General features: G+C 39.0%; 3 protein-coding genes across 4 annotated transcripts in view; 2 read left to right on the forward strand and 1 right to left on the reverse strand.

The window, feature by feature from the left end:
* Positions 1 to 15,493: 15,493 nt before the first annotated feature.
* Positions 15,494 to 18,555, reverse strand: FBXO48 (F-box protein 48). 2 transcript variants are annotated; one of them, XM_044261284.1, is made up of 4 exons: positions 18,454 to 18,555; positions 17,619 to 17,762; positions 16,128 to 16,544; positions 15,494 to 15,768 (listed from the first exon to the last, which is right to left on the reverse strand). In XM_044261284.1, exons 3-4 carry the CDS (start codon positions 16,506 to 16,508, stop codon positions 15,556 to 15,558), a joined length of 594 nt encoding a protein of 197 aa, XP_044117219.1. In that variant the 5' UTR covers positions 16,509 to 16,544; positions 17,619 to 17,762; positions 18,454 to 18,555; the 3' UTR covers positions 15,494 to 15,555. The 2 variants fall into 2 exon arrangements, 1 of the variants encoding a protein (XP_044117219.1); XR_006385976.1 differs by lacking the exon at positions 16,128 to 16,544 and having other exon boundaries at positions 15,682 to 15,768.
* A 239-nt stretch (positions 18,556 to 18,794) lies between these two features.
* Positions 18,795 to 104,230, forward strand: APLF (aprataxin and PNKP like factor). The gene is made up of 10 exons (XM_044261285.1): positions 18,795 to 19,072; positions 34,021 to 34,092; positions 44,038 to 44,210; positions 48,127 to 48,274; positions 55,331 to 55,463; positions 63,614 to 63,795; positions 78,301 to 78,656; positions 79,304 to 79,429; positions 94,178 to 94,224; positions 103,716 to 104,230. Exons 1-10 carry the CDS (start codon positions 18,977 to 18,979, stop codon positions 103,919 to 103,921), a joined length of 1,539 nt encoding a protein of 512 aa, XP_044117220.1. The 5' UTR covers positions 18,795 to 18,976; the 3' UTR covers positions 103,922 to 104,230.
* A 29,949-nt stretch (positions 104,231 to 134,179) lies between these two features.
* The window catches only part of PROKR1 (prokineticin receptor 1), a 10,295-nt gene continuing 295 nt past the window's right edge, over positions 134,180 to 144,179 (forward strand). Inside the window, exons 1-2 of the mRNA XM_044262458.1 lie at positions 134,180 to 134,997; positions 142,930 to 144,179. The exon at positions 142,930 to 144,179 is cut by the window's right edge and continues 295 nt beyond it. Coding sequence (XP_044118393.1) covers positions 134,513 to 134,997; positions 142,930 to 143,626 — 1,182 coding nt within the window. The 5' untranslated portion in view covers positions 134,180 to 134,512 and the 3' untranslated portion in view covers positions 143,627 to 144,179. The remainder of the gene's footprint in view (positions 134,998 to 142,929) is intronic.

Below are 144,179 nucleotides of genomic sequence, written 5' to 3' on the forward strand. Positions count from 1 at the left end.
AGCTGAATTGAGGCTGGAGCCCTTTTTGTAAGACCCTCCAGGGGCTTAAAATTGAGAACCTGGTCTGTTCACCTGGGCTGCTGCCTCTGGTGGGTCCTCAGCTCTAATCACTGTCTCCTCAGCAGAGTGAGACACTGGGGAAACTCCACTCTGCTTCCCAAAGGCTTTCCTGGCTTAACTTCTTAGTCTCCAATTCAGCAGAGCTCCAGAATTTGGCAAATGTCTGAAGGAGACTAGCCATGTGTCAGATTTCATTCTCCACTTAACCCTTCTGGTGAGCCCTCAAATCTCCAGTTTTATCTCTCCAGTACCCCCCCACCCCACCCCTGAGACCACCCACAGCTCTGCTCCCCCACCAGGGTCCTCTGTCTTGACAAAGTCCAGATTCTCAGGTTTTTGTATCACATCTGCTGTTGCCAAACGCTTCCATGGAAAAGAAAACTGCAGAATATCAGCTTGCCTTTTGAGGTCCACCCTTCTCCAGAATCTTGGTCTCTCTCGCCCTGGTTGCTATGGGGCTCTCCAATGCCATTAAGTAGATGTTTTCTGTTTTATTATAGTTTTTCTACTTATTTGAGGCAGTAGCATTGTCTTGTATATCCTTACTGTCTTTTGTTGTTTGTTTTTCCTATCAATTGCTGACAGTGTGATTTAAATCTCCCACTATAATCCTGGATTCTTTTACTTCATCTTGTAGTTAAATCAGATTTTCTTTCCATATGTTCATACCATGTTATTAAATTCATCGACCGAACCACCTAGGCCCCCCTGTGTTATTAAATTCATATGAATAGAAAAAAATAATCTTCATGATGAATTGTTTTTTTTTATCCTTGTAGAGTTTTGTAAAAAAAACTCTAGTAATGCATTTTCCCTTAAAAAATTAATTTGTCTGATATTAGGCATACCAATTTTCCTTTCGTTGATGTTAGCACAGCATAAAATTTTCCATCTTTTTACTTTACACTTGTACTTATCCTTATGTTTTGATGTATCACCTATAAAAGGCAGTCTGATCTCTTCATCTTCACACTAGAGCATTTAGTGTACTTATATTAACTATAATCACAAATACATTTGGTTGAAATTTCCCATCTCACTACTTATTTTTTGTTTATCCGGCTTGTTCCATGTTACTATCTCTGACTTTTCTTGTGTTAATTGATTTTTGTTTTAAATTAAATTGATTTTGTTTTAAATTAAAATTCCATTTTACCTTGGTAGTTATCTATTGGCTTGGTAGTTATATATTCCTCTACAATTCCTTCAGGTTTTACTGTAGAGATTGCTTCGCATACCCATTCCTTCCCAAAGCAGAACATTAATTGGCTTTTTTACTTTCTTCTTAGACAATTCAAGAAATTTGAGTTTTAAGTTCCATTTATGTCCTCCCTATTTAAATGCCATTGTTATCCTGTATTTTAATTCACTCTGTATTCGATTATTGTCTCATGCTTGCTCTTCATTGAGATTTGTCCATATAGTTACCACTTTTCTTGTTCTCTAGTATTTCCTACACCTGAACCAGATGAAATCTGGAACATATTCCTTTTACCTTTTGAATAGAAGTCTGTTCGTGAGGAGTTCTCTCGAGGTTTTTGTTTTCCTGAGCATGTCTTTGCTTCACCTTCTTTCTTGCAAAGTATCTCCTCTGAGTACAGAACTCTAGGTTGGTGGTTTCCTTCTTCCAAAAGTTTCTTTGAAGATAAAATTTCTTTGTTCTTGTTAAGAAAAAAATCATTCAATTTAATTATTAATCATCCAGAAGTAGTTTTTCCTTTCTCCTTGGCTGCTTTCATTTTTTTCTTTGTCTTTGTTTTTTAGCAGATTAATGTGTTACAGTTGAGTGAGTATATGATTTATTTAACATATTTAACATAATTTTGCAGATTGGATGGCTTCTTGAATCTGTGACTTGAGGTTTCTCATCAATTTTAGAAAGTTTGTGGCTGTCACTGCTTCAAAATTTCTTCTGCCTCATTCTATCCCTCCTTGTCTTCTTGGACTCTAAGTACACATATATTAGCATTTCTCACTTAATTAATATTTTCCCTCTGTCCTCTTCTCTGTATTTTTCATTCTTTTCCTCTCCTTACTTTATTCTGGATATTTTGCTTGCTCTTATCTTCAGATTCGCAAATGTTTTCCCCTTCTCTTCAGCTGGGTTTAAGCTGCTGTTAAACAGCAGATCTCTCTCTCTCTCTTTTTTTTTAAAGACTTTATTTATCTAACAGAGAGATAGAGAGCACAAGTAGGCAGAGAGGCAGGCAGAAGGAGAGGGAGAAGCAGGCTCCCTGCTGAGCAGGGAGCCCCATGCGGGGCTCGATCCCAGGATCCTGGGATCATGACCTGAGCTGAAGGCAGCCACTTAACTGACTGAGCCACCCAGGCACCAAGCAGATCACTTTTTTAACTTGTTTTTTTTTTTTAATATGTCATTCTTTTTAGTTGTAAAATTCCCATTTGGCTCTTTCTATTATTTTCAGTCCTTTTGTTGAAATTTTCAGCATACCTTTTATCTCACTGATTACCTCAAGCTTTGTTGTTTTGGAAGCTTCATCTGATAACTCCAACTGTGGGTCTTTTCTATTGTGTCTTTCTGTTTTTATTCATGTTACATGACTCCTTATTTATATGTGTGTCTGTATGTATGTGTATCTGCATCAGACACTGATTTTAAAAAATGTTTGCCGACATAATGTGAAGCCTACAATGTTGATCTTTTTCTCTAGGGAGGACTTTTTTTTTGCTTCTGCCAGGTGTCTAAGGCATTATTATTCTGGGATCCTCACATGCTACTTTCAGAGACTGAGATGTTTTGAAAGTGCTTGATTCCCTTGTGAGATTTTATGTACTTCCAGGTCACTCCCATTCCTAGGGTGCAGTCCTTCTGGGTCCCAAACTACAAGAGGGAATTACTAAGGAGAGGGTTTCCCCATTCCCCTACTTTGGAGTGAGTCCTAGATCCCACTCATTGTCCTCATAGTCTCAAGAGGCTTTTAGCATCTACTTAACCTCTCAATTACTCTTGCAGAAATTAGCAAATGCTCCACGGCAAAATTAATCTTAATCATGGACTTACCTCTCTGGTTCTCTTTCTTTTTCTAGTAACTGGTCTGCTATTTCTTTACTATCTGGTTAGCTCCATGATGCCTTCTGGTAGAGTACATTTTTTGCTTGAGGTTTTCAAGTTGTCCTAAGTAGGAAGGCTTAGAATTAACTGTTCTATTAGCAGAAATGTTAAGTTCTATGTATCTAATATTGATTTCCTCTGATTTTCTAGATATTTGTATGGGAGGCGTTCCCTGTTAGTCTTAGTCCTTTATGTTGCTTCAGTGTAGGGACTAAGTGTCAAAATTATAAAGTGTCAAAATTATAAACCACTATACTCTAGTGGTTTAAAACTTAGTCTCTGAAATCAAAGGGATTTGTGTTTAAATAGTGGCTTTACATCTTCATATATTGATATTTAAACTAACTGGAAAATAACTTGAAGATGATTTCCTGTGTTCTTTGAAAGTCTAATTATGAAGAAGAAATATAATTTATATAATAAATTATACATATACAATAAATTATATATAATTTATGTTCTGTAATTTATATATAATTATGTTTATATAATATAAAATAATTTATATAATAAATTATAATATATAATTTATTTAATATTTTATGTAAATACTTATGTAATAAATATTATATAATTTTATATAATAATTTATACAATAAATTATAGCTATTATAACCCATGTAGCATAGGTTTAGTCAAAGGGGAATACTCCAGAAACAGGTTCTTGAAAAAAGATATTTTGGTTCTATGGGAAAATATCTCTTTGAAAGAAGAGATTTGATGATTACCCCCTCAAGCAAATAATCAGACTTACTCTGTCACACAGTAAAACAATTAGGTATTAGGTGCCTTCTAATGTGGTACATTAAGAAGTCTATTAAATCCACCTATGTATAATTGCTAAATCAAATCATGAAGAGATGATCAACATATTTCTTAAAGAAACCCAAAAAGTCAATATTCTGAAAAACAAAACCAAACGCAGAGGGATGTTTCTGGTTAAGAGGGATTAAGAAGACATAAAAAAAATTACATGCACTTGTAAACCTTGTTTGGATACTGAGTTAAAAAAAAAAACTATATATTTTGGGGGGCCATTAAGAAACTTTAAATAAAGATTGTAAATTAGATTATATTATTGAATCAATATAAAATTTTAGGTATGACAATGGTATTGCATATAGGAGAATATTCTTAGGAGATGCATGTCGAAGTACTTAGGGGTAAAGTACCATTATGTTTGCAACTTAGTTTCCAATGCTTCAACAAAAATAAATAATAAACAAAACAAATGTGTAAATATTAACAACTGATATATCTAGGTGAGGATGTATGTAAGAGTTTTTTGTCTTATGTTTTTACTTTTCTGTGTGTTTGAAATTTTTTAAAATAAAAAGTTGGAGGAACATTCTTGGATATTTCATTCAAGTTACTCAGTCTCAGGTAAGTTTTTAATTAATTCAATAAAAATTTATTGTGTACTCACTACATGTTACATTTTCATAGGTGCTGGGGAGTGGTGATGAACTAGATAGATGAGCTCATTCTCTAATTTTCAGTTTCCTCATCCATAGAAAGGATGTAGAGTAATAGTGTCCCCTATATAAGCAAGCACTATGCTTGGTTCAGAGTAGGCACTCAATAAATGTTGGCTGTTACAATTAATCAGTGTTCTCCATTGTTGATTTAATTTCATCTATTTGATGATTTTCATCTTTCAATTCTACTTCAAATAAAAATGTGTGCTCTTTCATCTTATGTATTATTCTTCCTATGATGTTACTAGTCGTCTTATTTTTGTTACTATTACTATGGCATTTGAAGTTTTGGAGAGAGGATATTAATGAAATCAAAGCAAAGATGAAATTAAAGTGGTTAGAGATATGTTTTTCAATTTAGGCTTTTATTTGCGTGAGTATTCTAAGGTCTGAAGTTCTTATTCATGCAGATTTTATTGATGATTATGTTCAGGTCTACGACTGGGTTATAGACTAGAGAAACTAAAGAAAGGTTTCTAAATTTAAAAAATATTAGATCTTGAACTGATTAAATATTAAATAATGCTGGAAACTCCTTAATATTCTACGCCAACAATCTTGCCTCTTTATGAAACTGTGTCTATGTAACATGTTATTTTATCTATGAGTAAGAGCACTCCTTCCCTCCATTCTACTCCACCCACTCATGTTCTCAGATGCTAATGGCTTGCTCTGATAAAGGTACAGTTCATTCTAAGCCCTTGCCACAAAATTTATCATTAAGTTCCCAAATATTCCTTTCTGGGTGGACTGTGATCATAGCTTATAATTTATTATACAAAATAAATTTAATGCTATTGTACTAAAAGCAACCAAATAAAGGTTATTCGTATAATTTGCAAAATAATACTTAAAACTCATTAGGGTGGAGAGGAACAAGATGGTGGAGGATAAATATTATTGGTCCCAGGAGTTCAGCTAGTTATCAAAGCATTCTGAACACCCACAAACCCAATAGGAGATTGAAAAGAAGAGCAGCAATTCTAGGAACAGAAAAGCGACCACTTTCTGGAAGGTAGGATGTGGAGAGAAGTGAATCCGAGGTGATATATGGGAAGATAGACTCCGGGGGAAGGGGCCAGCTCCCAGCAAGGGGTGGAGCAGCAGAGCACAAAACCAGAACTTTTAGAGGTATGTCCCACTGAGGGATGTTGCTCCAGAGCCTAAGCGGGGGTGGAGCCCTTGCTGGGACAGTGTGCTCTCAGGACCCGCAAGGTCACAAAAAGATCAGGGATGTGAGTGTGGCAGAGCACCCAGCTATCAGAGCAGAGAAGCCTGCTACAGAGATGGAGCCGAGGTGGGGGCTGTTAGCTCGGGGTTACCTTAAATCGTGATCCAAGGCACAGTTGGGCCATTACTCTTCAAGCAAGGACCCCACAAACAGCAGATCCGGGGAGACCCCCTCCTTCCTTCTCTGAAAGGAGTGGCACAGGAGCGCGCTTCAGGAATCTGCTGGGTTTGGAGACTCCAAGTGGGGCTGTGTGCCAGAGACAGAAATGCTTGGTCACAGGCCGGGTGAGCACAGAGTGCAGCTGGAGACCAGGGAGACGGGAGGAATTGACTGCTTTTCTCCAAGGGCACACTGAGAAGTGGGGCCCAAGCTCTCGGCTCCTACAGACAGGAGATTGGGAGGCCACCATTTTCATTCCAGTCCTTCAGAGTTGTACGGAAAGCGTTCAGGGAACAAAAACTCTGGAGTGCGAACCTGAGCAGATTACTTAGGCTGGCCCCTGGCAAGAGCAGTGCTATTCTGCCTCTGGCAAAGACATTTGAGAATCACGGCAACAGGCCCTTCTCCCAGAAGATCAGCAAGAACATCCAGCCAAGACCAAGTTCACCAATCAATGAGAACTACAAAACTTCAGAGCTTGTGGAATACGGCCCATAGAATTCATGGCTTTTTCCCCATGATTCTTTAGTCTTTCAAAGTTAAATTTAAAAATTTTTTTTTCTTATTCTATTTTTTAAAGTTTTTCCTCTTTCCTGTTTTAACATTTTTAAACTATTTTATCTTATCAATACATTTTTTAAAAAATCTTTTAAAATTTTCATTGTTATCATCATATTCTATCCCTTCATTGCATTTAACCTTATTTTTTGTATACATATAGGTTTTTCTTTCTTTAAAATTTTGGGGTACAGTTTCTTCTAACAGATCAAAATATACCATAAATCTAGCACATAGCTTTGTTCTAGTCTCTAGTTTGATCACATTCTTTCCTCTTTAAAAAAAAAATAATTTATTATTCTATATTTTTTTTTAAAGATTTTATTTATTTATTTGACAGAGAGAGATCACAAGTAGGCAGAGAGGCAGGCAGAGAGAGAGAGAGGAGGAAGCAGGCTCCCTGCAGAGCAGAGAGCCCGATGCGGGACTCGATCCCAGGACCCTGAGATCATGACCTGAGCCGAAGGCAGCGGCTTAACCCACTGAGCCACCCAGGCGCTCTATTCTATTTTCAACCAACTTATCATCAATTCTTTTTTTAGAATCTTTTAAAATTTTCATCTTTACAGTCATATTCCATCCCTTCATCATGTTTACCCTTATTTTTGTGTATATATAAATTTTTCTTTCTTTAAATTTTGAGAGGCAGTTTCTTCTAACAGACCAAAACAATACATCTAAAATCAAGTGTGTGGCTCTGTTGTATTCACCAGTCTAATACATACCTACATATATCATATATATATATACATATACATATGATATACATATATATATATACATATACATATATATGTATACACACACACACACACACACATATATGTATAATTTTTCCCCCCTTCTTTCTTCTCCCCCCAGTTTTGGGTCTCTTCTGATTTGGTTACTGTATATTTTTCTGGGGTCCTTGCTACGCTTTTAGTATTTGTTCTCATTCATCTGTTCTTTTTTTTTATTATTATAAAGTATTTTATTAATATATAATGTATTATTTGGTTCAGGGGTACAGGTCTGTGAATCATCAGTCTTACACTATTCACAGCACTCACTATAGCACATATCCTCCCCTATGTCCATAATCCTGCCACCCTATCCCTCCCCCCACCCCCTGCAACCCTCAGTTTGTTTCCTGAGATTAAGAGTCTCTTATGGTTATTCTCTCTCCCTGCTCTCATCTCATTTTTTCCCTCTGTGCCCCCCCCATGACCTCCCGCTCTGCCTCTCACATTCCTCCTATCAGAGAGATCATAGCATTCATCTATTCTTATCTGGATAAAATGACAAGGTAGAAAAACTCACCTCAAAAAAAAAAAAAAAAAGAACAAGAGGCAGTACGGATGGCTAGGGACCTAATCAATACAGACATTAGTAAGATGTCAGAACTAGAGTTCAGAATGACTATTATCAAGGTGCTAGCTGGGCTTGAAAAATGCTTAGAAGATACTAGAGAATCCCTTTTTGGAGAAATAAAAGAACTAAAATCTAAACAAGTTGAACTAAAAAAAAAACAATGAGGTGCAATAAAAAATGGAGGCTCTTATTGCTAGGATAAATGAGGCAGGAGAGAGAATTAGTGATATAGAACACCAAATGATGGAGAATAAAGAAGCTGAGAAAAAGAGATAAACAACCACTGGACTATGAGGGAAGAATTCGAGAGGTAAGTGATACTAGATGACAAAACAATATTAGAATAATTGGGATCCCAGAAGAAGAAGAAAGATATAGAGGGGCAGAAGGTATATTGCAGCAAGTTATAGCAGAGAGTTTCTTAATCTGGCAAAGGGAACAAGCATCAAAATCCAGGAGGTACAGAGACTCCCCCTCAAAATCAATAAAAATAGGTCAACACCCCATCATTTAACAGTAAGACTTACAAGTCTCGGTGACAAAGAGAAAATCCTGAAAGTAGCTCAGGACAAGAGGTCTGTAACATAAAATGGTAGAAATATTAGACTGGCAGCAGACCTAGCCACAGAGACCTGGAAGGCCAGCAAGGACTGGCATGATACAATTAGAGCACTAAACTAGAAAAATATGCAGCCAAGAATACTATATCCAGGGACACCTGGGTGGCTCAGTTGGTTAAGCGGCTGCCTTCAGCTCAGGTCATGATCCTAGCGTCCTGGGATCGAGTCCCACATCAGGCTCCTTGCTCGAGCGGGGAGCCTGCTTCTCCCTCTGCCTCTGCCTACCACTCTGTCTGCCTGTGCTGGCATACTCTCTTTCTCTCTCTCTCTCTCTGACAAATAAATAAATAAAATATTAAAAAAAAAAAAAAGAATACTATATCCAGGTAGGCTGTCATTGAAAATAGGAGATAAAAAAACTTCCAGGACAAACAAAAACGAAAAGAATTTGCAAACACCAAACCAGACCTATAGGAAATATTGAAAGGGGGCCTCTAAGCAAAGAGAGAGCCTACAAGTAACAGACCAGAAAGGAACAGAGACAATATACAATAACAGTCACCTTACAGGCAATACAAAGGGACTCAATTTGTATCTTTCAGTAGTTACCCTGAATATAAATGGGCTAAATGCCCCAATCAAAAGACAAAGGGTATCAGAATGGATAAAAAACCAAGATCCATCAATATGCTGTCTTCAAGAAACTCATTTTAGACCCAAAGAACCTCCAGATTTAAAGTGAGGAGGTGGAAAACAATTTACCATGCTAATGGACATCAAAAGAAAGCCAGGGTGGCAATCCTTATATCAGACAAATTAGATTTTAAACTAAAGACTATAATAAAAGATGAGGAAGGACACTATATCATACATAAAGGGTCTTTCCAACAAGAAGATCTAACAATTTTAAATATCTATGCCCCTAACATGAGAGCAGCTAATTATATAAACCAATTAATAACTAAATTAAAGAAACACATCGACAATAATACAATACTAGTAGGGGACTTTAACACCCCTTTGCTGAAATGGACAGATCATCTAAGCAAAAGATCAAAAAGGAAATAAAAGCATGAATGACACACTGAACCAGATGGATGTCACAGATATATTCAGAACATTCCATCCCAAAGCAGCAGGAACACATTCTTCTCTAGTGCACATGGAACATTCTCTAGAATAGATCACATCCTGGGTCACAAATCAGGTCTCAACCAGTACCAAAACATTGGCATCATTCCCTGCTTATTTTCAGACCACAATGCTTTGAAACTAGAACTCAAGCACAAGAGGAAAGTTGGAAAGAACTCAAATACATGGAAGATAAAGAATGAATGGGTCAACCAAGAAATTAAAGAAGAATGAAAAAAATTCATGGAAACAAATTAAAATGAAAACACAACTGTTCAAAATCTTTAGGACACAGCAAATGTGGCCCTGAGAGAAAAGTATATAGCAATACAAGCTTTTCTCAAGAAACAAGAAAGGTCTCAAGTACACAACCTAACCGTACATCTAAAGGAGCTGGTGAAAGAACAGCAAAGAAAGCCTAAACCCAGCAGGAGAAGGGAAATCATAAAGATCAGAGCAGAAATCAATGAAATAGAAACCAAAAGAGCAGTAGAGCAAATCAACGAAAATGGGAGCTGGTTCTTTGAAAGAATTAATAAGATTGATAACCCCCTGGCCAGACTTATCAAAAGGAAAAGAGAAATGACCCCAATTAACAAAATCATGAATGAAAGAGGAGAGATACAACCAACACCAAAGAAATACAAACCATTATAAACCATTATAAGAACTTATTATGAGCAACTATACGCCAGCAAATTTGACATTCTGGAAGAAGTGGATGCATTCCTAGAGATGTATGAACTCCCGAAACTGAACCAGGAAGAAATAGAAAACTTGAACAGACCCATCACCAGTAAGGAGATTGAAACAGTCATCAGTTTGGGGCCAGATGGCTTCCCAGGGGAATTCTACCAAACATTTAAAGAAGAATTAATACCTATTCTCCTGAAACTTTTCCAAAAAGTAGAAATAGAAGGAAAACTTCCAAACTCATTTTATGAGGCAAGCATTACCTTGATCCCCAAACCAGACAAAGACCCCATCAAAGAAGAGAATTGCAGACCAATATCCTTGATGAATATGGATGCAAAAATTCTCACCAAAATATTAGCCAATAGGATTCAACAGTACATTTAAAAGGATTATTCACAGGGCGCCTGGGTGGCTCAGTGGGTTAAGCTTCTGCCTTCGGCTCAGGTCATGATCTCAGGGTCCTGGGATCGAGCCCTGCGTCAGGCTCTCTGCTCAGCGGGGAGCCTGCTTCCCCCTCTCTCTGTGCCTGCCTCTCTGCCTACCTGTGATCTCTCTCTCTCTATGTCAAATAAATCTTAAAAAAAAAAAAAAAGATTGTGAGGGAAGGTAAACCTGTTTTCTCTTCACTCTTTAAAAAAAAAAAAAAAAAAAGGATTATTCACCACGACTAAGTGGGATTTATTCCTGGGCAGCAAGTTTGGTTCAAAATCCACAAATCAATCAATGTGATACAGTACATTAATAAAAGAACAAGAACCTATGATACTCTCAATAGATGCTGAAAAAGCATTTGACAAAGTACAGCATCCTTTCTTGATCAAAACTCTTCAAGTGTAGTGATAGAGGGTACATACCTCAATATCAAAGCCATTTGTGAAAAACCCACAGCGAATATCATTCTCAATGGGGAAAAACTGAGAGCTTTTCTGCTAAGGTCAGGAACATAGCAGGGCTGTCTACTAACACCACAGCTATTCAACATAGTGCTAGAAGTCCTAGCCTCAGCGGTCAGACAACAAAAAGAAATAAAAGGCATCTGAATAGGAAAAAAAGAAGTTAAACTCTCACTCTTGGCAGATGATATGGTACCTTATGTGGAAAACCCAAAAGACTCCGCTCCATAATTGCTAGAACTCATATAGGAATTCAGTAAAGTGTCAGGATGTAAAATCAATGCACAGAAATCAGTTTCATTTCTATATACCAACAGCAAGACAGAAGACAGAGAAATTAAGGAGCTGATCCCATTTACAATTGCACCCAGAACCATAAGATACCAAGTAATAAACTTAACCAAAGAGGCAAAGAATCTGTACTCAATAAACTATAAACTACTCATGAAAGAAATTGAGGAAGACAAAAAGAAATGGAAAAACATTCCATGCTTATGGATTGGAAGAACAAATATGGTGAAAATGTATATGCTACCTAGACTAATCTACACATTTAATGCAATCCCTGTCAAAATACCATCAATTTTTTCCAAGGAAATAGAACAAATAATCCTAAAATTTATATGGAGCTAGAAAAGACCCTGAGGGGTGCCTGGGTGGCGCAGTGGGTTATGCCTCTGCCTTTGGCTCAGGTCATGATCTGAGGGTCCTGGGATCGAGCCCCACATTGGGCTCTCTGTTCAGCAGGGAGCCTGCTTCCCCCCTTCTCTCTGCCTGCTGCTCCGCCTACTTGTGATTTCTCTCTCTGTGTCAAATAAATAAGTAAAATCTTAAAAAAAAAATAGAAAAAAAGAAAAGACCCTGAATAGCCAGAGGATGTTGACAAAGAAAACCAAAGTTGGCAGCATCACAATTCCAGACTTCAAGTTCTATTACAAAGCTGTCATCATCAAGACAGTATGGTCACTGACACAAAAAACAGACATATAGATCAATGGAACAGAATAGAGAGCTGAGAAATGGACCCTCAACTTTATGGTTAACTAATCTTCGACAAAGCAGGAAAGAAAGTCCAATGGAAAAAAAGACAGTCTCTTCAATAAATGGTGTTGGGAAAATTGGAGAGCCACATGCAGAAGAATGAAATTGGACCATTTCCTTATACCACACAGAAAAATAGACACAAAATGGATGAAAGACCTCAATGTGAGACAGGAATCCATAAAAATCCTTGAGGAGAACAAAGGCAGCAACCTCTTTGACCTCAGCCACAGCAACTTCTTCCTAGATACATCACCAAAGGCAAGGGAAGCAAGGGCAAAAATGAACTATTGGGACTTCATCAAGATCAAAAGCTTTTGCATAGCAAAGGAAACAGTCAACAAAACCAAAAGACAACCAACAGAATGGGAGAAGGTATTTGCCAATGTCTTAATCAGATAAAGGGCTAGTATCCAAAATCTATAAAGAACTATAAAGATCTATGAAGAACAAACTCAACATCCAAAGAGCAAATAATCCAATCAAGAAATGAGCAGAAGACATGAACAGACATTTCTGCAAAGAAGACATCCAAATGGCCAACAGATACATGAAAAAGTGCTCCATATTACTCAGCTTCAGGGAAATACAAATCAAAACCACAGTGAGATACCACCTCACACGTCAGAATGGCTAAAATTAACAAGTCAGGAAACAATAGCTGTTGGCAAGGATGCAGAGAAAGGGGAATCCTCCTACACTGTTGGTGGGAATACAAGTTGGCGCAGTTACTCTGGAAAACAGTATGAAGGTTCTTCAAAAAGCTGAAAATAGAGCTACACTATGACCCAGTAATCACACTACTGGGTATTTACTCTAAAGATACAAATGTAGTGATCTGAAGAGACACCTGCACTCCAATGTTTATAGCAGTAATGTCCACAATAGGAAAACTATGGAAAGAAACCAGATGTCCATCAGCAGATGAATGGATAAAGAAGTTGTGACACACACACACACACACACACACACTGGAATACTACGCAGCCATCAACCCCCCCAAATCTTCCAAATTGTAGTGATGTGGATGGAACTAGAGGGTATTGTGCTAAGTGAAATCAGTTAATCAGAGAAAGACAATTATTACATGACCTCTCTGATATGAGGAGTTTGAGAGGCAGGGTGGGGGCCATGGAGGGTAGGGAGGGAAAAAAAGAAAGAAGATGGGACTGGGGAGGGAGACAAACCATGAGACTCTTTATCTCAGGAAAGAAGTTGAGGTTTGCTGGTGGGTGCGGGGGTAGGGATGAGTGGCTGGGTTATGGACCTTGGGGAGGGTATGCGCTATGATGAGTGGTGTAAATTGTTAAGAGTGATGATTCACAAACCTGAAGCAAATATTATGTTAATTTAAAAAAATTAAAATTTAAAAAAATTTAAAAATAAAAAAAAACACACGAAAAAACACCAAAACTCATTAGGATGACCCAGTAATTAAAAATAATTGATACTGGGGCACCTGCGTGGCTCGGTTGGTTAAGCAACTGCCTTTGTCTCAGGTCATGATCCTGGAGTCATGTGATCGAGTCCCACATCAGGCTCCCTGCTCAGTGGGGAGTCTGCTTCTCTCTCTGCCCCTGTACCATCTCATGCTCTCTCTCTTTCATTTTCTCTCTTTCAAATAAATAAAATCTTTTAAAAAAAATAAGTGATACTTTTGGGTTAAGTTTATTTTCAAGTGTTTATTCCAGAACATAAAACAAAATATTTCTATTTCCCTGTTTCTCTCTTACAGCTTTTGAGAAGACTAAAACAATTATTCATGTATTTGCATTAATAGTAAGCAATCCATCTATCTTGTGGGTTGTACATTGCATTTCAGTAAAGTGTTGTCTGCTAATAATATAGCAAATTATTTTTATTATACAGTCTGGGAAGGATTAAAATAAATAATAGAGAAATAATTTAACAAATCTTTGTGGAATATCTACTATATTCCAGGTCTGGGGAACATAAAAATAAATAGATGGTCCCTGCCTTCAAGAAGCTCACAGTCTAAAGGGGGAGACAAACAAAACAGACAATTTAATGTGGTAGACAGCTTTAAGAGTGGTATGTACACAGAACTACGGGAACTCTATTGAAGGTCACTTAATCCAGAATGGTACAATCTAGGGATTGGTTTCCAGGTAAAGAGGGTAAGTTTTACAAGAAAATTTGCCAAGAAGAGAGTTTGGTGGGTGGGAGGTGAGAGGAATTTCTCTAGAAGGGATTGTTAATTATTCTTAAAGATGGCACTTCAAGGCCCCTTCTAGTTGACCCTCACCTGCTAGATCCAACAAGGGGCATTTGTATAGAGTGAGGATTCTTTCTGATACTGTTTATCTGGATTATTCTTTTTTGTGCTATGGAGCACAATTAAAAAGAAAATGCTATACTAACTAAAATGTTTTGTAGATACATTTTTTTTTTTTAAACCATGGTGCTAACCACAGATTCAGAATGAACAATCTGGTAGAGTAAGTACCATACAATCTACTTTTAAGAAAAAGAGAACAAAAGTTAAACTGAAGGTTCCTGGAGAGCTATAAACTCCAACAAGTCAGGTATATGGGGTTCTCTAAAATAATATATATATTTTTTTCTTTGAAATGTGAGGAAAACAAAAAGGACCTGAAGTCCTTTGTCTTGGTTATCTACCAGTAGTACACTAGATGGTGCTAAAAGGTTGTTAGAAAGAAAGCTTTTGCCAAGAAAAACTGGCAGTTCAAGTGTTCTGGAAACTTTCCATATGTCCCTGAGAGCAGTTCTAGGTCAGTAGGCAAGTGATGAGAATCTTACTCTCACAAGTTTTAGCCTTCTGGTCAGGTTAATTTTAAACTAAACCTCAAGATGGGCTCAGTGTTTGACAATTCAATCTGATTCCACTGAAATGGACATTTTAAAGTTATCAAAATATAAATTATACTCTACATTTAAACATATTGTGATTAATTTCATTTAGGTAGTCTTCCTAGTGGTCTACTTCCTGTTATGAGCCTAATTAGGTCTACTACTGAATGAATCTCTAATCAGTTTCTTGAAATGGTTTCCTGAATTTTTGAATTACTATTCAGTAGAAAATACGAATCAACTCTTGTCATTAAAGTAGTGCAATATGCTGTTATAAATACATGAAGCAACACATTTTGAAATCACTCCATCAGTATAGTATTTCCTACATAGACATTTCATGACTTTTTCCATCTTACAATAAAACCAGAAAATTTTTTTATGAAAGTGCAGAATAAAAACAAAGTTTGACTTTCATTATTTTCTACTTAGTTTTCTTCTAAATGTTAAACATTAAAATGGTAAACAACAACAAAAAAAATGAACCTAAGAGTCATTTTAGTTTCAAAGTCTCCAAGTTATAAGATCTTGGTAATTTTTCAGCTTTTCTTTCCAGTTCTGCGTCTAGAATTTCCCCCCATGTATCTACATCCATTGGGTACATGATTTTTTCTGGTAGGCTCAGAGGAGAACATATGTTGCTGTATCTGCCACTTAGCCATTCGTGTTTCACTTTACTCTTCTGGTAATTCCTCAGTAGTATTACCTGAAAGAGGCAAATCATCATTGTTAAAGAATGTAGTAGGTAGTGAGCTTGTTTAAAACCAGAGGAGTTGATTGACAGGGCTGAAAAGAATATTAAGTATTTACACTGATAAACACATATACTAATAAATGTGTTGTTTGAGTGTGCTTACATGTGGGCATATGCATACAGGTACACATGCAAGGAGAGCCACAGAGTTTGCTGTGAGTTTTGGATAAAGTAGAAGGAAGTAGCTAACAGGAATATGCCCAAAGTTAGGATTAAAAAAAATGTAAAAGAATGGATGGGATGGTTTGTAAGAGAAGAGTAACTTCAAAAGCCAACACACTCTGTATGCCACTCTGTCTAGTAAATCCTACCTCCTCATGCAGAAGGTGGAGTTGGCCTACCACCACATTGTCAAAAACACTACAGACTACAAAGACTAAACTTATTCTCCAGGAGTATCCACTTTCTAGATCATCATCTATTTCTCTTTGGCATACAGTTCCTAGAGTCAAGCAATGAGGTTTCCGCAAGGAGTCACTGTTTCTTACTATGTTATTCCAGCTCTTGCAGGTTAGTGAAGCCCTGCACAGACTCTCAATGTCTAGCTGACTGAAAATTTTAAAAGTAACTTCTGGAGGTAGCAGTTCAACAAAGTTATTTTGACTCTTTTTTTTTTCCTTCTCAGCATCCACAGAATTCAATTCTATGCCAGAAATTCTTGAATTATGGTTCCTCTCGGAGTTTTTCTGCATAGCTTGATGTCTTAGCAAATTATCCTCATGTGTAACCTAAAAGGCAAAGTTTAAACATGCTCAGTCTCTTCAGATCAAACTATAGAACCTACTCTGAGCCAGATACGTTCTGGGTATGATTTAAAGAATCGTAACTTTCTTGAGTTTTTCAATCTGTAAAATGGGGCCAATGATGCATCTCTCCTGTGTGTTCTTACAAGGATTAACAGAGGATTAACAGGGATTATGTGTAAAGCACCTAGCTTCACATCTGAATTGCACATGGGAGGAACTCAACACATGTTACTTCCCTTCTTCTTTTTAAATGTTTTTGGTAAATGGGTTTGTTTCTAAACATTTGTTTTTCTCCTCCCAAAGAACATTAGCTAATAAATAGAAGTGATTCTTTACAGACTATAATTTGAATTTAGTAGTAGAAATGACTGTTGTAGGAGCATATTTGATTCTAAGCATTTGCCCAAAATATTTCTGAAAATGCGTATGATTCAATTCTCTTAAACTTCTGAATAGTTGTCTGTGGGAACTGATGCCTTGTCATTAAGTTCTTTATCTACAATTTGTGACTTAATCATAAATCTGATGTACTTTTGTAGCTTATATAATTATTTATCTGCTAGTAGGTAGGTGCTCACAGTCAACATAAATACTATCTGAAATAGACAAGAGGTCGAAGTCCAGGTTACAATGATGACACAAGGACTCAAGTATTCAGTCAGATTAGTGTTTTAGAAATGGCCTCTTGAAGCTATCCTACATGCATAATTATGAACTAAGAAGAGAAGTCATTGAGGCCATAAAGCAACAGTAACAACTATAAACAATGTTTATGATTCAGCTAGGTACAGCATATAACTAAAGATTATATATATATATTTAAAAGGATATATATACATACATATATATGTATATTTTGGATATACATATCCAAAATCAGTTCAAAGTATGGGGCTATTTTTGCGTATAAAGACAGCTCATATTACTTAAAATCAGCTTATTCCATATTGTACTTCCTTTTATAATGGGGGGGTGACAATGCAGGAGGAGGGGTTTGTTAAATACTTCTTTTTAACTCAGTTAGTGATTATTCCCTTTTCTAGACCTGTTACTCACCTATGTTTCTGGACTTGCCAAGGCCACAGTTGCTCCCATTCATTTGGTTGTTTATGATCCGAATTGGCTATGGTGGTTAGAATTTTAATGTCTCTGCTCAACAGAGGACTTCCTCTCGAAGTTTTGGGGAAGTGAGGAAGAAAACTGATAGAAACAAATTCATGAGTCAAGAACAAATTTTTGCCACGGAACTCATCTCTCCCCGTCAATACAAACCAAGCCAAACTACTATATTCTTGAAAAAAAAAAATCTCATATTAAGAGAACATTAACATGCATTTAGACATTTGTTACTTTTCCCGGAATCTCAATGGGGAATAAAATGCGTCCTCTCGTTATTGTTCTTCCTCATGAGGCAAATTAATTTTTTGAATTTAACAGTTGGGGGTGCCTTGGTGAGGTTCCTAACCTTCCACTAGGCATCTTCTTCTAAGTCCAGTTTTGATTGGATACCTGGAAAACTATCCCTCTTCTGCCGCTTCTTCTTCCTGAACCATACTATGCTGAATTACCTTTCTATTTGGCTAAGAGCTCGCCCCTTTTAAGGTGTCACAGGGAGCAGGAGGCAGCGCAGATCAACCCCACAGGTCGGAAGGAATGACCCCACATCCCACTGACCCACCCTCCTTGAGGGTCTCGCGCAGTGTGCAGCTGCCCGAGTCCCAAGAACACGGAGCAATGACAAATAAGCGACAATAACAACAGTCAGCACCGACTGTCACCGCAGTTCCAGAGGGCTGAGCAGAGGCTGACTGAGTACAGGCTGACTGAGCAGAGGCTGACTGAGCAGAGGGTGAGCTGTCCAGACGTGGGCTGGAAAGGAAGACCCTCCTACCTCCAGTGCCACCGTAGCTCCTCCGGCGAATTAACTCCTTCGGAATTCGAATCCTTCGCCATAGTCCCTTCAGTCCCGCCCTCTGTTGGCCCCGCCTTGCTGACTCGGATTTCGCACAGGCGTAGAGAGAAGCGCGCGTAGCCTTTTGGGAGTGGTAGTTTTACCAGGGCGCCTCAGTTCAACAAGAGAGGAGAAGGAGACGTCAAGGACTACAAGCCCCGACATACTTCACGGCGCGGTGAGAAAGGGTGGGGGTGGTTAGCCCGGGCTTTTAAAAAATAATTTTGAGGCGGAGTGTTGGAAGAATCTCGGCCGCGCGTCACTGGACTGGAGGGAGGGGGCGGGACTCCAGACGCGTCGCTGGGGCCCCAGCTGCGCGAGGCCTGGAGGCGTTCGAGCGGAGCCTGTGCTCCCCCTCCCCCTGCGTTTTTCTAAGGGCCTTCCTAGGACCCGCGCGTGTCCATGGAAGGCGGAAACGGCTGCGGGGACCGTCTCCTTGCGAAGGGGTGTAGTACTCGCCGCCATGTCTGGGGGCTTCGAGCTGCAGCCGCGGGACGGCGGCCCCCGGGTGGCCCTGGCGCCCGGGGAGACGGTGATCGGCCGCGGGCCGCTGCTGGGAGTAAGTGTGGCAGGGGGGCTCTGCTGGACCCGGAGAGCCGTGCTAGGTCCTCGCTGTTTCTCGAAGCCCTACTCCCCGTTTCTGGCTTCCCCGCTACTACGGCCCTGCATGTCTGGATTTTAGAAGTCTGCGAGCGGCACGTTTTTCAGTCAACTTTAACCAACTCACAAACGTTTCCTTATGTTGCCTTTAAAAAGCACTGACTTGTATTATCGTTATTACAGTCTTACCCAGAGGTCGGCAAGCTCATGTCCCCGAGTCCCGATATAGCCTGTTTTTTACCGGCCCACGTAGTAAGAACGGCTCTTAAGTTTTAAAATGTGAAATGTAAACAAACAAAAAGCTTGCTAGCCTTTCAGGGAGAATCATTGACTCAAGGGTTGAGGATATTGTCTCTTGGCCTGACAAGGTACAGTATTACAGTAGACTCTGGTCCTTTACAGAAAAAGTTTGCCAACCTCTGATCTTAGCTTTCCTACAATAATTTCTTTTAAGCTTTTGGCCTTTTGTGGGACTGCATGAGCCTTACTTTTATTGTAATAGTCTTTTCCCATAATATCAGCAGCTAACCCTTATGTACTGTGTAATGTTCCTGGCGGTGATCTAAGGACTTAATACCAACTTTATAACCCATTCAAAATCCTGTGAGTTAGGTGCTCTTACTATCTTCATTGTTCAGGTGTGAAAATGGAGCCCTGGAATGGTTATTTAAAGATTTAGGACACATAGTGCCACTGAGCTATATATTCTCCACCCTCCTTAGGATGTTTAAGAGTTAGAAAATTTTCCTGTTGCGTTCTGGAATTATATAGGTCTCTACATAAAACATGTATGATTGTCTTAACATTTATCGTATCTTGTTTAGTGCCTACTTTGTGTAGCACATTTGCAGGTGGTAGCACTGTGGTGGAGATGTGGGTCTCTGCCTTCAAGGAGTTTTCTCAGGCTATGGAGACAAACCTGTGTCAGTGAACTAGTATCAGTAAAGAGTGTGGATTATTACCCGGGTTCACCTCCAGTGCCTAAGTGGAACCGGTAGGCCTTAGGACCCTTCTCTGAGCAGGAAAAGAAGTGGTAATTCTGATGAGGTCAGTCCTAAAGCTGTGTGTGTATATGTGTTCGTGTGCATGTGTGTACATGAAGTAAGGTATTGAGAAAGTTGAAGTTTATTTGCCGTTTATTTGTTTTATTTGTTATTAACATATATTGTATTATTTGTTTCCAGGATACAGGTCTGCAATTCATCAGTCTTTTTTTTTTTTTTAAGATTTTATTTATTTATTTGACAGAGAGAGATCACAAGTAGGCAGAGAAGCAGGCAGAGAGAGAGGAGGAAGCAGGCTCCCTGCTGAGCAGAGAGCCCGATGCAGATGAATGCGGGGATGCAATGCGGGGCGGGGCTCGGGGCTCGGGGAGGCTCCATCCCAGGACACTGGGATCATGACTTGAGCTGAAGGCAGAGGCTTAACCCACTGAGCCACCCAGGTGCCCTGCAATTCATCAGTCTTACACAATACATCGCACTCCCCACAACACATACTCTTGCCAGGGTCCACCACCCAGCCACCCCATCCTTCCCACTCCCCTCCACTCCAGCAACTCTTAGCTTGTTTCCTGAGATTAAGAGTCTTTTATGGTGCTGTTTATTTTTTAACTGGACAAGTAATTACTTAAATGTTTCAATAACATTCTGTTACGTTTCTCCGTAGTTTAATTTATACAAACATTTGAGAGAACTGCCTGAGAGGTTTGTTTTTTTTCTCCCACTCTTATCTCTCTCTCTCTCTCTCTCTATATATATATATGAAATGTTACATCTGGTGACAGTTGAGTTTTGATTTGCTTAACAAATTGTATCACCAGTACAGAGTACTGTGGATCTGGTGAAAAGATCGATAAATTTTAGGTCTGTGTTTTATAAACGTAGCAACAGGTTACAGACCCTTTCATTGTTTGTAGTTTTATCTTTGTATTATAGGCTTGCTGAGGTGAGATGAGCATAGTTGGTTTCTGTCTTAAAATAAGACAGTAGAGTAGAAAGAGTAGTAAGAGTAGTAGAAAGCTAGTCTATCTGGTCAGAATTTTACTTCTCCTTTTCAAATATTCAGTGATGAGATTCTCTTGCCAAGTTTGGCAGCTGTTAGAAGTGGTTATGAACAATGTCCTAACTGTGTTGGCAGGAAAAATTTGAAGAAGAAACAAATCAGGTTGTGGTTTTAAAGATTTTGGAACTGACATGTTTCTTCCTTTGCAGTGGTTAAAACTCAACATGAGGGGGCGACAGGGTGGCTCAGTTGGTTAAGCATCTGCCATCTGCTCAGGTCTGATCTCCAGGGTGTCCTGGGATTGAGCCCTGCCAGGCTCCCTGCCCAGTGGGGAGTCTGCTTCCTCCTCTCCCTCGCCTTCTGTGCCCCCCCATAAATAAAATCTTAAAAAACAAACAACGATGCAACATGAAGGCACTGTTTCAAACAGCAGAAATTCCAGTGAGTCTTTTTTTGTAGTGTGAGAGAGCAAAGACTTAGTTAAAGTAGGAAAATTCAGGTAGCTTATTGCAAGTTATTCATAATGATTAATTATTAATATGTGATGATTAATCATAATGATGATTTTGGAACTCACTTAACAAATCATGTTTTTTGGAGACAAGTTTCTCCAGCCTTCATGGCCATACAAGCATAAAGGTTTATGATTCCAGTGTTTAAAATGGTTTTGGTGGTGAAACAATTTGATAAGAATGTCTTTACATTTTTACAGTGGCAAGAAGACAAAGATAACAGAGCACAGTGAAATTTAATTTTCTTGTGCCATTTGCTTTAGTGGGAGTCTACAGTGAACCCAGGGTCTTTGTTTACTAGGTTGTAATTCTGTTTTATGATCTCTACCAATTAAAGGTTTTACGGCAGAATGAATCTCCATGGAATTATCCTGGGTGAAAACAGCCAGTCCCAAAGATTACTTATTGTATGAATTTATTTACATAATGCTATTGAAATGATGAATTATAAACATGGAGAACAGATTCCTGGTTGCCAGGAATTAAAAGAAGGGGGGAAGGGAGTAGGAGGGAGTTGTTATGGCTATAACACAGCAACATGGGGGATTTTTGTGGTGATGGAAATGTTTTGTATCTTGACTGTATCAATATCAATATCTAGTTGGGATATCCTATTATAGTGTTGCAAGATGTTACCACTGGGGAAAACTGGGGATATGGTACAAGAGATTTTTCTGTATTATATCTTCTAATTATATGTGAACCTACAATTATCTTAAATTAAAAATAGACTTCTAAAAAAATGTTTTACAGTACAGCATCTCAAGCAACAGAGGACCTTTAGGCCAAATTATTTGCTTTATGTTTTTTTTTTCTTTTCTTTCTTTCTTTTTTTTTTTTTTTAAAGAAGATTTTATTTATTTGACACACAGAGATCACATAGAGGCAGGCAGAGAGAGAGGAGGAAGCAGGCTCTCCGCTGAGCAGAGAGCCTGATGCGGGGCTCGATCCCAGGACCCTGAGACCATGACCTGGGCCGAAGGCAGAGGCTTAATCCACTGAGCCTCTCAGGTGCCCCTGCTTTATGATTTTTCTTAAATAAAACTGATTAGTCTCTTTTTTAAAAGCCTTAAAAGAAAACTACCCTTAAAAGAAAACTACTATTTCTGATTTCAAATTTTCCTTTTTCTGTTTTTATAGGGTTTATATGACGCATTTCTTTCTGATCTTTTTCCTCTAAGGGAATAGGACAACATAGCTGTCTAGGTAGTCTTCCTAATGGCTGGTGTATGGAATTGACTGCTTTAACTGAAAAGAGAAGAGGCCCTCAGTTGTTGGTGGAGATAGTCAGGCGCTCTAGTATAGACTCTTTCCTGGCATCAGTTCACCACCCCAAGAATGCTCTAAGTGTCCTACAAAGTTTACACAAAGTAACCAGTAACTACTCTGGCCTGGACTCTGCATTATTTCTGCTTGTTGCAGAAGCTCACTAGCTGTTCTGGGATGCTGGTCCTACTTCCCAGGGATGTGCTAAGCACCCCTAGCTGCTGGATATTCCTCCCCTCTCCCACCACCAACTGCCTTAGTTATTGAGCCCAGTACAGTGCCTGGCACATAGTAGGCCTTCTTCCATGTCTCTCTTTTTCATTCTACCAACCCTCAAGAAGAGCTTACTTGTAACTCAGGTGTGAAAAGGATACAGAATTTATATAGTAAAGAAGCAGTGCTACCAACTGCTAAAGCATATGAAGCAATGGATTAAATGCTTTCATGATGGATTCATGATGGATTAAATGTTAGCACTTTCCCTATTTTATTGAGTAATGACTTGGTAAATTCAGAAAATAGTTGAATATATACCCCCAGAATGGAGGGATGTAAGAGAAGTTGTTACTCTCAGGAAACTACAGTTTCATAGGTATGAGAGACAGAGAAACAGGTAACTAAACACTGGTTGCAAATGGGATTGGGGACCAGAGCCAGGCAGGCACCTTGAGTAAGTGAAATTGGAGGGAGGGAGAAAAACAGGGATTATGGTTAACTAAAAGCAGTGTCATAGATGACAACTGCCTCAGTTTTGGGAAGGCCACAAGGAAAGGGATCTGTAATGTGGTCCCTGCTCTTCACCCCATGCCTAACTGGTGACAGTGTCCTATTGTTATTTTCAAGAGTAGTAAGAAATCTGGATTTCTAAGCAGAACCTCTGACTTTTGAAAGGTCACATTTAATTAAAAGTTTGTTTCAGTATCATGAGCCAAACAGAAAAGAATGTTCCATGATAAAGAGAGGTATAAGAAGAAACCCTCAGTTAAGATGAGGCTTCAGGGAAGGTTTCGTGAACTCAGTGACATTGAGCTGACTTTGAAGTGTCAGAACAGTTAGAAGTTTGGTAGGTTAGAGTGGATGGTAAAGAGGGAAAGGCCCTTCAGTCTAAGGGAATGTATGATCTATGGTTTCCTGGCTCTGTGATGGAATGTGTATGACATTGGATGACTTGATAAGTCCTGACTAGGCTTGTGGGATAATCACATTACATCACTGTTCCCCTTTAACTTTTAGGGACATTGTTGCTTAGTTTTAGGTTCATAGCAGAACTGAGTGCAGAGTACAGAGAGTTTCTGTATATACCTCTTCCCCCATAACCTCCCTGTCAACATTTCATACCACGGTGGTTTATTCGAAGAACCTATATTGACTTGTCATTATCATCCAAAGTCCATAGTTTAACACTAAGGTTCACTCTTGGTATGCATTCTTTGGGTTTTATCAAATGTGTAATGACTCATATGACTATTATAGTATCACACAGAATAGTTTCACTGCTTTAAAAGTGCTCTGTGTTCTGTCCTTTCTCTCCCAACCTCTGTCAACTACTGAACTTTTTACTGTCTCCATAGATTTACCTTTTCCAGAATATTATATAGTTGGAATTACACAGTATATATATATATATAGACTTTTAAAGATTGGTTTCTTTCATTTTTTAAAAAAAATATTTTATTTATTTGAGAGAAAGGGACAGAGAGAGCAAGAGTGGGGGCAGGGCAGGGAGAGGTTGAGGGATAAGTAGATTCCCTGTGGAGCAGGAGCTCCATCCTAGGACCCTGAGATTATGACCTGAGCCAAAGGCAGACCTTAACTGACTGAGCCACCCAGGTGCCCCTAGATTGGTTTCTTTCAATTAGTAATGTGTGTATAAGGTTCTTCATGGCTCTTTAGTGATGAGTAATAGTCCATTGTCTGGATGTTCTTTAGTTTATTCCTTTACCTGCTGAGGGATATCTTGGTTATTCCCAGTTCTGGCAATTATGAATGAAAGCTGTTACAGACATCCACGTGCAAGTTTTTGTGTAGACATAAGTTTTCAGTTCATTTGGGTAAAAACACCAAGGAGCTCAGATGCTGGATCATATGGTAACTGTGTGTTTAGTTTTGTAAGAAGCTGCAACTGTCTTTCAAGGTGGCTATATACCGTTGTGCATTCCCATCATCAGTGGATGATTTCCTGTTGTTCCACAATCTCACCAGCATTTTGTGTTGTCAGTGATTTGGGTTTTGGCCATTCTGATGGGTGTATAGTGAATTACTTTTCTTGTGTGTATATATATGTATGTAAGTACATAGGTACTTATATATATATGTATGTACTTACGTACATATATATACACACATATACATATATATTTATTTCTAAATCAGTCTCTCTAAACTGTCTCCTGGATATTACTCAACCTGAATATACCATCTTCTCACATGCCTCCATACCTCTGTTTGAGCTCTTTCCTCTGGTAATTTGATTCTGTAGGTAGCATTTGGGTATCTGTATTTTTAAGAACTCTGAAGATGATTTTGTTGCAAAATCAGAGTTGGAAATCTCTTGTAGACACATGAAGAATGCTTCGCACAGAGTAATTCTTTAAGAAATATCTGCTGAACTGAATTAAATAACTTTGCAGAAACTTTACCAAAGTCTCAAGAGGGAATTTAAACCCGGTTTTGTCTGAGTTTTGTTTCTGTTTTTACTCATTATGTTATTCTTGATAAGGACGATTCTTGATAAGGACGATTCTCACATTTGTGTAGCATTCACTTTGCAAGTAGCATTGCAAGCCAAATGGGTTGGGTGAGTTCAGATTTCGGTGATACCGGATCAGCACAGGTTCATCATATTGGCTGACCATTCAGCAACCTTGACTTAGGAGCTCAGAGGTATTGGATTTTACTTTTTAAAATCTAAGTGATCCAGGGGCGCCTGGGTGGCTCAGTGGGTTAAGCCGCTGCCTTCGGCTCAGGTCATGATCCCAGGGTCCTGGGATCGAGCCCCGCATCGGGCTCTCTGCTCAGCCGGGAGGCTGCTTCCTTCTCTCTCTCTCTGCCTGCCTCTCTGCCTGCTTGTGATCTCTCTCTACCAAATAAATAAATAAATAAAATCTTTAAAAAAAAAAAAATCTAAGTGATCCATATTTCACCAGTATTGTAGATTAAATAGATGCTTGTGAGATAGCCTGATAACCTAACTACTATTATACCATTAGTCTTATGGGAAAGTATTTCACAAGTTTCAAAGACCCATTTCACATCCAGTTATTAATTATAACCTTTTAAAGTGAGCTTACTGGAATCTGTCTAGAAAGCCTCTGGCAAAAATCAAGTTTGTTTTCTCAAAATTGCCCTTTGTTAATATCAGAAAATGACCTTTGTTACATTCGAAGTGCAATAATATTAAACACTTTGTATCAACTAACTTTTGCCCTGTTGAGGAATAAGATTATCATAACATTATCCAATGTTATGACAGAGTCTCAGTTTGATTGAGCTCTGGAGTGTGTCCTGGATCTGATAACTTTAAAGAACTCTTGATAAGAAAATTACATGGTTTGTCAGCTGGTTCACAGTAACCAGCCTCCGATCCAAGTTACTAACCAGGCCCCATGCTGCTTAGCCTCTGAGATCAGATGAGATTGGGTGTGTTCAGGGTGGTATGGCTGTAGACTACAGTAACGAGTCTCCACTTAATTTAAGTCTTAATTTTAGATTTTCTTTACTTGCCACATACACAACTTTGAGGAAAATATTTTATGTAAATTATGTCTGAAATAGATGCTGTACTTCTTTAGGTTTATGCATTTTCTCATAATACAGACTCAAATCCCACACCAGAGGGTTGTTTATTTTTCTCTACCACAAAAGTTTGAATTTGTCACTTTTTAATCCTCTGTTGTATTTATGTATTTATTTATTTATTTATTTATTGTCTGTTGTTGATAGAGCAAACCAGATAATTTTGTGTGATAGCACTATAAGTTATAAAGTATTATACAAGAAAAATTCAGCCTTTGGTGTGTTATGTAATTTATACTGGAAAAAATGAATCTTTCCTCTTTTCTGTTCGTTTATGTTTATAGGAGCCAGGTTACCTGGGGACATTGTATTTATGAGATATATTATACCTGTCTGTGATATTCAGAAATTTCTTTAGGGAAGCATTTTAAGAAAAATTAACTGCTGTTGGCTTTTCAGTAAATATATATAGGCAAAAGTGAAATGAAAGGTACCATTGTATTCTGTTTCAGGCTCCAGTAGCTTTTCGCTTTTACTTTATTCAGGTTTGTTTTTTATTTTTTGAATGTTGGAAATAATAAACAAATAGGTCAGAGACCTTGATTCAAAACATCCAGGCATTTCTGCTAGTAGCATAAGAATATCTTCATTTTGTTTGACTTCAGTAAATGCCAAAAATAAATATTTGGCAAACAAATCACAGTTCTTTTATGTTTTCATGTCTTGTATTTTAGCACAAACTTCATGTCTTAAAAGCGAGGCATGAAGACAAAGAGAAAGGACCTGTCCTTATCATAATGCATGAAACATTCAGTTTAGAACCAGAAAATCAGAGATAAGAGATCTACATTTTATTGATACAACAGTGACACAAAAATAGTCCTGTTCCCATGCAAGAAACAATATGAAGAATTCAAATAAAAAGGGTTGGTTTGTTCTGTAGTATCTGAAGAAGAATTGCTGTCATTTTATCTGTTGTTAACAAAGGCTAGGGGTGGGTGCTTGGGTGGCTCAGTGGGTTAAGTGGCCGCCTTCAGCTCAGGTCATGATCCCAGGGTCCTAGGACTGAGCCCAGAGCAGGCTCCCTGCTGCTGCCTCTGCCTGCAGCCCTCACTCTCCCTGCTTATGCTCATGCTCTCTCTCTTTCTCTGTCAAATAAATAAATAAATAAAATATTTAAAAAAACAAAAACAAAGGATGGGGTGATTTCAGCATTACCTGCTAGCCTGTGTATTCTTTATCTCCTGCTGTATGCTATGCAATTTTACTATTAAAAAATTTTGGGGGGGCTTGAATGTTCAATTTGGTTAGCTTCTCTGTTTTCTAATATTCCTTCTCTGACTAGCTGAACATAAATTTATTATTAGATGTTTAGTATCAATATAACTATTGTCAGAGTAAAGGATATTAATCATAATTGCTTTTGGAAACAAGTAACAGAAATGTGACAAACAGCAGCTTAATCAAACTGAGTTTTCTTTTGTAAGAGAATCTCTGGGGCAGTCAGTCCAGGGCCAGTGCAGATACTCAAGGAATGGGCTCTTCTGCTTTCTTCCTTTTTCATCCTTTGCAGGTGGCTTTCATGCCTGCAGGCTGTACCTTAAAGTGTCCCATTTACACAGTAAGAAAAGGGAAAGTCAGCGGGCAAAAAAAGTCCGTGCCAGGTGAGCCTGTTCCTTGTTATCACGAAGACTGTAATTTTTCCAGAAGCTCTACTGTTTTAAAATAACATAGATTTTGTTGTTTTGTTTAGGAATGGTGAGGCCAACAGATTAGAAGATGATTGGCATTGAAAAGATAATTTATTATTCACAGTTCCCAAGAGACACAGTGTCATGTGGGGCCACATGAGGTTGGTTGAAGGTAGAAGGCAGAGCTAGGGGAACTGCAGGAAAAACTTTCTTACGGTTTTCTCAGCAATGGATGGGCAGGGCACAGCTAGAAGGTATAGGATGGTCTAGTTTGAATAGTTTTATGGGGCTCTGAGCTGTAGGGCCTGTCCCTAGTTGTCTGATGCCTAGTCCTGGAGTGATTGGGGCAGCATAAGAGCCAGGTAGAGCCATAACTGGGAGTACAGGCTTCAGATTGGTTAGTTTGCTTATGAAAGGAATCCTTGCAGGTGAGTCATTTACTGTCTTTAAGAAGCCCATAACCCTGGGAGAGATAGTCTTTCCTTAGTCCAAGATGCCAATATCAAAACATTAGATGCGGAAACCAGAAAATCTGGTTAATACACAACTCTTAACATCCTTTGTTAGAACCTGTCATTTGGCCATCCATAGCTACAGGGAATTCTGGGCATTTGGATATTTTTAAATGGATACATTGTTATCCTAAATAAAACTGGAATAAATATTAGTACTTGGAATAAATATTAGTACTGAAGAAGAAATGAATAGCTATTGATGAAGCAACTAGTAGCATCTGGTACACAATGTCACATGTGAAGAAAAAGGCATCTAACAGTATAGGTGTAGTTTAAATCACAAGTTGCAAATTCAAATGCCTGTAGAGGCCAGGTATACTGTAGGGAAGTGTGCTCAGTGGAAGATTGTAGGGAGTGCTGGGGACTGTGGTGAGATGGAAGGTACATATACTTTTCAAAGCAAAACTTTAAAAAAAGTAAACAAAAACCTGAATGAAAAGCCTGACTACCAGTTTGTGGTGCCTAGTCTAAAACAAAGAGGTTTACAAAATTACAACTAAATAGGAGGCTATTAATTTTACTGAAGTTAGTGTACATAAAATTATACTTCATTTATGTTATTTAGCAATCATATACTACATTTTCTAGCTTATTTATTTTTAGAGAGAGGGCACATGCTTGTGTGAACAGGGGGAGGGGCATTGGGGAAGAGAGAAAATAATCTTAAGCAGCTCCACATGCAGGGAGGAGCCACATGCTGAGCCCTATGTGGGGCTCATTTCTCACAACTGAGATCATGACCTTGGCCGAAATCAAGAGTCAGAGGACTAACTTGGCTGAGCCACCCAGGTGCCCTGAAATTGTTGACGCTGTTGTGTGGTCACTTTGGGAAGGTGGAGTCTGTCAGACTTCTTCAGTGAAGACACAGTTCTTGTTCTGAGTAATTTCTGCAGTGACGTTTTGAGACTTCAGAATATTCTTTTTCCCATCAAGCACTCACCTGAAAGTTAACATCCATCGATCCTTTACTGAGTCAGTTATTATATTGGTAGTTACAAAATAGTGATTTTCTGGTTCCATCATTTCTTCTTCATCAGTTGGCATTCTTTTATGAATAAGAGCTTTTCCTCCCAGCCCTGGCCCCAGCTCCTTTCTTTTTTTCTTTTTTTTTTTTTTTAAGATTTTATTTATTTATTTGACACAGAGAGAGAGAGAGATCACAAGTAGGCAGAGAGGCAGGCAGAGAGAGAGGAGGAAGCAGGCTCCCTGCCGAGCAGAGAGCCCGATGCGAGCCTTGATCCCAGGACCCTGGGACCATGACCCGGGCCGAAGGCAGAGGCTTTAACCCACTGAGCCCATCCTTTCTTGAGTTCAGTATGAGCTCATGGATTATTTTGTATTCAAAGTGTGTTGTATTCCATTATTATCATTATTCGTATTGGTGCCCAGATTGTTCCCAGTTTTGCTGGACCATTAAGCTGCTGGATGTGAGATATATTTTCATTATTTCCCAATCAAGGTGTGACTATTTGGAAGAGTTATCTTATCTGTGCCCCACTACACCTAGTTTCTCACTCCCTCACTTTTTTTCTCCCAGTTCACTTGACTTTCTGTTCCAGCATAGTAAAATTTGGTTGCATTTCGTGTTTCTTTCCCCTCTTACATGTAAAGCTTGTGGTAATCTCTGTCTCCTAGTTGCACTTTAGATGTGAATATAGGTGACTTTATTTGTTCTATTTGTTGATCTCTGATTTTTTATGTGGTGCAATTAGTATTTAGATGGCTACAGTTATTTGATAGGAAATTGGAATTCCTCTATTTTAACTATTTTTATGACTTTCTAAAATCGTGAAGTGTCTCATTTTCAAGTGAAGTTTTCATTTAAACACGATAATCAACAAGTAAACTTGGTTAAATATTTAGTAACTTATGAAGTATGTAATGCCTTTTGTCCTTAGACTCAATAGCTTCTAGCCAGAGCAGTCTTTTTGAGTCTTTGGGTTTCTTTGGTTTTCTATAGCTTGGTCGTTCCACTTGCAGACCAACATCAGTCATTTTTCCCCATTGTCAGTCAGTGCACCATCTACTAAGCCCTATCCACTTCATTGTCTACTGGGAGTAGAGAATTAGAAATTCAGACGAGATTGGGTGCATTCAGGGTGGTATGGCCATAGACTCTTGGGAATTCCGGTAACATATCTTGTTAGACTTGGCTATGACATTAGAATAAATAGGACCAAATGAAACCTGAAGACCTTATGGAGTTTTATTTAGGGCTTGATTTTCTCAGAATGTCTATTTGCTTAATAAATAGTCATTCTGCCTTATTTCCAGTTCTTTAATAGTTTAGTTTACTACTACTACTGTCTAGTTTAGACAGTTAAGCTGGGGGTAAATACTCTAAAAAATATATTTTATGTAATGAGGGAGGCAATAAAGTGTTAAAAGGAAGATTGTCTCTAGAATCAGATTCCTTCTGTTAAAGTCTGGTCATGCTTATTGGCTGTGTAACTTTGAGTAGTTGCTTAACCTCTTTGTACTTTCATTTCTCACTTATAAAATAAAGATAATAGTGTCTTTTCTGCAGGTTTTGTGGATATTAAAAAATGATACCTGATGAATAATAGGACAGCACCCTGGTCTCGATAAACAATTACTGTTACAGTTAATATAGTAGTTAAGAATATATGGATATTTACTCTGCTTAAGGAGCAGTGATCTTTGCTGGGATTGAGCCCTGCATTAGGCTCTCTGCTAGGCAGGGATCCTGCCCTGCTTCCCCCACTCCCCACCCCACCAGCCTCTCTGCCTACTTGTGGTCTCGTCAAATAAATAAAATCTTTAAAAAAATAAATAAACCTTTAAAGAAAATGAAGCAGGTCATCAGATCTTTAGGATAATCTATTTATGACCTAGCCTCCACATACCCTCTACCTTCTACCACCCCACAACCATCCTGAAATCAAAATAAGCTCTAATGATAATTCGTTAAAACTGTAAGTTTCCCATAGAGGGAACATAAAAAAAAATTATTTTTTAACTTATTCATGATTTAGCCATACAGTTTAAAAGGGACTGTTATAGCTAAATGCCCAAACAATATTAACTTTAAAGACACTTTAAAGAACATTTTTAAAATGTACTATAGAAATGCACAGCTTGCCATGAAATGACATTGTTGTGGAATGAAATGTCCACTAGAGGTCATATTATGCCTTCATATAATTTTTTCATGCCAGTGTCAGGAAAGCCTCCTTCAAAGAAAGACTGAGATAGGAAAAGTCCAGTATTGCTTCCTGTAAAAATATGGTTTGGAAGAGAAAGAAACTGAAGCTGTACTATTAAAGGAACCATCATTGCATACCATGGTTTTATATTTGACAGTCTGCTGCTCAATTGGCTAGAAAATCAATTTGTATTATTGAGTCTTACTACCCAAGTTAGAATTAGAAGCTTCTTACTCCCTGACACAGAGTAATTTTCTTTTCTTGAAACTGTTTCTAAATGATTATATGCAGGTATAGAATCATACATGACTGTTCTCCCCACATACTTATTTTATTAACGAGTATAGATTTGGAGTGCTACCTGCTTGAGGAGTGGCCTACGCAAGTTACTTCAGTTTCAGTTCTCTAGACTTTCAATTTCCAAATTTGTAAAGTGTGAATAAACCTATGGCAATATTATAGTGAATCTCAGCATTTAAGTGAAAGTTCTGTGTAAATGATAGAATCTGTGCACATGGTAAAGTCGGTTATCAGGCAACTGCTGTTGTTTTGGCCTCAAAGGCACATGATGGGGGAGAATATAGGAACCTCCAGTTTCCTTCTCTCCTTTCTGATAGATTATTAGTTTATATTTACTTTTCTGAGGAGTGGTGGTGTGGCTCAGCCCATTAAGCGTTTGACTCTTGATTTCAGCTTAGTCTTGATCCCAGGTTTGTAGGTTCAAACCCTGTTTTAGGCTTTGCCTTGGGTGCAGGGCCTACTTTAAAAAAAAAAAAAAAAGTAATATATTTACTTTTTTGAACTAGCCATTGTGGCCAACAATGTGTATATTTTAAGTGGGCTACTTTTAAGATACTTTATTTTAGAGAATGTTCTAAAAATTAACTGTAGCTATTGCAAATACACCTATATGGAATTCATTCTACTGTGAGGTCTATTTTTATACAGTCATTGTCTTACATGCAGAACTGCTCTCTGTTTAAGAAAAATGAATGAGTACTGATTCCTGGCACTTTCACATTTTTTCAGGTTTTTGCAGAACTAATGGGTTTAATTGAATTAGGCATTGCTGTAGTCTGTTTTTACCGATAATTTTGGTCTTGAAATGAATAATATCAGAGTTGAAGTGATCAAGAGGTGGGCCAGATAATTATGACATTAAGGAAAGTTTGTGCATAAAATGTTATTATTATGTATCTGCCAGAAATAGTAAAGGCAATCTTAACTATTATGTTTATAGCCTTGCAGGGAAGGCTCAATTGGCAATTTCAGCATTTAAAGTGCAAGTGATTTCTAATCTTTGGTATGCAGAAATGCTTGTGAGCATAAGTAGAACACTCTTGGTTCAAAACAGGAAGCAAATATATTCAATATATGTTATTATATAATATTAGTATATGTGTATATATTGTATTATACACACACACATGGATATATAAATGATAATCTCTTCTTCACTGTAAATATTTGATTTTCATCACTTTCCCTCCCACCCTCCTGTTCTCTTAACTACTTAACTGATGGCCCTAGGGCTCCGTTGCTGGTCTGCCTGACCCTAAAAGTTGCAGTCACCCCTTTATATTTACCAGACTGCTTCTCTTTAAATCCTTTTGTCATCATAACATACTATGTATTTCTTGTATTTAAAAGGTTTTCTAATAAGTACGCCATATATAGATTTTTTTTCTCATTTTATGAATTTTATTGATAAGAATCCTCACAGAATACTTATCTCAAATGGAAACTATGATAAAAGGCTTTGGAATGTGTTAGATTCCAAGTTTGAGTCTCTGCTCTGCCATTTATTCTTCTTATGACCTTGGGCAATTCCTTTAATCCCAGAGTTGTTTCATCATCTGTTCAGTGAAGACAATCATTTTAATACACAGTTGCTAAGTGACTATTTCATATCTAACCTACTAATTTTAGAAACATTGCTATTGGTTTTGTTGTTGTTGTTACTGTTGTTTTTTATGGAGGTAGTCGTATTTGAAATGTTAATTTTTTTCCCCCATAGATAACAGACAAGAGAGTGTCCAGAAGACATGCCATTCTTGAGGTGGTTGGTGGTCAGCTTCGAATCAAACCGGTATATATGTTATTCATGAATTGTTTTTAACTTTTTGCCTCTCACCTTTTTTCAGTTCCTGATTAAAGTGACTTGTTTCTAAGGTTATGGAAATAGGGAATGATGTCAGAATGAATATATCCTTATTTCTAGAGGATAATTGGGAGATAAATATCTAAACTATTTATTTATTTTCCTGTAAGGCAGTGCTACATTTATCTAGCTAGAATTTCAGTGAAAGGGGCACCTGGGTGGCTCAGTGGGTTAAGCCTCTGCTTTCAGCTCAGGTCATGATCTTAGGGTCTTGGGATCGGCTCTCTGCTCAGGGAGCCTGCTTCCCCCTCTCTCTCTACCTGCCTCTCTGCCTACTTGTGATCTCTCTCTCTCCGTTGAGTAAATAAATAAAATCTTTAAAAGAAAAAAAAAGAATTTCAGTGAAAGCTAACAACCAGTTCGTGTATACATTATGACTGGGTGTTACAACTAAGATTCTATAAGAAAGCCTATAACTATATAATGGTTTGTTTGAAGGAGTTGAAGTAGTGACTGAAGTCACTTAAATGTTATAGGATTGTACCTTAATAGATTTCTGTACCTCTGTGTGTAGAATTGAATAATTCTAAAATTTAGACCTTATTAAATTTTAGGGTTGCATAAATAATTTTAATTTGAAAGTTCTTATTGAGGACTAACATTTTAATTGCTTGCTTTATAGTTTAAGCACTGATATATTATAGGGTTATCAGTTTCTGAGGATATACTATGTGATTATTCCTTTCCATTTGCACAGTGTGTTGTATAGGAGAATAGAATATGTGTACGAGGGTTTATCTGTTTTGGACTAGATACTGTGGTGGTAAAATTATTATGGAATGAAATTCATTAATTTGTAATATTTTTAAACCTATTTGTATTTTCATCTTATATATGTACAGCTGCCTTTATTTATCATTAGTTCTTTCTTTTACATGTAAAGTACTTTTATTATCCTATGTTGAGCTGTTTCCAAACATGAGAAGTATCCTTTTAATTCTGGCATTGGAAAAGTTTTGAATAAAGCTGAATATACCCCATCTCGATTAAATAGATACTTGAAAAAAGGTTTGTATATCATTCTGCATTGTCTTGTCTTGAAAAGTGTTGATAGCTACAATCATCTCTCCTGTGAGAGCCCCTTTATTTACCATTAGCTGTTCATCTCTGAATCCTCTCCAACTATCCTCTTCTTAGATGACTTTCTAGATCATAAACTTGTTGAATATAGGAACACTGACCCATCTTTGTATCTTTAGTATCTAGCGTAATGCTGAGCACATCGTAGGTACATAATTCATATTTGTGAATGCATGAAGAAATGCTGCAGTGAGAACTATATGTGGCACTTTTAAAAGTGGAGATAGCATGAATTTTTACAAAATTATGTTAGTCCTAGCACATAATTTCTAATACTATTTCCATGAACAACTATGACCTAAAATAAGCAAGTTTATTTTTATTGTTATTGAAGCATATTGAGGTAGAGAATATAGGAATATCTAAATTCCCATCCTGACTTTTCTGATAAAGCATATCATTACTTGATATTTACTTTTTTCAAAATAGTAATTACAGCAAAAATACACATGGCTCCTCAAAGAATACCTACAACTGAATACTTACTACATTATTTAGATTTACTACTCTTAGCATTCACATTAATGAAATGGAGACCTTCTGGTGAGTATGTACTTTTTGGAAAATGTAACATCTAAATAGTCCTTGATGATTAGATTTCTAGTTATTTTTGATACCAAAGCAGGGAATATCAGCTCCTGCAAGTAGGTTTGTAGACATTTCTAGATTTGCATTATTAGTATTCAAATCCTACTACATATACATGTATCACAGAAATTAATCAATAAGCCAAGACTATTTTTTAGTCAACTTGGTTTATACCTGTAATTCCTGATATTTTCGAAGCTTTGCTTTTATTTCAAATAATATCTGCAAGATTTGTCGTAGCAGAAGAATTGTAGACAATGACATGATCCATTTTGAGAACTCAGCACATTTATTTGTAAGCAGATTAATCAGCTGAATTGTGAAGAATTGAATAACTATTAGATTTCTTTTTACATTTTTATTGACTCAGTGCTAAGAAGAAACCCTCCTTAAAACAAAAGTTACACAGCATTAAATTTTTTATATATACAAGGTATGCCATTTGGGAAACCATCATTTTTACTAAGGCATTAATATTGAAAAGCTTACATATATTTTTTTCTCAGTGTTAATCAATCAGGACATTTATATTTTAAAAACTAGAATTTTTTCCAGATTGGCTTAATAAAGATACTTAACTGAAGTTGTGTCTATACTTGGATGAAAAGTATTCAGATATATTTTGATCTTCTATGACTACTCAAAAAAGTAATAATAATATAAGTAGACTTAAATTAAAACTTTGTTAATGAAAAATTCTTTCTTTGAGTTAAACTTTATTTTTTGTGAAATGGGTCAAATTTCTACATGGGAGTTTAACAATTTTTAATTAAAAGAAGGTATCTTTTAGAGAACACCTTTCTTCTTTATTTACTTGGTCTTTAATTAGACTGTACTCATGCAAAACAACTATAGGAATTCAACAAGTATCTTTTGAGTATCACAGGGTGGTAGATACAGAATTAGAAGCTAGAGCCAAAACTCCTAATGACATTATAGATATGAAACTAAAATTTGTTATAATTATTTATTTACACCTTTGTTTATACTTTTCTTTTAAATGTTATTTAATATAACATAAACTTTCTAGTAAATGTAATCTTATATACTTGGGAGAAAGATAAATATTTTTTACCCTTTTCTTGGTAGCATTACTTTTGACAGCATAGAATATTAAGGCCTTCTGAAGAATGCATAATATTATATAGTCAGCAAGTTGTCAAATGGGATTTAGAACTGAGGTTCTTTGAAATCTATCTAAGGTTTGTTTGTTGTTGTTTTTTTTCCCATTATATTTCCCAACTCCGGATTCTTTTGCCATTTGGTATTTTCTTCTATTAAAAAAATTTCTTGAAGATAAAAGTAACTTGATTTTTCTTCACAAGAAATTTTTTTTAAAGAGTTTATTTATTTATTTGACAGACAGAGATCACAGGTAGGCAGAGAGGTAGGCAGAGAGAGAGGGGGAAGCAGGCTCCCTGATGAGCAGAGAGCCTGACGTGGGGCTCCATCACAGGACCCTGAGATCATGACCTGAGCTGAAGGCAGAGGCTCAACCCACTGAGCCACTCAGGCACCCCCACAAGAAATTTTTGTGCCTTCAGTTGAACAGAATTTTACAACTGAAAGCAATCTTGGGTTCAGTCTTATGTATGTGGGAATTTGATTTGGGCCAGAGCTGGCATTGCTTATCATTGGACAAGATGACTTTTCATCAAGAAATGGTACTGGGAGAGTATGTTATTTGTCTGAGGGAAAAAAAATTAGATCCCTACCTCAAACCATACATACAAATCAGTTTTAGGTGATTTAAATGTGAAAATCAAAACTATAAAACTCTTGGAATATATGGGAAAAAATCTTGGTGGCCTTAAAGGAGGGAAGGTGGGGCACCTGGGTGGCTGAGTGGTTTAGCCTCTGTCTTTGGCTCAGGTCATGATCCCAGTGTCCTGGGATTGAGCCCCGCATCGGGCTCTCTGCTCAGCAGGGAGCCTGCTTTCCCCCTCTCTCTGCCTGCCTCTCTGCCTACTTGTGATCTCTCTCTGTCAAATAAATAAATAAAATATTTAAAAAAAAAATAAAGGCGGGAAGAGTTTTAAAATAAGCTATAAAAAGAAAGACTGAAAAAAAAATCCAATTACAGGGGCACCTGGCTGGCTCAGTCGGTTAAGCATCTGCCTTTAGCTCAGGTTGAGATCCTGGGATCCTGGGATTGAGCCCTGCATTGGGCTTCCTGCTCAGTGGAGAGCCTGCTTCTCCTTCCTTCTGCTTTCTGCTCCCCCTGCTTGTGCGCTCTCTCTTTCTGTCAAATAAATAAATAAAATCTTTTAAAAAATCCAGTTACATTAAAATTAAGAACCTTTGCTTATCAAGGATTGTAATGAAAATGATAAGTGTAACAGGAGGAAGTTATTTAAAACACATATAATTGACAAAGGAATTATATCCAAAATATATAGCAAATGCCTTCAATCAGTGAGAGAAAGATAAACAATCCCATAGAAAAATGGGCTGAAGACTTGAATGGCACATTATAGAATTGGAAATCTGACTGTAAACATGGAAAAGGTACTCCGCCCTCTTATTAAATAGAGAAATGTAACTGAAACTGCAGTGAGATACTAAAACCCAACAGATTGCAAAAATGAGAAGTCTAACAATTTGAAGTGTTAATGAGAATGTAGAAGAAGTAGAATAGTTATAAAGTTTGGGTGCGAGCTTAAATGTTGCAGCCACTTTAGAGAGTAGCTTGACATTATTTCCTAAAGATGAAGGAATGCATTCCCTACAAGTCAGACCTCACACACACATATGTACTAATAGATGTGTACAAGAACCTGAAGGGCAAAATTGCTTATATCATAGCAAAAACTAGACACAACATTAATTTCCATCGACAATGGAATTGATAAATATATTGTGGTATATTCATTTAATGAAATATCCTACAATAATGAAGATAAATTATAGTGAAAACATAAATATGGATTAGAGTTGGAACATGATAATGATAAAAGCAACCTTGGAAGAATATATACAGTATAGCTTCATTTATATAAGATTAAAAATTCTACAAAATAAAACATTACATTCACCGTCATAAGCTTAGGCGATAAAACCATGAAGAAAATTGCCTAAGGAAGTAACAAATACAACAATTGGTATAATAATTATCTCTGAGGAACTGAGAAGAGACTGGGATATGGAAAGACCCGAAAGGGACATCAAAAGTTAAGGAGCACTGGGTGTGGTGAAAAAATAATGAATACTGTTTTTCTGAAAATAAATAAATTGGGAGAAAAAAAAAAAAGAAAAAAAAAGTTAATACACATTTTCTGAAACTGTGTGGTGGGTCCACACATAGTATCTAACATGTATTATGTTTTAAAAAAATTATTATAGAATCCTTATGACATGAAGAAGGTGTAGAGAATAGTATGGTGTGGTTGCAGTTCCTTCTGTAATGCCAAACTACCAAACATTGGAAGGCATGAAAAAGTGTATTTTTTTTAAAGATACATACAATTCTAGTACTAGAATTTTGCTTTTAGAACAATATTTAATTGGGTTTTGAATTTTATCCCACAAATTGTTTATACCTTACCAGTTGAAGGAAAGCTGCTTCTTGGACTTGGTGATGTATGCATACGTCCTTTGCTTTATGTAATGCATGATTTCTTTTTTATGTTAATGTAGTTTCAACAAAATGCGTCTCTCCTTGAAATTATATTTATTTATTTATTTATACTGATTTATACAGCTGCTTATTGTACCTGTGCCTTCAAGGTGCGATTTAGAGAAATTTAGAAAAATTCTAAACTGACCTTAATTGTGAATAGAAATGTTAAGGTCTTGAAAATAATGAGGTAGACGAGTGACTAATAATTCATTAATTTTACCTTAATGTGTGCTAAATATCATTTATTTTCTGTTCTCTAATCAGTCACAAATAAATTGGTCTTCTAAAGCAGGCTATGTATACAACTGTGATAAAATTTTGAGACAAGTTTTACTTTAAAAAGTTTTTGTAAACTTCTTTAAATGAATTAGAGCAAATGTTTTGTTACAATCCCTTCTGTAAGTTGTGTACTCCTCCAAATTATGTTTAAGTAATTAAATATTTTTCTGCTTTCCTTCAAATTAGAATTCCAATCAAATAGAAATGTAACTTTGACAATGATTGATGAATGCAATTAGGGCATTTACTAATTTGTACTTTTAAATTGGATGAACTTGTCTTTTTTTCCTCTAACATTTCCTTTTTAAAAAGCTCTAGCTTTCAGCAGTTCTTGGAAATAGTGCATGAGGAGATAATGTTAGCTCATGAGGAGATGATGTTAGCTTTTTTGTGTGTCATTTAAATTTAATCTACTGTCTGGTATCAGCGGGAGAAAATGTATTATAAAGGCAAAGCGACTGTGCTGTCTGTAAATCACTGCATCACCAGTGGTTAGTTATGTCCTCTGGGTAAATTCGTAGCTGTCAATGCTTTTATTTCATTTTAAGAAACTCTTTTTGTTTCTTGGGTGATTGAGGGAGTAGTTCTATAACTCCATGTAAGTTGCAAAGGATTAGATATGTTTTTGCCACTTGGCGTTAATCTTCAAAATATACATCTTTGGGTAACTGTGTTTTTTCTTTGGTGTAGTAAAATTCCAGAGTTGCGATTTTTTTCTTCTTCAGAAATTATGAGTATACTTGGAAAATGGCTATAAAATACTGCATTAGCTCTTCCACAGCTCATTTTGTTAAAAAGAAGAAGAAGAAGAAGAAGAAGAAGAAGAGGAGGAGGAGGAGGAGAAGGAGGAGGAGGAGGAGGAGGAGGAGAGAAAGAAAAAAAAAGAATGCCTTCCAAATTAAATAAAAGAAAACATTGAAAATAAGAGGAACTTTTTGGGGTGGTGCACATCAATCCTTTAAGGTTTATGATAATTTTAAGAGAAAGCTATGGAAAACTAATTTGTATTTTAGTTCCATTTCTTCAGGGATAATGCATCCTTTGCACCACTTCTAAAATTGTAACATAATATATTTAAGTTTGCACTTACAATCCTATGGATATGTTAAAAGGCACTTCCCAAAAATATGCTTCTCATATAGGTGGATCATATCTTTTATTAACTGTGAATTTAGGTTTGCCAGTATTTTGCCTGTCCTTATCTGCTTTTAGAATCAAAGTTAACTTAGCCATACTGAAGGAATTGGAGAGCTTTCCATCTTTTTCTGGTCTTAGGGAGACTTTGAATATTCAGAAAAAATTTTAAATCCATTTAGGTCTGGGTTGGGGGAAGATCAGAAAGATTTTTAATTACTGATTATATTTTTAAAAGATAGGTCTAATTCAAAAAGACACACACACACTTTTTTGTTTTTAAGTAAGTTTGGTGTATATTCTTTTTTTTTTTTAAAGATTTTATTTATTTATTTGACAGAGAGAGATCACAAGTAGGCAGAGAGGCGGGCAGAGAGAGAGAGGAGGAAGCAGGCTCCCTGCTAAGCAGAGAGCCCGATGCGGGACTTGATCCGAGGACTCTAAGATTATGACCTGAGCCGAAGGCAGTGGCTTAACCCACTGAGCCACCCAGGCGCCCAGTTTGGTGTATATTCTTTAAGATCATTGTCAATTTTGGCCATATTTACAAATACATTGCCATGAAATATTTGTAGTATTCTGCCAAGTTTTATGTGTACTTATGTCATTGTTTTCATTCCAAAATTTGTGTGTGTGTGTGTGTGTATCTTTTCCCTCTTTGTTTATTAATATTGCTAAGCTTTTGTCTTCTTCATAACTTTTAGAAAACTATCCTTTATTTTGGTCTTCATGTCTGTGTAGCTTTTTAGTTAGAGTATATATAGTTGCTTTTGGTTTTATTTATTTATAGAGGGAGAGGGGGCAGGAAGCAGAGAAAGAGGGAGAGAGAATCTTAAGCAGGCTCTATACACAACATGGAGCCCAGCAGGGGGCTTGATTTCATAACTCTAAGATCACAACCTGAGCCAAAATCAAGAGTCGTTATGTTTAACCAACTGAGCCACCCAGGTGCCCTGAAGCATTCATAGTTTGACATAGATTTTAAAAACTTATTCAATGAGTAATATTTATTTAGGTTTAAATTATAGGATCATAATTTTTAAAAATTATAAATTATAGGATCAAGTATTAGGTTAGTTATAGGAATGTCATTTTTGCTCTTGGTTCTGGAATCCCTTGTATGAACAATTTTAGGAAAAGAAAAAGATGATCATGGACCACATACATTGGTTCACTTTCTCTTTGGATTTGCTAAATACCAAATATTTTACCGCTTAATATTTAAATGTTAAGTACATCCAACTGAGTAAAAAATACTGAAAATGAATGTTTCTTTGGCTTTGGGTTTGCAATGCCTTATTAAAGGAATGTAATTAGTTTCCTTTTTTAAAAAGCATTTTACTTTTCCTACCCTTAGAATATTATGCCTTTGTATTTAACATCTTGACCTTTGAAAATTTAGGACTGTTGGGGCACCTGGGTGGCTCAGTGGGTTAAGCCTCTGCCTTCGGCTCAGGTCATGATCTCAGGGTTCTGGGATCGAGGCCCGCATCGGGCTCTCTGCTTAGCAGGGAGCCTGCTTCCTCCTCTCTCTCTGCCTGCCTGTCTGCCTACTTGTGATCTCTATCTGTCAAATAAATAAGTAAAATCTTTAAAAAAAAAAAAAAAAGAAAATTTAGGACTGTTGTTAATTTAATTTTGTTTAGAGATTCATCTGAATCTTTAAAATACTTAAGAATAAGAACATGATCTTATCTTAGCCTATTAGAAGCAAGCCTCATTTGTAGAACATTCAAGGCTCAGGCAGAAGCTATGGATATTTCTGTCCCAACTCTTGTCCTTCCTGCTACTCAACATTCCAGAGCCTGATGACTGTGGTGCACTCAAGGAAGGGGAGGCTTCATTTAAAAGTCTGAGGAATAACGGAACAATTTTCAAGCCCAACAGTGTACACAAGCTTAGAATCTGGTGGTTTGTCCTGCCTCAAAAACTCTAACCATGAGCCAGAGCCACTCTGAGAGATAAATTAGGAGTGGTTGAGAGCATAATGAAAGGTTTATAAACATTGTTTAAATTATAGCTTGATTTTTAAAAATCAAACATTCACAGTTCTTTTTAGCAATATGGTGTTACATAAATATGGTGTTCCATTGCCTGTTCATTCTTATGAAGTCTTATATATAATTTGAAAAATAACTCTGACCTGTAAAATGATTGCCTAACAAATTTGTAAAGTCTCTTTTTAAATTTCTGTTTCTGCTCTTTATCTCCAAATTTTATTTCACTCCTTTCTTTTTAAAGGAAATAGAACTGTTTTCAATTGCAGATACACATAGGAAAAATTTATGGCCAGATCTTCATGAAATTAAATTGCCAGAACTGGATAGATTGTATTCATTATAGCTTTCAACATTGTCTTTTTTTTTTTATTTTTAATTTGGGCATGTAGGCAACAATGCTTATTTTTTATTGGCAGCTTTTGTTTTAATGCTCTGTTTTCTTTATTAGTCTATGTTAGAAAACCCCTCAGTGAAGGGCAAAAACAATCCAAACAAGCTATGTTGTTTGCTTGAGAGATTTGATCAAAGTCTCTCTTCCTATAATATCTCATTTTTTTTTACTCATAGTAAGAATTTACTGGAAGAAAATAAGTATGAAAGAAATTAGCCATTTTCAAGGATTAGTGAATTATGGATTTGAAAGTTGGGGGACTCAGTTTCCATACTGAGAATTATTTTTTGTGTTTCTCTTTCTAATGTCTGATGGTTCCTCTTAAAGCAGAAACATCTTCTAATGAGTTAATTGATAACTTTGCTTTTTTCTTTGATTCCTACAGAAGTGAGAGGTATGTTTTAGCTCCTCATTTTTATAGGAGAGATAATAATTATATATAGATAATAATTATATTATTATCTAGATAATATAGATATATCTATAGATAATAATTAGGTAATATAGATATATCTATATTATCTAGATTATATAGATAATATCTATAGATAATAATTAGGTAATATAGATATTATCTATATAATCTAGATAGATAATAATTATATATAGGTAATTATTATATAGATAATAATTATTGTACTTATAAGTACAAGATTTATTAGACTTTTAATCTAAATTTGCAATGAAATTGTTTTGATACCCAAGTTTTGGATCAGTTCATGTTAGTTGTATTGTTCTCATAATTTAGAATTTTATCCCTATTTTTTTGTTGTTGTTGTTAGATACACACAAATCCATGTTTTTATCAGTCTTCCGAGAAGAGCCAGCTCTTACCCTTGAAGAGAAATCTATGGCGCTGGTTGAATCCTGGAGACAGTTTTTCTTTGCTAGTCGACAAATACATTTTCTCTGTTTCCTCTACACCTTGTGAAGCAGAAATGGAATGTACTTTAAGGTAAGATTGCCTGATGAAATTAGATCAAGTAATAGTAATTGTAACCTAGGGGTGGCTCGGTTGGTTAAGTGTCTGCCTTTGTTTCAGGTCCTGGGATAGAGCCTAATGTCCGACTTCTTGCTCAGTGGGGAGCCTGCTTCTCCCTCTCCCCCTGCCGCTCCCTCTGCTTGTGCTCTCTCTCTGTCAAATAAATCAATACAATCTTAAAATAAATTTTTCTTAAATAAAAGAATTTTTTTTAAAATGGTAATTGTAACCTAATTCCTCAGCCATCCACAAATGCTTCAGTAGAAACCATTCTAGGATTAAACTATGTTGCAGTATAGGAGTTACATGGAGTATGTATGGTATATGTGTTCGTGTGTGTTTCTCTAGCAAACATTTGACATTGGAAACCTACACCTCAATAGTGATTGCTCACATATGTGGTGTTTTTTACCATTGTGTTCAGAACATATTTCCCATCTAATAGTAACCAGGATAGGTAATTTGAAACCAAGTACATTTTCTTATAGCTTTTTAAATTTTATTAAGGTATTTAATCCCTCTGGCTTAGTATAACTCCTTGTAAAAATAACAGAAAATAAAGAATTGGGAAACTGAGGAAATGAGGTATTACAATAAACATCTAATGTAAAGTTAATATTAATACACTAGTTTTGTTGAGGCAGTCATTAGCAGATTATTTGCCACTGTTTCGGCTTTTTTTTTTTTTAAAGATTTTATTTATTTATTGAAGAGAGAGTATGTGTGTGTGTGTGTGAGAGAGAGAGAGAGAGAGAGAAGGAGCAGGGGTAGGGGTGGAGGGAGAAGCAGACTCCTGGCTGAGCAAGGAGCCTGATGCAGGACTCGATCCCAGGACCTGGAATCATGACCTGAGCCAAAGGCAGACGCTTAACCAACTGAGCCACCCAGGTGCTGTCAGTTTTTAAATTATAGTCTACATAAACTGGACTAACAGAAGTAGATGGACAAAAATGTGTTCTGTGATTACAATAGTATTAAATTAAAAATCAGTAACAATAGGGGTGCCTGGCTGGCTCAATTGGTAGAGCATGCAGATCTTGGGGTCATGAGCTCGAGCCCCGTGTTGGGCATAGAGGTTACTTTAAAAAAAGTCAATAACTATAAAATAGAAAATCTCCCCAAATTTGGAATTAAACATACTTCTAAATAACTGTTAGGTCAAAGAGAATCACAAGGGGAATTAGAAAACATTTTGAAAAAAATAAATCTGAAAACAAAATAAAAATTTGTGAGATGAACCTAAAGTAGTTCTTAGAGGGAAATTTGTATTAAATGCCTGTATTAGAAGAAAGCTGTAAGCCCAGTGATCTGTGTTTCTACTTTAAGAAGATAGGCAGACAGGAGCAAATTAATCCCAAAGCATAGTTCCCAAAGAATAACTTAATTGCTAAAACAGTCTTTAAAAAGAAGAAGAGTTTTTTGCACTACCTGGGGGAGGAGGGTCCCTATGGCGTTCTGCATGAATGCCCTGTGGGGTACTTACCCTAGCACCCCCCAAAGCCATCAGAACAAACTTCCTGCTGGATTGAGGGATTCCTGTTCTAACTGAAAGGGAAACTTTCACAATGTCTGGAGCCCCGGATGTCCTGCAATGAAGGAAGAGGATGTCCTCAAATTCCTTGCAGCAGGAATGCAGTTCATTGGCACCACCCTTGACTTCCAAATGGAACAGTATATCTGAAAAGGAAAAGTGATGGCATCTACATCATAAATCTGAAGAGAACCTGGGAGAAGCTTCTACTGGCAGCTCGTGCCATTGTTACCAGTTGATATCAGTGTCATATCATCCAGGAATACTGCCCAGTGAGCTGTGCTGAAGTTTGCTGCTGCAACTGGAGCCACTCCTGTTGCTGGCTGCGTCACTCCTGAAACCTTCACTAACCAGATCCAGGCAACTTCTGGTGGTCACTGATCTAAGGACTGGATTCTCAGAGAGGTATCTCACGTTAACCTGCCTTCCTACCACCGCTCTGGGTAAGGCAGACTTTCCTCTGCACTATGTGGACATTGCCATCCCTTGCAACAAGGGAGCTCAATAGTGGGTCTGATGTGGTGAATGCTGGTAAGGGAAGTTCTGTGCATACCTGGTACCATTTCTTGTGAATACCCTTGGGAGGTCGTGCCTGAGCTCTGCTTCTCCAGAGATCCTCAAGAGACTGAAAACGAATAGCAGGCTGTTGCTGGAAAGGCTATGACCAACGAGGGATTTCAGGGTAAGCAAATGCTCCAGCTTCTGAGTTTACTTCTACTCAGTGTGAAGTTGCGGACTGGTCTGGAGGTGTGCAGGTGCCCTCTGTGTCTGTTCAGCAGTTCCTGCTCAAGACTGGAGCGCTCAGCCTTCCAGTGAAGATTGTCTGCTGCTCCCACTTCTCAGGCCACTGAATAGGTAGAAACAACCACTGAGTGGTCTTAAGTTGCTCTTCCACAAAGGCAAACAAAATGGAAACAAGGTTGATGGAAAATAAACAGTTCCTAAAAGTTAAAAAAAAAAAAAAAAAAAGAGTTGGAGGATTCACACTTCCCAATTTCAAAACCTACTACAAAGCTACAGTAATGAAGACAGTATGGTACTAGCATAAAGAAAGACATATAGATCAGGGAAATAGAATCAAGGGTCCAGAAATAAAGCCCCTACAGTATGACCAACCGATTTTTGGCAAGATTGTCAGGACAATTAAATGGGAGAAACAGTAGTCTTTTCAACAAATGGTGTTGGGATAAGTGGGTATCCACTTGCAAAAGAATGCAAAAGAATGTACTTCACACCATATAAAAATGAACTTAAAATGAATCAGAGACCTAAATATTAGAGCTAAAACTGTGAAATTATAAAAAAATACAGGTATATATAAATCTTTGTGACTTTGGATTAGGCAGTGGTTTCTTAGAAGACCAAAAGCACAGAATGTGGTACAAATGGAATTACATGATTTGTAGCCTTCTGAGTTTGGCTTCTTCGAGATTCATCCATGTTGTTGTGTATCAGTGGATTATCCCTTTTTATTTCTTTTTTTTTTTAAGATTTTATTTATTTATTTGACAGAGAGAAATCACAAGTAGACGGGGAGGCAGGCAGAGAGAGAGAGGGAAGCAGGCTCCCTGCTGAGCAGAGAGCCCGATGCAGGACTCGATCCCAGGACCCTGAGATCATGACCTGAGCCGAAGGCAGCGGCTTAACCCACTGAGCCACCCAGGTGCCCCATTCCTTTTTATTTCTGAATAGTATTTCCAACTTACCAAATGTTCAAAAAAGTACATTTGTTGGCTTGTCTTTATGTATGAGTAGTAAATAATAATCCTTCAACTTTGGATGATCTTACTGCACTTTGCAGCCAAGTGGGAGGTAGCTGGTTCTGCTAATATGTTCCAAATGTGACCATGGATGTTCTTGTGTCAGAAGAGTTAGCTTCCGATTGGACTACAGGTTTGGGGAGATTTCACAAATGGCCATACTGGCCAGAACTCCAGTAGCAGCTGCATGTGAACATGACACCAGGATCTTATTTTTTTCTTCAAAAGCCATACGAGCTTATCTGTTATTCTCACAGTTTGCATTTCTCTTGGGGTGCTGGGTGGCCATCTTAACTTTTATGGGCTGTCGAGACGAATAACTGAGTAAGGACAGAGCTCTTAAGCCTTAAGAGAGATGGCTGCTACCCATCTCATAAATACCTAGTGGTTTCTAGGCTGATCATTTGGAACGATAAATGTATTTTTTGAAGAACATATTTTAGTCTATATATTTTATTCTGTGCTATCATCTGCTTTTTTTGTCATCTGTCTTGCTAAGGCCAAGAGAAGGAGCACAATTCATTAGTTAGATGTACTTAGGAGAATTACATTTATAATGACATGGTGTAATAGAAGTGTTTTAATGATTATTTTATAGAAATAGTCAAGGGCTTGATGAAGATAATATACTGAATGAAACACCAAAATCTCTCTCCGTTCACTCGCCTGATGAGACAACTGGTGCCCCACAGCTGGAAAGAAGCACAGAAATAGCTAAGACCCAAACTACTTCTGCAAATAGTGAGGTGAGAAATTTAAGATCTCATCCATTTGTAACATGCTCCTTATTTCAAGGAGAAAAAAGACAACTGAAGTGAACTATATCATGACAATATTACCAGCATTGCTGCTTTTAGGTTAAGCTGTACAGAATATCACAGTAGTCCACCATGTCAACTAATAGAGATAATGAATTTCTTTCTTTGAGAAATTTGAGTAATTCAACCCATACTTGCAGATAGGTTTTTTTTTTTTTTTTTTTTTTTTTTTTTTTGTAGTCTTTTTTTTTTTCCAATTTATTTATTTTCAGAAAAACAGTATTCATTATTTTTTCACCACACCCAGTGCTCCATGCAAGCTGTGCCCTCCACAATACCCACCACCTGGTACCCCAACCTCCCACCCCCCCGCCACTTCAAACCCCTCAGATTGTTTTTCACAGTCCATAGTCTCTCATGGTTCATCTCCCCTTCCAATTTACCCAAAAGCACATACCCTCCCCAATGTCCATAACCCTACCCCCCTTCTCCGAACCCTCCTCCCCCCAGCAACCCAAAGTTTGTTTCGTGAGATTAAGAGTCACTTATGGTTTGTCTCCCTCCCTATCCCATCTTGTTTCATGGATTCTTCTCCTACCCACTTAAGCCCCCATGTTGCATCACCACTCCCTCATATCAGGGAGATCATATGATAGTTGTCTTTCTCCGCTTGACTTATTTCGCTAAGCATGATACGCTCTAGTTCCATCCATGTTGTCGCAAATGGCAAGATTTCGTTTCTTTTGATGGCTGCATAGTATTCCATTGTGTATATATACCACATCTTCTTGATCCATTCATCTGTTGATGGACATCTAGGTTCTTTCCATAGTTTGGCTATTGTGGACATTGCTGCTATAAACATTCGGGTGCACGTGCCCCTTTGGATCACTACATTTGTATCTTTAGGGTAAATTCCCAGTAGTGCAATTTCTGGGTCATAGGGCAGTTCTATTTTCAACATTTTGAGGAACCTCCATGCTGTTTTCCAGAGTGGTTGCACCAGCTTGCATTCCCACCAACAGTGTAGGAGGGTTCCCCTTTCTCCGCATCCTCGCCAGCATCTGTCATTTCCTGACTTGTTGATTTTAGCCATTCTGACTGGTGTGAGGTGATATCTCATTGTGGTTTTGATTTGTATTTCCCTGATGCCGAGTGATATGGAGCACTTTTTCATGTGTCTGTTGGCCATCTGGATGTCTTCTTTGCAGAAGTGTCTGTTCATGTCCTCTGCCCATTTCTTGATTGGATTATTTGTTCTTTGGGTGTTGAGTTTGTTAAGTTCTTTATAGATTTTGGACACTAGTCCTTTATCTGATATGTCGTTTGCAAATATCTTCTCCCATTCTGTCAGCTGTCTTTTGGTTTTGTTAACTGTTTCCTTTGCTGTGCAAAAGCTTTTGATTTTGATGAAATCCCAAAAGTTCATTTTTGCCCTTGCTTCCCTTGCCTTTGGCGATGTTCCTAGGAAGATGTTGCTGCGGCTGAGGTCGAAGAGGTTGCTGCCTGTGTTCTCCTCAAGGATTTTGATGGATTCCTTTCTCACATTGAGGTCCTTAATCCATTTTGAATCTATTTTTGTGTGTGGTGTAAGGAATTGGTCCAATTTCATTTTTCTGCACGTGGCTGTCCAATTTTCCCAACACCATTTATTGAAGAGGCTGTCTTTTTTCCATTGGACATTCTTTCCTGCTTTGTCAAAGATTAGTTGACCATAGAGTTGAGGGTCTATTTCTGGGCTCTCTATTCTGTTCCATTGGTCTATGTGTCTGTTTTTGTGCCAGTACCATGCTGTCTTGATGATGACAGCTTTGTAATAAAGCTTGAAGTCCGGAATTGTGATGCCACCAACTTTGGCTTTGTTTTTCAATATCCCTTTGGCTATTCGAGGTCTTTTCTGGTTCCATATAAATTTTAAAATTATTTGTTCCATTTCTTTGAAAAAGATGGAGGGTACTTTGATAGGAATTGCATTAAATGTGTAGATTGCTTTAGGTAGCATAGACATTTTCACAATATTTATTCTTCCAATCCAGGAGCATGGAACATTTTTCCATTTCTTTGTGTCTTCCTCAATTTCTTTCATGAGTACTTTATAGTTTTCTGAGTATAGATTCTTAGCCTCTTTGGTTAGGTTTATTCCTAGGTATCTTATGGTTTGGGGTGCAATTGTAAATGGGATTGACTCCTTAATTTCTCTTTCTTCTGTCTTGTTGTTGGTGTAGAGAAATGCAACTGATTTCTGTGCATTGATCTTATATCCTGACACTTTACTGAATTCCTGTATAAGTTCTAGCAGTTTTGGAGTGGAGTCTTTTGGGTTTTCCACATAGAGTATCATATCATCTGCGAAGAGTGATAATTTGACTTCTTCTTTGCCGATTTGGATGCCTTTAATTTCCTTTTGTTGTCTGATTGCTGAGGCTAGGACTTCTAGTACTATGTTGAATAGCAGTGGTGATAATGGACATCCCTGCCGTGTTCCTGACCTTAGTGGAAAAGCTTTCAGTTTTTCTCCATTGAGAATGATATTTGCAGTGGGTTTTTCATAGATGGCTTTGATGATATTGAGGTATGTGCCCTCTATCCCTACACTTTGAAGGGTTTTGATCAGGAAGGGATGCTGTACTTTGTCAAATGCTTTTTCAGCATCTATTGAGAGTATCATATGATTCTTGTTCTTTCTTTTATTGATGTGTTGTATCACATTGACTGATTTGCGGATGTTGAACCAACCTTGCAGCCCTGGGATAAATCCCACTTGGTCGTGGTGAATAATCCTTTTAATGTACTGTTGAATCCTATTGGCTAGTATTTTGGTGAGAATTTTTGCATCTGTGTTCATCAAGGATATTGGTCTATAGCTCTCTTTTTGGATGGGATCCTTGTCTGGTTTTGGGATCAAGGTGATGCTGGCCTCATAAAATGAGTTTGGGAGTTTTCCTTCCATTTCTATTTTTTGGAACAGTTTCAGGAGAATAGGAATTAGTTCTTCTTTAAATGTTTGGTAGAATTCCCCCGGGAAGCCATCTGGCCCTGGGCTTTTGTTTGTTTGGAGATTTTTAATGACTGTTTCAATCTCCTTACTGGTTATGGGTCTGTTCAGGCTTTCTATTTCTTCCTGGTTCAATTTTGGTAGTTTATATGTTTCTAGGAATGCATCCATTTCTTCCAGATTGTCAAATTTGTTGGCGTAGAGTTGCTCATAGTATGTTCTTATAATACTTTGTATTTCTTTGGTGTTAGTTGTGATCTCTCCTCTTTCATTCATGATTTTATTTATTTGGGTCCTTTCTCTTTTCTTTTTGATAAGTCTGGCCAAGGGTTTATCAATTTTATTAATTCTTTCAAAGAATCAGCTCCTAGTTTGGTTGATTTTTTCTATTGTTTTTTTGGTTTCTATTTCATTGATTTCTGCTCTGATCTTTATGATTTCTCTTCTCCTGCTGGGCTTAGGGTTTCTTTCTTGTTCTTTCTCCAGCTCCTTTAGGTGTAGGGTTAGGTTGTGTACCTGAGACCTTTCTTGTTTCTTGAGAAAAGCTTGTACCGCTATATATTTTCCTCTCAGGACTGCCTTTGTTGTGTCCCACAGATTTTGAACCTTTGTATTTTCATTATCATTTGTTTCCATGATTTTTTTCAATTCTTCTTTAATTTCCCGGTTGACCCATTCATTCTTTAGAAGGATGCTGTTTAGTCTCCATGTATTTGTGTTCTTTCCAAACTTCCTCTTGTGGTTGAGTTCTAGCTTCAGAGCATTGTGGTCTGAAAATATGCAGGGAATGATCCCAATCTTTTGATACCGGTTGAGTCCTGATTTAGGGCCGAGGATGTGATCAATTCTGGAGAATGTTCCATGTGCACTAGAGAAGAATGTGTATTCTGTTGCTTTGGGATGAAATGTTCTGAATATATCTGTGATGTCCATCTCATCCAGTGTATCATTTAAGGCCTTTATTTCTCTGTTGATCTTTTGCTTGGATGATCTGTCCATTTCAGTGAGGGGAGTGTTAAAGTCCCCTACTATTATTGTATTATTGTTGATGTGTTTCTTTGATTTTGTTATTAATTGGTTTATATAGTTGGCTGCGCCCACGTTGGGGGCATAGATATTTAAAATTGTTAGATCTTCTTGTTGGACAGACCCTTTGAGTATGATATAGTGTCCTTCCTCATCTCTTATTATAGTCTTTGGCTTAAAATCTAATTGATCTGATATAAGGATTGCCACTCCTGCTTTTTTCTGATGTCCATTAGCATGGTAAATTCTTTTCCACCCCCTCACTTTAAGTCTGGAGGTGTCTTCGGGTTTAAAATGAGTTTCTTGGAGGCAACATATAGATGGGTTTTGTTTTTTTATCCATTCTGATACCCTGTGTCTTTTGATTGGGGCATTTAGCCCATTAACATTCAGGGTAACTATTGAGAGATATGATTTTAGTGCCATTGTATTGCCTGTAAGGTGACTGTTACTGTATATTGTCTCTGTTCCTTTCTGATCTACCACTTGTAGGCTCTCTCTTTGCTTAGAGGACCCCTTTCAGTATTTCCTGTAGAGCTGGTTTGGTGTTTGCAAATTCTTTCAGTTTTTGTTTGTCCTGGAAGCTTTTAATCTCTCCTTCTATTTTCAATGATAGCCTAGCTGGATATAGTATTCTTGGCTGCATGTTTTTCTCGTTTAGTGCTCTGAAAATGTCATGCCAGCTCTTTCTGGCCTGCCAGGTCTCTGTGGATAAGTCAGCTGCCAATCTAATACTTTTACCATTGTATGTTACAGACTTCTTTTCCCGGGCTGCTTTCAGGATTTTCTCTTTGTCACTAAGGCTTGTAAATTTTACTATTAGGTGACGGGGTGTGGGCCTATTCTTATTGATTTTGAGGGGCGTTCTCTGAACCTCCTGAATTTTGATGCTCGTTCCCTTTGCCATATTGGGGAAATTCTCCCCAATAATTCTCTCCAGTATACCTTCTGCTCCCCTCTCTCTTTCTTCTTCTTCTGGAATCCCAATTATTCTAATGTTGTTTCGTCTTATGGTGTCACTTATCTCTCGAATTCTCCCCTCATGGTCCAGTAGCTGTTTGTCCCTCTTTTGCTCAGCTTCTTTATTCTCTGTCATTTGGTCTTCTATATCGCTAATTCTTTCTTCTGCCTCATTTATCCTAGCAGTGAGAGCCTCCATTTTTGATTGAACTTCATTAATAGCTTTTTTGATTTCAACTTGGTTGGATTTTAGTTCTTTTATTTCTCCAGAAAGGGCTTTTATATCTCTGGAGAGGGTTTCTCTAATATCTTCCATGCCTTTTTCAAGCCCGGCTATAACCTTGAGAATTGTCATTTTGAACTCTAGATCTGACATATTACCAATGTCTGTATTGATTAGGTCCCTAGCCTTCGGTACTGCCTCTTGTTCTTTTTTTTGTTGTGAATTTTTCCGCCTTGTCATTTTGTCCAGCTAAGAGTATATGAAGGAGCAAGTAAAATACTAAAAGGGTGGCAACAATCCCAGGAAAATATGCTTTAACCAAATCAGAAGAGATCCCAAATCATGCGGGGGGATTTCTCCCCCCTCACGATTGGGTGAGGGATCTCCTCTGATTGGGATCTCCTTTGATTGGGATCTCCCAATCTCTTCTGATTGGGATGTCTTCTGATTTGGGGATAAAAAGAGGTTCAAAAAGAAAGAAAGAAAAAAAAGAAAAAAAGAATTAAAAAAAAGAGATTGAATTAAAAATTCAATCAAGAATTTAAAAAAGAATTAAGAAAAAAAAGGATTGAAGAGATTAGGATCTCTTCTGATTTGGGGATAAAAAGAGGTTCAAAAAGAAAGAAAGAAAAAAAAAGAAAAAAAAAGAATTAAAAAAAAAGAAAATGAATAAAGAAAAGTATAAAAAAGCAAAATATATATATATTAGATAATCTAGTTAAAAAACGTTAAAAAAGAAAAGGGTAAAATTATAAAAAATTTTAGCAGAAGAAGAGAAAATAAATGAAAAAGAAAAAAAAAATAAACTGCAAGACTAAAAAATCACAGGCAGAAAGCCATGAGTTCCGTGGTTTGTTTTCTCCTCCTCTGGAATTCTGCTGCTCTCTCCTTGATATTGAAACTGCACTCCTTGGTAGGTGAACTTGGTCTTGCCTGGATTTCTTGTTGATCTTCTTGGGGAGGGGCCTGGTGTAGTGATTCTCAAGTTTCTTTGCCCCAGGCCGAATTACACCACCCTTACCAGGGGCCGGGCTGAGTGATCTGCTCGGCTTTGCTTTCAGGAGCTTTTGTTCCCTGAGCGCTTTCCGTAGAGTTCCGGAGGACGGGAATACAAATGGCGGCCTCCTGGTCTCCGGCCCGGAGGAGCCGAGAGCCCGGGGCCCCGCTCCCCTGTGCACCCTCAGCGAACAGCTCCTAGTAACTCGCGTCTGCCTGACCTCCGGCCGCGCTCCGAGCTCACCGAGCCTGGGACCGGTTCAAGGCAACTCCGAGCTGCGAGCTCACGGTCGGCTCTGTCTCTGCAACCGGCTTTCCCGTTCCAATATCCGCAAGCTCTGCGACACTCAGACACCCCAGATCCTTCTGTGACCCCGCGGGACCTGAGGTCACGCCGACCCCGTGTGGGCTTCGCCCCGGTTTAGCCTCCGGTGCGATGTCCCTCAGTGGAACAGACTTTTAAAAGTCCTGATTTTGTGCTCCGTTGCTCCGCCGCTTGCCGGGAGCCGGCCCCTCCCCCCGGGGTCTATCTTCCCGTCGCTTTGGATTCACTTCTCCGCCAGTCCTACCTTTCAGAAAGTGGTTGTTTTTCTGTTTCTAGAATTGCTGTTCTTCTTCTCTTCGATCTGCCGATGGATTTGCAGGTGTTTGCAATCTTTAGATAAGCTATCTAGCTGATCTCCTGCTAGCTGAGGTAGTCTCAGCCTGCTACTTCTCCGCCATCTTGACTCCTCCCCCGCAGATAGGTTTTTTTAATGGTAGTTTCCTACAAAGTAAATAATTTTACAATTTCATTAAGGTTGCACAGTTATTTTTAATAATTAAGATATAGATGTCTTTTTAGTGTTTCCTAGGTGAATGTAGAGACCACAGTAAGCAACAGTCAAATCCTGAGCAGAGGAGAAGAATCCTTCCAGCATGGATGTTAACAGAAAATCTTGGTGACCAAAACCTTTCAGCAACAATCAGCAAGGGGGGTAGGTTTTGTTTTGAAAACTTTAAGCAGAATTTGGAAGTTTTTCTGAACAAATGGAGATAGACCAGTGGTTGCATAAGTGTATCACTTAGCCTAACATTTCTTTAGATGTGTACATGAAGTCTAACTTAAAACATAAGCTATTGCGTTATGTCATTTATCATACACCGTGCTGCTAATTACCTTTGATTTATGTGCCGGATTTACGTGCTGGTAATGTAGATTTTCAAACATACCTGTTGCTGTCATGTCAGTGATAAAAGGTCAGCACAGTTTTCAACACAGCTTTCTAAATTAATTTAATTAAATTAAAAACTGCCAGGCACACATGATTATGTGCTGGAGGAGTCAAAGAAGAGACCTCTGTCCCAGTATAGCTCACTGTCATGGCAGATACCATGGGGATTTATGCCAGCTGCTGGGCATTCCCATTGAAGACTAAAATGTTCACTGCATTGTTGTAGTCTTTTATTTGCAACTTTGTAGCCATCTTGGGTGTAGTTTCTATTGACTGCTTGTTTTCTTTCTTTCTTTCTTTCTTTTAAAGATTTTATTTATTTATTTGACAGAGAGAGAGAGAGAGAGAGATCACAAGTAGGCAGAGCAGCAGGTGGGGGTGCGGGAGCAGTTGGGAAGCAGGCTCCCCGCTGAGCAGAGAGCCTGATGCGGGGCTCTATCCCAGGACCCTGAGGTCATTTCCTGAGCTGAAGGCAGAGGCTTAACCCACTGAACCACCCAGGCACCCCTGTTTTCTTTTATATGGGTCACATTTTCTGTTTATTCTCAAGTTTAGTAACTTCCTATGGGATATTGGATATTATGATTGATATATTATAGAGATCTTTTATTTTATGTTCGTCTGAAGAAATATTTTTGTTTTAATAGTGATTAATTTGGCCTACTAGGCAATCTTCTTCTAATAGGCACTGATTTGGACCCTGCCCGCTCTTTCCCCTGCTGCAGTCACCAGCCACAGCCTCTGCTTAGTCCTAGCAGCTTCCATCTGCTGCTTGTCCTTCCACATGTGGTTCAGCAGCCAGTGAAGGACTTGGGTCAGTTTTAAATGTAAATTTTGGTTCATGGCCCTCTGAGGCTTCCTAACTTTCCAACTGCTCTACCAAGCTTCAGAGTCTGTGCTCTGGCCAGTTAAACCAGTAAGGCTGTTTTCTGCCACCTGTGGATTGGGAGATGCCCTGGGTGGATGGGGAGGGGGAAGCTACAGATTCACAAACCCCACGGCTTATACTTAATTTTTCCAGTTCTGCCTTTTCATCACTCTGCAATGCCTTCAAATAGTTGTTTTTCAATATTTTGTCCAAAATTTATACTGGTTTTATTTGGCATGATTAGTTCAGTCACACTACTCAGCCATTGTACCCTGAGCAGAATGAATCCGTGCTGGAGTTGACTGTTACTGCTCTCACCGCTTCTCATATTCAGCACTGTGGTCATAGAAGCAGTCTCCAGATTTGGATCACATATGTTATATACCAAACATTCCTTATTTAATTCGAGTTTGGAATTTCGTAGGATCAGAGTGACCTCTTGGGAAAAGTAGGTTATATATTATAAATTGTGAGAGATGTGATCTGGAGAATTTTCATATATAAACCCAAGATTTCCTGGTAAGAATTTTATTCCAGTATAGTGGTTTTCAAACCTCCACCACCCACCATTACATATGTAACATTTTTATCAGTAACATTTCTCATTAAGTGCAGTAATTCCTCAGTTTGCAGGAAGGAAATGGGGAGTGGTGAATGGTGGTGGAGAAGGGGTAGGCACTTTCTCTCAGTAGACCAGTTTCTCAAATATAGAAAGAATAACTTCAGTTGACTAAAGATTGGAACAATGTCAGCTGCCTCCCTGCAAGCAAGTCCTTTTCTTTCAGAGTTGTTCTGCGCGGTAACTGCTTCTGTGCTACCACTATTAGCTTGCTTATAATAGTCCAAAATACATTTTGCTTCAAATTAAAAATAACTATTAACTTTCACTAGCCAGAAGAACCCTAATAAAATATGAAGCACCTTTTTGAGTACTTCACCTTAAAAATGCAAAGGATAACAATTTGCCATTGATTTGGATAAGAATATTATGTAATACATGATGTACTTAAAATGCTAAAGCTTCAAAATAAGATAGAAAAATGTTTGGATTCTAGCATGTCTTCTTTCTCATAAGCAGACTTTGGGGGTACATGTAAGAGAAAACTTAGGATACTTAATTCCTTTAGAAATAGAAAGAGTGAGAAATACACATAGGAATAGTTTAGTACCTGAATCCAGCTAATTAAAAATCAAAATGAAAAAAAAAAAAAAATCAAAATGATTTGACTTTTTCTGCCCTGTACTTTATTATTATTATTGTTGTTTTATTTGTTTGTTTAAGTAATAAATCATCCAGATCAATAGACCAATGCTAGAGATTTAAAAAAATCAATTTCTAGGATGCATTTTGACTCATTTAGAAGTAGGTTACTTTCCTATATCTTTTGCATTTTTTAGTACTATACTTTGTTCATTGATACCTATTTAGATTATCTGATTAACTTGATACTTTGGAACCTTTTGTGTCACTAGGTACAGAACAGATAACATGAACTGATGTTAAATGCCTTATCCAGGATCATGTAATAAAGGCCAGAGCCATAATTGAGACCTAGTTCTGTGTGACTTTAAAGCACATATGCTGAGCTGTGTCACTATACAGCACCTAAATTTACCTTTTCTGTGTTGTGATGTTTTTATGCTTTTTTGTTTTAATATGCCCTTGCATGCTCTCCTAGATCTCTTCTTAGTTTAATTCTTTTTTTTTTTAAAGATTTTATTTATTTATTCGACAGAGAGAGATCCCAAGTAGGCAGAGAGGCAGGCAGAGGGAGAGAGAGGAGGAAGCAGGCTCCCTGCTGAGCAGAGAGCCCGATGCGGGACTCGATCCCAGGACCCCAAGATCATGACCCGAGCCGAAGGCAGCGGCTTAACCCATTGAGCCACCCAGGCACCCCCTTAGTTTAATTCTTGATTTAATCCTTAAATATATCTGAATTTTTGCTGTGATCAGGCTGTCCTTTTTGTTTTTCAGCCAATATAGTTCTAGTTTATTTTCTGGGTTCCCAGATACTAGCCGTTGGATGTTAACATGAGTTTCTCAGGCTTGGGCTAAAATTTTTTTCATGTCCCTTAGTGATTCACAAGTGAATATATTTGGGCATAGGCTTTCAGAACTCTTCTCTTCTCTTGGCTTCCAGTCATCTCTGTTTCCTTAGCCTCCTAGGCTCCAGGACAAGTCATAATTTCTGGGCTATGACACTTGTGCTGGATTGCAAAAGGAGCTTTTAAATTTTTAAATCATTCTGCTCTGTAGAACGCTTATTTCCCATCTACTAACCCTCCAACATGGAGTGATGAAAAGTAGCACATGCTGAAAAAGATTAAAGTAGTCCCCAAATCATTTGGTTTGCATTTAATTTTGTACTCTGAATATTTTCCACATGACCACTCAATGCAGATGATAATTGTTGAACTGGCATTCTGTTAATTTGACTGTAACTTAAATTTTACTTGAGTGGTAGTTATTCTGTTTAATTTCCAGCAGCCCTGCCAGATTATCTAAGTCATTCTTATAGTTTTTAAGTCTCTCAGATTATCTAGCTGTACAGTCATATCTACAAAATTATGGTAGTTCTGACTTTTTTGCTCCATTTATTGTCTTTAAAAATTTTTATTTCATGAACTAGACCCTGTAATTTTTTGTTTTAAGATTTTATTTATTTATTTGACATAGAGAGACACAGTAAGAGAGGGAACACAGGCGGGGGGAGTAGGAGAGGGAGAAGCAGGCTTCCCACTGAGCCTGGAGCCCAATGCAGGACTTGATCCCAGGACCCTGGGATCATGACCCGAGCTGAAGGCAGACACTTAACAACTGAGCCACCCCGGTGCCCTAGACCCTGTAATTTTAAAAATGGATAAAATTGACAGCTCCGTCTTATTCCTGATTTTTATAGGGATTCTATTAGTATTTCAGCATTAAAATGGTATTCAGTTTTGATACTCTTACCATGTTTAGGATGTATTCTTTTTTTCTTATTTTTTCCTTCAGGAATAACTATTGAATTCTTTGATGAATTTTTTGGTATGGATATAGTCCTGCAAAGGGGTAGATAGGGATGCAGGCAGGGGAGGGCATAGGCAAGCAGTGGGGTGGGGGGGGGCCTAAAAAAGAGAAAAAGGAAAAAAAGAAATACTCCTGCATTTTCATGTGTCAGTGTAATTAGTGATGTTGGTAGATTTCCTAATGTACCATGCTTGGGTTCCTGGAGTAAGTCTGATTTGTCATGATGGTTTATTATTTTTAAGCTCTGTTAGATTAGAGTTGCTGATACTTCGTTTAGAACATTGGCGTCTGTATTCATAAGTGTGGTTATTATTTTCCTCCATGTGTGCCATCTATGTCAGATTTTAGTCTTGAGGTATATGGGTGTTGTATGCAATGAATTAGATTTTTCCTTATATGCTTAAGGACAGTTTGAATAACAGGAATACCTGTTCCTTTAGAGGACCTTTTTATATCACAATCTGAGCCTGGTTCCTACTTTTAGTAATTGATAGTTCTAGCAGGAATAGGAATAGTTAAGTTCGACCAGTAAAAAATGAAATGAAACATCCAGAAACAGATCAAATTAACATATAGTTAATATATTAAAAATTAACAGTTCAAATTTATAGGGAGAGGGTAAATTATTATTATAAATGATGTTGGGAAAATTAACTTTCCATTTGAAAGAAAACAAAGTTAGAGCACTACCTCATACCATATTCTTAAATTTTATTGAATTAATAATCTTAATGTAGAAATTAAAACTATTAAGGCATTTGAAGAAAATATGGGAACAATATTTTTATTACTTCCGGGAGGCTTTCTTATGATGAGAGGGAGCCTGGAACCATCAGGGGAAAATTAACAGGTGCATTTAGGTTAAAAGTGAAAAAACAAAAACAAGAACAAAAACTTTGTGTGCAGAAGACACCAAAAACCAAGCCAGAGACAAGTAGCAGACTGCCAAACCTACTGGGAGATGTTATCTATCACACTTCTAAAACATAGAAGGTTAATAATTATTACTTAGCAACAAAAAGGAAGGTAAAACTTAGAAATTTTGGACCTAATACATGACATACTGCAGAAGAATAAATAAAAATAGGCAATAAATATATGACTGCTTTGCCAGTCTTTCTTACATATTTAAATATACAGCACTCTTTGATCTACAGATTCTATGTATTTATCCCACAAGAATAATAGCATTTATGGTTTTAGTCCTCTGTGTGTTTACATATATATGTATATATTTGTAGGTATATTTGGTTAACCTTAGCAAGCTGGGAAGGATACACTTTGAATTGTTAATATAACTGTTAAGGGGGGTTCTTTCAGAGGATTAAGTTGGATGGATGTGATTGGAATGGCGTGTGTGTAGTTGAGCTATCTGTCATTCAGATACTGTTAGTGTAATAGCTCATATAAGTAAATGCAACTAGTAATATTAAAAATGAAGTGATTGATTTTAGCAGATTTTCTATCCTACTGCAGTCATTTAACTGTACCTATTCCAGATTTATTTATTTATTTATTTATTAAGATTTTATTTATTTATTTGACAGACAGAGATCACAAGTAGGCAGAGAGAGGGGGGGAAGCAGGCTCCCTGCTGAGCGGAGAGCCCAAAGTACCTATTCCAGATTTAGAAAAATGTTTGGTATGCCAGATTTGAAGATTATTATGAACTAATTAAGCTCTTTATTTTATGTACTCTTTGTAAAGAGGATTTTTACAATAATACCAAAATGGCTTCTTCCTATGCAAAAAGAAATGAGCTCTGGTCCCTAGAAGGAATATTTGCAGTGGAGAACTTGGAATATTGAAGAATATTTTAAATATATATTTTTAATTTTATGATTTTTAAAAGACGATTTTATTTATTTTAGAAAGAGAACAAGAGAGCATGCTGGGGGTTGGGGAGGGGCAGGGGAGAGAATCTCAAGCAGACTCTGTGCTGAGCACAGAGTTGGGGCTCAGTTTCACGACCCCGAGATCATGACCTGAGCCAAAACCAAGAGCCTAATGCTTAACCTGATTAAGCTGCCCGGGTGCCCCTTGTTTTATGATTTTATGTACATGTGTGACACTTGGAATATGGTAAACTGATGTTTGGGCAAATGCTGTGTCTTAGTTTACATTTTTAGTTCTTAGTATAGTAAGTTGATTATTTCTCTTGATTTGACTAATTCATATCTGTTGTAGCATTTGGACATTTGCTGCATGAAGCTGTATAGTCCTGACAATTTCTAAAATGATATGAAATCTTCCTAATTTAGATTCAAAGGAAATATTTAAGTAATTTAGGCAAAGTTTAGTTATTGAATAGTTTATTCATAAGTTTCTTCTGTATATACATTATGTTTATATTGGTTCAATTGATTTTCCTATTAAATAATGTGGACAGTATTTCTTTCCTAACTTTAATGAAGGACTGTTATTTCGGGCCACTTGAATATCCTTTCGTACAAATTTCAGTACACTACAGCCCATGAGCCAAATCCAGCATGCTGCCTGTTTTTGTCACTAAAGTTTTCCTGGAACACAGCTGTGCTCATCCCTGCATGTATTGTCTGTGGCTGCTTTTACACCATAGAGGCAGAGTTGGGTAGTTATGACAGACACTATATGGCCAACAGAACTTAAAATATTTACGCTCTGGCTTTTTGTAGAAAAATTGCCAAACCTTGCTTTAGAATATTAGTGACTATGGATTGCCTTACATACCTATATTCAGACTCTCCAGGGAATTTTTGGACCAATTCTGCTTATGGTCACAATTCATTTAGTCAAACATTTATTGAGTTTTATGCTAGACACATTTCTAGGTGCTGGAGACACCAGGAGAGAATGGTGAACACGACACATAAAGTTTCTGTCCTCAGGAAGTTGTCATTTGAGTGTAGGGGAGACAGATAATTAAACGTGAAAATTGTCCTCTTAAAAACAGTAGATTTTGGGGCGCCTGGGTGGCTCAGTGGGTTAAGCCGCTGCCTTCGGCTCAGGTCATGATCTCAGGGTCCTGGGATCGAGTCCCGCATCGGGCTCTCTGCTCAGCAGGGAGCCTGCTTCCTCCTCTCTCTCTGCCTGCCTCTTTGCCTACTTGTAATCTCTCTCTGTCAAATAAATAAATAAAAATCTTTAAAAAAAAAAAACAAAAAAAAAACAGTAGATTTTGAGGGGGGAGAGATAGGGTGGCTGGGTGATGGATATTGGGGAGTTTGTGTACTATGGTGAGTGCTGTGAATTGTGTAAGACTGATGATTCACAGACCTGTACCCCTGAAACAAATAATACATTATATGTTAATTAAAAAAAGAGTAGATTTTTTTCTGATGAGAGGAATCATAGATTTATTAAGAAAATATTATACTAACTTGAGTTTGCCATATATATTGAACCTCAGGTAAATATTATATGGGGTACAGTGTCCATTGTTATTGAGACTTATTTTCGAAATTGGTGAGGTTTGTGGTGATCACTCTTGTTTTGGGGTTATTTTTGAGTTCTTTTTTTTTCCCATTTTTATTTTGAGTTCTTAATCTGTTACTAAGTTGAATTCCTCACTGTGGATGTTAGGGGCTCAATAATTGTATGTCATATTCATTGGGTAGCTAGATATTAAATTTTCTGTTAGAGAAATTCAGTGCTAAAATAAAAAAATATATATTTAACACATATCAGATGCTCTGCTATAGTTTATATATTGTACCTCATTTACTCCTTGTAACTCTATGAGTTGTTATTATTATAGTTCCTTTCATTGGAATGATATAGCCCAGAGATCAGAGAGGTAAGGTGAAGCAGTTCAAAGATGACATCTGTTCATATTAGCATATTGGTGTGGCTCTCTCGAGGGCTGGAGCTCCTGGCCAAAGTGCTGCTTAATACTTTTTTGAGATATGCAAATAAGTGTTTTCAAGTTGGCATTCATCTGAATGGAACTTTACTTTTAATTGTCCTTTAATCCTTTTTCTTCTTTCTTTTAATGGATTATTGACATTTGAAGATACAGAAGGTAATTTTTTCCTTCTTTTTCATTGTGTGTTTAAGATAATATAATCCAGGAACATGGAAAAGAAGAAATCTGCAAAGATAAAATTCAAGTAAACGTAACACAGCCAGGAAGAAAGCGATTAATTTCATCAGGAAGTTCAGACAGTACATCAGCAGAACAAGATACAGGGAAAAAGTGCAGAGATGCTGATCAAGAAGAGACTATCACTTCATCCAAGGTGATTTTTTTTTTTTAATGTATTATTTGGGGGTGCCAGGCTGGCTTAGTTGGTAGCATATGTCTTTTGACCTGGAGGTTGTGGGTTTGAGCCCCACATTGGGTGTAGAAATTAAAAATAAAATCTTAGGGCGCCTGGGTGGCTCAGTGGGTTAAGCCGCTGCCTTCGGCTCAGGTCATGATCTCAGGGTCCTGGGATCGAGGCCCGCATCGGGCTCTCTGCTCAGCGGGGAGCCTGCTTCCTCCTCTCTCTCTGCCTGCTTGTGATCTCTCTCTGTCAAATAAATAAATAAAATCTTTTAAAAAAAAAATAAATAAATAAAATAAAATAAAATCTTAAAAAAAATTTATTATTTGATCATTTGTTTTCTTCATCAAGTGTTCTAGATAAGTATTAATTATATGCTGCATACAGCAAGGAAAAACCAAAGATGTTCTTTATTACTGAGTTTATGAAGATAAAATCTAGCCCAGATTTTTTTGGCTTACTAAAATTAATATAGTACTTACTTTGTAGAAAACAAATATACTTAATATAGAAGTTTTCAGACTGGAAAAAAAGTGGAGACTTGACGGTTGTAATGGGTACCTCCATTCTGAAAACCTGGGTTCTTTTATTGGTCATTCTCAGACTACATATAATCACCTTTTTCTTGATACCTATGAAGAGCAACTGATAGGCTAGTTCTTAATAGCCTATTGCAGCATTACTTCTGGGCTAATTTCAGTATTTGAAAAACTTCTCTTTCCTCTTTCAGTTTTTTGCTAACTCACTAGAATAGTTTGGCTGACTTAAGCATTCTTTAATACTGGGTACTTAACGAAAATGGGGCCTATTATTGGATGCCTTTAAAAAAAAAAAAAAAGAGGGATTAGAGAGAGAGATTGCACAAATGAGTGAGCAAGCCCAGGGCAGAAAGGTTAGGTATCTTTCCTCTTTAGAGAGAGGTGGCTTTAGGTAATAGTTTTTATGATTATTACAGACCCATGGCCCAGCTTCATGGGTCTCCATCTTTTTAGTGTCAGTGGACACCAAAAGAGTAGGTTGGTTTTAGAATAGTGTACACTGGGATGATTGAAATGCTGTCTGCTCTTCCGGAGGTTTGGGCCTTTTGTAGTACTCACTTCATTCCAGCTTCCTCTCCCGTTAGGAAAGATCTAGCTTCTCGCTGGATCCTTTCTTCTAGTTAGGGAAGTGGGGTCTAACCCCATAGGATCAACTTCTTGACTTACTTATGGAGTCATGTTTAATAAATGAAAACACAACATTTTCTGACTCACATGTATTGACCATAACAAGTTATTAAGATAAATCTTGTTTAACTTGGACCCAGGAGTACTTGGGTGGCTCAGCTGGTTGGGCATCTGCGTTTGGCTTTGGTCATGATCTAGGGTTCCTGGTATCAGGCCTGGCATGGGGATTCCTCCTGCTGGGGAGAGGGAAGCCTGCTTCTCCCTCTCCCTCCCCTTCTGCCTCTGCCTCTCCCCTGTTGGGCACTTTCTCTTTGTCAAATAAATAAATAAATAAAGTCTTTTTAAAAAAAAAAAAAACTTGTTTAACTTTGAGTCCTAATATGCTATATTCTCTGAACATATTAATGTAACTGCCTTGTTTTTTTTTTTTTCAAAAAAGAAAAGTTTTCTGTTTGTTTTTTTTTCCCAGAAGAAAATATGTAGTATATGTATTTTGCTATGTTTATCCCAACCCATAACCCAAGTTTGCCAATGACAAGTAAATCTTAAGAAACACTTTTCTTAATTGATAGATTGCAGAGAGGAGCAGTAAATAGACCCAAGATATTCGAGGTATTTATGAGATTTTGATGACACACAGATTAGACTGCCTACAATTTTGTGACTCTGCTAATGTATGGTCATGAAGCTAATTGCTCTGAAATTGTCCCTATTTCTCATTAATTTTCTTGCATCTTTCTGCAGCTCCTTATGGGTTATGTAACTGTCCAGTTTGGGAGTGAACATGAGGTGCTTGGATCTACTAACTTTAAAGAAATAATCTACATAATCTATATAATCTAATTAGGTTATAAACTACAGAAGGAGGCCTAACTGAAACAACTGAAGCAAATAGTTTTATAAAGCTTATTAACCGTTGCTGGGAAGCCAACTACCCTAACATTTAGTGACCTAACAATATTTTATTCTTATACTTCTGTGGGTTGGCTGGGCTTGGTTGAGCATTTCTTTTGTAACATCTTTATGGTGTAGCTGGGCTGCATTCATTTGGGAACTCAGCAGAGGCTGGAGCATCTGAAATGGCTTCCCTTGCATGAATAGTGTCTCCATGAGGATTGATTGAATGGCTGGCAGCTGACTGGGCCTCCCTTTCTCCACTTAACCAGTAAGTAGTCTAGGCCAAATATCTTTACCTGAAAGCTGGATTCCAAGGGTGTCAGAGTAGAACCTGTCTTCTCTTAAGGCCTATGATTGGAACTGGTACAGTATCATTTCTGCTGCATTCTTTTGGTCAGAGCAAGTTACCAGGCCAGCCTAGATTCAAGGGGAGGGGATAGAACTCCACTGCTTGATGACAGGAGTAATTTGTGTATAAAGGGATGGGAGGAATTGTTGGACATCATCTTTGATAATTAGCACACAAAGATAGAGGAATAATTCAGTTTTCAGAATGGAAAGGAAAACAGCAGGACCTATAGATTATAAAGACCACCTGGTACAAGGGACTTGATCAAAATCATGTTGGTCTGTGGTTTTCCCATCTTTGCCTCTCGAATCATCCTTCACTGCTGATGGCAGGCTTGCTTCACATGGTATACAACGTGGGTGCTGGTAGCTCCAGGCTCATGTCATCTCGTTTTTCAACTTAAGAGGAAAAATGAGAGTTTCTCTGTGGTTGCTTCTGTGGTAAATTCTAGGGACTTGATCATGAAATCTCCACTTAGACCATTCACAGTGCTCAGACAGATGAAGTAGTATCATTACCCCTTTGTAGTCATATATACACCCATTATCAGACAGATGGAGGAAAGGGGGTCTAGAAAGAATAAATAATAGGTATTGTAGTATTTTTGGACAGGGGGATACTATAGTTTGATCCGGATAAATTCAGAAACTGGTAGTTTTTAAGTTGGTCGACATGAACTTAACAAATGAGGTTTGGAATGGTTGGAAACACATGGGATATACCGTAAGGTGAAAGAGTTGATGTGAGGAAGAAGAGACTTTCAGAATTTCATGCATCGAGAGGGGATTCTCTTGTTTTGGCTTGGCCTCTGTTGAGTGATCAGGGTCAAGGTGGTCAGTTTAAGACAGAGAGCCAACCTGAAAGTAACTCAAGCCTTTCTTCACTTAGTGTGACAGTGCAAGCAAAAGGGGAAATGACTTGTCGGCTCCCCAGTGTTCCATTTTGTTCCAGGGAACAGCACTTGGCAAGAATCAGCACATAGGTGTAGAGAATTCTCTAACTGTTGAGGAGCCTTGGACCAAGGGCTTTGCTTCTTTCTAGACAAGGATGAAGGAGAAGAGGAGAGCTAGGAGTGAAAAGATACTGAATCAAAGTACAGAAAAGTGCCTCAGCTGAAGCCCCATGTAGGGGGCATCACTGAAGATCGATGGGAAGGGCCTAAACCCACACCCCTCCCCCACACCCACCAAAGAAGCTCTGGATGGAGGCACCTGGGCTAGGAATGCACCATAAACATGGCTAGCCCACTGAGGCTTGAGTCCTTGATTGCAACTCCCTCCAGAAAACTGTAACACACTGGCTGTGCACCATGTCTGCTGTGGGGAGGGCAACTTCCCCTATGAGGCCTGCTGGCCAAAGCCTTGTGATTGTCCAAGCTTGGGCCTGAAGGATCATATATAGGATTTTGGCCTAGTGCCAGACTCCTCAGTCTGCATCTTGCCCTGCTGACTGCTGTTCCACATCAGTTCCAGGCAGACTAAGAGGCCTGAGTGTCCTACAGCCCACTTCTGTCTGTTCCTTTTAATCTGAGTTAGAGTCCCCCCTACCTTGAATCCCATCTGCTTTTCTTTTTTCTTTTTTTAAACTGTATAGAATTGTATTTTGTTTTCCTTAACTTTGACAAGTTCTTTATAGATTTTGGACGCTAGCCCTTTATCTGATAAAACATTTGTAAATACCTTCTCCCATTCTGTTGATTATCTTTTGGTTTTGTCGACTGTTTACTTTGCTATGCAAAAGCTTTTTATCTTGATGAAGTCCCTATAGTTCATTTTTGCCTGTGTTTCCCTTGCCTTTGGAGACACGTCTAGCAAGAAGTTGCTGCAGCTATGGCCAGAGATGTTACTGCCTGTGTTCTCAAGGATTTTGTTGGATTTCTGTTTCAGATTGAGGCGTTTCATCAAAATTGAGTCTATTTTTGTGTATGGTGTAAGGAAATGGTCCAGTTTTATTCTTCTGCATGTGGCTGTCCCATTTTCCCAACACCATTTGTTGAAGAGACTGTCTTTTTTCTGTTGGACATTCTTTCCTGCTTCGTCAAAGATTAGTTAACCATAGAGTAGAGGGACTATTTCTGGGTTCTCTGTTCTGTTTCTTTCTTTCTTTCTTTCTTTCTTTCTTTTTAAGATTTCATTTATTTGTTTGACAGAGAGATGGAGAGCCCAAGTAGGCAGAGCGGCAGGCAGAGGGAAGGGAAGAGGGAGAAGCAGTCTCTCCGCTGAGCAGGGAGCCCGATGTGGGGATTGATCCTAGGACCTCAGGATCATGACTTGAGCCGAAGGCAGACGCTCAACTGACTGAGCCACCCAGGCACCCCTCAGTTCTGTTTCTTTGATCTGTGTGTCTGTTATTGTGCCAGTACCATACTGTCTTAATAATTACAGCTTTGTAATAGAGCTTGAAGTTCTGAATTGTGATGCCGCCAACTTTGGTTTTCTTTTTCAGCATTCCTCTGGCTATTCAGGGGTCTTTTCTGGTTCCATATAAATTTTCAGATTATTTGTTCCACCTCTGTGAAAAAAGTTGATGGTGTTTTGATGGGGATTGTATTGAATGTGTAGATTGCTCTAGGTAACATAGACATTTAAATAATATTTGTCCTTCCAATCCATGACATGGAACTAAGGTCTCCTACTCTGCTATCTTAGAAAGTTAATCTTGCCTGTTTTGATAGGCTTGACTAGACATTGTAGAAGGTGGCATAGTAAGCTAACAATTTATAATAATGTAATCTTTCCTCCATTTCCACCCCCTCATACTTGTCTGACCTATATCTAAATTTCACGTTTAAGTCTTTGGGTATTTATATTAATTTGTCCTTATTTGAGCCTTGGGACTGATTGTGATAGATGATATGGCAGGTTAAATTATCTTGACCTCTAGTTCTAGCTACAGGGGTCATGAGTCGCTAAGTCACAGTGGGCGTCTTAGTTTAATTAACCATGAACAGCCCAGAAGTCCATTCAGGCAGTAAGATATTAAAGAGATACAAAGAGGAGAAAAACACCCAATTTAGCGTGTCTTGAAGATAGAGGTTGTTCTGCCTTATCAGGGTGCTATAGTGATTTATTTGGCAAAACCAATAATTTAGCAAGTGTTTATCTCAGGAAGTATGAATCCCGAGAACTGATTGTAGAGTGTCATGTACCCCTATTGGTTGTTTGTATGTATCATTTTTTTTCTTCCAACTTAAAGACTGCAATCAGGGTTATTCAGAAAGTTGTTGTTGTTGTGTTTTTTTTTTTTTTTAAAGTCGTCCAGGTGTTCAATGAAGCTTTTAAGGCATTACCAAAAAGGTTGTTTATTTCTGAAAGCTGGTTGGGGGTGGGGTGGTATCTATGCTATTTTGAGAGTATCTTCATTGTCCTGAGCACCTTGGCTTGGTTGCTTATATTACATTATTGTTTGGTGGAAGGTGTATATTTCAGGGTGGGGGGAGGGGAGATGCTTATTTAATCTCTTTGAAGGAGATTTTTATATTAGGTGTTGAAAGATGGTTGGTGCTAGCAAATGGGGTTAGTGAGGAGGAAAACAGTCCATGAGCAGCACAGCGTGAGCAGAGACATAGAGGCAGGAGAGTGTGTGTGGCCCATGGATGTCATCTGCGCTGGAGTGTCACACAAGTTCTTGCATGGACGGGTGCGTGGATGTGGGTGGGCGGGGTGAGGGGAGGAAGCTTCCACAAGAGACTGGGGAACAACTCAGATGGCACTTGATGCCAGGCTATACAGAAATTAGGACTGTACTTTATGGCCTCAGAGACTCTTTGAAGTGTTTTGGGAAGGAGAGTAAGGGGACAGGAAGATGGCATAGCAACCATACATAAGATGGAGGCAGGAACTGCCTAAGAAGCTGCCATGGGAGGCCGAAGGGAATGAAGGCCTGAGCTAGACAGTGGCACTGGACCAAAAAGAAGTAGAGGGCCATGAGAGACATTTGAAGATAGAATTAACAGAACCTGATGACTAACAGCATATTGAGGAGGAAGGATTGAAAATGTTCTTTAGGGGTATCTGGGTGGCTCAGTAGATTAAGCGTCCAACTCTTGGTTTTGGCTAAGGTCATGATCTCAGAGTTATGGGATCAAGCCCAGCATAGAGCTTTGGGCTGGGTGTGGGGCCTGCTTGGGATTTTCTCTCTCCCTTTTGCTCTTGCCATCCCTCCCTCCCAACTGCCATGCACACGTGCATACACACACTCTTTCTCTGTCAAAAAAAAAAAAATCAGGACTAAGGAGAGAGTTCTATTATATCTGCATTATTTGGAAGCAAACTTGGACACAGTGCATTTAGAGTATAGGTGTATATGGAGATGGAGGCTTTGGTAGCAAGAGACATTTCCAGGGTTGCTGCCTGCCCTGTATGTATATGCCGCTGTGCTAATGCTGTGTGCTAGCTGTGAGGCATCTCATTTCTTTCCATACACATGCCGGCTGTGAAGTCCTACTCCTATTTCTTCATGAAAGTAGCAGGGGAGATGAAGAATGTAACTCTTATTGCACAGCCATCTCTTAGGTAAGGCTGTATTGCCCCAGTGCCCCAGAGTATTGGTTTACTACATCAGAGAATCCTGTATCCTTTGCTTTTCTGATGGGCCACTTAACACCATTTACAGCATGGCTCTCCTCAGCCCCACAGAGACATCTTTTCATTCATTCATTTATTCAGCAAGCATTCATTAAGGAAGTAGTAGCGATATCATGGCATTGATAATGCTGTTAACTAAAACAAACACATAACCATTTACCTAGCTCTTATTATGGACTAGACCCACAACTATACTTACTTCATTTCATTTTTAGAAAATCCTGGAAAGTTGATTGATAATATCCCCAGTTTACCAATCGAGAGATCTGAGACTCCAAGAGTTGGAATCAACTTGTTCAAAGTCAAAAGTTAGGAAATGGCTAAACTATTATTCATGATACGATTTTTTTTTTTTTTTTTACTTCAAAGATCATTCTAGTAATCTTTACACTAAGCTGTCTTTCTCTTATATGCAAGGCAGTGTGCTGGAATCTGGGATAAAACATGAGGAAGAGATAGCTGATTAGAAGCTCATAGTCCTGTGGGGGACATGTTTCAAAATGAAATAATGTTGACATCACATTGATTTTTCTGGGGGCTTTGGGGCTGCCTAAGCCAACTTCCAGTGAGGGGATCCTCAAAGAACTGATCTGAGCTGAATCTTAACAGAAGAGGTAGAAGTAGGAATCCATCCAGGTAGATGGGCAGCAGGTACAGGAGCAGAGGAAGTACTGATAGCCTGCTGGGAACTATTGTTTTTAGAATTTGTGCTGTAAAGCCAGGTGAGTATGGAGTTGGCAGTGGGGACTAGTCATAGAGGGAGGAATTTGAGAGGATTTTGGCCACAAAGGTAATCCTGGAAGCTCTTTGGAGGAGAGACTGAAAGAGAATAAAATGAAAGGGAAATGAGAGAAGAAATGAGGACATCTCAGTCAAGAAATAAAGAGACTCTGATCCAGGTTGGTGGCATTAAGGATGGCACAGAGGCATCAGGTCAGAGAAATACTTAAGAAACAAAACTGCAGGACTTGTTGCTTGAATCTGAGCAGAGTGAGGGAAAAGAAGGACTGAAAGATACACTTCCAAGGTTCTGGCCAGAATGAATGGAGAAGCTATGTTGGCACAAACTTTGGTATAGAATACACGGGGAGGATTTTAGTTTTCACGTTTTGAGTTTGAGGTGCATAGGATATTGATGAAGAAATGTCTAGTTAGTGGTTGACAGAGTTTGAAGCTCAAGAGTGAAGGTGGGGCTGGAGGTTGGAATTATTAATCCTTAGTATGTGGGTGCTAATGAGACTAATGCAGGACTTTGAAGGCAACTTATCAGTACAGACATTCTTTCCAGGGGCAGCAGATTACCTCGGCGAACTTATATTGGGCAGAAGTTCTGTAGCCTGTCCCTTGTGGTACATTAAAAACTTCAGATGGTTGAAGGGCAAGGGAGGGCTTGCTGGGCAAGTTAACAGACAATTTAATACTCTTAATAGTACATTCCAGCCATTGCCAAGCACCAACGTCACCTTACACCAGCTTGATCCCTGAGGCCTGTAGCATATATTTTTATAGTATAGGGAACCCCGTTTCTCTATTATGAACCTTCAGCCACCCACATTTCATTCTTCACCTTTGCGTCTAAGCAGTGTGGGTGCTTAAAAGCACAGACCTCTCTGCCTTTCTCCTGCTTCTTCTAAATACACACCTTCCATCTTTTCTCTTCCCTCGCTTGCCAACTCAGTGAGCTTTGTAATTGGCACAGGACAAATTTATGTCTCAGCAAACTTACAAATTACTGCATGTAATGGATTTTTGGGATCCTTTATAAATAATTGAAACCATGAATGTTAAATTCTTGAATGCCAAGGGCCCACTGAGTATCAATATTTCATGAAGTTCCATAAAGGACATTATGAATTCCAGCTTTTGTGCCTCCTCTAAAATATTTTTGAGAACCCCTGATCCACGGTATTGGTATCTGTGACTTTATCATTTCTTTCTCTTTTAGAATAAATTCGTGTGTTAATTATTCTTTGTGAAGATTGAAAAAAAAACAGTAGAGTTGAAATAATGTTAAACATTTCTTATCTTTTGTTTTCTTTGGCTTGTTTTCTATTTTTTAAATGGCCAAAAAATGCATGCTGTTATTAAAAAAAGAATGTTAGAACATGTGAAGTATAAAATAAAAATCTTGATTTGCCTTATCCTTCAATCCCATTGGCCTTACTACTGTTTTGGTTTGTATCCTTCTAAACATTTTTATTTGAATTTATACAAGTAAATACATAGGTGGATGGGGATTTTTTTTTTAAGCTAAACGGAATTGTGTGTGTGTGTGTGTGTATATATATGTATATGTGTATATATATATTTATATATATGATTCTTTAATTTAAAAAATCTTATATGTAGAGAGAAATCTATTAATTTTCAACTTTTGCATAGTGTTTCATGGTAAGAATGGATTCTAATTTATTTAACTGCTTCCGTAGTTGTGTCTCTTTTTTCCCTATAATAATTGACAGGATATTGAATGGGATTTTTTTTTACCCTATCAATTCCAAACTGCTACTGAGGCCCAAAGCTGGGGACAAAAGTTCTAAGTATAAGTATCTCATGATTGAAAGGACCCCCAGCAGTAAGAGTCAAGCCTTTCTCTGTGAGGCTTATTGAAAGGAATGAGAAGGGTTCATCATCCTACCTCTGCCCCCCACTCCCGCCAGGCTTTATACAAAGAAACCCGAGAGGCCAGAAGATTTTAAGTTTTGGGGGAGTGCTCTGTTTGTGGGGAGATGTTATGTTCTCTCTTTGAAACCAAGAGAGAAAGCACTCTAAAACAATTCACTGTGGAGTTCAGAGATGCCAACAGGAACAAGAGACTGACATTTTATTGGACATTTGCTTAGCCAAGGGATTGCTAACCTGCGCTGTTTCTACATAAACAGGGAAAAAGAAAATTGGTGAGTTGACTCGGTGAGGAACTGCCAAGGGGAAGGTGGGTCAGGATTGTCCCATTCCTACCCAAGAGTTCCAGTCCCTGGCATGTGTGAGTTTGGTCCTGTATTGGTGGGAGATGAGATCAGGGTGTAACTGAGCAGTGTGGGATAAAAGTAGGTGTTTTAGAGAATTGTGGCATGAATACTACCAGGTGAGGGTTAGCTCCAAGAGGTAGCCAGATTGCCTTTCTTATAGGTTGTTTATTACCATTCAAGAAATATGGTAAGAACTAGGTTCTTTTGCAAGATCTTTAGTCAGTTTGGATAGCCTTTTAAAAAAACTTACATACTATGTATTTTCAAAGATCAGGGGCACCTGGGTGGCTCAACTGGTTAAGTGTCTGCCTTCAGCTCAAGTCATGATCCCAGGGGCCTGGGATTGAGCCCCACTTTGCCTGCTCAGCAGGAAGTCTGCTTGTCCCTCTCCCTCTCCTTCTGCCCACCACCCCCCTGCCCTGGCTCATGCTCACTCTCTCTCTTACTCTCAAAAAAATAAATATATAAATAAATATATATATATATATATATATAGTTGAATGGCAAAATTGGTAAATGGTAAATGGCAATGGTTAAATATATATATATATGAAAAAAGAAAAGACTATCAGAACATTTAAGTGATTAGACATCTGGGTGGCTCAGTTGGTTAAACAACTGCCTTCACCTCAGGTCATGATCCTAGAGTCTTAGGATGGAGTCCCACATCCGGCTCCCTCCTCGACAGGGAGTCTGCTTCTTCCTCTGACCTCTCCCCTCTCATGCTGTCTCTCTCTCTCTCTCTCTCAAATAAATAAAACAAATATTTAAAAAAATTTAATTAGTCCCAAAGTAGTCATGCTAATTAATATCTTCTCAGGAAATGTGAGCCATTGGATATTAAGTGATATCAAAACCAATTTTCTCCAGGTGGCAGCCAGCATACACGAATCCTTAGTCATAAATGGGTTTGAACCTTCACATATACCTGTTATGTTGTCAGCACATCCCAGTAGTGGTTACCAGCAGGACTGAATTTATCGGAGCTATGTTTCCACTCCACAGGAAGTTAGGTAATTAAGAAGTCATTTTTAATAGGATACGAATAGGCTTACTGTTTGTCCTGGTAGTAAGTACAGATTAAAAAGTTTCTGCAGTGCTAATGAGAATGTTTACTTTGTTCAAAACACCTTTTTGGTTAAACTGAAACTTTTATCTGACCACTTCAAAGAAATCATATTTATTTTCTGAGTTTGTTGTGACACAGCTTCATCCAAGTTTTTCTATGTGAGGGAGGAGCAATTTTACCATTCAACTGAAGGGGAAAAAGTCATGATTATATTTAGAGGGTAGAAATAAGTGTTTCAGTAACAGAAATTATAAAGACAGTACAAGTTAAGAGCATGACACATTATTGAACGGGGAGTTTAAAAGACTAGTAGTGTTCGGGGAAAAATTATATTCAAATGGAAGCAAAGTTGTATTCTCTTAATATTTCATTTGTATTTTTCTGGTTCTTTTTCAATGAATGCTTGATGTGATTGTAAATGTTTGATACAGGTATATATTTTCTTTTCTTCTTTAAATAAAAATGACAGTTTCTCTGTGGTTTTTTCTATTTTTTAAAAAATTCTTTTCAGCGTAACAGAATTTATTGTTTATGCACCACACCCAATGCTCCATGCAATACGTGCCCTCCATAATACTCACCACCTGGCTCCCCCAACCTCCCACCCCCAACCCCTTCAAAACCCTCAAGTTGTTTTTCAGAGTCCATAGTCTCTCATGGTTCATCTCCCCTTCCAGTTTCCCTTAACTCCCTTCTCTCCATCTCCCTATGTCCTCCATGTTATTCGTTATGCTCCACAAATAAGTGAAACCATATGATAATTGACTCTCTCTGCTTGACTTATTTCACTCAGCATAATCTCTTCCAGTCCCGTCCATGTTGCTACAAAAGTTGGGTATTCATCCATTCTGATGGAGGCATAATACTCCATAGTGTATATGGACCACATCTTCCTTATCCATTCGTCTGTTGAAGGACACCTTGGTTCTTTCCACAGTTTGGCGACTGTGGCCATTGCTGCTATGAACATAGGGGTACAGATGGCCCTTCTTTTCACTACATCTGCATCTTTGGGGTAAATACCCAGTAGTGCAATTGCAGGGTCATAGGGAAGCTCTATTTTTAATTTCTTAAGGAATCTCCACACTGTTCTACAAAGTGGCTGCACCAACTTGCATTCCCACCAACAGTGTAAGAGGGTTCCCCTTTCTCCACATCCTCTCCAACACATGTTGTTTCCTGTCTTGCTAATTTTGGCCATTCTAACTGGTGTAAGGTGGTATCTCAATGTGGTTTTAATTTGAATCTCCCTGATGGCTAGTGATGATGAATATTTTTTCATGTGTCTGATAGCCATTTGTATGTCTTCATTGGAGAAGTGTCTGTTCATGTCTTCTGCCCATTTTTTGACAAGATTATCTGTTTTGTGTGTGTTGAGTTTGAGAAGTTCTTTATAGATCCTGGATATCAGCCTTTTGTCTTTTCAATGTTGAACCATCCTTGTAACCCAGGGATAAATCTCACCTGGTCATGGTGGATAATCTTTTTAATGTGCTAGTGGATCCTGTTTGCTCGGATCTTGTTGAGAATCTTAGCATCCATATTCATCAGTAATATTGGTCTGAAATTCTCCTTTTTGGTGGGGTCTTTACCTGGTTTGGGGATCAAGGTAATGCTGGAAGAGTCTGGAAGTTTTCTTTCTGCTTCAATTTTTTGAAACAGCTTCAGGAGAATAGGTGTTATTTCTTTGAAAGTTTGGTAGAATTCCCCAGCGAATCTGTCAGGTCCTGAGCTCTTGTTTTTGGGAGGTTTTTGATCACTGCTTCAATCTTGTTACTAGATATTGGTCTATTCAGGTTATCAGTTTCTTCTTGGTTCAATTTTGGGAGTTTATAATTTTCCAGGAATGCATCCATTTCATCTAGGTTCCTTAACTTACTGTTGATAATAACTTCTGATGATTGTTTCTATTTCCTTGGTGTTAGTTGTGATCTCTCCCTTTTCATTCATAATTTTATTAATTTGAGCTTTCTCTCTTTTCTTTTGGATTAGTGTGGCCAATGGTTATCGATCTTATTGATTCTTTAAAAAAACCAGCTTCTAGTTTCATTGATATGTTCTACTGTATCTCTAGTTTCTATCTCATTGATCTCTGCTCTAATCTTGATTATTTCCCTTCTTGTGTGTGGAGTTGGCTTAATTTGTTGTTGATTCTCCAGTTCTTTAAGGTGTAGAGACAGCTGGTGTATTCTGGATTTTTCAAATTTTTTGAGGGAGGCTTGGATGGCTATGTATTTCCCCCTTAGGACTGCCTTTGCTGTATCCCATACGTTTGGGGCCGAAGTGTCTTCATTCTCATTGGTTTCCATGAATTGTTTTAAGTTCTTCTTTGATTGTCTGGTTGATCCAAGCATTCTTAAGCATGGTGGTCTTTAGCTTCCAGGTGTTTGAGTTCCTTCCAAACTTTTCCTTGTGATTGAGCTCCAGTTTCAAAGCATTGTGATCTGAGAATATGCAGGGAATAATCTGTGTCTTTTGGTATCGGTTGAGCCCTGATTTGTGACCCAGTATGTGGTCTATTCTGGAGAAGGTTCCATGTGTACTTGAGAAGAATGAGTATTCTGTTGTTTTAGGGTGGAATGTTCTGTATATATCTATGAGGTCCATCTGGTCCAATGTGTCATTCAATGCTCTTGTTTCTTTATTGATTTTCTGCTTGGATTTTCTTTTTTACTTTTCTTTTTTAAAGAATCTATTTATTTACCTGACAGAGATCACAGGCAGGCAGAGAGGCAGGCAGAGAGGAAAGGAAGCAGGCCCCCTGCCGAGCAGAGAGCACAATGTGGGGCTCGATCCTAGGACCCTGGGACCATGACCCGAGCCAAAGGCAGAGGCCCCAACCCACCGAGCCACCCAGTCGCCCCAGATTTTCTTTTTTTTTTTTTGAGGTAATTTCTACACCCAGTGTGGGGCTCAATCTCACAACCCCAAGATCAAGAGTGATGGTCTTCTGACTGTGCCAGCCAGGTGTCCCTGTATATTCCTTTTCTAATAACTGTAAATTGGTTTAAAGTAACCAAATTACAGACATGGAAAGTGGCGTTTTTAATAACTTTAAAATGTGAATCTTTTTTTTTATTTTTATTTTTTATAAACATATAATATATTTTTATCCCCAGGGGTACAGGTCTGTGAATCGCTAGGTTTACACACTTCACAGCACTCACCATAGCACATACCCTCCCCAATGTCCATAACCCCACCCCCCTTCTCCCAACCCCCCTCCTCCCAGCAACCCTCAGTTTGTTTTGTGAGATTAAGAGTCACTTATGGTTTGTCTCCCTCCCAATCCCATCTTGTTTCATTGTGAATCTTAAAAGTTTAAAAATTATACATGTTGAATGAATCTTACAGTTTCATGCCTTTTTGCTTAAGCTTACATATTTCTTTTAAAACATCTTTCATTTATTTCTAATATCTTTTTTCTGATTTGTCTTTGTAGGCAATGCCAAGGTCATGTTCTACAATCACGTTAAGTAATACAGAGGTGAATGATATGAAGGCTAGTACACAGAGAAATGAAATCCCAATAGAGGAACTTGGTAAGGTTCCTGAACATAAAAGTATTGTGAAAGAAACACAAAGTAAAGAAGGCGAGGTGATGAGCTCTTCTGAGAGTCACTTGAGTGCCCAGGACAAGTCCTACCAGGAGGAGTCTCAAGGATCTCCTTCTGAGTCCAGCTCTGAACTCTCCAATCCTGAAACTTTGCATGCAAAGGCAACTGACTCAGTTGCACAAGGTTCTGAAGAAAACAAGATCAAGAGGACGTCCTGCATGTATGGGGCAAACTGCTACAGGTAAAATGAAATTATAGGTAGCCTGGAATTCCATTATTTCCATAGCAGGTGGCTATGTAGTATATGTGTATTAAAAGCCTAATAAAACACACTGAGCTAAGGGTAAGGAGCTTTATCATGTTTCTGCTTGCTTACACTTTCTCAGGATTCAGTGCTGTAAATCTTGCTAGAAGCTTTCAAGATACAGTGGAGGAATTGTTTCATATGTAGACACGCTGATTAATGGAAGGACATGAACTAGGAAATCCAGACTTGAGAACTGAACCACCCATACCTAAATGCCTACTTATTTAATGTCTTATTTAGATATTAGAAATATATAAATAGTTGTAGTATATAATATAACTCTCAAAAGAATTGTTGTGTTTAAGGTGTCTTACTATACTTGTGTTTTCCCTTTATATTTTTCTAATTGTGCTTTTGAATCATCATGATGCTTTTATTTTGCTACCATGAGAGTTTTGTGCCGACCAGATGTCATGAGCTTTATTTTAACAATGTAGCACATTGGTTCAATGTCTGGAATAATTAGATGTGCATTAGTTGGTTTCCTGCTATATCCTATTAATTATTTTTTGTAGTATATCTAGAACTCTCATGTATCCTATTAATGGTTTTTTCTGACAGTATATTTGCCACCCTCATAGGAAGAATCCTGTTCACTTTCAACACTTCAGTCACCCTGGTGATAGTGATTATGGAGGTGTCCAAGTCATGTGTCAAGATGAGGCTGATGACCGGCCTGAATGTCCCTATGGAGCATCTTGTTACAGGTATGTACACCAAAATGTTAGGTTGTGCTCCTTTTCTCCTTAGTCTCTGTGGTATATTCAGAAGAAATGGCAGGCAACTTCTCACTTCAAGCCTTTACACTTCCATAAATAGTAGGTTTTCATTTTGTTAATAGGTAGGACTATAATATTTCTTTTAGATAATTATAAATTGTTCAAGTTATTAGCCTTGTAAATGCCTGAAATTGTTCCTCATTTCTAACTTCCTAAAATGCAAATCAGATCATTGAAAAACTGTCGATGTTACCCCGTCATACACTCTATCCAGGCTCCTCAGTGTGACATAAATCAGTTCAGGTTGTTATCTCTGCTTTCGTCAACTTCTGCCACTCTGCCGTTCTTCCCAACACATGAAATTTGATCCTAAAAGAAAAGCACCTTTTTCTCTTTCCTTTCATAGCATGTCTGTATCATGCATGGAAGAATTTATCTGAAATCATTTTCTTAGGCTTAGGAAGTTCTTTTAGTATTTCTTTAGTGAAAATCTTACGGGAAAAGGATTCTTTCAGCTTTTGTGTATCTGAATATGTCCTAATTGATCAACTGATTGTTGGCTCTTTTCATCTTTTCACTGGGTGTAGAATTTTAGCTTGGCACCTTTGGTTTTTTGTCCATCACTTTAAAGATGTTCCATTGACTCATGCATCTGTAGTTTCTGTTAAAAGTTACTTGTTTGTCTTATTGTCTTGAAATTAACCTTCCTTTCCTCTGGCCATTTTTAAGATTTTTATCATGACCTTTTTTTTTTTTTTTTAAGTAAACTCTACCCTTAACGTGGGATTCAAACTCATGATCCAAGATTAAGAGTCTCATGTTTTACCAAGTGAACCAGCCAGATGCCCCTCATTGCTTTTACTTTCAACTGTTTAACTAACCTGTGTTTAGGTATCATTTTTTTTTTTTTTAACATATATCTTATCTGGGGTTCACTGAGCTTTTTTGCATGTTGTTTGTCTTTGTTAGTTTGAAGACATTGCTTAGCTATTATCTCATCTCTCAGATATTGTCTGCCTCTTTCTATGTCTTCCCTCATTCTTCTACTCCAGTTAACCATGTTAAGTCTTTTGACTGTGTCCCATATGTCTCTTATACATTGTTTCATTCTTTCCATTACTTTTCTTTTTTTTTTTACCTCTGTGCCTCAGATTGGATATTTGCTGCTGCTTGTCTTAGAGTTTAGTAATTCTCCCTTCTCATGTGTCTAGGCTGCTGATAAACCTATCCACAGAGTTCATAATTTCTGATATTGCATTTTATGCATGTTATTTTCCATTAGTGAGCATCCCATCCACTCTGTTTGGCAGATAGGGCTAGTCATCTCTGTCCAGTCAGAGATTTGGATTATAAGTAATACCTACGTTGTCATTTTAATAAAATTCAATATGCCTTTGGTTTGTCTGTGTTCCTTTGGCATGGCTTGTCCAGACTTTTAACAGAAAAGCAGGTCTCTGTCTTTTTAGCTCTGAAACTTCCCTTCGGGTATTCTGAGTTTAGCCAATTAGGCTACCACCCATGCATCCTAAAATCTGGCACATTTCTTGAGAGGAGACTAGTTATGTGTTTGTTGCAGATCCTTTCTCCCTAGTGGGGCTTCATCTCTGAAATAACAACATGAATTAGAGATTTCATTCTACCAATTTGAAGTTCCAGGCACAGACGTTAAACCTCTTATACTTCCCAGGAACTCAACAGGTATTTCTTAGGAAGAATCAGCCTCATGTTTGGGGTTCTTTTAGTTTTCAAATTGTCCTGACAACCCCATGAGCCCATGAAAAGCTCTACAAGTTTCTCTTTCTTCGACTAGAGTTCCTCCAGGTGACTCAAATCTTCAGTCCACACTAAGAACTGGCAAAGACCCCTAGGGAAGAAAATACCAGTGATTGTCAGCTAACCTAGGAAGGGCTTTTTCTCTGTGGAATTTTAGATAACCCCAAATTCTCATTGCCTCCACAGTTCTGTCATAAAAATAATTTGACAGTTTATCAGGGTTTTTTCCCTGGTTGTTAAGATATTAACCTGCCATGATGTCCTGTGCCCTTCCTAGCAGCAAAATCCAAATGTGCCTATTGTTGAGAAGAATGAATGTGAAATATAAAACCTTCCTCAGAATCATCAAATCTGAAATACTGTCAAAATAATGTCAAAAATTGCTGCCTCCATGTCATCAGTCTCTTTACGAGAGGTCAGAACTGTGAGTAGGCAAGAGAAATTACTCCAAATCCAGTAACCTGCATATGCTAATAGAAACTTTCAGATCTAGATCTAAATATATTTATATATACATCAAGTGTATTTTTTTTATTTCTTTAGCTGCTTAGTGTGTTGGTTCAACTTGGAGATAAAATCTGAAGGGTTTTTTTCCCTTGTTAATTTTAATTACAGTTCAGAGAGACTCTTAGAGAATGAGAGATATGATTGCTTACTCTGACTAGTAAAGGAATAAAGGAATGGGAATAAGAAAGACTTATTATTTAGAGTCCAAAGACTCTAAAGCCAGTGAGATGAAAACCAAGTCTTTTCCTTGCTCCATTCCAGCATTTCTCTTTGTCAGGGCCTGACTCCACCACTGTTACTTGTGACTGGCTGGCTGGTTGGCTTCCTTCCTTTCTTTATTTTTTTAACATTTTATCTGTTTGAGAGAGAGAGCACAAGCACAGAGGAGGGGCAGAGAGAGAGGGAGAATCAGACTCCCCCTGAGTAGGGAGCCCAATGAGGGGGCTTGATCCCAGGACTTGGAGATCATGACCAGAGCCAAAGGCAGATGCTTAACTTACTGAGCCACCCAGGCACTTCTGTTCATGGCTTTCTAAAGTATTACAGTGTTTGTTTTTTATTCAATTGGCAAAGTAATATTTTGGAGTTAAAAAAAAAAAAAAGCAACTCTAGATAAGTTACTTTGAAGAAATTGTGAATTTTTTCAGATCATCAAGATGATAGAAGAAACCCTAGTTATGGAAGCATGACATACATTTATATACCCTTTCTTGACACATCATTATTATTATTATTTAGGCAAAAAACATGCTCTAGTAGATATATCATTGATCATAATATAACATTACTTTAGTTCTAGCAATTTACTCTTTAACAATTTTGATTTGCAAGAATATGTCATTTTTTTAAAAAGATTTTATTTATTTGAGAGAGGGGGAGAGAGCAACATGAATGTACACACTATGCAAGCAGTGGGAGGGGCAGAAGCAGACCCCTCTGAGCCGGGAGCCCACATTGGGCTCCATCCCAGGGTGCAGAATAGGTTGGAAGGTGGGAAACTTTTAGAGGATAAAGAATAAAGAACAAGGAAGAGAAAAATAGAAAATATCTGATTAGTTGGGGCCACAGATTCAACCTTATTAGAGGTGAGAAAAAACAAGGAAATAAGTATACAACCCAGAGCTGGTATGGCATTTGGGGATCGGCAGATATTTTTGGTCTAAGAGAGCATTTGTAGGGACATGAAAGTTATCTAAGTGTTGGTTTGCTAACATGGCACCCCAGGCAGGAGCAACTCAATCTTGGGACTTGATTTTTTATTGCTACATTGCTTATATATTACACATTTAAGCCTACTGTATCAGAATGATAAAATGTTCTAATCTGGTTTATTTAAAAACAAGGTTTTATGTAAATGCATGGTAGATTTTTCCTATAGCCACAAAAGAAAAATACTAAAGTCTCAGAAATCATAAAATAACCCACAAAAATCAGCCAGAAATTACTATATTTACAAAAGTAAAAAATATATATATTCTGAAAGTAGACCTGTGATCAGCCTGTTTTCCATGATGGTTGTTGACACAGTTGGAAGGAAGATTAAGTTTATTGCTGAAACATTTTTGTTTGCTTTTTATCTTTGAAAATTTGCCTTCACAAAGCAGGGTAAGTATTGTTATTCTCAAGGGAAACACTGAGTTGGTTTTTTGTTTTTTGTTTTCTGGTTTTACCTTCTAATCCCTTGAATGTGTGCAACTCAGTTTCTCTTTTTGAAATATATAGGTGATCCCAGCTATGTACAATACACTAAGTAATCTTAGTTTTATACTATGTCAGCTACCTACATTTTTGTGATAGTGTATTTCCAAGTATTGCTGTCTATGGTCAAAGTTTTTATCATGATAGAGCAAATATGAAAACACCAAAGTACACATATATGGATATATTTAATTTTCAGCCATTCATTCCCATGAGTAAAACAGAAAAACAGATATGAATCACATATTAAATGCATACTATAGTAAAAATAAAGATTCCTAAAGCCCATATAAGAGGTTGATGTTTTAAAAAGATATTTAATTATTAAATTTTATTCTTTTCTAGACTACAAGTATTACTAAAATTTTCTGACATTATACTTCTTTAAAACTCAAAAAATTAAATCAGCCTGAAAAAATGGTAATATGAAAGAACTAGTTAATGTTGTCATTTTAAGTACTTTGCCCATTAGTAAATCTGATTTATTCTTTTTGTGCTCTACTCTATAGTCTGTCAGAAGAGGTGCTCAGTTTAATGCATTTGATGAGCTTAATACTTGTCGGAAATAGAATATTAGATACTTAATGTCTAATATAACCCAGTGATTGCTATGTTTGCCTCTGACTCATTCACTTCCTCTGGTGTGTAATAGGATTTTATGCAGTGTATTACTCCTGTTCTTGTTTGTTAAATTAGGCACTAACTTTAGAATATATATATGCTAAAATGAATGGAATCCATCTGCAACCAGTTTAGTGTAAAAATGTGAAGTCAAACTCATAACACTGCCTCAGATTTAAACACTTAAGGCAGGTATGTATTATGCAAATGAAAATGTTGGTGCCTTGATGTTTTTTGGAAGCCAGTGACCTACTTTTTATTTTTTTATAATTGTAATACCTTCTAAGAGGGATGGCGTAAGGAAGCGTATTAGTTATCAACTGTAAGTGCTCTCACTGTCAGGAATCTGCAACGTGATCTGTATAACTGAAGGAACACAGTGTTTTGTGACAAGCATAACTTGTTTTTTAAAAAGTGTATTCGATAGTAAGAAAATTCATTTTCTTTTGTTATTTGTTGATCCAAGTTTATAGCTATGATCTAAATTTTTTTGCTATCTCCTTATTTATTTATTCGTATTTTTTATTTAGAGAGAGAGTGCACATGCATGTGCTCATGAGCAGGGTGGGAGTAGAAGGAGAAGGAGAGAGAGAATCTCAAACAGGCTCCACATCCAGGTTGGAGCTCGACATGGGGCTCAGTCTCAGGTCCGTGAGATCATAACCTGAGCCAAAACCCAGAGTCAGTTGCTCAGTCGATTGAGCCATCCAGGCGCCTCTCCTCTTTTATTTTTGAAAAGTATTCCAAAGTTTTGCAGTATTATCTTAATTGATCATATGTGCAGATGTACACTTCAGACCAGAGGATACTGATTTTTGGGAGCTGCTTCATAAAAATTAGGAATGTGTGTTTAACATAAATCCGTATTATTTTATTTGAGGCAAAATAAGTAGGTTTTTTAAAAAAAAAAAAAGATTTTATTTATTTATTTGGCAGAGATCACAAGTAGGCAGAGAGGCAGGCAGAGAGGGGGGAAGCAGGCTCCCTGCTGAGCAGAGAGCCCGATGCAGGGCTTGATCCCAGGACCCTGAGATCATGACCTGAGCTGAAGACAGAGGCTCAGAGCTTTAACCCACTGAGCCACCCAGGTGCCCCAATAAGTAGGTTTTTTGTTTTTTGTTTTTTTTTCCCAATAAGTAGGTTTTAATAGGGAAACTAGTTGCCTGGTAGTTAAGATTCCCAGAATCAATCATGTGAGGCCAAAAGCCTTTTTTTTTTTTTAAGATTTTATTTATTTATTCATTCATTCATTCATTTATTTATCAGAGAGAGAGAACAAGAGAGTGAGAGAGCAGAAGCAGGGGAAGTGGCACGCAGAGGGTGAAGCAGGCTCCCCGCTGAGCAAGGAGCCTGATGTGGGGCTCAGTCCCAGGATGAGGGGTCATGACCAGAGCCTAATGCAGCCGCTTAACCGACTGAGCCACCCAAGTGTCCTAGTCATTTTATTTATGGTTACAAATAATCAAAGTTGTTAGAATTTTAATCCATTTTTATAGGATCCCCATATAGAGGAAGTAACCTATCATTGCCTGCCATGCTTGCAGTTCTTTAATCACATGTAAGAATATCATCGTTGAAGAAAGTATCTTAGACTACATACACAGACTCAGCTATGCAGTTTTACTTAAGACTTGGCTATAATTTTTTTTAAACTACATTTAAAAATAGTAGTAACAACATCAACTATGTCTATGTAGCCTTGAAAAAATGTACTGGAATGTGTTTTGTGGTTTGGTTTTTCTTATTTCTTTATTTGAATATGCATCTGTTTTCATAATGAGAAATTTTATTTTTTTGTTATGTTTAGTGTTAATTGCATGTATATAAGAATTTTCAGAGTTCTTTTGGCATGGATAGTAAATGTAATGATGTTCATTTAACAGAGTGGCTACTTTCCATTATCTTATGCTGGCTTACTCTTTTATTATTTAATTAAGACTATATTAACTAACTCTTCTTTTTCCTCTAAATTTTGAGACTTAGATATTTGATAACATAGGATTCATGTTTTTTGCTTTAGATTTTAAAATAGATATTGACTTTCAAAAATGCAAGATAAATTATTTTGGAATGAAAACAAAAATATAGTATGATCACTTACTGAGCAAATACTGAGCATCCAGCAAGCCAGTAGTCACTATTTATAGGAGCTGATGTAAAATAGTACTTCAGGCTCATTTTAAATTGTGGGTTTAAGTTTTGGTATTAAGTTACAAAATCTTTGGAAGTAAACAAAAATAAAAAGCATGAATCCGTTCTTGTTATAATTGCCTAGTTAATCTTAAGGTAGGGCTTTATGGTGGAGAAACAGTGTCAGTAGACCTGGGTTCTAGATAGTTGTACCAACTCTGTAGCATGACTTTGCTTGTCATTTGATTTTCCTGGGCTTCAATTCCTCATGAAAACATGGGAAACGCAGAGGTTGGATCATTTGTGTTCCAGGGTCCTATACTCAGTAATGGCAATGCCCAGAGCAGAGAGTGATTTATTCATTTCCATAAAGCCAGACCTGTCATATTCCTGGCCAATTCTTCCTTAGTCTTCTCTCCTGCCTCTTCTTCTTTTTCCCCACCTGTAATTAGCACCAAGCCACAGGGCTCGGTTCCCTGAATGAGGTCCTTCTCTATTTGTTCTTACTCCTGAGGGCTTCTGATTCAATTAAATGGCTCCAGACTCATACATTTGGTTGTAAAATAGGTAGTTCAAACTTAATACATCTGAAACAGAACTCTGGATTTTTATCATGAAAACAACTCTTTCCTAAGTGCTCTCCACCTGTGTAAATGACTTCACCGTTCCCACAGTGTTTAGGCTCCAAACCTGGAAACAGCCTTGATTTTTCTCTTTTCTTCACGTCCCTCTTTCAGTCCATCAGCGGTTCTTGCCATTTCATCCTTGAAAATATATTAGGCACTGAGCACTTCTCTCTTCCCCACCTCTTATCATGTTAGTCATAACTTGACTAACTTGTTAACTGCTTCTTAACTATTACCCTTGTTTCTCCTCTTGCCCTCCAGTGGTTCATTTTCCATAAGCACCCAGAATAATTCTCTAAAATTAAGTTGTATCATGTTTTCTTAATCAAAATCTCCCAATATTTTCCTACAAAGCTCTTTACTGTAGCTTACAAGTTCTTCTCTGACTACATATTGTACTGTTTTCTTTCTCATTCATTCTCTTTGAGCTTTACAAATCTGTGTGTTTTTCCAAATACTCTAGCTTGTTTCCTACCTCAAGGACTTAGTGAATTTACAGACATTTTCCATTTCCTTTTCCTGGAGTGTTCTTCCTTCAGATATGTATTTATTCCAATACCAATATCATTAAAATCAGAATTTTTTTTGGAAAATGTATATTTTAAAATATAACAGCTCCTGGAACCCTGGTATGGTTATGGATGTATAGTTTTATGTTCAGAAACCAAATATTGCCATTAATAATTAAGAGTAATAAAAAAAAAAACCTCGGAAAGGATTTTGAGGTCTGCTAAGTTACAGAAAATGCCATTTGCAAAAATGATGGATGTAAATCTTTTGTGAATGAACTCCTATTTCCATTCATTAGGAAAAAGTCCTGGATGGAATTTGGCATTATCTTTGAAAGTTATCTCAAATGCTCATGTGCCCTCACAGAGCTGCACAAAACTGCCACTTAGCCTTAACCCAGAGTTATATGAAAAAGACATTCTGCCTTGTTATAAAATGACTGATTTTTGAAAATGAAATATGCACAGGTGAGTGTTAGAAGATTTTCTGTAGGGATACCAGGGTGGCTCAGTCAATTAAGCATTTGCCTTGGGCTGGGGTCATGATCCCAAGATCTTGGGATCAAGGCCCACATCAGGCTCCCTGCTCAGCTGGGAGTCTGCTTCTCCCTCTGCCTGCCTCTCCCCCAGCTTGCACGTGTGCTTTCTCTTTTATGTGCTCTCTCTCTCTCTCTAACAAATAGAAAAATCTTTCAAAAAAAAAAAAAGAAAAAGAAAATATTCCATGAATATGTGAAGTATGATGAGGAAAATATTTTATCATAATAATATGTATTATTAAAAACAAAATTCAGCCATTTAGTATTAATCGGCAATACTTTTCCCCCCATATTTTGTTATTTAATAGACTTTTGAATTTTTTGAATTTTTTCATTCCATATGCACTTTTTAATTGGCAGTTACTTTTACTGGCACACAGAATTTTCACACATTATTGGCTGTCTTAAAGTAAAATTAATTTCTGTTCCTATAAAAATAGCTGGCACGTGGAATATACTTAAATAGCCTATAAGTGTTTATACCTATTGCTTCATTTAACCCTGGGAACAACCCACAACCCTATGTGAGCTAGGCAGTATTATCCCTACTTTACAGATGAGTAAATGGTAACTTGGTTTATAGGACTTTCCATGAATCACACAACCAGTAAAAGGTATAGTTTGAATTCATAATCAGCCCTTCTGATCCTGAAACCTGAACCCCTTCCATAGCAATGCCAGTGGTCCAAAGCTCAACCAGCCAAATGAGGACAGATCCAGAGCACGGTGGCCATCTATCTCTTAAGCATTTGTGAAGGACTGTGTGTTCCTGTGTTCCATGCATGATTGATTGACTAGAGCTAAGTGTCTGGTGATGCTGACCAGTCAGTATCTCAGGAACCTGATTGCAGTGGAGTCTGCTTTATATGATTGTTACATTTTCATTGTTTCCTGGGGAAGTAATATGAATTGTTAATGGCAGGAAATTCTAACATGTTTTAGTCTTAGGTTTGCATAAAAAGATTCAGTGAGTACTTGGATTATTAACTTTGTAAGTGTGAATATAAAGCAGTTTCAGCACATTGACGTTCTTTCCGACCTAATGAGAATAGGCATTCTCTGGCAAATTTCCAGTAAAAAAACCACCTTTCAAAGGATAGGGTTCTGAAAACATTAGGATTCGTGGATTAGGATTACTATAAAAATGTTAAGTGTTAACATGAACTCAAAAACACTTATTACCAGTCTCGAAATTACTAGAAACTGCTTTTTGTGCTCCAACTAGTGAAAATTTTAAACCTCAGTATGTATTGACAATATTGACAATACAATATTGATAATATTCTGTCAAGTTCCTTTCAACACTTATTTTAAGAAACAGTAGTAAAGTTAGCAAAAACAAGTTTCTTATTTTCCTATTAAATAGGAAAATATAAAATATTTCACGAATTTGGAAACATGTAAAAGCTTAATTAAAAAAAAAACTTTTACCTTAAAAAAATCTACATTCTGGTAGGTAAATTTGTTAAAACTACAGATGAATACCGCCTTGTGAAAGGCGCTATAAAAAATATTAAAAGGTGCAAGAAAAACTCCATGGCTTCTAGTGGCTCATTTGATAGATGATAGAGAACACACACACACACACACACGCACTTGTGTTGAAAATTTAGATGACACTGTAAGAAGTTACCTAGTGAGGGGCACCTGGGTGGCTCAGTTGTTAAGCATCTGCCTTTGGCTCAGGTCATGATCCCAGGATCCTGGGATCGAGCCCCGCATCAGGTTCTCTGCTCAGTGGGAAGCCTGCTTCTACTGTATTCCAGTAGCTTCCAGTGTATTTAATTTTACGGTTATTCCAAAGCTTCCAGTGTATTTAATTTTACGGTTTTTTCGGATTCCATGTATGAGGAACAGACCCCTATTTCTGTTCCCTCTTTCACTGTGTCTCTCTCTGTCAAATAAATAAATTAAAATCTTTTCAAAAAAAAATTATGTAGTGAGCACCCAATGGTAGATATGGGCCATGTGTTCTAGAGCTGTGTCCTAGTGATTATCAGAATTCCCTTCCTAAAGGAGGTACGATTTGAACTTGGGCAGTGTATAGTAGGAAGAACATTCTTGGCAAAAACGCTGTGAGCAAGTACCTACTGATGGCAAAGAATCAAAAATACTCTCCTGGAGTAGAAATGAAGGTTTGGAACTGCAAATAAAGGTTGGGACTTGGATTATAAGACACCTTGAAGAAGGGCATAATATAAGAATTTAACATTCAGAATACTGATTTTTTTTTTTAACATTTAAATTGCTACATGAACAAGACATGTCTAAAACTTGTTTTTATTTTGAGTATGTGCTTTGGCATGTGATATATTATCTTTTTTTTTTTGCTCATTTTCCTATTAAAGTCCATTCTGAGAGTTATACTTATCATCAACAAAGAAAATATACTTGGAAATACATCCTAAAGTTCTAAAGAGAAAACTTTTGGACTTGTCACAGAAGATATTTTTTCATTTTCAAGCAAAAACTGTACTGATAATAATCCTTTTGTTTTATTTCAAGCAAAAACTGTACTGATAATAATCCTTTTGTTTGAAATTGGAAGTTTGGCCTCTAAATGTGGGAAAGTATCAAATCGACTAGTTTATTCTGGTTTCCTTTATGGTCTTACGCTTATCTTTTTTTTTTTTTTTTAAAGATTTTATTTATTCATTTGGCAGATAGCACAAGCAGGGGGAGCAGTAGGTAGAGGGAGAAACAGACTCCTCTGCAATCAGGGAGCCTGATGTGGGGCTTGATCCCAGAACCCTGGGATCATGACCTGAGCCAAAGGCAGACACTTAACCAACTGAGCTGCCCAGGTGCCACTACGCTTGTCTTGTAATGAAAACAGCAAGTTCTTCTAGGAAAGGATGGAAACTATTATCAGAGCCTCTACGAAACATTCCACCCTTCTAAGGCAGATGAGAATCTGTCCATGGAGCTGAAAATCTTCCTTTTCTGGGTACAAAATTTCAAAATAGCTTTTCTGCACTTCTGTTTGGGAATATACAAATGCAAAACTTTTTTCCTCATCTTTTTTTCTGAAGTGGTTTGCCTTTTCCTAGGCAGTATGTGAGATGATATTATATAGGCAGGGTTTGCCCTTGCAAACCCCTGTGGCTGTTTCAAGATAATGGAGAAGCGGGAACTATCTTCCGCAACAGGAAGGTTGAATCAGTACCCAGGACCCCAGCCTGTTTACCTTTAAAAACAGTAATTCTCACTTTCAGTCTCTGTGGTGGTGACAGCTGTTATCAGCAGTCTTTTAACTGGTATTTGGTGCATAAACTGTACTTGAGTCTCTGTAAACTCTTTGGTTCCATTTCTGTATCTTTTTTTTTTTTTTTAATTTGAGTGTAGTTGACACACGTTACATGAGTTTCAGGTGTACAACACAGTGCAACAAGTTTATATATTATGCTCTGCTGACCACAGGGGTAGCTACCATCTGTCACCATACAAGTTATTACAGTATCATTGACTATATTCCTTATGTTGTGCCTTTTATTCCCGTGACTTACTCATTCCATAACTGGAAGCCTCTTTCTCCCACTCTCCTTCACCCATTTTCCCCATCCTCCCTCCTCCACCCTTCTGGCAACCATCAGTTTGTTCTCTGCATTTATAGGTCTGATTCTGTTTTTGTTTGTTTGTTTGTTTGTTTATTCACTTGGGTTTTTTCGGATTCCACGTATGAGTGAAATCATATGGTATTTATCTTTCTCAGTCTGACTTATTTCATTTAGCATAATATCCTCTAGGGCTACCCATGTTGTTGCAAACAGCATGATCTCATCCTTTTTTAATAGGTCTATGATATTACACACGCACACGCACACACACCACACATACTCCTTATCAGTTTTTCTATCAATAGACCCTTGGGTTCCTTCCATATCTTGGCAATTATAAATACTGCTACAGTAAACATTGGGGTGCATATATTCTTTCAAAATAGTGTTTCTTTCTTTGGGTAAATATCATATGGTATTTCTGTTTTTAATTTTTGAGGAGCCTCCATGCTGTTTTCTGCAGTAGCTACACCAATTCACATTTCTACGAGTAGAGCACATGAGTTCCTTTTTCTTCAAATCTTCACCAGCACTTGTTATTTGTTGTGTTCTTGATTTTAGCCATTCTGACAGGTGTAAGGTGACATCTCATTGTGGATTTGATTTGCAGTTCCTTGATTAGTGATGGTGAGCATCTTTTCATGTGTCTGGTAGCCATTTATAGGTCTTCTTGGGAAAAATTCTGTTCAGGTCCTCTGTACTATTTCTATACTTATTTCTAAAGACAGACATTCACTTACTTGAGACTTTCTAAAAGCAGCTTTTGAAAGAGGCTGTAGTAGCAAACAGTTAACTGTTCAATAAATTTCTTCTTAATTATTAAGAGCAAAGTGGGAAAAGTTGGGACTACTTGGGACCTGAAAAATATATGTATTAAAATGGAAAAAAATGGTTTCAAATCTCAGAAGACTATAAATAGTAATAATAATAACAATTGGACATCTATATAGAATTATAAACACTTGAAGAATCTCAACAGAGGTATACGAAATTTCAGTGTACTAATCTTGCTACTTTTCAGTAGGTTTGCCCTTTTTTTTTTTTTCAAAACAAAAAGCTTCCAGTGTATTTAATTTTATCACACTCACACAAAAAGATTTTGTAAAAGGTTACCAAAAATACTCCCAAATGGCCAACAATCTTGTTCCAGGTTATTGATATTAATGTCCCTCTCCCTTATGTTTCTGCTCCTCCTCCTCCTCTGACATCCAGCATTAACTGCATTTTCATAGACTGCATTCAACAAGTCAGTGAGCTGTGCTTGTGTGTTCAGGCTTCCCACACAGATCATCCCTGCAGCTTTGTTCATGTGCAGCTCTCTTGGCCACGTTGAACTTGTCCAGTTTCTTTCTCTCAACTTCGAAGTGTCTTTTCCATTAAAAGGTCAGATTTCGGTTAATTATCCCAAATACACAATCTTTTCTAGAATCTTTTTTCCACTTTTCAAAACTGTTGAGTTATGGCCCTAATTAACTGTGTGGTTGCAGTCTTGTAGTGTGTTAATGCTCACAGATGAAAAGTGATCCCAAGAAAGAAGAGATACTAGCAATAAAAAACATCTCTGACACCTGACAGAGCCTGACATGTAATTAGTGCCCCATGACTATTTATTGAACCAGTGATGGATGTGTCAATGGCTAACATTCATTACTTACAACCTATCATGCCCTTAGACTAAGGACTTTCTCTGTATTCTCCATGAATCCTCACAACTGCTTTGTATGAGCTGTGTACCTTAGCACATACCTATTGTCAGTGTACCCCAGCTCTCCTGTGTGAGTCCCCTAAGAGAGGTACCCATCAGGTGGGTGATGATCTATTTGGATTTTTGCTGCCTGGACAGTTCTGAATTATCTGGAGAATGTCTTATATATATATAACATATCCCTACATTCATTTAACTAATAAAATAATAGAAGGATCATAGGTACATATAATAAAAAATAGATACCCAAACAGTAGTTTCTGTTTGACTTTGGAGTATGTTATATACATTTATCAATGCAAATTGCCTTTTCTGTTTTCTCATAACAATTGGGGATCTTTAGAGACATGACTTAGATGCTTTTGTCTTTGGATTCAAGAAGACCATAAAAGTATCCTTTTAGAGATTACAAACACATATACACACATATTTGATATTTCATTTTCTATGTTTTATACACGATTATACATTGTATTTTTATGTATGTGATATATGGCACTGACACTTTAGAAATATAATATGTTACATTTTGGGAATATGACATCTTATTCTTCATCTCATACTATTTTTCTCCAGTTAGTCATGAGGGAAAAACTTTTGTCTGGTTCACCAGGATATCTTTGCATCTAGAAATATGCCTGGCATGTAATAAGCACTTAATGTTGTAATTAAAAAGCAAATGCTTTGGGGTACCTGGGTGGCTCAGTCAGTTAAGCATCTACCTTCGGCTCAGGTCATTATCCAGGGGTCCTGGGATCGAGCTCCCTGCCAGGGGGAGACTCTGCTTCTTCCACTGCCTCTGCCTCTCCCACAGCTTGTGCTCTCTCTCTCTCAAATAAATAAATCCTTAAAAAAAAAAAATGGTTTTGTACAGCTTGGTGACTATAGTTAACAACGAAAAAAGCAAATGCTTTTCAGTAAGAAGCTTATTGGGGCCTAATTTTATTTGTAGGTTAGTGAGTGTTCTGGTTTATTTTGTTGTTGTTGTTTTTGTTCTACTTTAATTAAATATTCCTACTAATTTTTAGTGATTGTAAATCTAGATCTTATTTTTGGTTTCTCCTTTTTTAGGAAGAATCCCCAGCACAAGATAGAATACAGACATAGTGCAGTTCCAGGTAAGTAATTTTACCTCAGGTAACAAGATGAACTCTTCAAATGATTCTCTTGTTAAACCTAGGTACAATTTCCAGTTATGTGAATTTTTGTTTAATGTCTGCTTCTATGGATTTGCTGATTTTAATGGTTTTTCTTAGATTTAAAAAAAGTGGTAGGGGTTCCTGGGTGGCTCAGTTGGTTAGGTAACTGCTTTCAGCTCAGGTTATGATCCTGGAGTCCTGGCATCGGGTCCCACATCTGGCTCCCTGCTCAGCTGGGAGTCTGCTTCTCCCTCTAACCCTCCACTTCTCATGCGCTTTCAATCTCTCTCTCTCTCTCTCTCTCTCTCAAAAAAATAAATAAAAATTTTTTAAAGTGGTAAATTTTTTGTATACCAGATGTTTTCTATAATCGTTGCACAACAATATATATTTATCATTGTATCTTTTAGAATTCTTTTGTTGGCCAGTATCTGAAAACAAAATCTCAAACTATCCTCAGTGATAATGAGAACTTACTGACTTCTTTAAGTGAAAAAATACAGTAAGTGTGGATGGATTTAGACATTTACTGCTTTGGTTCATTAGTAATGTCAATAATGTCACCGATGACCCAATTTCCTTTCATCATTCTGTCTTTAAAGGGGTCATTATCATCCTAAGACCGGCTCCTCCCCACCACAAAGGGACCCTTATTCGGCACCCATGTTTACATCTCAGGAGAGAGAGAGTGGATGAACAATTTCAGTTCTCACTATTCCTAGGAAGAATCATGAAATTTACTTTTTTTTATTGATTTAGATCATATTGTTACTCTTAAATGAATCACTAGGACCACTGATGAGTTTGAACCACCCCTGGAATTAGGATAGGTCATTTTCTTCAGAACCACAGGGATCCCTGATAGAAACTAAAGTTTGCAGGGAAAGAGAGACAGGGAGGACAGATACCAGGGAAGCATCCATCAAATGTCCTTCAGTCTTAGGTGCAGGCATCTGTCCTACCTTCTCTTTCCCCCGTTCTAAACTTGAATACTTTTTAACTTTAACAAATTCTGACTTCTTCATATCGTTCATATAATGCAGAGGCCAATTTGGCACACAATATTTCTACCCACAGAATGAGAGAAGAGAAAAAAAAAATATTCTACAGGCTATTACCACATGCACATGTGTGTGCATAAACAGAGCCCCTTTGTAACCAAGTGACAGAAGTAAAGAATTTCACCATTAAAGAATTCCATTTGAAATTTCTCACTGAAACACATTTTCGTACTTTAGTACTTCAGACAAAACTCATTTTATCAGAGCTCATAGGTTATAGAGGTTACACGTTACATGTTATGCATTTTTTTACTGGGGCTGTATCCAATGATGTAGCATTTCTGGGGGTTAAATAAACTTTCTTACCAGCAGTCATGTAATGTTTGTTGATTAAAGCATATTTTATTAGCAAGATTTAACACTGTTCCATGAAAATGCATTCGACACATCTGTATCTTTATAAAAATAAGAACCAATTTCCTAAAAACTATCAATGCACATCAGGTACAATAGTTTAATCTGAGCTTTCTTTGAAAAGTCTCTTGAATTATCATTAGGGAATCTTCTGAAGGAAGAACATTTTTACAGCAACTAACTTTCTTTTAAAAAAGCTTTTTATCTCATTGGAAAGCCAGTTTTTATGAAAGTGTAGATAGTTTTAAGCAACATTTTAATTTTTTTAAAAAAAGATTTTATTTATTTGTCAGCGAGAGAGATAGAGACAGAGAGAGAACACAAGCTGGAGAGGAGAGGCAGAGAGAGTGGGAGAAGCAGACCCCTCACTGAGCAGGGAGCCCAATGTGGGCCTCGATCCCAGGACCCCGGGATCGTGACCTGAGCCCATAGCAGATGCTTAACCTCCTTAGCCACCCAGGCATTCCAAAATTTAATTTTATATTTTTAATCTACTTTCAAGGCCAAATTGTCGAAACACTCTTCCTACTCTAAAACTTATAAATTAAGGTGTCTGGAGTATTTCCAATCTTAAATATTGGGGTCTCGTTATATTTCTTAATTTAGAGTTATCTAACAGTGAATTCTAACATCCTAGTTTTTCTCATCTCCTGAATCCTTAAAGTTTAACATCACCCAAGATCTTAATCTCATTTATATAGATTCATTATATACTTACTGATTCATTTATTATGTCTTCCAAACAAGCAGAGTTAACAGAGATCCATGAGAACCAGCTCTGGCTCTATATATTCTTGTGGCAAAGACGGTCTAAAATCTCTGAGGGAAGGGAAGAAGCACTTTCTGCTGGGGCTTATCAGGGTAGACCATGATGTGGGAATCTAGGCTAAGTTGGTCTTTAAGGTGCTTGGATTTGAATCACCTGTGTTTCTTAGCTTTGTGGTCAGTAGATAGAGGATATCCCAGACAAAGTGAGGAATAGATCAGTGAAAGACACTAAGGAGGAAGATGGTAAGTGGTGTGTGGGGTTAGCAAGTGGATCAGTTTAACTAACATGGAGAGTGTCTGTAGTTAACTGTGGATGATATTAAAAGGTTGTATTGAGGCCAGATCACAGAAGCCCTTGAAAACTATACCAAAGATAACGGGTGCATTGGCTTGGAATGGGGAGGCAGTATTTTATCCAAATCAAGTTGGTGACAATGAACAGTCAGAGTTAGAGTGGGGGAAGATTTCTGGATGTTAAGCAGGTTAATAAAGGGCCAGAGCTTGGTTGGCCACCATGAGAATGGAAAGATAGAATTAGATTCAAGTGAGATTTTGAAAGAAATATCAGATTTGCAAACTAATTGGTTTGGGGCCTGGGGTGACATAAAGGAAATAATGATGACTCAGAATTATAACACAATTTATAAGGAGACTAGGGATGACATTTACATATCATAGATATCAGGAGGAAGAGCCAGGTAGCTGTTGCTTTAATTTAAACATGTTGAATTTCAGGTGGGGTATCGTAACTACGCAATGAGACAATAAAATTTAAGATGGTACCAATGTTAAAATAACTGCATTAAACTCTTAATATTTAATTTCTGATTGTAGCACTCCTAAAACATTTCTGTCTACAGAGTTCTTCCACAATGTAACAATTTATGTAGGATTTTTTTTTTTTTGTAGGTTTGACTGCTGTCATCTATTAAGCTTCTTATACATCTAATTGATTTAAAATTTCACTAACTTTCCACACTTCTTCTTAGAGTACTCTGGTTTTGGCACAAAATACTGAATGCAAGAGCAATCAGTGCCAGGAAAATTTTATTTTATACTTTCTTAACTACCTTATCTTGTTGACGCATTAAAAAAATTATTATCAGCATTTTATTATTTGATTATTGGAGTCATTCTGGCTTTTGTTATTATGTGATATGCATTATTCTAGGCTATTGGTACCACCCATGGCTGAAAATTTAAAATGTTCTACTGATAGCTATTTTAATTTATCTCTGGTTCTGCAATGGTATGCACACATTTGTTTATATATACTTTCCTTCCAGAAGTAGAACCCAAAACTTCTAGAAAGATATTATGGAAATTAATGGAACTTAAATGAGATTCTATAAACTGATGCTTAGTGTAGGGAAAGCAGAGAGATTTGGGGTTACAAAATAGGCTAGTGCAGTGAAATTTAAAAAGAGAAATAAACTTCATGTATAATAAAGTAGACCGGAATATTTAAGCTGCTTTTCCAAGGCTAAAATATGAATACTCAATTAGTAGCTTGGTACATGAGAAAGATAAGTCTTTAGTAGTAAAATGAAGTATTTGAAAAAGTGTTTATTCTTGTAGTATGTAGTAGATTTTCATCTTTAGACTATTGAGCTAAAACTTGTTTTTACTTAATGAGAATTAATATCCTAATTAGTCCTCAGATTTACTGGTAAAGAAAGGATAATAAAATCTGAAGAATTGATGTTAAGCTATAAATCTGTTATGAGGCACCTCTTAGATGTCATCTAAGATGACAGTCTTAGATCCCAACACCAGAAATCTATTTGGAAAAATCAGGAATTTTGAACGATTTTTTTCTCTCTTTAAAAACCAGAATTTCTTCCAATATGCATTTGACACAGTGTACTCTTCACTAGCTCTTCAGACTGATGTTCTTAGGGTAAGAACTGGCAGTGAAATTTTAACTGTAAAGAAAAGTTTAGACACAAATTTAGAAATTGTCATTCTGATGTGACACATCCTTCTACATGAGCAGAAATTAAGAAATGACCACAGCCTAATATCAAATAGTTAATCCGTTGTTGCTTTAAAGATGTTAAAAGAGTCTGTTACTTTTCTAAAGGTGGTTCTTTTCCATCATGGAAGTGTAGTGTTACCCATCAGTTATTCAAAATAAGTGCCCGCCTGTTTCTCCTGTGCTGCTTCATGCAGTCAGGCTGTCATCCCTGTGTTTCATATGACTACACTGATTTGTAGAGAAAATGATGATTCCTACTTTGGACTTAAAATTATAACTTGGGAGTCAGAAAAGATTTTTGAAGTAATTTAATCAACATCCTTTGACTCATAGATACAAAACATAAATTCCATTAAGCCATTAAGTTAAGTGACCTGTGCATTGTTTATGGGCTTGTTTATGACATAGATCTTTGGGTTTCTACTCCCCAGTCTATCTTCTCTCTTAAACCACAGCTGCTTTTTAGAGACTTTTTGTTGGATGAGGGGGATGGACAATCACATAAAAATAGCAGTAACTAATAGCAAGAAATTTCTAGATGAAGATAGAGAGAAAAAAAACTATTTCATCTGAGCTTACCTTGATTCAGAAGAAACAAGTGCAGTTCTGATTTCTTAGACACACTCAAGAATTATATTTCAGGGGCACCTGGACAGCTTAGTTGGTTAAGCACCAGACTCTTGATTTCGGCTCAGATCATGATTTCAGGCTTCTCCTTGGCTCCGTGCTGGGCATTAAACCTGCTTAAGATTCTCTTTCTCTCCCGGCAGCCCTCTCCCCACCCCCACATACTCTCTCTCTCTCTTAAAAAAAAAAAAAATCATATTTCAAATCAGCTAGCTTTTATATAGGAAAATGTTATGTGTAGGCACTTAATTTTTTTAAAATGCAATTATATTATTAATTCTGTGGAAATCTACAAAAAACTATAAAAATTATGTTTTGTTATTGAGTAAAAAAATTAAACAGCTCCTGCTATGTCTTCTGTTATTATTTTTGCACTTTAATAAGCCTTTCACCAATTTACAGTATCTGTACAATACTGAAGTCTTGGCTTGGGATGGTCTGTGATGGGATTCCTCGAGTGTTGCCTGGTTCTTTTACCAGCCAACTTCCTTGTATGAGCTTTCTTTGAAGTTTTTATCTGGCAAAAAAGTGTTACTAGCAAGGTTTATGTGAACTTTTCTAGTTTTATCACTTCAAATCCAGATACCCAGCTACCATACCGTATGTTTCAGTGTGCCTAGTTGGAAAATACATGCATGGGTTCTGGGTTTATTTTTTTTCTCCTTGCTTTCAATGTTCTTCATATCCCTTTTGCATAAAAGCTTAATTATGTGCCAAGGACAGGCATTTTATTCCTAGGTTAGGTGTTAGCCATATTTAGTTCAGAACCCTGCTTCCTGAGTTTATTCCTATGATTCAGGAAATCATGTAATAATTCAGATCACCAAGTATGCTTATTCAAAGCATTTTCCAAGAAAGTCAAGTCTCACTGTCTGTGCAGCCCAGTTACACTGAAAGGCAGAAACTGTTATTTTTCTAAAAACACCTTCAGAAAAAAAAAAAAAAAGTAAACTCTCACCTAGATGGCATTTACATTGTAGAATACTTAAGGCCACTAACTGAATTTGCTAAAGAGGATCCATTGTAATTGATTGCAGAAAGATAATCACATGTTAGCATTTAATACCCTGTAAAGAAGTGTCCACATGGCATGGCCCTGCTAACACAGGACAGAGAGCTGACTTCGCCTTTGTCATGAGTTGGCTCTTCAGGTGCTTTTACTTAAAGCACAAAATACCCGTTCATGTGAAGTAGAGTGGATGAAATTTGCTACCAGCTGCATGGAGTTCTATTATGGATGGGTTTTTTTAGATTCTGAACCTGCTATTTAAAAGAATCATATGTGGGGCACCTGGGTGGCTCCGTCAGTAAAGTGTTTGCCTTTGGCTCAGGTCATGATTCCAAAGTCCTGGGATGGAGCCCCACATCAGCTCCTTGCTCAGCAGGGAGCCTGCTTCTCCCTTTGCCTCTGCCTGCGGCTCCCTCTCCTTGTGCTCTGTCCTGCAAGCTGTGTCAAATAAATAAAATCTTAAAAATATAAATAAAAAATAAAAGAATCATATGATGTGATATTTATATAAATGATGATTGGATAGATATAAATAATTTTTTGAGAAAATAACATGACCTTATTGCTCAAGAAATGAGCCTTCCCAGTAAACTGCTGAAGATTTCCAAGGTTCATTGAAGCTTAAAGCCCCTCCAATTAGCAGGATTTAGATAAAAGTCTTTAATGTAACTCATTATATTGACAGGCTAGTGATTAAAAGTGTAGGTTATAATAAGAAGGGTTTCTGTAAAACTAAAGGTATTCAGCAGTTGATTTGCAAATTGTTCATTTGCTCATCCAGTCATATATTTAACAAATATTTATATTAAGTGTCTTCTGTGTATTAGGCATTGTTGTAGGAGCTGAGGATACAGTAGAGACAAAGCCTTGCCCTTGTAGAATTTTACAAAGGTGGAAAGTATGCATGTAAACAACTATGTGATGTCATATAGTGAAACTGCTGAGAAGAAAAAGTATGTAAGAGAACAGAATTGCAAGGGTGTGTTGGGGGGGAGGGACAGGTGCCATCTCAGATAGGATGGTGAAAGGACTCTGAAAGTTTGACATGAGAGCAGAGGCTTGAAGGAGAGAGCAAGACAGGTGATCATCTAAGGGCAGACTTTGCCAGGCAAGGGAAATGGTGACTCCAAAGGCACTGGAGATGATCCTGCTCCTCCTATTCAAGGTGTGGTAGAAAAAGGGTAGAATTGAAACAAAGAAAGAAAGGAAGGAGTGGCCGATGAGTTCAGAAAATCTAGTTGTGTAGGCTCTTAGAGGCCAGCACCTGCAAGTCAGAACTTCAGATTTAATTCAGAGTGAGGTAGGAAGATATTAGAAGCTATCTAGCTTCTCTGTAGAGAATAGATAAGAGTTGAAGCAGGAAACCAGTTAGGTGAACATTGGAATTGACTGAGAAAAGAGATGATAGTGTGGAGAACCAGACAATGGAGTAGACAGTGAGAAGTGGCAGACAGTTTTTTGATGGCAGAGTCAATAGGATTCTCTTGACATATTGGGTATTAGGTTTTCAGTGGAGGATATTCAAGGGTGACTCCAGGGTTTCTTGGAAGGTTGGAGAAGTCACAGACTCAAGACTGATAAGAAAATGACTAGATTTGGGTGAAGCACCTCAAGAGCTGTGTTCAGGGAATATGATGTTTCAAGATGCCTGTTCCTTATGCAAGTAGAGAGAATCCATAGACGTGAGATAAAGGAGAGTGGAATTCAGGTGGTAGTCAAGGCTTGGGATATACATTTCCGAATATAGGATGTAAGACTGGAGTGTGTTAGAGACAAGAGGTCCCAGCCAGAAACTCAAACACTCCCAAAATTTAGAAGTTGGGAAGACGAGCAAGAGCCAGCCAATGCTTGAGAAGGAATAGCCAAATAAAGCAGGAGGAGAACCTGAAGTTGTTTCAGCATTGTATGTGTTTTTTCTTGTGAATCTGCTAGGGTAATTTCTGAATCTGAAAGGAGACGGGTGTTACTGAGATGTCACATACTTATAAGAGAGAACTTCCAAAGTAGAATGGCCAAGAACAAAGCTGTGGACAGTCTTTCCTCTTCCTTCCTTTGCCATCTGCAGACTACCCTTGAGATGTGTTTTCAATGTTTCCCATCATGAAAGTTTTATGGGAAGCTGAGATTAGCTAGACATAAAACATAACCTCAGGATGCTTACAGGAGATAAGAAATGTTTACAAATAAATAGAATCATAGATTTCCCTTAAGGTACTCGTTGCTTTTATGCTAATGAGAATTGTGCAAATCATTGTTTAGCCTTTTTAGCCTTGGCTACCGAGAGACTGGGGAGAAAGCTGATGCTCAATTTATAATAAGTATGTTAAAAATGAAACATTCGGGTTTTTATGTTCTTAATGTCTACTTTTATTTGTATTTTTTTAATGACCTCATTATAAGCTGTCTCAGATCCTCTCTGGAAATGAATGGAGATATCAAGAAGAATGTAAATGGGCTGTGAGAGTTAAGAGGACAGATAAATTATCTTTTTTTTTTTGTCATCCTCATTTCTTCCTCCTCAAATTTCTTTACTTAAGAAATTTACATCTGTCTGTTGCATATGAACATTTTAAGAAGTTAAGTAGAGCATATACAGAAGTACAAACAGTGATTTTTTTTTTAACCCATACATGTGGTGTTGATCACAGGTATTGTCCCCTGCCATTCAGAGATTTCCAGATAGAATCTAACTACTTGTTTCTTAAATGTTCACCATCATCCTGGAGTTTCTTGCTGCTCATTTTAAAACATGCTTGTTGCTTGTCATGGAAAGAAAATAAAACAGTGGGCTTAGGGAAGAAGTGGAATTAGGAAGAGAATTGTAGTGTTATAATTCTAGTTTTATAATATTACTTAAAAATCTATAGATTCTATGATATTTAGAAATCTGTAAATTCTAATGGCTGTTATTATAGCAATCCTGATATTTTCAGTAGTCACAGTCCCTGAAACAAACTAAGATCTATTAAACTACACTTTCTGAAGTGTAGAGACTCATGTTTTCTCATTTGATCACAAACATGGTGTGTTAATCAGATTGTGCTAGCTTTCCTGTGATCACAGACTGTCCCCAGATTTCAGTACCTCGTGAAAATAAGTAGGTGTTTTTCTCCTTCGTGTTATGGCTGCGTGTTAGCTGTGGTCTTGTCCAGTGTGTGTTCTCCTCCTGGAATCCAGGCTGAAGGATCAGCCTGTGCTGGGATACGAGGGAGATGGTGGCGGAGGGAAAACGATGGCCGCAGAACCCCAGAAAGGCACTTACAGCTTCCCCTTGGAAGTGGCATAAACTATTTCCACCCACTTTCCTTTGACCAAGTGTGATGTCCTTGGGGCTGATTATAATCATATCACAGGGAGGGACAATAAGTAACTGGAGCAAGAGTATATTCAACCACCCCGAGGGTAGGGTAGGATGAATATGATTATGGTATTATTAAGGAACTGTTACTATGATTCTCACAGGACATTTTAGCTTCAGGAGCCTCATGGTAGGAAAAGTTAGAATTCTAACAAAGTAATTTTAGCCCCCTTTCTAGAAACTTGTGGTGGTTAGTGCTGTCTTAAGTAAAAGTAATTCTTCTCATTAGAGAAAGACACTTTACAGCTGGCTATCTCTGCTCCCAGGTTTGAGTGGTGGTTAATATGTTGTGTGCCAATTATTTTTTTTTTCCAGTGAGAAGCGTAGCCGATGAAGACAGTGATAATGTTGGGCAACCCAATGAGTATGACCTCAATGACAGCTTTCTCGATGATGAGGAAGAAGAATATGAGCCAACAGATGAAGATTCTGACTGGGAACCAGGACAGGAAGACCAAGAGAAGGAGGATGTGGAAGAGCTTTTGAAGGAAGCAAAAAAGTTTATGAAAAGGAGAAAGTAACTTTTTTCTGCAGTAATATATGGCTCACATTTATTCTTTATGGAAAAAATTCGGGTACTAACGAGGCACTTATATAATTGGTTTTTCTTCTCTTTATAGTTGTGACTTTGCTATTGACTCTTTGCAGATGAAACATTGATATGCCAGCCTTTGATGCAGTAGATGGAATTTGTTTTGTTGCCTTGCTTTTTCTCTCCTATTTAAAGCATCTGGAAATAGGAAGCAGACAGAGAGTTAAAGAGAAATAATTGATACTTTTCATGTACTTTGTGTTGGGAATAAAAAGTAAAAGCCATAGGTTGCACAAAACTTTGCCCTTGTTTCTTTTTTCCAAAGATTCTATCTTTATTGAACACTAGGCAAGCAGAACCAGGCTGATGACATCATGGATAGGAGAGCATGCCTCTTTTATTATTGAAGTCATTCTTTAAGCAGAACCAGGCTTTAGAAAGTGACAGCCAGGGACGCCTGGGTGGCTCAGTTGGTTGGACGACTGCCTTCGGCTCCTGGAGTCCCGGGATCGAGTCCCACATCAGGCTCCCAGCTCCATGGGGAGTCTGCTTCGCTCTCTGACCTTCTCCTCGCTCATGCTCTCTCTCACTGTCTCTCTCTCTCAAATAAATAAATAAAATCTTAAAAAAAAAAAAAAAGAAAGAAAGTGACAGCCATCATATAATGGCTATGATTTTTCTAGTACCCTGGATATGAGCTTTACAATTTCATTTCCTACTTTTGTTCTTTGAAACGTGGGAGAATGAGTATCAAATGGATACTGAAAATATATTCATCTAGACTATAGAAATGTTCACCCTGCAGGAAATGTTATTTTGTGCCCCACATCTGTAATTTACTCTATGTCTGAATTTAAAAGTAGAAAAATCCAAATGCCTTGACAGTGTATAGACTCAGACTATTTTTTCAAACTAAAGTCTTGCATGGTTATTTTAACTCTCCATGTTCCGTCTTTACATTAAAACATTCTAACAGTTATATTTTCTATTCTAAGAGAACCTGGAAATTTATATCTTAAAAGAGCAAGGCAGATTTATATTTGTTTTCTTATTGTTTTTTAATGTCTTTTGAAGTTAATTATGTAATGTTAAAATTAACTTAAACTGTCCGAGACAAGGTAAGTATTTCTTTAGACTATTATCACCTACTATTCTGACTTTCTCTCTTTTATTTGGGAACTGATTTGTCCCTTCTAATGTCCCTTTTCTCTTGGGGGCTTGACAGGCCAATGAAAAAAATCTTTGAACTTATTTTCATCCGTGCACTGACTTAATCCTTAAAGCATTTTTAAATCCACTCACAGGTATATCCCAAAATAATTGAAAATGTGTTCACACAAAAACTTGTACACAATGTCCATAGAGGCATTATTTATAATAGTCAAAAAGTAGGGGCACCTGGGTACCTCAGTCAGTTAAGCATCTGACTCTTGATCTCAGCTCAGATCTTGGTCTCAGGGTTGTGAGTTCGAGCTTTGTGTTGGGCTCCCTGCTGGGCATGGAGCTTACTTAAATAAATAAATAAAAATAAAATTGATATAATAGTCAAACAGTGAAAACACCTACATGCCTATCAGTTGATGAATGATGAACAAAGTGTGGCATATCTCTACAATGGAATATTTTGTTAATAAAAAAGAAGTGAAGGATTGATACATGCTATAACATGGATAAACCTTGAATAGGTTGTGCTAAATGAAAGAAGCCAGCCACAAAAGGCCACATATTATACGAACAAATTTATATGAATTATCCAAAATAGGCAAATCCATAGAAAATAGATTAGTGGTTGCCAGGGGCCAGAGAAGGCAGGGATAGAGGGTGATTGCTAGTGGGTAGAGGGTCTTTTTATGATTGTTAAAAATGTTCTAGAATTAGTGGGGATGGTTGCACAACGCTATAAATATACCAAAACCCACAGACTTTCAAAGGGTAGATGTTATGGTATGGGGATTATGTATTTTAATAAACCTGCTATAAAAAGATAACGCAAAAGGTGACACTAGTTTTTCAGAAAGAAAAAAGCATTTAATCAGAATATGTTCTTGGCAATAATGTGATAGCTCATGGTAGCTTTTTTTTTTTTTTAAGAGGAGGGAGGGGCAGAGGGAGAGGAGAGAAAGTCTCAAGCGGCTCTGTGCCCAGTGTGGAACCAAACATCAGTCTCAGTCTCACAACCCCGAGATCATGACCCGAGCCAAAATCAAGAGTCGGATGCTCAACTGACTGAGCTACACAGGTGCACCTCATGGTGTCTGTTTTTAAGGATAGTTTGATGTGACTTCCATAATTATCCCGAAGACACTTTTCAGCATGCTATATAAATACATAACTTAATTGACTAGGGTGTTGTGAACATTCGCCACTTGTAATTGGACTACATTTAAATCTGTGGCTTACAAAATAGAAGGAAAACTTATGACATTAGCTGGTCAGTGGGTGCAAGAGCTGTGTTAACAAAAATTCGATTCTTTTCAATAATTGCCATCCTAAACAGTGTTTAGGAGCCAACGCTTCCTATCATGGGTGTTCACAGAATTTAAACTGTATCTCAGTCAAAAATTGTCATATAGACCTTTGTCACCGATTTGTCATGGAAAGCAAATGTTTTTTGTTGACCTCTCGTGTGTTTGTGTGTGGGGTGTGGTTTCTATGATCTTGGGAAGCTAGACATGAAGATTTTTCAGTGACACCCATACACTGATTCTATTTTTGCCCCAGGTTGAAGATGGCCTTGTCAGTGCTATTGGTTTCTAATACTGGAAGATCCTGTGGTTGAAAACATTCATTTCACATAATGAAAGCAAATAGATTGCGAGCATAGTTTTCCAAGAATGGTGACATAAAGCTGAAAATAAATAGACAGTGACTTTCTTCTAATTAATGTGTGCAGAGTTCAATGTCACCAACACACCCCATGGTGGGAGAAACCACATGCTGACGTGCTGTCTTCAGTCCCTGCTCTGTGAGACCACCTCGTTCCTATTAAGTTCTCTTTCTTGAGTAGGAATTTAAAATGGTGTGTGTGTCTGTGTGTGTGTGTCTGTGCCTGTGTCTATGTATGTATTTTCCTCCTGCCAGGGCTCCTCTACAGTAGATACTAAAAGAAAAGGGACTGCTGACATTATGACCAGCTATCCTAATACAATCTATAAACTTTATTATTATAAGCAACCACAGTTGGGCTCTGTTGTGCCCTAAGACCCTGTTTCTCACGGAATGGCATAGAATCCCTGTTCTGATGTACTTACAATCTATTCGGGAAGTTGGATATTTATTAATTTAGTAACAGTGACTACTGCATACTATGGGGGCTACAAGGGAGAAAAAGACATGGATCTACAGTCACAGAGCTTACAAAGCAATGAGGCAATTAGCCAAGTAACAGTGGATAAATGGGACTAGTCAGAGAAGGAAATGCTGGGTTATAATCTAAATATCCCATCTTGTCTTATTTTGAAATATAGTCTCAATCTTGAGGAATAGCCTTTGTATGATAGAGTTGCAAGCTGAACTAGTAGATTTTCCCATAGAACACAATTTTTACTTGCAAGAATGTTTAGCATAGCAGATATGCTATGGTTATTCAAATTTGAGTGTTTGGCAGATGTTTCCTCAAAAATGTATGAAGAGAATCTGTTTTTCAAGGAAAACAACCACATTATTTGTTGTAATTTTAAAACTTGAGCTTTCAAGCAAAAGTTAGAATTTTGGAAAATCTGGATTTGTCACTGTGTCCTTGATAGCTTCCCAAAGCTTTCGAAACTGTTATTGTGGCAATATAATATAATGTAGCGTGTCAACATTTGGAAGAGCTGCAGAAGTGAGCAAGCCAATATTTTCCAAATGACCAGTGTACATTACAAAATCAGACTTGGGTAAAATCCATTCAAAGCATAAGATAGACCAGTGGAATTTAATGTAACAGAACCTGTTTGTATGGTTCATTAATTTGGTTTCAGACTGCATATTGTAACTAACCTTTCAGAAGCTACCATTTTTCTATTTTTGGTGACATACCAAAAATAATATCCATAATTATCTGAAAAGCCTACCAAAATACCCCTTCCTTTCCCAAGTACTAATCTGTGTAAGGTCTACTATTCTCCATATCCTTTAAACAAAACAACATATGAGTAGCTCCATGAATCTAGCTGTCTTCTATTAAGCTAGGCATTAGAAAGATTTATAAGAATGTAAAACAATGCCACTCATCTCACTAAATTAAAAAAAAAACTAATTGTTTTTCATAAAATACATTTTTGTTTATTTTTTAAAAAGATTTCTTTATTATTTATTTGAGAGAGAACATGAGTGGGAGGGGCAGAGGGAGAGGGAGAGAGAATCTCAAGCAGACTCCACACTGAGCATAGAGCCCAACACAGGGCTTGATCTCACAATCCTAAGATATCACAACCTGACCCAAAACCAAGAGTTGGACACTAAACCAACTGTGCCACCCCAGTGCCCCAGTTTGTTATTTTTAAGTGACTTAGTAAATAAATATTTTTAATTTCTCAATTATAACTTCCCAAATGGTACATCACTATAGATATGACACTCAAGCTCTTTGGGGTCTTTCATAATCTATGAGTAAAGGGAGTCCTAAGGCTCAAAATTTTGAGAACCACTCCGTTCTGTCAGTGCACCATTCAGTTAGATTGGTTATAGTGGGATAACCCACAGTGACTTAATTACAGGAAAGTTTTTTTAAGCCAAGATTACCTGTGTTAGGTGACTCTCTGGGGCACTAACACAGGACAGATTGACATCCCAGGCTTTCAGAGGTTCCATCATCCTACATTGCACCATCTGGAACCTGGGACCTTCTTAACCATGACTGCCAGGGGAGTAGAGAAAGTGGGGGGTTAGGCCCCGCAAATCCAACACTGCAGGCTGGAAGAGAACTCCTCACTGCTGCTCACAGGCTGTTGGCCACAAGTAGGCACATGGTCCAGCCCACTGAAAGGGGTGCCCAGAAAAGAGGAGAACCAAATAGAGTGAACACTAGTCATGTCCATCACCAAAGGAGTAAGTGATATTAGGGAAAAGAGAGTTGGGGGAGATCTTGAGTGTCACTATTTTAAGGGATGGAAAGATAAGGTTCATTGAAGGAGTTAGAGGGAGAAGAGGAATGTCAGGAACTTGCCCTTGAACTCACAGTCTGCATCTGCTCAGCTTTTCCCTGAACATTCCCATGACCTGGCCCTTCATGATGGGCTCTACGTACCTCTACTAAAGGGAGAGTTCTCTTAACACCCCTGGTCTTCTGCCCCTTGTCTCCCTCTTGCTCGTTCTACCTTCAACACTCTGGTTTTCTTGATGTTTCTGGAATTCCTCAAGCTCCCTCCTGGCCTGTGGTCTTTGGACTTGATGCTGTGTTAGGAATACTCTTCCCCTAGATCTTCACATGGCCACAGCCATTCACTCATGGTCTCTACTCAAATATCACTCTGCAGGGAGTCTTCTCTGACTACTGATCTAAAATAGCCACCCCCTCAAGCCCTCACACCATTCCCTGCCTCCTTTTCCTGCTGTATTTTCATAGCCCTTATTATACTGCTTCATAGTCCCAGTTTTGTTTACTTGCTGCCCTCTACTTAAATATAAACTCCATTTGGGGAAAGAACATTGTCTTATTTATGCATCTTTGGTGCCAAGAACAATGTCTGCCACACTTACAGCTTCTTGACACATATTTGTTGAATGAAAGAGTGAATGGATATTTTAGAATTTCCAGAATGCTCCAGGAAAAAAAAAAATCAGGCTTATATAAGTTCCAGAGATAGTAAATACTATAAGCCCAATTTTGAAGATTTCAACCGTATGGATTTGCTTATGCAAGGCTATGCTGGGTCTTTGAGAAGCCCCTGTAGTCCAGCATTTCACAAACTGATCACCACTGTACTTCTTTTTGAGCCTCACCTAATAAACATCCTATAACATTAGAATTCCCTTTGGAAAAGGCTGCTGTTGGTTCTAGAAATCTGTTGAGGATATTTGAGGGAGGAGTGGCATCTTCTGACCTCTAGGCAATCCCCTGCTCCCTCTCTTCCAACTCCTGCCTCCAATTTCCTGTTTTCTTTCTTAGACCAGAAACAGAGCCTCACTCTCAGCAGTTAGAGCACCTGCAATCTGGCACTCAGAGGAGAGGAAAAGAAGTCTGCTAATGACCACTCTGGAGATTTTTTTTTTAACCCAAAGAGCCCTATGGTAACCATCAATATGATACCCAAATCCATCTCATGTAGATCTCTGAGACCTCCAGGACAGCACTCTCCAATCTTGCTCCAGCTCCAGCCTCCTCCCAACATCATTCTTCCTTATTGTAGGATGTGTGGGTTGGAAGACACTGTGAGGAGTCAGGACGTATCTACTTGTCACTGCCACTTGTTGCTTTCCCCCAGAAAATCATTGTGCTCTTCCAGGGAATACTGCAGCCAGAGTCAGAGCCTGGGGAGCTTTGCTGTAGGAAACATCTCGATTACATTTCACAGACTCCCAATTTTCCCTAGACAAAGTTAAAGTCTTTGAAGACAGACATGCAGGCTGGAGAGCTCTCTCCAACTTTTACTCAATCTTGGTGCAGCTACCCTTCTAACTTCTGATGTTTAAGTGGGACCCCTCAAAAAAACACTTAATCCTGACTGAAGCCTCCCTAACAAATCCTAATTGCTCACTCTGCTTACATCCTCTCTGCTCTGCAATCCTGCAGCTGGATGATTTTACTTGCCTTGGTGGAAATTTAAAAGTTGACCTGGAAACATGAGAAACTGCAGGCATGGAAGGAGTCTCTAAATATTACTGATGCATAGTGCACGAGCGGGAAATTTTGAGCATGCACATTTCTTCATATCAAGTATTTATGTAAATATCAAGTATTTATGTAAATCCTTGATATAAAGTATTTATATGTACCACTATATTAATATATTATATACACTATAAAACACAAACAAAATTAAAAATTTAAAAGGATGAGGTCAACTTGAAATAATCAATATTTTCGAACGGGATTCTTTTGTTTTCAGATTAACTAGGATAGAGCTATTCATCATTTTCTTTTGACATTTAAGAAATCATCCCCATGGGGTGCCTAGGTGGCTCTGTGGGTTAAAGCCTCTGTCTTCAGCTGGGGTCATGATCCCAGGGTCCTGAGATCAAGCCCCACATCGGGCTCTCTGCTCAGCAGGAAGCCTGCTTCTCCCTCTCTCTCTCTCTGCCTGCCTGTCTGCCTACTTGTGATCTCCGTCTGTCAAGTAAATGAATAAAATCTTAAAAAAAAAAAAAAAAAAAAGGAAAAAAGAAATCATCCTCATGTTTTCCTTCCTCTAAATTGATATAAGATTTTGGGGCATCTGGGTGACTCAGTCGATTAAGCCACTGCCTTCAGCTAAGCTCATGATCTGAGGGTCCTGGGATTGAGCCCTGCATTGGGCTCCCTGCTCGGTGAGGAGCCCATTTCTCCCTCCCTCTCTGCCTGCTGCTCTCCCTGCTAGTGCTCTCCTGCTTTCTCTCTGTCAAATAAATAAATAAAATCTTTTTAATTTTAACTTTTCAGAAAAGTTGAAATAATAGCATAAAGAGTATTTGAATACTCACCACCTAAATTCAACATTAATTTACATTGTACCATATTTTCATTATCTGTGTGTGTGTGTATGTGTATGAACAAAGCCATTAGAAAATAAGCTAAAATTATTATGCCACTTTGGCTATAAATACTTCAGTGTCTATCTTCTACAATTGAGAACATTCTTCCTCAGAATCAAAATACTGTCATCATAGTTGAGGAAATTAATAATAATTTCCTAATATCATCTTTAGTTCATTTTCAAATTTCTTCAATAATCTTAAATACACCTTTTATAGTTTTTGTTTGTTTTTTAAACAAGGATCAAATCAAGATTCATACTTTGCTTGTTGTAGTTTACATTCTTTATGCGAGGGGCACCTGGGTGGCTCAGTCATTGAGTATCTGCATTTGGCTCTGGTCATGATCCCGGGATCCTGAGATTGTGCCTTGCATTGGGCTCCCTGCTCAGTGGGTAGCCTGCTTCTCCCTCTTCCATTCCCCCTGCTTGTGTTCCCTCTCTCACTGTGTCTTTCTCTGTCAAATAAATAAATAAAATCTTTAAAAAATATGCTTTAGGGGTGCCTGGGTGGCTCAGTGGGTTAAGCCGCTGCCTTCGGCTCGGGTCATGAACTCAGGGTCCTGGGATTGAGTCCCGCATTGGGCTCTCTGCTCAGCAGGGAGCCTGCTTCCTCCTCTCTCTCTCTCTGCCTGCCTCTCTGCCTGCTTGTGATCTCTCTCTGTCAAATAAAAAAATAAAATCTTTAAAAATATATATATATTCTTTATACTAGGTCTAGAGTGGTCCCAGCTATTTTTTAAGAGACAGATAGAAACTCCCACATTTTGTATTGATCTCATTGTTTTACTGTGGTGTCATTTACTGTGTTCCTCTATCCACTGTACTTCCTGTCTCCTGGGAGTTAGATTCAAAAGCTTGATCAGATTCAGTAAAACATTTTTGGCAAAAACATTGCCTCAGGAAGCACATGTTAAGCCATCCCATTATTGATGGGTGACACCTAATCTCTTCATTGCAAAGTGATGTTTTCTCACTTGCAAATTATCTGTGAGATGGTGCTTTTCAGGATCTATTGATGATCCTTACCTGAATCAATTATTACACTGGGGGGATTAGAAAATGGTGATTTCCTAAATCTCTCATTCCTTTCCCATTTATTAACTGGTATTCTACTATAGAGATTTTACTCTCTACTGGAAATGAAATATAGTTCCTCTCCAAAGGTAGAATAAGTGTTTCCAAAAATTTCTAGAAGAATAAGTTAGGTGAATATGAGCTTTTTCTTTCTTTTGATTTAAAAAAATTTTTTTATTTTTTTATTTTATTAGTTTCTTTTGATTTTTTTAAAAATACTTATCTAGTAGTAATGGCAGCAGTATCTCTAGGTACTCAGAGATTTGTATTTACTTAATGTTTCATAATTAGAGTCCTTCATTTTTTTTTCTCTTAAAAAAAAAAAAAACAACAGAGAAAACAGACAAGCAGAAAGAACAACATAAAAATCACCTACAGGGGCTGCCAACTTCAGACCATTGCTAGTAATCCCCTTTTTTAGTATTCTTCTGTCTTGCGATTGATAAAGATTAGAGAGTTTAATCAAATTCTCTCAAGTTACAGAATAAAAATTAGTAGTAGCGTGTGGCTCTAAGAGGGATGGCAGGTGACTGAGGCCTTCTCCTCATTCAGTCTAAAGTCGATAGTTCAACAACTCCCTTCCAACCTACCAAGTCCCTTCTACCTTTTGAAGCTGCCGCTAGTTAATAGTGGTGGGTTCAAGGATAGAACCCATTCACCATCATGATGTCTTGACCAACTCTCTCATACCTCAACTCATAAACAAAATAAAGTGCCAGGAGGTCCGATTTTTATCTTGTGCTTTAATCTTGTTTCAGGGCACTAATTTAGAATGGACAATCAATGACAGATTAATACAGTGACTGGCCTTACTGAATCCCTCCTTTCAGTGAACTAAATTCTCCTTTGCTAGATATGCTATTTAAAAGGATGAGAACTCAGGAAATAAAATATATGCCAACTTGGTGTCATTCTGTCCGTAACAAATCAAGTATTTCTGAAACAGGAGTTCTTGATTAAAAGTGCAAGGATCTTGTCATGTTAATGTTAGCTCATTTCCTGCCTCAAAATGTCTTCCTGCCTCTGTCACTGCCAGTGACTGACAGCTGGCTTACTAATTAAATTCAAGCAGTGTTTGCTTTTCTTGACCTTTACTGAGAAAATGCATTTTCAGGCTCTGGACGCGAATAAAGTGCTTTAATTTGGAGAGAATAATGTGTTTGCATCATCCCAGCAATCTGTGGATCCGATTACCTGTGTTATTTCTACATTCCACTTCACAGCTGACTTCCGGAGGATGACTGGTCGTTGCAGACACACCGTAATTAGCGCCCAGCTTTGTCCCTCTGTGCATGTGTCACCTCAAAGAGGGCTTGTTTCTTTCTGAGGGAATGAATGAAGGCTCTAGCAGACCGCTGCTCTCAAGAGCCTCCGAAACCCATTTCTTTTGAACTGCCTAGATTTTTCATATCCTCTTCAGGTCTTTGTTTATGCTGGCTCATGTGAACAAATAGTTTTCTCAAGTTGTATGTAGACTTGATTTTCTTGCCTTCACCTGCTCTTTCCTGGTTTCCTCATTGCTTTCCGGCGCCCTCTACTGGGGACGACTGGGTGATGCAGCAACTTTGTGCCACGCAGGGAGCTGCGAGAGAGTGCCAAGGGAATGGGTTTAACCGAGCAGGTGGGGAGCTGCCCAGAAAACAAAAATTAAAAATGGATAAATTGGGCTATATAAAAATGTAAAGCAAAAAAAAAAATAAAGCTTCTGTGCATCAAAGGACATAACCTACAGCATGAAAAGGCACCCTATAAAATTGAAGAAAATACCTATTAATCAATCGTGTATCTATTAAGGAGTGAATACCCAGAGAATATAAAGAACCATTACAATTCTACAACAACAAAAAACAAATAACCTGATAAATATATGCAAAGGATTTGAATATACATTTATCCAAAGAAGATTTACAAATGGCCAACAACCATATGAAAAAATGCTCAACATCAGTGATCATTAGCAAAATGGGAGATTGAAATCATAGGAAAATATCACTTCTCACCCATTAGGATGGATACTTTCAAAAAACAAACAGCAGCAGCAAAACGCAGAAAATAAATTTTGGTGAGGACATGGAGAAGTTGGAACCCTTGTGCCCTGTTTGGTGGGAATGTAAAATGGTACAGCTGATTTTGAAAACATTATGGCGGTTCCTCAAAAAATTTAAAATACAATATCCATAGGATCCATCAATTTGACTTCTGGGAATTTGCCCGAAGGATTGAAAGCGGGGTCCTAAAGACATTTCCATGCCCTCATTATGCACAATAGCCAAAAGGTGGAAGCAACCCAAATGTCCATTGACAGATGAATGGATAAGCAAGATGTTGTATATACGTATAATGGAAATTATTCAACTTTAGAACAGTAGGAAATTCTGACACCTCCTACAACATGGATGAAACCTGAAGACACTATGCTGAATGAAATAAGCCAGTTACAAAAAGACAAATACACTATGATTCTACTTAGGAGAGGTGGTAGAGTAAGTCAAACTCAGACAGAAAGCAGAGTGGTGGTTGCCAGGAGCTGGGAAGAGGGGGAAAGTGAGCAGTTGTTGTTTTGTGGGGATAAGAGTTTCATTTCTGCAAGACGAAAAAGTTCTGAAGATGGTTTGCAAAACAAAGTGAATGTATTTTTTTTTAAGATTTTATTTATTTATTTGACAGGGATATCACAAGTGGGCAGAGGGGCAGGCAGAGAAGGGGAAGCAGGGCTCCCGATGCGGGGCTGAGGACCCTGAGATCATGACCTGAGCCGAAAGCAGAGGTTTAACCCACTGAGCCACCTAGGCGCCCCAAAGTGAATGTATTTAACATTACTGAAATGTACACTTTAAAGTGGTTGAAATAGTAAATATTTTATATATTTTATCATAATTAAAAAAAAAAATCCTTCTTAGAAGTAGAGACATTCCAAAGCCCAATCAGAGAATACCAGTTAAAACTCTTACTCAAATTTTTTAGACCCTCTAGCTTTCATAGGGACAAACTTCAGTATTTCTGCTTATAAACTTTGTTTTCAATAATTGTAATTTTCTAAAAGCTTTAAGATTTAAGCTGTTTTGCTGCTACAGTCACTGAATACTTTAACAGAAGATCTGAAATTGTTTATACTCAAAATGCGACCAAAGTTTAGAGGTCCTATTAAAAAGATTTTATACAATTTTATGTAACTTTAGTTGACAAAGTTGTTAATTAAAGATACAAACATTTCTAAAATCTGATTGATAACACAAAGTAGAGAACATTCTGCTAAGCTAAAGGCATTTTTTAAATTTAGCAGTAACTACATGTTAAAAATTCTGCTATTCTATGTATATTTATATTTATAAATGTTGACAACTGTAGCTTCTATGTGTTTTGTAAAATATTGAAATTTGAGTATAATACTGAATTATGTGTGCAACAAAACCAATTCTGGAGATAGAATTCTACTCCATAGGTTTCTTTATTTATTAAGAACATAGTTTTTGCCTTGATAATGTGCTGCATTGAAATTCTGATTATCAGTACACACGCACACACAAACCCCATATAATTTTGTCACCAATGTTGAACTTACTACTTGAATTTATAATAATACTTACTACAATGTCAAATGTTTGCCTTTGTCAGAATGAATTTCCACAAGCTTTACTATGAGTCTGTAAGTATTGAAAAAAAGCTGATCAAACCATTATTGGAATCAGTTCAACTGACTTTCGATTAGAATCCTTTGAAGCCACCAATATAAAATGTTTATTTTTCTTCTATAAATGGAACCAACACACTAATAGCTATTGCTTCACTTGTTTGCACAGACAAAAACATAAAAAAAACAAAAACAAAAACAAACAAACAAAAAACCTGAATTAAAACAGAGTTGAGTTAACTTAGAAGATTGGTCATTTGATCAAAACGAAAAGCCCTACCTCACAGAATGTAAGGAAATGCACCTTCTGCACTCAGACTTAGCAAATTCCCCATCTTCTTAAAATGATTTCTAATTCTCATGCTTTCTGGCAGGTATATATCTTGTTGTTTTCATATTCAATGATAGTGCCATGACCCCCATAGTAGACATTTCTCATCAACATCCCTAAAAAAATGAGAGTAAGTCTTTTCCTTTCTGTAAGTTCATTGCTACCAAGGAGATTATTACAGAATAAATTTTAAATCCACTAAGCAGGGAGCCCATCTTGGGGTTTGATCCCAGGACCCAGACATCATGACCTGAGCTGAAGGCAGATGCTTAACCATCTGAGCCATCCAGGCACCCACAGGTTCCCCTTCTTCCCTTCCTGTGAGCTAGTGGCATTCAATTGCATTGATGTAATCCCTTCATGCCTTTGGCTGTGTAATTCACCTTGACCACAGTGAAGTTACTTGTCCACAGGTCCTCACCCTCTCTTGGCTCCCCACTTGTTCCGTTGAGCTCACTCCCTTGACGCTCTTGCCAGTGGTTTCCCACAGACACTGTGCCTTCCTCTTTTAGGACCTATGAATTTAATAACTCTCTTTGACTTTGATACACCCCTCTATCATATGATTCCATGTCCATAATAGACTGATCGTCCCAAAGCCCTCTTTCACATAATTATTCCTTGTGATGCACAAATATTAGAGTGAACACACGGATCTAGAATTACACCTTAAATGGCTAAAGCACTGTAGCACCAGCATTCAGACTCCTCTCTAACTCTGTGGCAAGGGAGACCAGCCTCTGCTCCTGACACTCTATCATTTCCCGTTTCCCGGGGACCCTGGCAGCTGATGGCTGGGAAAGCGTAGAGCATCTCACAGGCCACAGCATACGGGCCGCGCTACCCTGATGGCTTGTTCACCAAGTAGCCGGCATGAACAGCAGCGCTGAAGACTTCCGCTCCCACCGGAAGAACTGAAGAAGTTAAATGACCCTCAAGTCTGGTTTTGTCTGGCTTCATCTGTTTACACTGCCTTCTAGGCAGACCTGTGAGTTTGCAACCCCTGGTTCTAAAATGCCTCCAGCCTCAAGGCGTATTTTTGTTTATCATCCTTGGATTTCTCTAGGTGATTATTTAACTAGACTTGTCCAGTTTTCATTTTTATTTTTATATTTATTTATTGATATGCATTTAAAATGTACTTGACATATAACCTTGTGTAAATTCAAGGCATACAGCAGGTTAATTTGATATATTTGTACACTGTGATATGATTGTCCCTGTAGACATAATGAATGCCTCTGTCATGTTGCCTAATTACCCTTTCCATTCAGCAGTTGGAATCATTCAGTTCTAGCCTCTGAGCAAGTGTGTATTAGATTGCTAGTGCTTTTTTACTATTCTTGGCATGTGGATGCTTTCAAATACTACTATAGGGCATCCACTCACTTCTCAAATACCTCTGACAGAAGCCAAGTGCTGCTCCCGGCCCGCAGTGGACGTGGACAGTACGGATAATAAATGGCAGCGCAGGGTATCTGCTCCCAAGGCTGGCACTCCGTCCAAGGCTCCGCGCGGCCCCTCTTACACCGAAGCACTAGCGGGAACGCGGATGATGGATGAATGTGACCGTCGCTGTTTGCTGAGAGCCGCCAGGTCCGGCAGTAAGCATTTTCAGTTCTGAAGCACTTCAGAGGCTCAGGGCTGTTGTTTTAAGATACTCAGTTTGGGTAATTTTTATGCAGCAATCGATAATGAATGGAATGAATGTTTGCTTTGATGCCTTCAACCAAGCAAGCAAACTTACTCCACTTCCATGGCTGCCCAAGTTTACCCAGAGAGAGCAGCTGATTCCTGGGGATCTCCCTGTTCCAGATCCCATGGGAGTTAGAGTTCTTCGTTTAAGCTTGTGCACGGAAATGTTGATGTGATGCTTCTGTCTCACGTGCCTGAATGATAGGAGTCCTCTGTTAAGAGGTGCACCGGCCTCATTCGGCTGCAAAACCAGGTTGTGGAGTCCACAAGGCTGCAAGGTGCTACCCTGAGTGGTTGTGAACACAGGAAGTTAGTGATTTCCCTGTGAGGGAACGGCAGCCTTCAGGCCACTCCTTCGGTGAATGTACCTGCTTTTCTACGTAAAACTCCTCAGTTTGACTACCTGGGAGTAAGCAGGAGTCCTGAGGAGCCTAATTCTCGTGCGACCTTGAATTCACAGAACCCGTGACTCCTCTGTTCTAAGTTTCAGTAGGAACTGAATGAGACTGAGGTGGCAGTGGTTAAACAAAGGAATCAAGTATTTGTGGGTATGTTAATATTGATCCCGGCGGACATGTTGCCCCAAACAACAAACACTTATTTCTCTAAATTTCTGTGGGTTCGAAAATCTGGGCATGGCTTAGCTGGGAGCCTCTGGGTTAGGATCTCTCACGAGACTCCAGTCAAGGTGTCGTATAGGGCCCAGGCTGTCTCAAGGCTCACTTCTAAGCTCATTCATGTGGCTGGTGCAGGCCTTAGGTCTCCCGTGGCAACTGGCCAGACATCAGTTCCTTGTCAAGAAAGCCTCTCCAGGGGTGCCTGGGTGGCTCAGTGGATTAAGCCGCTGCCTTTGGCTCAGGTCATGATCTCAGGGTCCTGGGATCGAGCCCCACATCTCCCTCAGCATCCCTGCTGAGCAGAGAGCCTGCTTCCCCTTCTCTCTCTGCCTGACTTTCTGCCCACTTGTGATCTCTCTCTCTCTCTGTCAAATAAATAAATAAAATCTTTTAAAAAAAAGAAAGAAAGAAAGCCTCTCCATAGTGCAGCTCACAATATGGCAGCTTGATGGCTCTAGACCAAATGAGACACCTAGAACTCATGCCCAATATGGAGCCGTAGTCTTCTTTTAACCTAATCTCAGATGTGACACATGTCATATTTCTGTCATATTCTAGTTATTACAAGTGAGGCAGCCGGACCACCCCCTGCTTGAGGGTGAGGGGATTTCACAGGGCATGAATGCTGAAATGTGTCAGTGGGCATCATCTTAGAGATGTCGGGCATCATCTGCCTACCACAACCCATCTTGCTCTTTTCCAAAACTGTCATAGCTGTTCTTGGAGATAGACTTCAGAATCGGATTTCCAAATCCAATAAGGAATTCTTTTCAGATTGTAATTGGAGTATACCAAATTTATAATTTAATTTGGGGACTGCTGACATACTTAGAAAATTCAGTCTCATTCAGAAACATACTAACCTCTCGATCTATTTTGTTCTTCTTTTATGTCCTTTAATTTTACAGTTTTCTTAATAGGCCTTGCATATTTCCTGTCACTTTTATTTCTAAGTACTTCATAATTATTGTTGCCTCTGTGGATGGAATATTTTTCTCTTTACATTTTCTAATTGGTTATTGCTATTGCTGTAAATATGAAAATAAGCCCATTTTCCTGTGCTGAACTTTTATCAGCCCAATTTAATGGAATGTCTTATTAGTTTTAATACTTCTTTCACATATTCTAGAGATTTTCTAGTCAACAATGTCACTTGCAAACTATGGTAGCTTTGTTTATCCTTTTTAAAATTTTTAAAAAAGATTTTATTTTATTATTTAGTTGAGAGAGAGAGGGAGAAAGAGAAAGTATGAGTGAGAGGCAGGGCAGAGGGAGAAGCAGACTACCCGCGGAGCAGGGAGCTTGATTTAGGGCTCAATCCCAGGACCCTGAGATCATAAGCCAAAAGCTGACGCTTAACCGACTGAGCCACCAGCTGCCCCCATCCTTTTCTGATATTTGTACTTCATTAATTTTTCTTTTTGCATTAAATTAGCTATAACTTCCAGGACAGTGTTGGTAGCAGAAGTGGCAACAAGAATCCTTATCTTGTTTCTGATTTTAATGGGAGTGCTTCTAATTCTTCACCATGAGGTATGGGACTTGCTGCCATTATAGAAAAAAAAAATCATGGTATTAAAATTTTATGAATGAGGGGCACTTTGGTGGTTCAGTCGGTTAAGCGTCCTATGACTCTTGATTTCAGCTCAGGTCATGATCTCAGGGTCGGGAGATTGAGCCCCGCCCCCCCCTTGGCTCTGCACTAAGCCTGGAGCCTGCTTGAGATTCTCTCTCTCTCTCTCTCAAAAAGAATTTTACAAATGAAACTCCTGTCTATTATCTGAAGAATTGTATAAAGGAAGAAATGAAGGGAAAAAAAAACCAATAGTTTGGTCCTTTATGCATTAAAATCATGGGGTCTTTTTTTAGATATATATATATAATGTAAGCATAATCTAAGAGCTCTTCAAGAACTGCTTTAGAGTAAGCAAGGAGGAAAAGGGTCTCATGACATAAAGTGGGAAAGGTAAGACCCATAAAAGCCCAAAAAGGAAGATGAGAGTGGCACTTGGGTCATAATTTCGAAAGGTCATTGATAATACACATGATATTTATCCAGGAAAGTATTCAAGAAGGCACCATAACATATTTTCCAAGGGAGTAAACATTGAGTGCTGTAAAGAGATCCCAGAGTTGGTCCAGAGGAGTAAAATATTAAGTAATTCTTTGAAATGTTAACATTTAGAATATGTGACATGATATTTTATTGATCACTGGGTCTGCTTTTTTCTGTAAATGAGTTTCTAGTTGTTTCTTTTTTTTTCTAGTTAAGTTTCTAGTTACTTTTATTCATATCTTTAAAAGAATTTAAAAAAAAGAACAGTTTTGAATTTATCATAATTTTTAATATCTACTAAGTATATTTCTTTACCATCCACCTATTTATGTAATGAATTACACAGTATATTTCTAATATTGAACTATGCTTGTATTCCTGGAATAAATCCAGCCCATGATTCTCCTGCTGTATCCAATTTTACTAATATTTATTAAATGTTTTTGATCTTTGTTCATAAGGGTGATGGACAAATATTTGGGGGAGATTTCCATTATCTGTTCCTCAACAATTCCTCAACAGTAGATTTTTTGCATAAATCTGGGCTTGGTATCTTTAAATCTTTACCTCCTCTCTTATTTATCTACAATTACTGTGATCTATACCTCTTCTTGGGTCAGTTTTTCTAATTTTCATAAAATGAGAATATATAAAAATTTATTTTCACATTATGAAAATCTCCTACCCAACCATACTGATATCCCTTTTTTTGACTGCTAAAGTGTCCTCTACCACTGATCTGTTCATTTCCTTCAGAGGTTTCATGCCTGGGAAACTTTGCCTTAGTAATAGTGGATGAAGTTTATGGTGATTTGAATGCGTATGCTTGTTGTTTTCTTTTTCTACCACTACCTGGCTATTTTCATTATTCTGTTTGCTTCGGTTACCTCCCTGAATTACTGACCACTAATAGGGCAGAATGCAACAGGGGAAATGTTCTAATATCCAGATACCAAGATTCTCATGGTGGTTCCAGAACTTATAAGCCTCCAACACATACCATTCCATGAACAACTTATTCCTCTCAAAATGAGAGTCATTACAATAGGGGCTAGTGGCGCAAGGGGGAGAAGGTCACCATAATGGTGTTTGGTCTCTTTTCTTTCTCTGATTCAAGGAACAAAGTATAGGAAACACTGCTAAGGATTGAACTGTGCCCCCCTCCACCCATTCATATGTTGAAATCCTAATTCCTAGTTGCTCAGAATGTGCCCTTTGCAAATATAATTAGTTAAGATGAAGTAATACTAGGAAAGAGTGGGCCCCCATCCAATAAGACTGGAATCCTTATTAAAAGATTTCATGCTTATTAAAACATTGGGGCACAGACATGCATACAAGGAGACCACCACATGAAGATGAAGACAGAGTTTGGGGTGATGCTTCTACAAGCCCAAGAATGTCAACGACTTCTAGCAAACCACCAGAAGTGAAGAGAGACATGGAACCATTCTTCCTCATGGCTCTCAGGAGGAACCAACTCTCACTATACCTTGATCTTGGATTTCCAGGCTCCAAGACTACAAGATAATACACTTCTGTTTTTTAAAGTACCCAGTTCGTGTTACTGTGTTATAGCAGCCCTAGCAAATGGATACAAGCACTGAGCTACATGGCGTCTCTATATCCAACCTCTGGATATGCCAGCATTCCATGCTTCTTGACTTTGTAAACTGTTAAAGGCTATCCTAATCAGCCTCTGCTGCAAGAATGGTGCAATAACCTTTAAACTTAGCTTAAACCATAAGCATTTATGTTTCACTCATGGGTCTGTGCCTATGGCTCTGCTAAATGCTGCTGGGCTGGGTTGGACTTGGCTACAGCATATGGGATGGATCCGGGTCTGCTCGCTCTCCTCATTTTGGGACCAAGACTGAAGAGGGCTCCCACACACTGTCAAGGCTTATGGTTGTTCCAACCATCAGGACAGTGGAGAAGTCTGGCCACACAACTATTTTACCTCTTGAAGACGAGCTCACTTCCACTATTGGCTCTTCCATATGGCTTTTCGGTGCCTCCCTGCCACCTACCCCAATGCCCATCCATTTCCTGCCTGGGTATGACTGAGATGCAGAGTAACTGTGTGATTGTCTTGTCCTCTTGGGTTCCCAAGAGGCCAGCTCTGGGGAGTGGAGGGGGGAGGAATAATTTGAGCTTGGAATTCTACCAAAGCATGGATTGTTCAGCCTTCCACCTGATTTCTTTGACACGTATACATAGAAACTATGCTAACAAACCATGGACACCTTAGAATGTTTAACTAATGTTCTGACACTGAGGCAGCTATTTTGAACATTTGTGACTTTACAGTCTATCCTATTTGTCAAAATTTACATGGACATAAGCTATTATCACATTAATGATTTCTGTGTAAGGTTATTTTGAAACACTTATATTTAGGAGTCTCTATATCCAACTGTTACTAATGGTATTAGGGATAAAGATAAATGTGAACAATTTTTTATTTTTTTGTTTAATATGTTTACATTTTTTAAATGACAACCCATTACTTTTGTGATTAGACAAAACTTAAAGGCACTGGAAATATATATTTCATGTACTATTCCTAATTAAACAATATATGTATGCTATGCATATATAATGTGTATATGTGTGTATCTATATCCCTTTGTTCTTGAGAATAGTATTTGGTTCGGGGAGGGAGAAAGAGAGGTTGAGACAGAGAGCAGGTGCAGTGAGCGCCAGCTCTAGACACATGCCTGAGCGCGGCTGAGGGGACGCCATCTTTCTGGGAGGGCTGACGAAGAGGCCCGGGAGCTGAAGAGAAGGTGCTGCTGAACAAGGTGATTTTTCTGTCTGAGCCTGTTCAGCTCTTCTCAAACCTTGTTTATCAAGTGATGCCTTCTATTCTACTTCACCTATGTCATAGAAAGTTCTAGTCCCTTGTCTTGATATTTGCCCTTTTTGTCATTGCCCCTTCCCTGAATGCTCTTTAGGTTAATCAACATTAAGTGTGTTTTCATTAGGTCGGCTGTGTCACTACATTCTGGCTTTTGGTTGGTGGTAAAGTGCCTCTGGGGGTTTGCCACGTGTATCCCCTGTCTCCCACTCCCCACAAGACACACACACGCACACACACACACCCTTGAAAATGGTCTGAATATAAGACAATATTGTAACTTATTCAATAACCATACAAAAGATTAACCACACATTTTTGAGGTGTAACATGAGTTTAATCTTGTCCTATTGGTTTCTCTCTAAGAATAGGGAGCAAAGTACTCTGACACTTAACCTTCCTTGGAATGACATCATCTTCTTGGCCCTGTTCCTGCATCTGTCCTCCTGGCTGCAGCTCAAGTAAATGTCAGGCGGAAGTAAATTTGAAGAGGAGAAAACAGTTGTGTGAAATCAACAGAATCGACCGGTATTTATTACAAAGCACCTCTAGACACAATGCAGGAAAGGCTGAGGAATCTCAGAAAGCTCAAGATTCTTCCAAAGTTACAGAGCTTATTTGAATTCTTAAAGTAAGCTACTGATTCAATTTCAATTTTTAGCTTGTGATGTTGGCTTATTTGATAGGCAAAAAGGTATCTCATTGTTTTTAGATGACATTTCTTTTTGAGAATTACCTATTTGTGTGTTCTCATTATTTCTTTAAAGTACTGGTTTTCTTTCTTATGACAATGTAATAATACTTTATATATTAAGAATCATGACCTTTTCTTTGCAACATTTGTCATAAATATTTTTCCCTGGTTTGACATTTGTCTTTTAGGTTTTTTTTTTTTATGATTTTTCTTTCAAATGTTTTGAATTTTAATGTAGAAATAAATATAAGTATCTATTATTCATCTTTTCTTTTGGGAGATAATCGATTGCTTTTTTTTTTTTTTTTTTGCCTAGTAAAGCCTTCTCTAGTCCAAAATCAGATAAATTTTTAGCAGTCTTTTTAAGTTTAAAATTTTTTTAATTCAACTGTTTAATCCATCCATATAGCATTTTAGAATATAGTGTGAGATAAAGATCTAAATTAAGTTTTCTGTAGTAGTTGAATCTCCTAGTCATTGTTTTTAATTCACTCTTTTCTCATTAATGAAATGTAAAGCATAATACAAATAATATAGGTTCTTTTTTTAAAAATTTGAAAAAAAATAATTGAAATAAAGGGGTAAAAACTTGTATTTTCTTTCTACTCTGAGCTGAATGTTAACAATTTGTTTTGTTTCTCCAGATATTTTCTTCTATGGATGTATGCACGTATTTCCCCTCCACATGGAATCATATTGCAATATGGTATTGTAACTTGACATCTTTTCATTCAGTAATATATCATGACTATCTTTCCATGTCAATCAATGCACTTTTGCGGCATTATGTCTTAATTAACTTTTCACTGAAACATACTATACATTCAGAGAAGTGCACATTTCATATATATATAGCTGGATGAATTCTTACCAAGCGAACATAACCATGTAGCCAGCTACCACATCAAGAAAAAGAATGTTAATCACACCTAAAAGCCCTCCAAATGGCTCCTTCCAGTGATCTCCCTTCCCTGAGAGTAGCCTTTACCCTTCCATCCTGACTTCTAGGAGCATAGATTCATTCCACAGTGCCTTTTCTGTCACAAATAAACCTATCATAATATGCTTATTATGGGTTAAATTGTGTCCTCCCAAAGGGTAGGTTGAAATCCGAACCCCCAGTACCTGCAAATGTGATTTTATTTGGAAATAGGGCCTTTGTGGATGTAATCAAGTTAAGATGAGGTCATTAGGGTGGGTCCTAGTCCAGTCTGAATCAGTGTCCTTATGAGAGGAAAAGGCCCCATGAAGATGGCGACACACAGGGAGCATGTCATGGGGGAGAGAGGCAGAGAATGGAGTGGCTCAGCTTCAAGCCAAGGACGCCAAGGGTTGTCAACCACCAACAGAAGCTGGGGAGAAGTAAGGGAGGATTCCCTCTCTCAAAGGGAGCTGACCCTGTCGACACCTCAATTTCAGATTTTAGCCTCTGGAACAGTGAGAGAAAGCATTTCTGTTATTTTAAGAAACCTAGACTGAGGTATTTTGTAATGGCAGCAGTAGGAAACTAATAGGCACTTAATTCGATTTTGCTGGAATTGAGATCTTTCTCACATTTTATTATTTTTTACACTGTTTTGAATATTCCTTTAATTTTTTTTCCTTAGAAGAAATTACAAAAGTGAACCCTTTGTATCCAAGAATATTAATAAGGTATATTAGTAAGACAGTGGCTGTGAACCATCAAATCACTATCTTTAAGTGTTGTACTTGGTGAGATAGTTGATGTGGACTGCTTCCTTTGTAATGTGTTCTCTTATAACTCCAGTTTCATCAGGATTCCCTAACTTGTGGGTACAGTGGACTCACGTAAATGTATAACTGACTCTTGCCACCATCTGCATAAAGCAGAAAATCCCAGACCTTTATTTCTGGAAGTCTCTAGCAGGGCGGGGGGTGGGGGCGGTTATCATTCAAGTTCTCCCATTCTTCCCCTCCTGGTTGACCCCTCAACACGTCCACTCATAAAGACTTTTGGGCCCTGGCTGTGCTATTTCTCTTGATAGAACACCATGTTAACAGAAAGGACCCATGTCAAGGCTTCAGAAGGTAAAACGGGGTATGAGGGTATTGTGACATTCCATGTGGTACTCACTGCCTTAGAACCAGGCCACACTTCTCAAACAAGGCGTGAAGGGCTTGGTTTCCCTCCCTGTACCAGGGGCTGCAAGCTAGCACTACCTGTGCCCCCGTTTCTCAGAGTCCCATTGCCTGAAGCCCTGTCACCACCAGGCTTAGTCAGGAAGACCGAATCAGAGGCAGATACCAGGCACCAGCTCCATCCTTGTCCTCGGCTCTCCCCTGCCCCATCCCTATGTGAAATATGCCTTATTGGTGAGTCACTGAGTTATCAGACTTCCTGTCAAGACATACCCAGATCTCAAGAATGGGCACACTTTATGCTCAAGCTCACTAGCTGCTGTCTCCTTGAACCTTCATAATATTTTATTAGTAGTAGGTCAGATTTCCCTGTATTACTCTACTTTTTCAAGAAAAATTCTCATATGTTTATTCTTTGAGATAAATATAGGGATATTTCAGTCAATCATTAAGTATTTGTTAGGGATGGTATTAAGCCAGTGAAATTAAGAAAAGAATTGACATCTTTGAAGTGTTTGGGCTTCCATCAAGAATGACGTCAGGTTTCCGTATCTATCAGAATCTTTTTTCACAGCTCCTCCAGAGGGATTTGGGGAAGTGGAGAGGAATGGCAGAGAGCAGTCCACACGACCCTCTGAGTGAGCTTTGGGAAGCCCATCAAACACTGTTGGCTTGAGTGCTGCAGAGGTAACTGGAAAAGGAAGCAGGATGAGTTCTGAGCCAGCTCTGGGTATCTTCCAGGAATCCTTGATTTTTTTCATGGCACTGGAGGGTGTGTGTGCCAAGAGAACAAATCTGATGAAAGCAGAAAATGAGCTGATTTAGTCAATTTGCCAGCCAGGAGGAATTGTGACCATCACCAAGGATCCATGATTCATGGAGAGAGGGTAGATGAAGACAGGTAGCAGTAGATGCTGGGAGTGGGGCTGCTGGAGACGGAGGGCAGGGTCCAACCTCAGGAGACGGGAATTTTGGTCTGGGCTTTGCAATCAGCCCTCTCTGTTCCATTGGGTTAGTGGGCTTCCCTCCCTAGCATCTGATTTCTCCTTGTTCGACCTAAGAGTGCTCACTGAATGAATTCTGAGGGCTCCTTGAACTGATTTCCTATGTGGTATTTACTAGAGCATCCCAGGGGTTACATGGCGGAAAAACGCCCCAGTTCATTAAAAACTTCCATATGTAAACCAAAGGATATAACTATAGATTAAAATGATGAAGAAATGAGAATTCAGGGGACTTTCTGAATGATTCCTGCTAGTGGAATAGGAAAGAAAAGAAATCTAAAGTAGCCCAAGGAAGTTATTTACAGGTGAAGGACATCTCCAAAGAAAGTGCTTTCTAAATGAGTTCTTTGATCTTGTTTGGCCAGGGGTCCCTGAGATGGCAAATTCTCTCAGACTATGGCTTCTTTTATTGGCAGGATGAGGCAAAACACAGCTGCTGCTCCTGGGAGTAGATTGTAACAGTAAGAAGGATTTCCAAGCTGTTGGCATCCTTTGAGCTATAAATTTGAAAAAACAACACACACACACACACACACACACACGAACATAACCATGTAACCCGCTACATCACACACACGCGTGTGCACACACACACACAGACACCCATTGAAGTTGCAGATTGTGTTCTTAATTCTTTAATTCCTTTTTTTCCTTCCTTTTCTTTTTTTAAACTTTTTTAGTGCCATATTTTGCTCTAAGCTAAGGTAGCCCTGGTTTAACTCTGTCTTAGAGACAAACTATTATTATACCACTGGTGGACATGTGCTCTTCAGATGGAAGGGAGATCCCTTGAAGTCCTTGGCACATAAGGATTGACTTCTCCAAGGGAGTTCCCAATACAACCTGCTAGACTGTACCTACCTCCATTATTTCATTTCTTTCATTGGTGTCCTGGCCTGATAAATCATCCCAATTATGCCCTCCAACTCCAGAGGTTATGCAAGTTATCCTTACTCTGAAGTTCAAAAATGTCTTCATTGTGGCTAACCTCATTATTAAACTCAGGCACCATTCCTTGTCAGGTCTTTGATGGGGAAAAAGGAAAATTCTAAGTTTTGTATGGTAACCAGTCCCCAAGGTGGCCTCCAAATCAGTCCCCAGTGATCCCTGCCCCCCTTGGTATTCACACGCTTGCGTGGTTCCTTCTCACATTGCACCAGGGTTAGTGTCCTTGTTGTTTGTGGTGAATAACATTTAACAGAGGTGTTGGGTGGGGAGAGGTTGACTACCAACTACCAACTAAAGTCACTTGGGCAGCCTATGCTAGGCTCACATGATGAAGAACCAAAGTCTCTAGCAACAGCCTGGGAAAAACTGAGACCTGACAACAACCTCATGAGTGAGCTCAGGAGTGAATCCTCCCTCCGGTGGAGGCTTCAGATGAGACTGCAGCCCTGACTGACACCTTGACTCCAATCTTATGACAGACCCTGACCCTAGTTCCACCTAGCTGAGCCATTCCCAGATTCCCAACCTTGAGAAACTTTGTGAGATAATACATGTTTGTCATTTTCTGGTGCTGAGTTTCAAGGTAATTTGTTTAGTAGCGATAGATAACTCTGTGCTTTGTTTTTGATTTTTGAGTAGAGATGAATAGAGTCAAGAAGACATTTGCTATATGGAATGCCCATATATGTTGCGTGAAATGATAAACCAAGATTTGTCTATCTTGTGCCCGGCTCTGATCTAGATCCCTGGATTCCCAGATTTATCTGATAATAGGAATCACCAGGCATGCTGGTATAACATACAGATTTCTAGGCCCCTTCTCTGGGTTTGGGGTGGGACCAGGGAATCAGTCTGTTTAACTAGCACTCTGGATAATTCTCTCATCAGGCAAGCCTGAGAAATATTGCAAGAAAGGATTAAAAAAATGAACTAGACACAGCCCTTCTTCAGGTAACAGTGCAAAGTGGAAAGCAAATTGGTTGATTAAGATCTCATGGAGCACGATAGGGAAAGAATCATAGAATGATAGTAACAGTTGGCGTTTATCAGGTGCCTGCTAAGCATCAGGCATTGTGTCAAGCACTTGACGGGTTTTACCTTATTTAATCTTCACAACATCCTTATGCAATAACGTTGCCACCTGTAACTTACAAATGGGAAAGCTCAGCTTTGGTTACCATTCTGCCCAGGGTCACACAGCTCCTGTGTACAGAGCTAGGTGGAAAGGAGGCAGGTGATTCCATATACCATTCTCTAAACTGCTATCATGTTCCATGTCCCAGGGGACATGAGACTCAGAGATTGTGACATCTTTGCAAATAGCAGGAGTTTTGTGCGAATGACAGGAGAAGGTGTTCAGCAAGGGATAGGGGCCCTAGGGAAGATACTGCATGAAGTACTGGAATCCGGCAGTGACTCCCGGTGTAAGCTCAACTCATTTAGTAAATGAGGAAAGGGAGCTCCAGAAATTTATAGGACTTGCCTGAGGCTTGATAGTGGCAAGAAGAGTAGAGATCCAGAACCCAAGCAGCTCCCTTTCCATTATGGACAGCTGAAGGTAAAATTAGGATTGACCTTGGATCCCTTGCTAATGAGGACTGAGCTATTCTATAGATCATTTTAACTATTTTAAGTGTATCCATCTTCAGAACTTTTTCTTCACCTCAAACAGAAACTCTGTATCCACTAAAAAATAACTTCCCATTCCTTCTCCCCTGCTACATATCATTCTACTTCCTGACTCTATGAATTTGCCTATCTACTTCACATATGTGGGAATCATATAATATTTATTTTTTTTTTGTTTTTTTGTGTGTGTTATTTCACTTAACATGATGTTTTCAAGATTCACTCACATTGTAGCATGAATCAATTCTTCATTCTTCCCCGTCCCCTCCCTTTTTTACTATGGTGAAATACACATAATATTTACTATCTTAACTATATTGCAGTGTAAAATTCAGTGAATTAAGCTCATTCACATTATTATGCAACCATCACCACCATCCACTTCCAGGATTCTTTTCGTCTTGCAAAACTGAAACTCAGTACCCATTAAACAGTCACTCCGCCTTCCCTTAATCCTCTAGCCACCGGCAACCACCCTTTCTGTCTCTTTGCTTTGGACTACTCTTGGTACTTCATGTAAGTAGAATTATACACTATTTGTCTTTTTGTGACCAGCTTATTTCACTTAGCATGATGTCCTCAAGTTTCATCCATATTGTGTCATATGTCATAATTTCCTCCCTTTTGGAGGCTGACATATCCCATTGATTGAATGCATTTTGTTTACCCTTCCATCTACTGATGCATCCTTGGGTGGTTTCCACCTTTTGCCTATTGTGAATAATGCTGCCATGAACATAGTTGTACAAATAGTTATTTGAGACCCTGCTTTCAACAATCCTGGGTGTATATCCAGAAGTGAGATTGTTCATCCTACGATGATTCTGTTAACTTTTGAGGAACTGTCATACTGTCTTCCGCAGTGGCTGTCTCCTTTTACATCCCCACCATCAGCACACCAGGGTTCCAATGTCTCCACATCCTCACAAACACTTATACTTCATTATTTTTTTTAAAGATGAAAAATATTCTCAGGTATGTATATACCACATTAAGAAAATAAAGGTTCATCACTTGATAGACATTTGTTTCCGTCTTTTGGCTATTGTGAATAATACTGCTACGAGCAGTGGGGTACACGTTTACGAGTTTTTTTCTTTTTTTAAGTGAAATTTCTGGATCATAGGGTAATCCTACATTTAACTGCTTGAGAAATCTAGACTTTTCAAGGAGATCCGTGCTCTTTTAAGTTGACCCTGGTCATCCTAGCCTTCTGATCAGATGTGGGTGGGCGGGGGGCTCCTCCCTCTTTCCAGCATCCACACGGTCCCCATGCCCTCACTTCATTGCTTTCAGGGAAGCAGTTTTCTGAGACTCTTTTACACAGAGGTGCAAGCTGCTGAGATGAAGCTGACCCGGGCGTGCCGCGGGGCTTGCCCGAGGAAGCGAGGCTTAGGTCGGTCCCGGCGTCTCCTGCGAGGGCGGTGCTGTGGGCGAGAGGGGAGGCCCCTCCGGGTTCTTTGAAATCCCACCAGCTAAGCGGGCCGTGTCCGCTCTCTCTAGCGGCCGGAGCTGACCAGGTGAGCTGGTCCACAAGTCCTGTGCCCCGGGGCGGGCACAGCGGGCGGGTGGTACTCCTTGCTGGGTTCTGCGCTGAGCCCTGCTTTGAGCGCCAGCGCCCGCGATTCTGCCCGCGGCATCGTTCCGGACCCTGAGCGCGGGGAGCGCGCGCCGCTTGGGGCCCGGCTCCCTTCGGCGTGTCCTCGCCGCCAGCTACCTCCTCTGCGTCCCCGCCACTCCGGCCCGGGCCGGACTCCGGGGTCCGCAGTCGCGCGCCTGCCCAGAGACCCTAACGTGCCCAGCCCCGCCCTGCCTCCGGCTGCTACCTCCCGGGAGCAGGGACCCCAGTACGTCCGGGAGCCCTGCGTACTCTGCCCGAGCACGCCTCTCCTAATCAGCTGGCGGTGCCCAGGGCGCCCCGCGGCCACCGGGGGCGGGGACCGCCAGTGCGGGGCGGGCCCGGGCTAGGGGTGGCCCTGCCTCGGGGCCCGCGTTCCTAGGATCTGCGGCGGCGGCGGGAGCGCAACTCCAGCCGGAGTCGGGAGTGAGCCGGGAGAAGAGGAGGAAGAGAGGGGACCGGTCGGGTCCCTGCGGGCCTCTGGGAGCAGCGGTTCGTGTCCCCGGGCCCGGGGAGAGAGCCGCGACCTCGTCCGCCCGCCGGAATGCCGCAGGTACCGAGCGCGCACTCGCGGAGAGATGCTCCGAGGACCCCTCGCGGCACGGGAGGCCGCCGGGTGCAGGGGCTTCTGAGCGCAGAGGAGGCTTTTCAACAGACTTGCTTTCGCGCTCATTTCCTCACGGGAGCGGGCCTCCCCGTTCCTCTGCCCTTGGAGTAGCCTCCGCGACTCGGTGGAAAAAGCTGGAAGCCCCAGAGGGCTTCTCAACCGGGGCTGCAGAGAGGCTTCCAGTGATTTGCAGGGGCTGGCCAGGGTCGAGCGCTGAAGGACAGGGCCCCGGCGCACCCTGGGTGGGAACGGAATGGGGTTGCTCTTTGAGGTAAGAGCACAGAAGAGATCGCAGGACAATTTCTCCCGGAGTTCTAAATCTCCCAACACCACTCCCTCCCGCCCCCACACCCCAAGAAGTTTTTATTACTCTTTGTTTTTAAAACCTGACTTGGAGCCGTCCAGGTAGCAGGCTTGGAGAGTACCCCTGGGGGGTGGGCGTGCCTCTGAGAGACATGGGGACTGCCGGGGATGAGGACTGTCCCACCAGAATTGCAGCTGTACCTGTGTGCCCCCCGTGACTTAGCCCCCTCTGACCTGTCAGTTCTTGGTTGTGCTCACACCTGACGGGCAAAGGGCAGGGACTGAGAGGGACAGAACCGATGGCTCAGTTCTGATGGCACATTTCTCAGAAATGTGAGAAAAATGGGGGTGGGGAGTTGGAGGAGAGATGCCGGTGGTGGCTGGGTCTCATTGGGGAGCAGAGAGGTCCCCCAAAGACAGGCTCTGGAGATCTCACCACTAGCTTTTCCAGAATACAGGAACAGCTAGGTGTCTCCCACACCCAGGAACCTCAGGCTTTCCATGCTTGCCTGCCCTCTCCAGTGTTCCCGACATTTGCGGTTGTCTCTGGACCCCAGCTCCCTTACATCCCAGCAACCTGGTTTGATGCTTTAGGCTTTGGGCAGGAATGGGACTGCAAAGAGAAGGCAGGGGTTCCTCTTGGTTTTGGGTCCCCAGCAGGGCAACTAACCCTCCTCCCACCAGCCCCCCAATATGTGCTAAGTGGTGCAGTCATCTGGGTCAGGATTCCCCTCCCCTTCCTTGTGGCTGACTGAGGAGGCCTGAGCACTCAATAGTAATTCTTTGCAGTCCTAGGGTGTAACACCCTTCCTCTCTAGGGAGCTCCGTGCTTTACAGATGTTATTGATCTGCTGCCTGGAGGATGTTGAAACTCTTGAGTGTTTAAGCTATTTACCGCAGGACACACAACCAGTGAAGGAAGGATTTTGCTCCAGAGCCCACTTTCTAAGTCACTCAGGGATTTAGGCTGTGACTTCAACCCCGCAGCCTCTGCCTGGGGACCTGCCTTGGCAAATGCTGTGCCTGACTACTAGAGTCACAACGGACTTGCATGTGGGGACAGGAAACCCAGGGAGAAGAGGGTAAGGGGGCTGCTAGATAGGTTCTGGGATCTTAGAGCTGTGTTCTGCCAGAGGAAGGGGACCAGGGAGCAGACAGGGTTGTCTCATATGCAGCTGATGGATGATAGTCAGAATAATTCCTTTGAAACCACAGAATTGTACAATTTCACATAGACTAAGTTCAAGTTGTTAGGAGGGGGAGTAGAGTTTGGAGAAGGTCACTTTCATTCTCTTTAGCTTCCCTACACTTAGCTTTGATCCTTGAGCAAAATTCCAGCGTTTCAGATCATCAGTGGAAATGAAGTAAACTGAACCAATATCCGGTTTTCTCTACAGCAATGCAGTCTTCCCTGTATGAGTGGGTACGTGGTTTTCATTCATTTGTTTTCTCTCCCTGGTTCCTTTATTTCCACTCCATCACTCAATGTTCCTTCTGAGCAGGTGGCTAATGGGTCTGCTGGAGTTACAGGATGGTTTTAAATTTGGCCAGTTCTACTCACATGTGTAGCCAACTATTTGTATGTCTCTCAAAGGCTTAGAATGGAGCTCGGATACTGTACCCCAAGGATGCTGGCAGATATACTCTGACTCATTAAAGGAGAAGTGAGTGTAAGCAGAGAGGGGAGAAGACATCAGCTGCCCACACATCACCTCAGAGGAATTCTAAGCAGTGTTGTTTAGAGTACCACTTGGCCAGATGGAGATCACCACAGGGGTCATGGATGAGAATGCCACCAACACCTCCACCGACTTCCTTTCTGTGCTTGCCTCCCATGGGGTCCAAGCTGCTCCGTTCCCATTCAACTTCAGCTATGGTGACTATGATATGCCTTTGGATGAAGATGAGGATGTGACCAATTCCCGTACTTTCTTTGCTGCCAAGATTGTCATTGGTATGGCCCTCGTGGGCATCATGCTTGTCTGTGGCATGGGCAACTTCGTCTTCATTGCTGCTCTGGCCCGCTACAAGAAACTGCGCAACCTTACCAACCTGCTCATCGCCAACCTGGCCATCTCTGATTTCCTGGTGGCCATCGTCTGCTGCCCCTTTGAGATGGATTACTATGTGGTGCGCCAGCTGTCCTGGGAGCATGGCCATGTCATGTGCGCCTCTGTCAACTACCTGCGTACTGTCTCTCTCTATGTCTCCACCAATGCCCTGCTGGCCATCGCCATCGACAGGTGAGTAAGGGGGCATAGAGACAATAGGAAAGGGGCATTGGAATTGTCCCTTCCTTTACAGCAGGTGTGGACTGATGAGAGAGATCTTTATTTCCCGTCGGTGTGGATGCATGGGGGTGGGGGTGGAGTTCGAATGTGGGCCCATTGACTGAATAGTAAGGAGTAAGTTTTCCAGCTGTGGGCAGACAGAGATAGGAGAGCTCCCTAGAGTTGAGCAGTGGGAAGGCTTTTGATCCCTCTGCTGTGGACATGCTCTTAGACGTATCTGCTCAAGGTCTAGAGGTCCACAGGTAAGAGGAAGTGTGGAGGGACAAATTCAAGTTGCAGGCAGGCACCTCTTGAGTCAACTTGGAGAGTTAAGGGAGATTTTCTCAAAATAAAAGCACACTTCCCCCAACCCAGCACCAGTTGATTTTAAAATAAGATTGATGATTTGTTTTAAACAACATAGAAAAAAAAAAAAAGGAAAGAAAGAAAAGAAAGCAAAAAAGGTAGCATACTTTTACATAACATACTTATACTTCTTTTTTTTGGTTGCATTAATCAGTTTGCTCCTTTCCATACATTTGCATGCAACGGTATAGAAGACCTGCGTCCAGTGATGGGAAATCAAAGCAGTAAGAGCCGTCTATGCAAATCTTTCTTGTGTTGTGTTTGGTCCTCTCATTTAGGACAACCACTTGTGCTAAAGAACCAGGATGGTTTTTGTTCCCACAGGACAATCTTTGCAAGCCCCTCTCCCCAAAGTTTACTCTCATTTACAAAGCACCTTAGTACAGTCCAGAGGGTCAGGGCCTCCATGTACTCGGATCTGAACAGTCTGTCTCTCTCCCTGAACCCAGAGAGCCTGGAGCCCAGACACCCTCCCAGTTTCGTGGCCTCAGGGCTCTGGGGGAGTTTAGCCTGCCCCTTGCCATCAGGACATCCCAGGGCAGTGTTCCGGGGAAGAGTATAGCAGATGGAACCTGTTTTCTGAACCCAAAGGCAGAACACCCAAAGATTGGATAACCTGGAAACAGGCCACTACCAGAACAGGGGCTCAAACCCTGTTCTCAAGAAGAAGCCTGGCTTTAAAAGCATTAAGGGTTGGGGTTTTGTCTCCCTTCTCCCGGAAGAATGGCAGGGAGTTCACCTCTTAAGCAGCCCCGGCTCTGTCACCTGTGGAAAGAAGATGCTCAGAGTCGTCATCCCTGAAGAGAGCTACGTTGGCCACGGTCCTCCACAGGAATCCTGGAGCTTCTTGGCATTTCAGCCATCCAGGATCAGACCCTGGGTGAATTAGGAAGGGGACAGTCAAGTGGAGTATCTGCCCCTTCGCCCCTTTCAGGGCTGTCAAGGAGGGACTCCAGGAACCTTGTCTCTGGCCTTTCTGAAAACAGAGGCTGAAAGCATAGAGGGTCCTTTCCTGCAGTTTCACTCCAGGAGGACATCTTTGCAGACAGCGTGCTCTCAGCCACTAGAAGTGGGTAGGTTCATGCCTGCTCTGGGGCAGGCTCCTGATCCCTGGACAAGATCCTTTTGAGGTTGTAGGGACCCACTTGTCTGAAGGGGGTCACACTGCAGGAAGAAGTGGCTTCAAGGGCGACAGAGGCCAGGATAAGTTAAGTTAAGGGGCATCGGGTTATCCTGAACACATAGGACATGATATCTGCGTCACCCAGTCCACCTCCATCTACTGCTTTTTTTCACATTCGTACCCTACTTTTATACCAGACTCGGCTGTCTGAAATCCTGCGGGCATTTCTCTTGCAGTGCGAGTTTCTGTAATATAATTTAGATACAATAAGAAGAGAACATGCTTTGCTTCGTGGGACTGCTAGCGTTTACAGTGGGGTTGTGATTAGTTTGTTTTTTTTTTCTTTACTGATGTTTGTGATCTTTGCTTCGAGGTATTTGTATGTGTTTTTACCCTCCAGTTTCAGTTTCGTGGGACAGGACCTCGTTGATTTTTGTGTGGCCATGTGTGTTGTTCAGGATTTGATGAGGTTCTATTTGGTTAATTTGGGGCAAATCACATGTATCTCGATATAACAAATACATTCCAGTTATAAAAATGCCTTTATTTTTGTTTAATGAAATCGGAGGAGTCGTGTTGGTGGTTATTCTGACAGGGGTCAAAACCCCACTGCTGTGGTGTTAGCAGCCGGCCCCATGAGAGTTCTTAAAGATCTCTCTGCCTTGGTTTTCTTATGGGTACAATGGGAGTAATAATAAGACCTAAGGATTGGTTGCCTTGAAGATGAAAGGAAGTAATATATGTAATTGTTTGGAACAAGGCTTAAACTGGAGAAAGCAGCCAATTAACAGTGGCTCTTATAATTCCTTAAAGTATAAATCCTTATAAATATTATAAATCCTTATAATTATAAATTATATTTATAAATCCTTATAAATTATAAATTTATAAATCCTTAAATTCCTTAAATTAACCCTTCCAGGAACAACAATGAACGCTTTCTATCGAAGTGATTCATTTTCATTGAAGTGATTGTTTTCAAAAGAAGATAACGCAAGGTTTCTAAGAAATGCAGCTGTGAAGCTGTAGTGGAACAGAAAGAACTGCTTATGTTCTAGCTCCTGCTTCTGTGGTTGGTGCCATGGCTCTCCCAGACATCTACAGTAGCAAGGCTCCCTTGTCACAGCTGCTTTCCTCCTATCTCCAGCAAGCCTTTGCTTTACAGGACGGGTCAGTGCTCACCCTTCCCCACCTCCCCACCTACACCCTGTTCACTTCGGCTAGGGCTCCTTCGCTCAGTGTCTCTTGGCTCAGCGGGGCTGCCACTGCTCCTCTCCTCACAGCCCTTGCTAAACGCTCATTCATTCAAACAACGCATTGTTGTAGAGAAGCTACGATGTGACAGAGACCCGTCCTAGCACTGGGGATACAACAGTGCAGGAGAAAAAACAGCTCCTCGATTTAGTGGAGGAGCTTCTTTTACCCAGAAGAATGGAGAGAGATAACAATCAGGCAAATAAACAGAGGTAATTTCAGAAATGCTCTGAACAAAAAAGACAGACATTGAAAGAGACGAGGATGGGAGCTGCTCCAGGTACCTCGTCAGGAAAATGTCCCTGAGGAGAAGGCATTTGAAGGGAACTTTGAAAAAAAATAAAATAAAATAAAGCCAGTCTTGCGAAGATTGGGAAAACTCACTCCACACAAAGGACATTATCAGTGCAAAGGTCTCAAGACAGGAACAAACATGAAAGGTTCTAAGAACAGAGAAAAGTCTCTGGTGGCCCGAGGGAAAAAAGTCTGGCTGCAGCTAAATTAATCTTCCCTCTCCTACACATCTCCCCTCTCTTACTCAAAAGACCTTTACAAACTCCATTGTCTACAAAATATGGCTCAAATCCCTTCGCCTTTTATTATGATTATTGAGTCCCAGAGGGCCTCTCAGTCTCAGGCTAGGTAAACACATGGATGTCCTGTTTTCTAAAAGAGGCTGCAATCTTTTTGAGAACAGGCACGATGGCTTTTTACATCTCTATTCATTCAGTTGCTCAGAGTGAAGTTTTACCAAAGTCCTAGGTGCCCAGAATTCACGTCAGCAAAAAGTTACAAAAGAAGTAAGACTGAGCTCTGGAGGAGCTTACTATCAGGGGGAGGGGTGGGGCCAGGTGAACTAACACTTAGTAAAAGTAAAGGATAAATTCTAAATGCAGTTTACGGAAGGGTGACATCATTGTGCATTAGAGTAGTCAAACGAGAGGAGGAGGACTTTTAAATGGCCTTCAACAAATGAGTCAGTAAAGGACAGGAGAGGTTTTCCATGAGGGTAGTGCATTTTTTGCAAAAGATGAGGTGGGAATGCTTGAGGTATGAGGTCCCTTGGGGAGGTCTGTGGGATCCTGGGGGGCAAGGAACAGAAGCAAAGTCGAGATCAGAAAGGACAGGTTCATATTCCAGAGGACCGAGGTATAGGTAGTCAGACCTGATGGAGCAGGAAGCTGAAAAAGATCATCAGAGGAATCTGTCCTCCAAGTTCTGGGTTCCCTATTGGATGTGGAGACACCTGCACTGGCCTTGATGTGTAATCCATAGATCCCAGAACATGTGGGGCACTGGGGAATTCTCTCTTCTTTACCCAGAATCCCGGGGGACATGGCCAGCCAGCCTGCCCACTGACCTCCCTTCTCTTCTGTCTGCATGGGGCCAGCTAAGGCTTGAGTACCTGTGCTAGGTCTCAGGACGCGCACAGATGCTCCCCAGTGAGCTCACTGATGGGGCTGACTGGCCCAAAGAGCAGGTTCTGAATTCCCTGATGATCTCTGGAATGGCCTAGAAGCTGCTGCGACTACCATTTCCATGGTTTGATCTGGGGGGCGGGGTCCTGGGTGGGGATAGAGGGAGCCCAAATACTCTTTGCTTAATCACTCAGCCTACATCATCACACAATCCCTGCCTGGATGTTTCTTTGTCCAGCAGCCTTCATTCTTTGTTCTCTGTGAAAGGTTGGTTCTAAGCGAATATGGACCTGAGCCATTATATTGGTAGACACATAGGGCAAGCCAAGGGCATATGCATAAGAAGAGAAAAGTAGCTGCCGGTTGCCCAACTCCTTGGCACATCAATAGCTAAAAACCAACTGTGTTGGAGAGAAAAGAGAAAAAAAGGTGCTAAGATTCTGCTAGGATGCTAGGAGGGTAGGAAGAAGGAGTATGGCTTGCTCCAGTGGGAAAAGGAGGGGACAAGTGGCTTATTGGAGACCCAGATGGACTTGGAGCAAGATATGAATGGGTCTGCATCATGGTTCTGTCGCCGTCTAGCTGTGTGGTCTTTGGCAGGTATTTAACTTCTCCGAATCTCAGTTTGCTCATCGGTGTAATGGTCATCTTGGTTCTCTTACCTATTCAATAGACTTGGGGATACGTAATAAGAAAGTGGACTTAAGAATGCTCTGTAATGGGGCACCTGGGGGACTCAGTGGGTTAAGCCTCTGCCTTCGGCTCAGGTCATGGTCTCAGGGTCCTGGGATGGAACCCTCCGTCTGGCTCTCTGCTCAGCGGGGAGTCTGCTTCCCCCTTTCTCTGCCCGCTTCTCTGCCTACTTGTGATCTCTTTCTCTATCAAATAAATAAGTAAATAAAATCTTAAAAAAGAAGAAGAAGAAGAAGAAGAAGAAGAATGCTCTGTAAATTGTAAGCTGCTTTACAAACACAAGCAAGTGTTACTGTGCTAGAGTTCTGGAATTCTGATCCCAGCAGAGCCAAAGCCGCTGGCAATCCGTGAAACAGTTTAACGATTTCCCTTTTGGTAAATAGATTTGGAGGGCCTCTTGCACAGCCCATGCTAACCCTGGGGATGGAGTCGGGGTGAAGGCCCAGAGAGCCGGGATGGGATGAACATCTGATGGGGAGTCACAGGTTACCCTGAAGATGAATTTTGACATGAAGATAAATAGATCCAATAAAATAGAAGGTAGCAGAGAACCTGAAAACAAACTATTTGCCAATAAAAGGTTAAAAAAATTGCTACATATACAGAATAGCTCAGAAAAAAATACATTTTATGTTGTCGACCATTTCTTGTAAATTTGAAGCTTATGGTTGTTTATGCGCAGTTGAAGCTTATGGTCTGAGGACCCTGATAGGGTCCCGTAGGACCAGCCAAAAGGGTTCCAGGCTGCACGCAGGGCAGAAAGCAAACAGGAGCCAGCACGAAGGGAGAGCCGTTTATTGAAGGTTTAGGGAGAGTGCAGGGACAGACAGAGTGGGAGACTCAGAAAGGAGAGGAGGGAATCTCTCTTTTGTTGGAGGTCTGGAGTTTTTTAGTGGGAACTGTGATCTAGTATATGTGCCCTCTCAGGCATCCAGGAACTGGTTAGAACAAAGACCAGGGCCCAGGGGTTCTGGAATATGCATCTGATGGCTTCATCGGGTCATTCTCACCGGGTCCTTCCTTAGGAGATACCTATTCTAAAAAAATCATTGACTTCTTATCCCTTCCAAGGAGATTATATACTTTTTGAGTTGGGAGGCATGTGTAAAGTGGGGGTGCGATTCCTAGCAAGAATAGAAGCAGGAAAAGGAGCAAAAAAGGCAGATTTTTATGGAATCCTAGAGTTTCCCTCTCTCACAGTGTCTAACTGGAGCTTCACAGTATCTCTGTGAGGTTGGCGAGGCAGGTGATATTCCCATGTTACAGAGAAGCAAACCGAGTCCACTAAGGGCTAAGAAAAATGCCTCAAATTCATATAACAAGTTTGTGGCCAAGCTGGAATTAGATTCTTGGTCTTCAGACTCCTCTTCTGCTCGTTCATTGAAAAAAACACTCTGATCTTGAAACACCATAAAGACTTTGGATGTTGCCATTGAGAGAGGAAGGAATAGAATTATCTAGTGAAAATCCATATAGTAAACAAGTATAGAAATATTCTTCGACAGAATAATCAACAGAACATGGGGCAGATAAAGAGCGAGAGAGTGAGTGAGAGCAAAGATGCCAAACTCTTAGACTTTGTTATGAGTCTGAGTGAGTTTCGGGCACTCATTAGAGTGGGAGCTCTGCAGGCTTTATGAAGGGCCATATGTGCGCGTGGACAGGAGCATTGCCAATACCCTATAGCGCTCGGAAGACTGGCAAGAGTGACAGGGACTGTTGCTGGCGGCCAAGCACGTCGAACAGCCAGTTGGGTGTACAGAGGGTGAACCCAACCCATCCAACTGCATCTGTCATCTCTGGAAGAGAGCTGGAATCTCACTCCAGCGAACTCTCCAAATGACAGTGGGGTTGGCTGCCTGTGTTTGGGGGAAGAGGGACACAAACAGCAGGAACATAATCAGGAAAAAAAAAAAAAAAAAACATAGGAATGAACTTCTTCTTCCAATCAAAATCCCAAGAACGATGACCTCAAAGAGATTTGTTTCAAAGGAAATAGACTCGGTCTGGCTTTCCTTCAGGCTTCGCTCACATTTGCTCTTGGCTCTACCTGGAATAAGCCAGGACACGTGAGAATGTATTTATTTCCAAAGTTGTTTAGCCATTCCCTCTCACTTCACTCTCCATCTTTCTCGTTCTTCAACTTCTACTCCCTGCCAGACACGGAAAGTCTTCCAGGAAACCAGAGCTCTCTGGGAAGGAGGCTTTCATACCACACAAATGACTCACATCCCCCAGAAAGTGCTCTCTCTCCCTTCCTGGACCACTATGGCAACAGCAGTGTGGTTTTTTGCAAAAGGGCAAAAGCAATATCTTTTACTGTCTGGTGCTTTGTGGTTTAAAAAAAAATTTCAATGTATATTCTTGATTGATTTTTCACATCAGCCATGAGATAGGGCTAAATGTTTTCTATCAAGGGTCCTGTGGTATATGACCTTGAGAGAGTCACTCATCTGTCTCCAGGTTCCGTTTTTTACACCTGGAAAATAAGGAACATGGTCACATGCTCTTCCTTCACCTTTGCAAATAGAGCAGTATTTTTAAAAATGTGGAATAAAGACCAAACATTGTCCACTGCTTCCACTGGAAAGGGCGAGTTCTCCTGATAACTCTTTGTAATTATCAGGCCCTTCTACCTCTAAACAGTGGGCTAATTAGGATGGAACGCCCTGGAAACAGGAAGGACCTGGGAATAGTGCCAGACCAGAAACCAATGGAAGGCTTTACTACTACATTTAATAACAGTTACCCTTTATTGCAGATATATCATATTTAAAACTGTGCCAAAAAATTGCATATACTTTGGCACAAACAAGCAACCTTAATTTTGTAGGTAAGAAAACTGAGATTCGGAGAGATGAAACAAAACCTGCCTGAGCTTGCAATAGCCAGTAAGGGGCGGAACTGTGGTTTGCACTTCAGCCTGCTTCTCTTGAGAGCCCACACAGTTGTTTATCCTGCACACGTGCACCTTCTGTTGTTGCCGAAACAGTACCATCACCCAGAAATTCCCCCTGGCAGTGGTTGACCCTATTTCTGTTCTTGGTCTAGATATCTGGCCATCGTCCACCCGCTGAGACCCAGGATGAAGTATCAAACAGCCACTGGCTTGATTGCCTTGGTGTGGATGGTGTCCATCCTTATCGCCATCCCTTCTGCCTACTTCACCACTGAAACGGTCCTCATCATCGTCAAGAGCCAAGAGAAGATCTTCTGTGGCCAGATCTGGCCGGTGGACCAGCAGATCTACTACAAGTCCTACTTCCTCTTCATCTTTGGCGTCGAGTTCGTAGGCCCCGTGGTCACCATGACCCTGTGCTACGCCAGGATCTCCCGCGAGCTGTGGTTCAAGGCGGTGCCGGGCTTCCAGACGGAGCAGATCCGAAAGCGCCTGCGCTGCCGCCGGAAGACCGTGCTCGTGCTCATGGGCGTCCTCAGCGCCTACGTGCTGTGCTGGGCGCCCTTCTACGGCTTCACCATCGTGCGCGACTTCTTCCCCACCGTGTTTGTCAAGGAGAAGCACTACCTCACCGCCTTCTACGTCGTCGAGTGCATCGCCATGAGCAACAGCATGATCAACACTCTGTGCTTCGTGACTGTTAAGAACAACACCGTCAAGTACTTCAAGAAGATCATGCTGCTCCATTGGAAGTCTTCCTACAATGGGAGTAAGTCCAGCGCAGACCTTGATCTTAAAACCACAGGGGTACCGGCCACCGAGGAGGTGGACTGCATCAGACTGAAATAACCTGATGGACCTTTCAAAGTTTAAACAAAGACCTTTGCGACATCAACCGGTGTCCTGGGATACAAACCATCAACCAAGAACCCTTGGTTTGCTGCAGAGGGCAGAGTGCATGGACGAGGGTGCGAACACCGTGCTCAAGGAACTCAGCATTTCTAAACCTGATGTGACTAGATACCAGCACCAGTGGCCAACACTCACTGAAAATCTCGTTTGTGCAGAGTAGGCACTGGTGAAACTTATGTATGTTGACAACATTTAATTGGCAGAAAGAAATAAGGATTAAGCCAAGAAAAATACTGGGGCATAGAGAGTCTGAAATGAGAGACTCTCCGGAGGGGAACCCAAGTAGGCATCTAGGACTGTGGTACATGTGGTACATGTGTTTGTAGGGTGGTCTATCTGACCATCTCAGCTACTCATCAGGTACTGATGTAGCCCATCTCTAGGATTGTCCTTAGGCTTGAGTTCACTCCTAACGTTTGTGGGGTTGGAGCAAGAATGCAAAACAGGCTCCTACGTCTTTATTCTCATCCGTTTATTCTCATCTCTGTTC

The sequence above is a fragment of the Neovison vison genome, chromosome 8 (assembly GCF_020171115.1).
Source record: "Neovison vison isolate M4711 chromosome 8, ASM_NN_V1, whole genome shotgun sequence".
Classification (NCBI taxonomy): Eukaryota; Metazoa; Chordata; class Mammalia; order Carnivora; family Mustelidae; genus Neogale; species Neogale vison.

Coding starts and splice junctions, on each gene's coding strand:
- FBXO48 (XM_044261284.1), bottom strand. CDS start 16,508: ATGCAGAAAAACTCCGAGAGGAACCATAATTCAAGAATTTCTGGCATA. Junction 15,769..16,127: donor TCCACCTTCTGCATGAGGAG/GTAGGATTTACT, acceptor TGCCTCTTTCAG/GTAATACTACTGAGGAATTA.
- APLF (XM_044261285.1), top strand. CDS start 18,977: ATGTCTGGGGGCTTCGAGCTGCAGCCGCGGGACGGCGGCCCCCGGGTG. Junction 34,093..44,037: donor GTCAGCTTCGAATCAAACCG/GTATATATGTTA, acceptor TGTTGTTGTTAG/ATACACACAAATCCATGTTT. Junction 94,225..103,715: donor CAGACATAGTGCAGTTCCAG/GTAAGTAATTTT, acceptor TTTTTTTTCCAG/TGAGAAGCGTAGCCGATGAA.